Here is a 144179-nt window from a genome sequence, read left to right on the forward strand (position 1 = left end):
TTTGGAGGGGTGGCCCACCTCAGGACCTTTAGCATAGGAGGATCTCTTTTCTCCAAACTACACATGAGGGTCCTTCTCTCTGTTCACTCCTGGTTATCATCTTGCCAACCTGCAGGCCAGTTTTCTGAAAGTGATCTCGACTCTTCCGGAGACTGAGGGATGTAATAGAAAAAGCTCGAACCCTTGGCTCTAGTGCTTACTGGTCATGTGACCTGGGGCCCACATTCCTGAAGCTCTCAGAGCCTCAGTTCCTGAATCTGCAAGTGAGCACGGTGAATTTTAGCTCACAAAGTTTTGTGAGACTGGAGGAGACGATACTTCAGAATGTCTGGAATGGCAGGTTTTCAAAGAATACTAGCCTCCTTCCTGAGGAAATAGGAACACTCTGCCCCATTTTACTCAACTCATAGGACCTATCTGGGTAAAAGGCTTGTTTGCTTACCTCTGAATCTGGGATAGAGTTTTTTTTCTTTTTTGAAAGGACTCAGAAATGCAAAGACAGAGCTTGATTTTTTTTTTTTTCTGTCTGTTCAACAAGATGAATGAGTTTACCTTGAAAACAGTCACATTACAAAGTGATTGCTGGATGGGAACAATTTGTTATAATGCTCCAATTCCGCTGCTGCTTTCCCAGTGGGAAGAATGCCCTCTTCAGTTACTGAGGCTCCAGAGCATGTTGCTTCCTAATGGGAACCGGAGAACAGGCAGCTGTTCAAATTCTAACTAGGGCCTAGAAGGATGGTTATTTTTGATTGGAAAAACAAAAGTCATGAGTGAGCTGCTTAGGAAAGGTCTCGTTGATGATATTAGTACATCAAGCAATTCCATCAGTCTGGGAAGCACATTTTCAAGAGGCAAGACTGGCAGGGCAGAAAGGACAGAATATTAATGAAGCTGTCAGAGGGGAGGGTAGTGCTGTTTCGGTTCTGGGCAGCAGAGGGAGCGGTTGTCTCCTAATCCTGAGATAGGAGAACGTGACTGGAAGGTGACCCTAGCAAAATTTGGGAGAAACTTTGCTTCTTGTTGGTTGTTGTAGAGTCCCATGATTTACTTAGGAAAATAGCATTTGGATGGCCCTTAGACTTCATTGGAAAGTACCAGAAGAGCAAAGGGTAGTTAGTTACAATACTAGCCAAACTTGCTAATAAACTTGTTATGAGCCAGGTACAGTTCGAAGCACTTTATGTATATTAACTTATTAAATTCTCACAGCCTCAATACGAGGCAGGTAACAATATTACTCAGCCCATTTTGAAGTGAGATAACTGAGGCAGAATAAAGTTAGTGACTTTCCCAAGATCACACAGCTAACAATGAACTACTCTAAACCATTAATAACAACTTACATTTATACTTTTGATCTTATTTAATCTTATAAACACATCTATGAGGTAAGAACATTTTGCTATTATTATTTTATTAGTGGAGAACTTGAGAGACAGAAAGAGAAAAGAGGAGAGAGAGAAAAAAAGGAGAAAGAGAGAGAGAGAATGAATGAATGAATGAATGAATGAATGAAAGGGGGAGAATGAACTTTGCAAACTTTTGGTCTGATGTGTTCAAAAGACACTTTCAGTGCTAACGTTCTAGGCTTCATATAATTGGCTGATAACACAAAGAAAGTGTCAGACACCAGGATTCAGTCCCAAGTCTGACTCCAAGTCTAGTGCTTCTTACTAGTACAGTATTTCCTGCAGGCCTCCCTCCTCTGTGCCAGGCTCTGTGGGGATGAGGGGCCAGGGGATGCAGAATGCTGGTCTCAGAGCCACAGGTGCCCTGTACTGCACTGATCTCTCCTTTACTTGAGCTTCTCAGCCACTGGATCTGGAAAAAGGGGTGCAATTTTAGCTTTCTCACTTGGTGGCATTGACCTTGGGTCTTTCTGATCCATCTGGAGAAGTTTGCTTTCAGGGAACAAGACTGAAGGACAGAAGAAATATCATTTTCATGATTAAATGTGAGAGGGAGAAGGCAAGTCCTTGCCCCTCTTTCAGTGAAACAGGTGTTTGGATCACACAATGGTGACTTTAAGTGTCAAAGGTCTCTTTTAGGGCTGAAATTCTATGAAATCACAAGTTTAGGTAAACACAATGGTGACTTTAAGGGTCAAAGGTCTCTTTTAGGGCTGACATTCTATGAAATCACAAGTTTAGGTAAAACCTTAACTCTGCTATTAAATCTTCATTTGAGGACAGGACATAGAAGCCTAAAAGCATAACTCTAATGCAAGTTTCTCAGTCTCAGCACTATTGACATTTTGGATGGAATAACTCCTGGTTGTAGGGGGTTATCCTATGTATTGTGGGGTGTTGAACAGCATCCCTGTCGCCTGCTCACTTGATGCCTGCTCACCACAACTGCAAGATGTGACAAAAAGCTACACCCCCCAATGGTGGGGATGCACACAGTGTGGTAGAGGAGGCTGATGATTTTGCACTAGCTGCTATGCCTTGAGCCCTGTCCTACACAGTCACATGCATTCTCATTTCATCTGCACAACCTATGAGTCTGCGATTGTTGACCCCAATTAATAGAAGAGAAAACTGAGGCAAAGGGAGGTTAAATAACTTGATCAAGGTCACACAGAGCTCATAAGCATATACTTCAATGCTTATACCATCTGCTTTCTTCAGTGTAGTCTAGAGAGCAAGTCTCAATGCATAGGTCACATATATTTATAGCCAGACTTTCTCAATGGAGGAAGAAATACATGAATTTATACCCTGACACAACCTCCTTATCTTGTTGTAGGCAAACATTTTGCGGCAGGCAAGGAATGAAAATGTCATCTAATTTTTGCACAGAACTTTACCACAGACAAATTGGACTCCCTTCAATATTGTTACCTGCTCCTTATAGATGTGCCTTTCCATACTTTTTCACTGAGAGGCAATATGAGATGAACTGTCACTTTCCAGTCAAGGATACCAAGGCTTGGATCATTACGTGATTTGTCCTTGTTACTAATATAATAACTTGGAGAACCAAAATGTGAGTCCAAGTTTCCTAAATCGTAGTCCACTGCTCTTTCTAAGACAACACTATAGTCTGATGATATCAGTAAATACTGTCCTCTGCCCAGCTCCATGTCACTGTGAGGACCTGAGAAGAGATTACCCTTACGTTGTGGGATACTCTCCAGTCATAACAAGACCTGGTTATTGAGAGAAACAACATCACAATTCATTGGTCAATGTGCTTTCCATTCAGAAAGCAAAGTTCTCCTTTGTGTCTCTGGTGTGGCAGAAAGAACCTGAGTTTTGAAATCAGGCTTTGCTCCCTTATTTACAAATTACGTGATTGTAGGCAAGTATTTAAACCCCTCTGACCCTCAGTTCCCTCATCGGTCAGATGGACATAATCTACCTGTCGGGTTAGTTGCTGCAATGGTCAAATTACGTGTGTACAGTGTGTTCACTGCCTAGATGCATGTGAAGTGCATGGCAGGAGCTAAGCAAGTGTGACTTTTCTCTCCTTCCTTCTATTTAACGTGAACTTTTTGATCCACTTCCAGATCTCTAAAATTGGTTTCTAACATAGTAACTAATAACAGTAGAAACTAATCTTTATCACTAATGCACAATCCATCTGGGAGAAAGCCATTCCTCCTTAAATCAGGACTAATCAATTGGGCCCCAAGACCCAGCCCTGTCCTACCATGAGCTTATAGGAACAGATGGAAAATGGGTGGGCAGATGGAAAAGCTCCATTTACCAACAGGAATTATTTATTTGTGAAGTTGGAACTACTTAGAATGAGTATTTTGAATTAGGAGGATGAAATATTGTAAGATTCACAACAGGGCCATGAAATTAACTACTACACTGCGACTACCACACTGTGAGGCAGGGAGGAGGAATAATAATGGGGCTTTAAAAGCATGGTCCAAACACGTCACCTATTTGTTTATGTGTCAGTGTCAATGACTCCCTTAAAGCTGTTCTGCTGATGGCATTATCCCTCATGCCCTTCCTAAGAAAAAGGCTGTTCTCATTGCAAGGTTCACTGTCTTTGTTTCAGGTCATTATAGAACATGAACATTATAAAATACATAGCTGCCGTTTTATGAGACTGTTTAGCGCTGGACACTGTGTGTGGTGTTTTCCATACTTTATATCCACCCTTTATGGTGATCCTGCAGAGTCGGTACTTTAAAGTCTCTATTTGACAAATAAAGAACCTGAAATTCAATGATATTAAGTGGCTCAACCAAGTCACACAACAGTATGTAAGAGTTTTTGCTGCCTCTGTTCTTGCGTCTTAGATTTTTCTTCCAAATGACCCCGGAACAATCAAAACATTCATTGGACCACATCACAGATCTTTGCCCTCTGTATGGCATCTTATGTGGGCATCAAGGCCTTCAGGATCTGACCTTACCTTCTCCAGCTTTGCCTCCTACACGTTCAGGTGTATGTAACCTTAGGCCAGAGCAGAGAGGGAGTTCTTTTCTCAAGGGCTTTGCTCATCTTGCTTGGCCTGCCCAGAAAACTCAGGCCTGCCTCTCAAGTACCCGAATCCCATCCTCATTTTGGCTAGTTGCTTCCCCTCTGCAAGGACTCAGCTCAGCCATGAACATTCCAGGGAGCCTTCCCTCCCAAGGGTGATGCTCCTATCACTGGGTGGAGCCATGTGCCTCTGCGGTAGCTGAGCACTCCAGGTTTTCCTCCCGCATAGCCCTTGTAGTCTCTGTACTCAACAGCTGTAGTGGCTGCCTTCACTAAGAGGCTATGAGTCTTGCCTTATCCCTCTCTCTATGCCTGGAACCCAGCACAGCTCCAAGCACGGTGGGATGTTTGCATTTGTTAAGCCAGTGAATGAATAAATGAATGGATGGACAGATAAGAAAGACAAATGCTTGCTGCTAAAGCATCCAGGTTGTATGCCTGTACTACTCAGGATGCCCTTAGACCAACAGATTATTAAATTATCATACAGGAATAAGTTACTAATGCTTCATCAGGATCCTAGAGAGGGCTGAGGGAAACCATGAGTTAGCTGAGTGGTGTTTTAGAATGAGAAGGATTGAGCTAGGAGAGAGGTAGATAGATTTTCTGACCGGCTAAGTGCCAGGGAGAGAAGCTACCAATAAGGCCAATTCCAGATAGGGGTCAGCGTTGGCAGCAAGGAAGCCCTAGGTAGTCAGTGGTATTTGGGGCAAAGGCATTATCTGAGAAATCTGGAAATATTTTGAGAAATCTATTGAAACTGTTGCTGACCACCGTAGGTGCTCAGTAAATAGCTGTTAAATAAAAAAAGCAAGAATTGTAAAGGGCTGAACTCCTCTTTCCCCTCTACTACTAGACTCTGTAGGCAGCCCAGGATGGGAGTCATCACAGGCTTTGGAGCTGGAAAGGTCTGGGTTTAAGTCATGACACTACCTACCACTGAGCCTCAGCTCTTCATTCATAAAATGAAAGTAATTCCCACCTCTGAACTCAGGAGTATCAGGTGGGATCATAGTACCTGGCTCACAGCACGCATACAATACTGAGAGTTCCCTTTTCCTTTCCGTGGATTCAGCAAACCTTGGCACAAGGCATCAAGAAGCAAATCCCAAGTTGCCTGGGTGTGTGGGAACAGTTTTGTGCACCCTGTCAGTCTGGCTCTTGGAATGGGACAGACATGCTGTTGGCAGCTGGATAATAAGCCAGGATGGAGCAGGACTGGCAAGGAATGGCCACTAGGAACTGTGCCAAGGGGAGGCAGGTGCTCATCTCTGTCTCCAATTCCTTCTGCTCCTTTAGCGAAGGCATGGACTTCTCTGCATCTCAGCATCCTCATCTGAAAGGATGCTCACAAAGCCTGCCTCACCGTTCTCCTTGCATCATACTCCACCACTGACCCATTCTTGTATTTTGTCTTTGAGGGTAGACGGCATACATAGAAATACTTCTGAGATGATGCACAGGCCATCACAGCTGACCTGGCAGGAAATCAGCCCCTCCAGGACGTGGGGGAATAATGAGCCCCAACTGCTCCTTCCAGGGACAGTGTAGATTGGATCTCAGGCTCTGGAAGCTCCCACTGTGCCCTGGACTTTGTTCTGGGTCTGCCTGAGAAACAGCAGGTGTCTAATTAGACTTGTGGGGCTGTCACTTCATTCTTCATCAGTTCTGATTGTTGCCTTATCTTTTCTCAGGGTGAGCCACACTCCTTCTCCCTATAACTTTCCCTATTCCTCACCTGACTCTTGGATCCAAAGAGGAACTAACACCTCCCCCACCGGCCTTTCTGTCCCTTCACTTTCTCTCCCACATGTTGGATATGAGGAAAGTGGTGCTCTGTTGAGTAAGAAGTAGGAAGTATTGTTAACCAAGGTCAGTCTTGATGGCATATCTTGAGGTTGAAAAGGCTTATTTGGGATGAGCTGTTTATTCAGAGGTACACACATATGAAGTTAAAACGGGAATGTGTAGGTCAGGGTTTAGGATATGGAAAGTTTTATACAGTAACGGACATATGATTTTGATACTGCAGAATAAGAAAAGAATTCAACAATTAAAATTAAGTAAAAAGGACATTGAAAGAAGAAAAAATGTGTGCATGGGCAGAGGCATAAATTCACAGACAAGTATAATATCTTTAGGAAACAGTGAGTTGTCCATGTGGCTGAATAAAGATTGAGAAATAGTGGTTAAGGCAAGGGAGATGCACAGAGGTTAAGACAAAGGAATGTAGTGAGATGCTTATTTCTAGCAACATATTAGCCAAGCTACAGTCGATCTTGTTTGGTGGGTAACGGGAAATTATTTAGTTAGCATGCAGTTTTGTGACACTTTTTCTTTTATTCAATGTTTATTTGATATCCTCTATAGTCCAGGCCCTATTCAGGACCCTGATACTTTGGCAGCACAGGGCCTGGGACATACTATATACTTTCTATATATTTGGTATTAGTGAGTGTGGCAGATGGCTTGTAAGACTTAAGGTATTGGAATGCCACTTAGGATATCTCATAGCGGCTTGCATAGAACACTAATTCAAAAACCACTACAAAATATTATTTGAAAATAAAAAGTAATTTGGTCAAAAAAGTGGATTAAACAATGACAAGAGGATTTCATTTTGTTTTGTTTTAATAGCTTTAATTTGGTATTTAGCCTTACCAAGGGGGAAAAGATATAGCCTATGGTGCTTCTCAAACTTTCTTGAACATGGAATACCTGTCTGGAGGAATTCCATCTTGTGTTAGCATTTCAGAAAACACATTTGAGAAACACAGAAATATAGGTATCAGAAAGTAAATAAAGAAGCAGAACAGTTGTAATCATTAAGAACATGGTGGAAGGCAATGGAGAAGGCCCAGCTGCTGCTTAAAATTTCCAGCCAAGAAGGAAGAATAGTTCTGACTTCAGTCCCGTTCTGCTGGTAAGAACTAGTCATAGAGCCATGACTAGATGCAAGGGGTACTGAGAAATACAGTCTCTGCTGGATGGATGCTTTGCACCTTCAACTCCCCCTTATGGAAGAAGGAGTAAAAATTTTGGTGGACAGCTGGCTATCTCTGCCACAGTGTTTGAAAGAAAGACTCTGTGACTGAGTTGGAAAGAGAAAACTGTATAAGTTTGAATATGCGACTTCACATTGCAGAGTTTCAAGGCTATTGCTGGGAATTAAGTCTTTTTTTCCTACTTGCCAGGATGTATCTGTAAGCTTAGCCAAGGTTTACCATGCCAACAAACAATCCCAAATTATTAGTGGCTTTATTTTTGTTCATGCTCAAAGGTTTATTTCTATTTCTGTGTACATATATTTTTGTATATGTATATGTGTTTTGTTTATGTATATGTATATGTCCATGATATTTTCCACTCTCCTGCTTGTTACCTCTACTCTAGGTCCTAGGCTGCTCTGAGAGAGATTGCTCATTTGTGGTAGGAGAAAAAAAAACAAGGAAAAATCACACACTGTCATTTAAAGCTATTGTTAGGAGTGACATGTTTCTTTTACCCAGCTTATTGGTCAAAGTGATTGGGGTCAAAAGGACGGGGTCCTCTCACCTGGAGGGGAGTTTCAGGTTGCAGGTCAAACCTGACATTAGTGAGGTGGGAAAGTATTCCTAGGGAGAGGACACAAATTTTGAACAATACTTATTTTGAAAAAATAATATAATGTACCATGAAGGGTACCCAGAAGTCCAACCTTTAGGGTTAGGGCACTGGAAATTCCTGTGGAATTGACTACTGATTTCAGGGGCAGGTGACCCCTTCGGCTGTTGGCAGTTACACATCATTAAACTGGGGATTTAGATTCCAGTCTTGTGAATATCAGAGGTAACATCCTGTTCACCAAGGGCTGCTGTCAGAACCCCTGGAATTCTGTGTTCAGTATTCTTTGGAGGACAGCCTCCAGGATACAGAAAGGATGCCAAATCCTGGCTTATGGAGGTGAGGGAGGAGTCTATACAACCTTCAGGGTATGTTGTGTGTGTGTTTGTGCATGTGTGTTGGGGAGGAGAATGGCAAATCTTGAAAAACTGTCAGGTGAAAAAGAAATTAGCCTGCATATGCTCTTCCCTTTCCTGGAAAGATCATTTCCTTTCACTTGCCTGGAAAAATCCAACTCAACCTGCCAGGGTGAGTGCAAGTGCCTTCTCCAGGACATGCTCACTGTTCCACTCAGGTGGACGCCTGTACTCCCTGTTCTATGTCCTCCTTATTCTTGGGGGAAATCTAAGAAAATGCTTGCCACACACATACAACTATTGACTTATCTGCTATTATGGGTTGAATTGTATCCCTGAATAAAGGATACGTTGGAGCCCTAATCCCAGTACCTTGGAATATGACCTTCTTTGGAACAAGGGTCTTTATAGACGTAATCAAGTTAAAATGAGATTATTATGGTGGGCTTTAATTTAATATGACTGGTGTCCTTATTAAAAGGAAGGAATGGGACTCAGAGACAGGCATGTACATGTGAAAACAAAGGCAGGATCTGAGCGATAGATCTATAAGCCAAGGAACACCAAAGATGCCCAAGAACCCCAGGAAGCTGGGGAACAGGCATAGAACAGATCTTCCCTCACAGCCCAAGGAGCTAACCCTGCAGACACCTTGAGTTTGGACTCCTAGCCTCTAGAAGTATATTTGTGTTGTTTAGGCTACCCAGTTTGTAGTACTTGGTTAGAGCATTCCTAACAAGCTCATACACTTGCTTACATGTCTGTTCCCCCGATTTCCTCCCTTCTCTGGAGCTTCCCCTCTCCCCAACTTGAGTCAGTTCTGGAGGAGAAAAAGTTTACTTTCTTTCTATTTTTGATTCCTGATGCCTAGGGCTAGGCACAGGGTTAGTGCAGTCACTGTTACAATGATTGATCAAACTTTACATTTGATTTGGCCTCAAGGGAGGGTAGAAAAGGGATTAAAAGAGAGATCAAGTTTAGAAGAACAAACTGGAGCTGTCTGGAGAGGAAAATATGACAGGTAGTGAGGACCCCGTCCCTGAAGGTGTGAATATAGGGATTGCTGAAGGAAACTGTGCTTAGGGCTGGTTCTAGGAGAATGCTGAGAAATACCTTTGTTGCTTGGAATCTCCCACAGATTGGCCTATTCAGTATTTTGGAATTGCAGTGAGACCAAACCTGGATTAGGGTCCCCTCGTGGAACTGTCAGAGGTTGTGTGGGAAAGGGAAATGTGTGATTTGAGCAAGGGCTTGGCAAAACAAGCCAACTGCGCTCCACCAGATGAAGTCGTTGTCAGAGCTCAATCTGCCTGTGAATTTGTCTGGAATCCAATCCCAGCAGTGCCATCTGTGCCCAATTGTCCTTCCATCTAACCATTTACCCTCTGTCAACCCCTCCTCTGGACACTCCCACTGCCTGTTAGGGTCCACCCATTGTCCAACTTGGATAAACTGAGTCCGAGGAGAGCTTGGACAGCAAAGATGGGAGGTGGAGGGAGACCTTTCAACGCGCTGCCATTCAGGGCCAAAATGTGTCTGGAGAGTCCCCACCAAGCCTTCACACAGAAGCTGGAGAGGGCCTGTGGCTGAGCCAGAGCATATTGTGCCCCAGGCGTCTGATGGCTGCATAAATAATATTGATGCCTTGTTTGGAAACTCTTTGTGGAGGCTTCCCACTTCCCAACAGGCCACGCTCAATGCTGGGCCTCCCCCAAGCCACTTTGCCTTTTGCACGGTCCCGCGGCTAACTGTACTGGCAGATGAGGGTCCCTGAATGCTAATGAGGGGAACGGCTGGCATTCCTGAGGCACCCCGGCTACAGGAACCCCGCCTTTGTTGCTAAGGAGCTTTGGAACTGTAGCTGAAAGGCCCTTACAAGAGGGGGAAGCAAAGAGAGGGAGAGAAGAGAGGCGAGCATTTGTTTTCAGAGCTTCACAGTTCTCTGGCCAGCTCCAAAGCTGTCCAATTCTGATCCCAATTAGAATACCAAACCCTGTTATTGTTTCTTAATGATCCTGGGAAATTCCTCTAAAGAGTCAGCAAGCACTTAGCAAACTCTTTGGATGGTGTGATCTGTACAGTTCTGCTTCTGCTTGTGTGAACGTACCACGTCAAGAGTCCTTTATTCCAGTCCCCAAAAGGCGGTGATGAACCTGGGCCAACTAGGGGAGGGAAGAACGCTGCTGGGTTCCCCAAATGTTCACGTTGTGGGGGGGGGTACATTCAACAGATGTTTTCCAGGTGCCAGCCTGGTAGTGATCTGGGCTCTGCGCTTGGGATAAAGACGAGGAAGACCTTGGCCCTGGCTTGGAGCGACCTCCAGACTTGCTGGGAAAACAGACCACCCATGCTCAAGAGAACCCGGTGGGTCATTTGCTCTGTGACTTGATGTTGTGCTCTGGGTTCTCCTGACTCAGTTGCTCACTAGCTGTTAGTTCTTAGACAAGTACATTTACCACCCTGAGCCTCAGTTTCTCATCTATACAATGGGCACAACAATGCCAGCCTAGTTGGGTTACTATGAGGAATAAGGGCAGGTGAGAGAATGACCAGGAACATGGACGACATGGTCTCTGACCTCTAGATGATCAGTTATTTAACTGTTGGCTTAGAAGATGTCTGTACCTGGAAAAAGCACTTAACAATTTGGGCCATTAAATGGGATAAATGGAAATACTGTATAGAAATAAAAGAGAAAGCCAGTTTTCCTTTTTAGAACATGTCTATGTACCAGGCATAGTGCTATACAATTTGCATCATTATCTCCTATAATATGAATCACTCTATGAGGTAGGTAGTGAATTGCTTTGGGTCACACATCTGGGAAAGAGTCTTCCCAAAGGGTGAGGTCCAGTCTTCTGTCACACCTTCTGTGTTCTTTCCATCTTTATAGGTTGATGCTTCTGGGCAGTTGGGGCAAACAGAGTTGACACCAAGTCTCTCCAGGGCATACTAGGTTAACCGACCACTGAAGGCAGACACTCCTTCAGAAAGGTTCTGCTCAAGAAAGCTCAAGGCCACAGATACCAGACCTCCTCTACCCAGTGTTTATTAGAAGTTCACAATGACACAGCCACAGGGAATATATGAAAGACTACTGATCTGAGAAAGAGATAAAGGGAACAGCTTTTCTACAAGCAAACCATAGAGAAACCCTAGCACAGAGGTCATAATGGTATTCTGAAGCATAATGGGCTCATGAGTGTTCCTGTTTTTGTCCAGCGGTTTGTGCAAATCTTCCAAGTGAACACACACACACACACACACACATGCAACTTGGAATAAAGCAATGGAGGACTCAGGACAGGAAATGACCCAAGAGCAATGGGCACTGGTCTCTAGAAGGCAGATATATCTCAAAATTTGTTTTTGCTGCAGCAGTAGCCTTACTTCTCTATGCCAGCCATTTCACATACACCCCTGTTCAAGCTTCCTGATGCTCAGCGGCTAAGGGAAGGGACATAAGAAAGGTCCATTTCTATGTGCAAGGGACTCTCCAAATGGCATGGCTTTCAGTGTTCATAACACTCCTGCAAAAAATACAATAATTTCCATTTTACAGATGAATGAACTGAAGCTCAGGGAGATTAAACACTTGCCAAGACCACTACCTACTAGATGCCAGAGTTGGATTTGGCTTATTTTAAATCCTGTTTGTTTTCTACTTCCTGTTGAAGGACAGTGGCAATGGTGGGTGACTGTGGATCCAGATCTGGCCATGCTGCCCCCTTATGGAAGCATTCACTCATTGGGCTGTGCGCAGCTCGGGGGGGCACCTTTCATGTTGCACTCTGTGTCAATGGGGTCCCTCCAGGTGTATGAGTTGGAAGCTGAAACTGTGGATCATGAGCTCTACTAGATGTTGGACACAAAGAATCACGCAAGAAAATCATTGCCCCCCAGGACCTTATGATCGAGTCTCAAATTTATGTTTAGGGTCTCCCTTTACCTAACACCCTCTCTGGCCCACTTCCACAGAGAGATACAGGGCATAACAGGGCAGTCATAGCAATCATGGGACCAGGGCTTTTGAGAGGTCCTATCCCTCTGGCCAGTTGTCAACAGGGACAACCCAACAGCTTTCTTACTCTTCACCCCTCCGAGCCTCTGTTTGTTCTTCTGTGAAATGGAGCTATAAAAGCTGCCATGCTGAGCTGTCAGAATTTGGCGAAACAAAATATGTCAAGGGAATTTCTTGGCATATTGTAGCTGTCCAATGCATCTTGAATTGTTTGATCTATATTCTAATTTTCCTCATTTGGCATTTTGGTAGCATGATAAAGCCATGTGTGTCTGTTTACTTCTGTGACATAAAAGGCAGCTCTCAGGTCCGAGGGTTCTAGGATGTTAGAGACGTGGTCTGTCTGCCTCAAGAGACATTTTTTTTTTCTGGGAAGCTCAAGGATCATAAAAACTAAAACAGGTCAGACTAGGAGGTCTTTAAAGATGATTTATGTTAGTAGATCCAAATTCTTTTGTTCTTAAGGTTTTGTCTATAAGATTTCATGACATCCCACTATATAAAATAGATGAGAGGAGATATTCAGAGACCTTTCTATTTGCTTTTTCCCTTGGCCTAACTCCTTCATCCTACCTCCCACACAGATTTGAAGATCCGGATCCAGGTCCCTCAGCATCAATGATGGTCCTGAAATCCTGGGCCAGTGCTTCTTGAACTAGCTCAAGCCATCTGTGCGGTGTGAGTGTGACATGCATGTACGTGTGTGTTGTGTGGGAGGTGCAAAGTTGGTGGGTGGGGTGATGTTAAGGGTTGACAAACTGTGGGAGCTGGTGCAAAGTTTTGTTTGATTTTCCTGGCAGAGGGATCAAAGAAGATGTTACCTATATCCAGAACCCTTTGTCCCAGGAATCCCACCTCAAAACTTGTATCCGATACTCTGGGAAAACTTCCCTGGAGACAGTGTACCATCATCTAGTTTGTACTAGAGAATATATTGGACTTGTTCAGAAAACCTCACTTGGAATTCTCCTTTTACTGCTTAGTATTATGGTAATATATTGTTAATGCTTTTATTTTTCTTGTAATGTGGAAATTCTTCCTAGAATAATGCCTAGAGGAAAGGCTGACTTATTCACCCCAAAACAATGTATTTAGGCCTATGCTGTGACAGGCATTTGGGGGCGTTGACAACATCTAGCATGTTTTTCACTATATGGAATTGCAAGGTTTACAAACACAGTTTAATCATCAGCAGTGTAGAAAAAAATCATGTCCTATTAATAATAAGCTTTATTAGAATAGAAGGGAATTTTAAGAAATTGGCTTCCTGCCACCTTAGGAAAGAAAACCTGGTTTCCTTGGATGCCTTTGAGGTGCTTATGAGCGAGTGTCATAGCCAGAAACCAGGTCCAAGTCTGAAGCATCTACAATAGCTCCATCGGCCTCAACTCTGACAGTGTCTCCACCACTACACTTGGGGCTGGGGAGAAACACATGTCTGGGTAAAAAGAGATAAAGGAAACATCTGTTCTCACAATATGGGCTTGTTACAGTTCCTTTAAGTACCGTAGCGCTGGCTCCAAGAGCATATTTTCTCCATCGTGGAATCTCCGCAAGGCTTGGTCGATTTTCCGAGGGCTCAGGGACAGGTTGTAAATGAGATTGTAGTTGAGAAAGAGGCGTTTGGCCCATTCCTTCTCCAGGACTCCTGTGATTGGGTTGGGTGGGTGGGATGTTTTTAAACGAGGATGGAGCCGATAAAAAGGAGAAAAATGTATTAGAATAACTTCTGAGTAAAAACAAAATGCTAATGTTTTGAAACTTCAAGCTCCTTAAAAACCAAATGACATTCTAAAAATATATTTACAGTCCTGGGTATGCATCACTGATGTCAGGAGGAATTTGAGAGTGAATTTGGGGAGAGGGGATGGGGTCCAATCACATCCAAAAATAGATTCTAAAGCAATTTAAGCTTGTTCTGTGTAGCCATAAAACTTTAAAGGCCAGTTTTGAAAAAGGTGAGGTGCCTGCTAAAAACAGTTCCTAATCATTCTGGTTTACTTTTGTCTTATTGAAGGTTTCAAACATTTCTAAACATGCAGGATTTAAGCAGCTCACTTTTATGCATTTCTGGAAATGTATTTTCTGTGACTCCCTCCAGCTTTCTGTGTGACATGAGTAAATCATCTAACTTCTCACGGCTGAGTCTAAATCTGTGTAATAGCCATGGTAGTGCTTATCACAAGATATACTCTGGAACCTCTCACTGTATTACTAATGCCAGTGTACTTTCCGCATTAAGGTTACCTAGATTCTGATGGTTGTGGGGAGAAGTTTAGGTGTAGAACACATCAATAACGTATTCATAAACCTCTAACTGTGAGCTCATATACACTAGATGATGTGTTTGGGAATATAGAAGATTTAGAGAAGTGGCCTGTTGCCTCAGGATGATCCCAACCAGTTGGTGCAGTAAGACAGCTTTCTTAAATATGTTAAATAGATCGTTCTGTGAAGACCTATGCTACAGGTGTCAAGAAAAGTTTTAAATGTTGCTTCTCTATTCTCCTGTACTTGTGCAGACTGTCATAATGATTGTGAAATTCTTTCTCAAAGAATCCAGAGGCAAAGCCCTGGTCATTTTGCAGAAAGCCACTACCAGTTGATTATCATTGGGGTCTAGTGGATACCTGCCCTGTCTGGATAGGCTTCCAATTATTGCCCATATTTAAATGTGCCAGGACTGTTGAGCATGATGCTCCCCTCTGAACTAGTAATGGGTAGTGGGCTACAGACAGGTAGGTTCCTAATGTGATTCATTCCATTCAGTTCTCTTCGGTTCTGTCCTGTCCTGTCCCACCCCATCCTATCCCATCCCATCCCTGTTTGTTTATTGTCTAATCTATTCAGGCTTGTTTACTGACTATGTCTCCTATTAGAATGGTGGTACTTTCCTCTGCAGAAAAATCCTTGAGTTTGCCAATTGGATCCCTGCGGTTCTTTGACCCGGGTGGCTACTCTTACTATGGTCTAGGATGGATCCCTCAGGATAGTTCCTCATACTCTGCCTCTGGAAATATGTCTTGGGCTTTGGAGTAAATGTCTCACTGGGGAAGATACTTTAACTTGCTGAACCTCAGTTTCCTCTCAGCTTTCAAACAGGAATAACCAACTTGTATGAAAATCAATAAAGTAATAACTGCTTAGCATAGTACCCAGAGCTACTAAGCACTCATGAATGCAGATATTATTATAGGGTACTTATGAAAGTTAGATATATTATCATGATAATAGACATGATTAAAATATATAAACTTTACACTTAAATTAAAAGTTTAAAATAATGTTAAAAAAATACATCTATGGTATGTGTGGGGGAATATTTTTACTATCTTCAAGCTTTACCATGGGTAGAGGGTTCCTAGTGTCAAACAGAAGTCCACTGACTGAAATTTGTATCTAATTTGCTACCATTAGGGGAGGCCCAGGACAACTGCATAAAATCACCCTTACAATTCATCTTGGTGCTGGAAAGTCTATTCTTGTCCCACCAGAACCAAAATGAAGGAAATAATAACAATCGCTGAACATTCATTTCATTTAATAGTTTATGAAGAACTTCCAAATCTCATTTGATGCTTTCTCAAAATTGGGAGGTAGATATTATTATTATCAGTACTATTTAACAGATGAGGAAACAGGCTTGGAGGATATAAGTGGTAGGCTTCTAGGGCTCAGCAGTTGGTGACATCTGGACTTGTATCTCAGTCTCCTGGTAAAAACCAAGAAACAAACCAACAAAGGATAAGCAAAACCTCCCGCTCTTTCTGGTGTTATGGGAGTTTGGTGAAGTGGGAAGTCCAATAGAACTGGGTTTGAATTATGGCTTAACTTCCCACTGGCTGTTACTTTTTATCACTTTGAGCCAGGTTTCTTCTCTAAAAATAACATTAATCCCTTCAGCATGGGGTTGATGAGAGGCATTAGTAGTGCACTGTATGTGACGTCCAGACCCCTGCAGGGGATGTCCTTGATGGCTCTCATTGCATTCTGTCTCCCTGAACTCTGAAATATTCTGTAGCCTGTAGTTCACTGGGAAAATTCCAAATCTACCCAAACATTTATCCCAACCACTCTCTTCTTTCTTTCGAAAACATGACCAGTTATTCATCATCGTTCCTTATTCTTTCTCCTCAAGGATATTTTCCTGACAACTTCCATTAGAGAATAAGCCCAGAGTAGGTTCCCAGAAACACTAATTTGATGATGGATGGTCTGCCTTCACCCTGGATGAAGAACGCCCTGGCCTACATATTTCTTCACACATAATAAAGAACAATGATTCATCAGTGGGCAAAGAAGGTATCATCTGATCAGTGTCTAGAATGGGGCTGTGGTGGTTAGCTAAATACTGTGGCTAATAAACCAACAAAATGATCTCAGTTAATCCTCTTTCCTCATTAAAGATGGTTATAGATGTTCCCAGATCTGGCTGACACATTCCTTGGCTGTCGAGGAACTAATGAATTTCATAGAAACAGAGAAAACAGGCATAAATAGTGAAGAGGCCATGAGAAAGGCATTTCAAATCTGCTGGAATCTGCCTCCAAAGTCAACAAAACTCCGTTTTTCCTCAGAACAGTTCAGCAGTATGAGAAAGGTCCCAGTCTTTGGAGAATCTCTTAGCAACTAAGTTTATGATCCATCATCCATCATCACAACTCAGCATTTGTTTCTTTACAGATGTCTTCTCTGTACTTGATTTTTCTGTTTTGTTTAATTTTCATTTGCAATCCCAACATCACCCTCACAGTCTTGGTATGACTACCTAGACTCACGATTCATATTTTAGGAATTTTTTTATTTCCTTTTCTCCAGAATCTTCCCTAAATTATCCACCCCAGCTTTCATTATGTTCTCTAGTTGGACCTTTGGTGGACACTGGGTAGAGAATAAGCCTCATCCTAGCCCTCAGGATTCATAACAGGGTCTCAACTTTACTGTCCAATGCAACATGGATCTCTAGTTCTGTCTTGCTCACTGTCTGCCCCGCCATACTCATTCTCCATTTGTAACCTTCGTAGAAGATAGTTTCAGCTCAGAATGCCCTACCCAGTTACCCAAAGTCTATCTCTGCTTAAGGCTCAGTTTAAGCTCTCTCTTCCATGGAGCCCTCTCTCAGTACCCAGCTCACATTAGATGATGAGTTTGCTTTGATCTCTTCTCTTTATCCTTGGGACTCTTTAATTCCCACTTCTGTCTTCAATGATAACATTTTATTATATGCTGCCTTTACAAAAGGTGTTTTACCAGCACTGAACTAGTACTGGTTTTTTGTCTTACCTAAAAGCTCCTTGAAGCCAGAGACCATGTCTCATCCTTTCTGGTTTCATTGTTAGTCCAGCCTCTAGCACAGTGCTAGGCTCATGACAAATGTTTAATATGTGATCTTCTAATTCAGCTAGATGAATTTTTTTTCTTAAAATTCTAACTTTTCCCTCTTTGGCATAGTTATTAGAAGTCCTTGGGTATGATAGTTATACTTTATATGGTCTGGAATTAAGTTGCTTTGGGAGTTTCAGAAAAAATGAAACAAACACAGACTCAGATGATGAAAAGACAGGCATTGCTACTGTTGTATGATTATTTCTTGAAAGTACCAGTGTGTACACTATTTTTTTATTGAGATATAATTGACATATAATGTTGTGGATGGTTAAGGTGTACAATGTGATGATCTGATACACCTATACATTACAAAATGTTTACCACAATAAGCTTGGTTAACACATCCTTTACCTCATGCAATTACCATTTTGTTGTTGTGGTGGTGGAAGTGTGAACATTAAAGCTCTATTCTCACAGCAACTTTCAACTGTACAATACTCTCTTGCTAACTGGAATCACCATGCTGTAGGGTGAATCCCAAAACTTCTAACTGAAAGTTTGTACCTTCAGACATCCCATTTTCCTGGCGACTGCCATCCTACCTTCATTTATGTGAGTTCCATGTTTCAGACCCCACATGTAATATGCTAACTCTTCGTGCATCACAGTATGTAATTAAGTACAACAGTTTCAGTTCATGTGCTTTTGTATCTGCTCCCTCTTTTCCATTCCCCAGGTCACACCTAGTTTTGGATTTCATTCTCTCTTGGGCATTACACTAGCCTCTTTTATTCTTTTCCTGCTTTCAATTTCTTCTTCATTCTGCACACAGCCATATCACAGATCTTTCTGAGCTAGAACTTTATCGTACTACCCCCACTGCTTAGGAACTCTCGGCGCTACTCATTACCTTTGTGTTAAATTCAGATTCTTTGGTCTGGCATCTAAGATCTTCCTAGATCTGATCCCATCCTAAATTTCCACTTTTATCATTTAATATTTTCTTAATAACCTTTCTATTCTCTCCAAACTGAGCTCCTTGTATTGAGCTTCACAGGTAGCATTTTGCTTGGCTAACTGATGTCTCTGCCAGTAAGGGCCCTCTATTGCATTCCTCTGAATACAAACCACACTTTAACTTCAGCAATCAACTTCACACTACCATCACCTTCCCTCATCACCCACTGGGAAGGAATTCTCCTTTCTCTGAATGCCTACATAGCACAGTCTAATGGTATCAGTACCATCCATCTTGGATTTAGTTATTTATTTATGTACATGTATCCATTTATGTTTACTGGAAAAAAAAGTTGAACAGAATTGTGAAAGATCCTGGAAATAAAAGAAAGGAATATAGTCTACTAGTGCAGTAATAAGCCCCAAATTAAAAAAAAAATACAACACATCAAATATGATAATAGATGTTAAAGAACTCTGAGAGGCCAGATAAAAGTTGGCCTAGATCCTTCTCGGGTAATCGTGGGAATCTCAAAGGAGTAGAAATTGTGTTCCAACATAAAAGGTGTTTAGGCATTAATCTGCCAGGTAGACAAGATGGAGAGTTGGCTGAGGTGGGGTAGATAGAGAGGCAGACAGCTCAGATGTAGGATTTAGGGTTTGAAAGGCACAGCTGCAAGAGAAAACAAGGCACATTTATTATGATAGGATTAGATACGCTGAGAGCATAACAATTGAAGGAAAAGAGACTGGTTAGGTAGACAGGGTCCAGCTTTTGCCTTGCTAAGGAGTTTGGATTTCACCCTGTTAGGAGACATGCTGAAGATTTCCATCAGAGGAATTAAGAGGTGGGATGTGGGTTAGACTCAGGTAGTAGAATGGAGGAGGAGCCAAGACACTAAGTGCAGCCACCTGGTAGAAATTCGTATCTGACTCAGCTTGGGATTTCCTGATTGGGGTCTGCATTGTGCCAGGCATGCTGTTTATATGCAGTCTATATTTGTTACAGATTGTGAAAGTATTGAAAGAAAGGAACTGTCCATTTTTAGACTAGAATGCAATGGAAAGTTATATCAGCTATAAGCATCATACTTAACCTGTATTACTCAGATCACACAAGTAGAGGGCATTTTCTAGCTTCCTGAACCTGTCGATCCATGTCTCACATTCTTCAGACTCATTGTTCCTCACTGGACTCATGAAAGGCTGGGAGACTGGCCTGATCTTCAAAGCACCTAGGGGATCTTTGGGGGCTGAAGTCTCAGCAGGCAGGTTTTCTGGCTGCAGTTCCTTTTCTGGAGTTTTCTACCAAAACAACACAAATATCTCACTGGCCACATGTTCACCACCCAGAACTCCTCCAGTCTCTTGGCTAAAGATGAGGCCACACAACTAGAAAGATTTATTGCCAGGTCTGCTTTTGTAAAACCAGGAGGATGAGTGTCAAATCATCAGTGCTGCATGACAGTATCTGCCAAGTCTTGATGGATATAAAGTGCTATGTTGAGTGTTTCATTATTTTCTTTAAAGAGAAGCATGAAACCATGACTTTTATTCAGTTTGCATTCTGATTTACACAAAGCAAAGTTTTTTGTAACTGGCTGAGACTTTTCATGATGTTTTCTGTTTTATTCTAGTGGGATCTGCAGGGAATGGGCTTCAGGCAATGCTTATGATTTCTTGGTAGGAAAACCTCTGGATCATGAGCATGAAGTTCTTGACAAAAAAAGATTGAAACCTAATGATATTATCTCAGGCTCGTGGGCTCATTATAAAAGACCATAAAGCACTTCTAGCTCCATCTGTCCTGTTCATTTAACAAACACAGTTGGAGCCCACAGTGTAAGTGACTTACTAAGATCATATGGTGAATGGTAGATACAAAAGTAGAAAGAGGGTGTAAAGGTCATGTCTCTCTCATCTTGGTATCCCAACCCTATGTCCCATACAAAATAGAGATGTTTTTACCATAACGAGACAAATGAGTCCTAGCAGTACCATGTAAGACATTCTGTCACCCACCATATAGAGACAAGGGGCATCTATTGTTTGATCTGCCCATCCCCCTTTCTAGGAACTGCCCCTCCTGTTGATCTACATGATTGTAGAGAGAACTGCCTTGTACAAGTACATAGTGCAGGGCTGGTCATCTAATGCAAAATGAGCTTAAAAACACTTTCCAGTGATTTTGGAGCTATCTTCAAGAGAATAAAGACAGAGCTAGAAAAACAGATCATTTTGTGTGAGAGGTAGGAACTGAAGCAAGTTTTCCACTCTGTCTACTAGAAATGAGAAAAAGCTGGTCTGCTGAGAAAGAGACAGACATAGACATATACAGAGAAAGAGAGAGAGAGCAAGAGAGAAAGACTGATAGTGGATATGAAGCTGACATCAGAGAGAAGAGAAAATATATAGGAAGTCATGATGATGTTCAAGTCTCTGATTTCAGTTCACTGTTATGTTTCTATTTTAGGTAGCACAATATGCTTCTCTATCCTTCCAATAAATTAAATTGATAAGGTTGGTTCTGTTAATTGCAATCCAAATAATCTTAACTAATTGATCATAGAATTGTATCTCTAATGCTTGTATACCATTTGTGCTTCCCCTAACTTCCAAATTCCTGATTTTCTGTAATTTTGTACCTTTGTCTCAAACTTCTCATAGTAAGTTGTGAGAATCCCATAGCTCTAAAGAATAGTACTTGTAATAAGGAGCTAAGTTTTGAGTTTGTTAACAAACATAGATTAAGCTGCTGCTAGGGAATGTGAAGAATTGTTTTGTTTGAAATAATAGGATGCTATGTGAAATTGTACCCATATGGATGACCAGCAGCCAGTAAATTTTAAGAGATTAATATGAGAGAATTCTAATGTGAATTCTGGAAAAAGCTGGAATTTTTCAAAATGTTGTGATTCTTATACTTTACAGAGTTTTGGGCCTTTTTAGAAATCTGATGAAAGGTTTAGGTAATCCACCCAAGTAAATGCACATTTGCATACAGCCTGGTGGATAATTTAGAGAGGTCATTGGATCTGAAAAACTAATTTTAAATAATTTTATATTTCTTGAGATAGTTCAACACTCTATTTGACCACTAAACTCAGGGAAAGAGAGAATTTGTATGGACCTGAATTAGGTGCAACTAAGTATGTAAATAAGAAAGTAACATACTCTACACTGTTTGGTCCCACTGTGTCAGGATGAATTCCAAATTTCTTGCTTGGTACATGAGACCATTTTCTTATCTTCTTTTAATCCTATGTGTTCATTTTTCTCCAACCACATAAAACCAAAAAAAAATATGAAGCTGTTTTATGACTTTATGCCTTATTTATCTGGTTCCCTCTGTTGTAAAAGCCTTTCTTGTCATCTGTGCCTTGATTGGTTGGGCTCCTACTAATCCTTCAAGACCCAATTCATATTGCACTTCTTGTGGGAGGCTTTTCCCAGTAGCATAAGGCTGGGTGAGAGGCAATTGTTTGTAGCCCCTTTATCCATCACAGCACTTATTATGGAATATGGTAGTTGTCTATTCAAATATGCCTCTCCTCTACCAGAGATCTGGAGATGGGGTTTGTGAGATTTATGTATCTCTAACGTCTAGTTAGTGGTTGGCACTTAGTTGGTTCTCAAGACATGTTTACTGAATGAATAAGTGAATGAATGAATGATTTTCTTTGGACAGTAGGAAAGTTGCTTCACCAAACCTTGGCTTTAATTTCTCTTTCTAAAAAGTGGGACAATGAATGCTGCTTATACAGGAATGTGAGAAGAATCAATTATTGCAGAGATGCAGCAAAATCCTCAAACAAGAGGCAAAATAAAAGAGCAAAGTGTATTTCTTATGATCTTATTCACAACAGACTTAACACTCAAGAAGAAAAGCATTTGCTGTTGTTTCTTGCATGGCAAGAGCCTTGCCAAAATGGATACTATTTTCTAAAATATTTCAAAGTGTGAAGTGCATGAAGAGGCCTCCCGTCATTTTAAGATGAATTATGTTCTAATCCGGGCATTTGAAAAACAACAACAACTGAAAAATTCAGGCTGTTTTTCAATTCTGTCTGCATCTTCTCCTGGCTAAGTGCTGGGAATGCTAAAAGGGATTTTAACTGCTTGCCAGATTTTTTTATTTTTTAAATCCAAGAGCCCATTACATTTAAAAATGCGATGTCTCGGGAAAAGGTCACCCTCAGTTTCTGGAAGCTGGCCTTGAGATGTTAAATAGGTCTCATAACCATCCTTTATTTTGATGGCACTTGGAGGGTTGGTCACAGGCTTGGGTAGGACACCTATACACATGCTACAAGTCTGATTTCTTGGGGCAGATGGCAAGTGGTGGTGAGAGGTCTCTGCATGCCCACCACCCAGGCAGGAACCAGCCCACACATCTGAGGTTCTTCTGTCTCCCTTCTCTGCCAGAGACGAGCCCCAGAGTCAAAACCAGTCTGACACCAAGAAACTGAGGGGAAATAACAAACTCAGAGGGAGGGCCCCAAGCACCATGACAGAACAGACAGCAAAGGACTGGTGCGGCCCTTTCTCAGACGCTATACCGACATGCCTACCGTGTGTCCAGTTTTGCCTTGACCTGTCTGAAGAACTTCAGGCTGCAAGGGAGTCACAGAGGTTTCCTCTCCCCTCTTTCCTGGACAAGAAAGAAAACGTGGAAGGGTTTAGTTTGGTCTCTTCATTCATTTTAACACACACACATATACCCCCAGGCCGAGGAGACGTGAGGCCCTGTCGTGTGGTTGGCGCTGTCCTGGGTGATGGGATATGCTGGTGGAGAAGAAAGATCTGGTTTCTGTGTGAGGGAGCTCATAAGGGGAAGGTAGATGTTAAACAACTATTCAACAGTTATTTAATCACATAGTACCATAAACACAACAGCAACAGAAAAAGTAAAACTATTTAAACTCATTTTGGGGTGGGAGTGGGAGTAGTGGAGGATCAGAGAAAGCTGCTTGGAGGAAGTGACACACTTAATGGAGACCTGAAGGAGGAATAGGAGTTCCTTGGCACAGGGGATGGAGCAGAGAGTTTCATATAAGCAAACAACAGCCTGTAGAACAGCCCTGAGCCATCAGGAGGGCTTTTATACTTTGGGGAGTAGAAAGGAGCCTCTTTCCATGGTCCCGTCTCTTAACAAAGAAGCAGGCACTTCTGCCCCTCTTTCCACACAGGTGTGTCCCTGAAGGATCAGGTTAAACCTTTGTCTTCTCTTTCCTTTGTTCCTTTTAGTGGTCAGAGGCCCTGTATGGGACAGGGTTTAAACAGCATCCCTAACCCACCTGGTGGGGGGGGTTCTACTGTCCAACTACTACTTCCTCAGGTTGTGGTCTTCATGAATAGAAGAAATTTTCTCAGGATGCAGGAAAAAGACATGAAAACCTTCAGCTGAAATCCTCTAAGGTTTATTGTGAGTATGTTTCCTTCATGACTCCATTAGACTTGGTGTCTTACTCACTTATTTTACAAATCTGTGCAATGACCACACAGCACAGATTTCTGGGAGCTTCAGTTTCAATATTTAGTGCATAACTCAAATAGGCTGTTAACAAATACATATTGTTTCAATTTCAATAAATATGAAAGAAAATGTTGAGGGTGCAGTGTAACATATGGTGGAGAATAGAGGCTCTGAAACCAGATGCCTCGGGTTTGAGTTCTGTTGGGTAAATTATTTGTCCTCTTTGAGTCTCAGTTTCCACTTCTGTGAATTGGGGTAATGCACCTATAGGTTATGGTGAGGATTAAATGGACTAGAAAATGTAAAGCAAATACCTGAGCAAGTGCTCAATAAATGTTAACTAGCAGTGTTATCTATGTAAAGATGTTGATATAACTAAAGCCACATAAGAGATTTAAAAGCCTTTTGTTAGACTTTTAGCACTGCACCTGAGTCTTCTCCCATAGTTTCTTGATAGAGAAGACAATATGATTTCATGATCTCTGAAATTCCAGCATTAGAATAAGCATTTACTGCATGCTTTTTGACTAAATGGATGATCATGTACCTTAATTTAGAGTTTGGAAAATAAATCACTGAATATATAGTTCTGTTTCTCTAATTTCTTTTCAGGCCTTACAAGATCAGGGATCTTTCTCTGCATTTCTTTATCCTCCATACCTGACCCTGATCTATACAGTATAAAACCTAATAGATGCTCAATAAGGTTCATGATGGCAGTCTGTTAAGGCAGTCCATTCAAGGTAGATCTGATTTAATCTGCTGAAAATTTGTCATGAGAACCTATCATCATCTACTAGCATTGGCCCCTGCTTATTTCACACAGTATGTGAAAGAAGCTTTTTATTTACTGCAGATGAAACAAGGTTCAAATTACTCTGAATCACAGAGTTTGAGAGTTAAAGGGATTCTAGAAGTAGTATATAGCATAAGGGCAAGATGTACTTTGGTGTCAGATTAATGCTAATCCTGATTCTTCCCTCTACAAGCTTTCAGATTCAAATTTTGTCAGTTGTGAAAGTGGAATGATATTAGCAGTTTGCATTAATATTGTGGAGATTTAAAAAATTACCTACATAAAATACTTAACACAGGGAAAATGTTCAATACAAGATATTATTATTTGTTTGTGTTATTATATGATCTTAAGCAAATCTAATTTCTACAGAAAAGAGAACTTAACATTAATTATATCTGCCAGGCATTTTTCTGGGCACAGATAACTTGCATTATCCCTTTTCGTAAAAGATCTAGTATCTACATTTTTTCCTAGTCCAGTTTCTCTCTACTGTCTGTACTTCTAAAAGTTTCATTAGGAGAAAATATATGCTCTTCTCTCTAGTCTCTTTTAAGCTTCCCTTTCTCCCACCTAATACGTATAAGCATATAAAAAGGTAATGGTTTGCACATGTAAAAATTGTTTGAGAAACACAAGGCAGAGCAAATTTTTTTCTTTCTAGCACAGCAGGAAGGATAAATAATAACCATCTGTCTAGTCTGCCAGTTGAAGATTTGTATTAGAGGAAATAAGCCAAGCTGGCTTCTAGAGATTTCCAGGTGTTGGAAGGGCTAGGTTTTATAGGGCTTCCAGTGGGTTCTGATAGTTACACAAATAGTCCTCCCATCCCCCCCGACTAATGACTTGAAATAAGTGGTGTTCAATGCTGGCTGCTAATATACTCCCACCTGGGGGCTTTAAAAATTACAAATGCTGCGGTGTCACACCAGACCAATTAAATCAGAATCTCCAGGGTGACAACCTGGCTCAGGACTTCTAAAGAATTCCCTAGGTAATTCTAAAGTGAAGCCCTGGTAGATAACAACTGATATAAATAAAGGCTTTTGGCCTTATTGGACTGACTGAATGAAGCTTTTGTGAGATGGAGACTAATACATGTTAAATTTCTCTATATGTCAGGCATTTTCCATATATTTTCTTACTTAATCTGAAGAATAACTCTGTGAGGTAGAAATTACCTCCATTTGATAGGTAAGGACATTGAGGCAATGAAGGTTTCAGCTACCTGCTTAAGACAATAGAGACAGGGCTAGGTCTGGGATTCTAACTCATTTATTCATTCAACAAACCTTTGTTCAGTGCTTACTATGATATAACAATGAGCAAGACAGAATCTCCTCATGAAATGTGCATTCCAGTGCCGAGGGCATACATAAAAAAAATGCCAAGTGGTGATGATTGGTGATAACAAAAATAAAGCCGATTATATGGGGTTAGAAAGTAATGGCAGTTGCTACTTTAGATAGGGAATTCACCAAAGGCCTCTCTGAAGTGACATTTCAATAAATTCCCTGAGGGGAGAAACAAGGGAGAAAGCCATGTGTATGTCTAGGGAAAAGAGCATTCTAGGGAAATCTATCCCAAGGGCAAGAGCATTGACAGAGGAGGAGTGTTTGATGCATTCAAACAGTAGCTGAGAAGAGAGCCTAGCTGGCCCAGGATGAAAAGGGAAGTGAAGTGGGTTAAGTACTCATAAAACTAAAGGACCTCATGGAACATGCCTGTGACTACAGGTGATTTTTTTTGGCATTCTCTGCATTTTTTCTCAGATGATTATCCTCTTCTAGTGATGGCACCTTTAGTTTGCTTTGTGGGGACCACTTCTCCCCTGTCCCAGTGCCAAGGTTTGGTAAGAATCACCCACTGTTCCAACTCCAAGCTTGGACTCTGATTAACTAAAGAGAATCAACCTCTCCCAATCAGTCTTGGTTCAAAGATGGCCATAAAACTCAGTCTGAACCTCTGAGATGAAAGAAGAGATACTCTATAGCTCCTTAGCTAGTAAAGTGCTTTCCTTGGCAGGACCTACCCAAAGGAGAATGCTGTGAGGCTGTGATGACCAGCTACCAGAGCTATTTTGCTGTTGCAGAAGGAGTGCCTGCAGCAGATGTAGAGCCATGTAGAGCCTGATGATGATGATGCCAACACCAGTCAAAGCAGAGCACAGAGACAGAAAGAAATCAGACCCTTGATTCTGACACATGAGTTGGATCAAACCATGACCAGAGTTCTTGCTGCTGGCAGACTTTTCAGTTACAGAAACACAATCTCTGTTCTCTAGACCAAGCTGGCTTTCCTGTCCCTTCAATATAGTTAGTGCTAACTAGGAATTTACTATGGATTTTTTCCCCTTAGTAACAAGGAGGTTAAACTTTCAGCCATTTTTCTGTTATCTTGAGTGATAGGTCTTTGAGATGAATGTTTGAGGAGATCAATGAACTTCTGAGGTGACCATCATTCCCCCCTGATTTTTCCTTCATCAGCAGCCATGCTGTAGCCCTGCTCCTCCCTCTCTCTCACACACAGACTCCACAGTGCTGACATTCAAAACTGGGGCTATACTTCATTTTTGTGAAATATTACTGTAGATCTGAGACCATACCCTGTTTGGAGGGGTCTAAGCTCTTTTGTATTTGTCTTCATGGGTGTTCATAGCATTTGTTCGATCTGTCATTTGAGGGTTTTTTAAATCACTTTTGGAAAATTTCTGACATAATTGCTTCAAATATTGCATTAACTCTATTCTTCAACTCCTGTCCTTCTGTACCTTTAATATATGTGTGCTAGATATTGACACCATTTCCTATATGTTGCATAAACACCTTTTTTGTATATTCCACCCTCTTTTCTCATTCATGCTTCAATCTGGATATTTCCTACTGAACTATATTCCACTTCATCAATTTCTCTTCAGCTACACCCAATCTTCTGTGAAACTCATATATTGAGATTTTAAAGTTTAGTTTTTGTGGTTTTCAGTTCTAGATATTCCATTTGATTCCAATTATTTGTTGGAAATTCTCCATCATATCTATTTTCTTAAGCATATTAATTACAGTTATTTGAAAATCCATGTCCTGTTTTGTGTCATTCCTGATCATTGTGTCATTCCTAGATCATTCCATCTAATTAAATGCTGAACATTTTGTATAAATAATTCTAGAGATTTTATATGATGCTAACTTCTTCTACAAAAGGGTCTTCCTTCCCTGGCTGTTTTGGTAGTTCATTTTGAATTCTAAGTGATAGCATTCAAAGAGATACTATTTTGTATTTTATCTAGTCTTCAATCTTGCCATGAGGTTTGGTCTGCTGTAAACTAGTCCATTCTAGTCCTTAGTCTAAGTCACAGATATTTAGTATTTATGTTATAATCATATATATATTAAAAAACAAGTTCATAGGATTTTTGTTATCCCAAATGAGATAAAGTTTATATAAGGCAGCATACATGAAAAATGAATCATTTTAATCTGGTTATCATAGAATCTTTGAGTGAAAATGGACCCCAGGAATGAGAAAATTCACATTTCTATACACCCAAAATGAGTATTCATCTTTAATTTTTTATAAAACACTGTATTTCCTTTCATAACATACCTGTGGGGCTAGAGAACAGGCCAATAAAACTGCCTACTTAGTGCCTAAGAGCATTTAATCATTATAGCTGTAGCACTACAGAAATGCAAAGATACCAAGACATTAACTTTCTCAGTGAGCGATAGGCTATCACAATAGTGTAACAACAGCACCACCACAATCCTGATGCTCCATAGAGTGCGGTTGTCAGACTCACAACCACCTATAAGATCAGTAGTCAGGTTTTTACTTCTTTCTTTTTTTGTGTGTCCATTTTAGAGAGGAGAAAAATGAATCAGAGAGAAAACACAAGTGTTTCAACATAAGCTGGTTACCTAGTTGCAAAAGTGAGACTTAAACCTGTATTTTTGAACATATTTCTAAGCCATATGTTATGGGCTGATGGGTCCCACACAAATTCATAAGTTGAATTTGTACCTTAGAACCTTAGAACATTTAAAGAGGAGAATTTAGTTGAGGTGATTAAATGAGGCTATCAATCTGATTGGTGTCTTTATAAAGAGGAAGGTTGGATATAGAAAGAGCCACCAGGGATGTATGCACACAGAGAAAAGGCCACGTGAGGACACAGTGAGAAGGTGGCCATCTGCAAGCCAAGGGGAGAGGCCTCAAGAGAAGCCAAACCTGCTGACACTGTGATTTTGAACTTTCAGCCTCCAGAACTGTGAGAAAATAAATTCCTGTTGTTTATTTAAGCCACCCAGTCTGTGATATTTTGTTATGGCAGCCTTAGCAAACTGGTGTACTATGTTACCATTGGAGATTAGAAAAAGGTAGTGTTGGGTTTAAACATTCATTATCATTTTGTGATGTGTACTTGTTTTGTCTTTTCAACAAAATTGTGGGTTCTTTAAAGTTACAGACTACATCATGAAAACTCGAACCCTAAATTGATATTACCCTATTGTCTCTTAATGCATCCCTTCTATCTCTTTTCTGTATTGCCTGGGCTGGGAATCTATAATGGCATTTCCCACCACTCACTGGCTTTGCTCACTTGGCTTCAGTGAATTCAGGCTAATTTCCAGCAATGGGAAATATTTGGAGGGAGATTAGAATGTGGGCAGAGAAGAAGTACTCTCTTCTTGTTTTTGGAGTTGGTCAGTATCCATCCATCATCAGGGAAGACCTCCTGCTGTAATGTTTTTCAACATTCTCAGTACAAGTCCTATGTAAAAACTCAGAAGTCAGATGAATAGGCACAAGACACCCCTTCAGTGGTGTCAGCACTGACCACATGCTTGCCTGCCACAGATCTAGGCATCACCATGTTCATAAAGGACTGAGCCTCAAACTGTGTGGGGCAAGAACAAGGTGCACGGCACTTCCTCCAATATCCTTTCTCCAGCTACTTGGCATATTCTTGGAGATGCTAGAACCAGCTGTGTATAACACGAGCTCCTAGACACTGCTGAGGCATGTTTCTTCAGCCCTAAGTATAGTAACTACTTCCCACAATTAGGACTCTCTGGGGTACCTCACCATCGTGGGTTAAATTGTGTCCCTCAGCACAGGTACTGCTGGTATCTGTTAATGTGACCTTACTTGGAAACAAAGTCTTTTTATAGGTTACAAGTTAAGATAATGTCATTCTGGGTTAGGGTGATCCCTAAAGCCAATGAACAGTGATGTGTTTATATGAAAAAGGAGCGGGGGATTTAGATAGACACGAAAGAGACAGGGTGAAGAAGTTCATGTAAAAAGAAAGGCAGAGATTGGAGCTGTGCAACCATAAACCAAGGAAGGCCTGGGGCCACCAGAAGCTGGAAAAAGCAAAGGACTCTTTCCTAGAGCCTTCAGGAGCAAGACCCTACTGACACCTAGATTTCAGACTTCTAGTCTCCAGAACTGTGAGACAATAAATTTCTGTTATTTTAAGCCACCCAGTTTGTGGCACTTTGTTATAGCAGCCCTAAGGAGATGAATATTCTCACCACCCTCCTTTTGCTCTGATACTTACATAACCCATCCCCCAGCCCCTTGTAAGCTCTCTTTGTTTGAAATACCTAGTAAGGTTTCTGTGTTTCTGCTGGCACGCAAATACCACCCTTCCTGCAAACTCCTAGTACTTTGTATTTCAATCGAAAGGGTAATCAGTAAACAGCTTACGGATGTAGTAAATAAATAAATTGCAACAGTACATTAATACCGATGCATATTTCTTAACTTGTCATATTTAAAACTTGCTAATTACTGAATATTTTGTCAATTCATCTTTATAATTTCATTGATAAAATATCTGAGAAATCTTCCTGTGTCAGGCTAGCCATGTTGTTTTACAGCTATGTAATTTTATCAACTGGATATACTGTAATACAATTAAATGGTCCCTGAAGGATTTTTTCATTGTCCATTTTTAAAAAATTTACAAAATAATTGATTTATTAAACACACACACACACACACACACACATACATATATATATACATTTTAGAGAGGTTTTTTTTTTTATATTAGGATAAGGACCTAGCTATGGAATTCTTAGATCTGGGGAACTGTGCAACTAAATTTTAATTCCTAATATCAGTTTCTTCAAAAGTGTGCTGTGTTCGTCTTGAAGGGCTATCACTAAAGAATGTTTCATGATATAATTATCTTGGAGAATGACTCAACCGGCCAAAAAGAATAGTCGTTAAGGCAATTCTCACTCTAATTTTTTTGTTCACTGGTGAGTCATTTATATCTGGGAGCAATGAAATTAAACCCAGTAAGCAGACCATCAAAGCAAAGCAGCAGCATCAACAGTAGCTCTGGGAAATGGGAGGTCTTTTGAGGGAGAAAATAGCCAAACTCACCTGGAGGCAAATCAGATGACAAGTCAGAGGAAGCTCTGCTCAACATCTTCACAAAATTCTGCCATCTGTGCAAGGAAAGGAAACATAATATTGATGATCAATGTAGGAAGCTCTGGAAGAATGTGCAATAAAGCTAAAAGTTTATACTGATAGTGACATCGAAGAAGCTCTTTGATGCCTGTGTCATTCGGGGTACAATGAAGGGAATAAACTACTTTGGGTGTCTCTAATAGAAAGGACTATCATGTAAGAAATTAGGTGCTCACAAAATTATTGCAGGGGCTGGTAGAATGGAGCTTGGTGTTTACTGCTAGACTCAGAGTCAGGCCTCAGCAGAGGTAGTGTGGAGACCAGGGAACCGAAGGAAATCCTGACTAATGTCTCAGTTGCCCCTGACCATGAGGTTGGCAACAGACAGTACAAAGCACATTTTTACCACTAGAAAAATATGCCTGCCAGGATATGAAGTTGCTACTACTGCAGGAAAAAAAAGACTTATCACACCCCTGTCTTCATTCCCCACCCTTTCTGTCTTTCAAAGTTCATGCGATTTCATCTCTGTGATGGAACTTAAGTCAATTCCAGAACCTTGGTGTCAAGGGAGTTTTCGATTGGTTTTTACCCTTCCCAAGTATGTTAAGTATTGCAACACAGGAAAGAACATAGAAGGGAATATAAATGGGTGCTAAGTAGACAATATTTAGTGAAGTCCCCAAGCAGAAATTGCCTTGAGCAATATGTGTGCATGTGACAATCAGGGAGTCATTTAAAGCTTACAAGTGCTTTAGGAATGCTTTGGTAGTAAAAAATCACTTTTATTTGCTTTCCTAGCATCCATCCTACAATTATATATAAATATGTTCTTCTCTGAGATAATGGCCTTCAATCAATGTCCTTTACCAATCTCTAGCCAATGTCGTGACCCACCTCGTCTAATTAGTCTCAATCTATCTATCACTTTCTGTGTCCCCCCCTCCTTCCTTGCCTCCCTCTCTCCCACCCTCTGTGTCTCTGCATCTCTCATTTATTTGTGGTTCTGGTTCTCCTTGAAGTTCCATTTTCCCTTAATTTTGTGTGTAACTCCACACAAAATATCCTTTCAAGATATCCTTTTAAAACACTTTTTTGTTTATGTAACAAATGGCAACTTCTGTTGCTAGCAAACAAACACAACTGGTGTCTCCTTCCCCACCAGAAGTCAAGCAAATATAAAGAATTGTGAGATATATGTCCTGGATTTTCAAGAAGTGTTCTAATGTCATGTGATTTTGTTCTTTTTAAATAAGTGACTCATTAGATATATAACTAGTATTTTCTATTGTACTTCATAAAAATCTTCCTGTACATGGTAACAGAATCAGAAAAATGGCCTCCAGATCTTCATGTCACTCTGGGCACAAGAATAGACAAAGCGTATGTGTCCAGAACCACAAGCCATGTAGGCTGGTGACTATATCAGGTGCTGAAGGGCTAGGCAGGGAAAAGAAAGTTGGAGAAGTAGCATTCTCAGTAAATATTAATAATAATACAAAGATCTGATATTAGCACAGAACAGGAAATGAGCTGCAATAGAAGTATCTCCTGCCTTCTACATTTCCTGAAGTTCCCTCTCCTTAGGAAGGCCAGGCTTTTGCTTACAGCATCTTCTGACCCTTTGAAAAACAACAACAATGTGACAACAAAAACCCAATTCATTGATATTTCCACATTGTAAAACATTTATTTTTTAGAGCTGTTAAGAGTTACCAAATATGAGTTAAAGCCTCTGGACAAAATGGCACCAGGATCTCTCTTGTCCCTTCTTGAATACTGCTCATAGAAGGGAGAGGAGACTGAGTATCCAGCAAGGACACTGACTGATTTAGATGGTGTATAGGACTTATGTGACCAATGAATCCTTAAGACCCTTCTAATAAAATATTTCCTTTCTTCCATATCCTTTACATTACCTTAGGACCTTCAAAGAGCCACTGACAACTTAAATGTGAGATGTGTTCTGGTCCCCCCATACCAGGCACCGTAATGTTAGTCACAGAAGCAGGTGCAAACTTCCAAAGCTGAGTCAGAGAGGCCAGGACTGGAGGACAAGAGCGGAGAGCTTGATTCTAGATTCAGGCTGATCAAATTCTAATTCTAACTTCAGCTGACTTTATTAAGTTAAAATGGCTTTTAGTGGGCATTCTGAGTCCTTGTGTACATTGTCTCATTTAACTGAGGCAACCATCCTAGGAGACATGTAAATGATGTGCCCAAGGACATAATGACTGACAGGGCAGCCCTGATATAAACCCTGGCAGTCTGACTCCAAATCCTATACCCTTAACCTTGTACTACATGGCCTTACAATGAATGTAACATAACTTGATTTCAGTTACACATTTTCCCCTATGGAATTCCATGAATATGGCCCCGTGTCTTCTGATATTTATTTTTGCAGAAGTTTGAGGTCAGACTGATTTGGATCCATTTATAATTTTTTTGCTTTGTTTTTGTTTTATTTCACTTTTGGCCTGGACCCTTAAATAATTTTATTTGTCTCTGTAACAGAAAAGTTTTGTCAGGATAGTCATGGATACATTTTTTCTTAATTCAGCTTAGATTACCGTGATCCCTTTCAATTTGTACACAAAGGTTATATTTTTAAATTTTTTCGCATTCTGCAAAGTTTTTTCAGTTGTGACTTTAGTTTTTACTTTTGTCCGATTTTTCTAGCTTCTTACTCCTCAATACCAAGGCCTCTTAGGTCCAACCTCTACTCTTATTTTATTGTATCTACTATCCTCTTTCATTTTCTTCTCTGTTCTTTTTCTCTAGATTTTCTGGAAACTTCTCAAGTTTGACATTCTGTATTAGATTTTCTGTAGTGTTAATTTTCCTTTTTTATGGATTTCTGGTTACCTCTTTTTTTGTGAATAATATATTACTGGAACACAGCCAACACTTGTTATATGTTATTTATGGCTGATTTCAGGCTATAGTGACATAACTGAGTAGTTGCAACAGCATGTAGACCTACAAAGGCTAAAACATTTACTATCTGGCCCTTCATAGGAAAGGATTATTGACCTAAAAACTCTACATAAATATCTTAGGATCATCAAGTATCTAGCAATAGTCAAATTTCTTTGATTGTCTCATACTTTTTCATTGAGATGTAATTTATATATAACATTAGTTTCAGATGTACAACATAATGATTCAATACATGTATATATTGCAAAATGATCACAATAAGTCTAGTTAACACCATCACCACACATAGTTATAATCCTGATTACTTCTTAATTCTGCTGTAGATGTTTTGGTTTCCTTGAAACTGTCCATAGTTCACCAAGTTCTTTCCAATTTCTTCTGTTCACTTTAGTGACTTTTAAATTTCTTTTTAATAGCCTTTTAATCTAATTATGCTTATTACTTTCCAGTTCATTTCAACAGAGGACAGGGCTTCTTATATCCTATAGAGAATGTCAGTGGTTTTCAAAATGTTTTCTAGTTTCTATAGTAAGTCATCTTCAGAAACATGTTGTTATTTGGAGTCTGTAGGGTTCTGATTCTCTCTCCATGTTCCGCAGTATTTTTAAAAATTAGGCCTACTGTATTGGGATTTTTCTCTTTACCCAGTGTCAGGTGAGAAAGTCTTCCCATTCAGCACAACCCAACAGATGAGATGTGTAGATTTCCCTTGGCTCATTTAGCCCTGTGGTTGAGGGGTTGAGTGACAACTCCCACCAATGCCTGGTGCCCCTCAAGTGGGACAACCTCAGAGGTGGCATCTTCTCATCACGCCTGTTGGATATCAGACACTAAGTTGCTGTAGTAGTCGTAATCAATACACTCCTCAGCATATACGATTACCAGGGATCTCCTCCTGTCTGCTCCAACCCACACAACTTTATTTTTAGGAATTATGCTGCACCAGATGGAAACACCACCACCAGTGTGTCCCCTTCTTGCCTTCCTCACCCTCCCTTTCTGCTTTGTCATTCCTGGGAGTTGTGCTGTCTGCATAGGTATAGAAAAGCAGTATGTGGGTGAGTGTACATGTGTGTCATGAGTGGGGGAAGGAGAGGGTGGACGGTACTCAGGTGGCTACAGAAAGAGGCACCTGCATTATCTTCTGGTTGGTTAAGACATGGGGCCTCCACCTTAGGGGGAAAGCTGTGGTGAGGGGACAAAATACCTTCTGTGTTCTGTACTACTTATGGGTAGGCAGGGTAACACTTGGGTGTTAACTCATTGATATTCCCAGATTACGTTTATTTATAGTTAATGGAGATTCCTTTTAGAGTCTGACACTAGAGTGCCTATTAGATTTTGATAGCATATGGGTTTTGCCTCTTTATTTGTTCATTTAATTTTAATTTTAATCACAGGCTTTTAAGCAGGTGACATTTTATATAAAAAGTCTCATATATCAAAACAAATCAAAACAAAAGCAAGACAAAAACACACGAAACACACATAATGTGGGCTATCTCATAAAAACACCCTGGTAATATTGATGAAGTTAATGACAGGTGACATATTTCTCTATAAGCTTCATGCAGGCTTAAATCAAAGGTGTGCTGGGCCTTAATTCCCAAGCCCATTATCTTCTTCCACCTTGTGAAATGCATGCTCCAGCCATAAGGAGCAGTGGACTTGCTACGCTTTTGTTTGCTTTTTTTGTCTTGGAACATACTGGTCCTTTTCTCTCTTAAACACTATTCTCCATCTATCATGTGGTTAATTCCTACAGATCCCACCAAACTCATCGGAGACACAGTATAGAATAGTGCTAAAGAGCCAGCTCTGTTCAGACTGCTAGAACCATAGGTTATGTCCCATGGTTTGAGGAGTTTAATCATTATAGCTTTTCCCTTGAGAATCCTGTAATCTTTTACTCCAGCTGAACGGGTACAAAATATGCTAGAAGAAGGAGGTAGAAAGGAGAATACGAGGAGACTGTTATCCTTTAGGGGGCTGTATAGTTTGCTCGGGTCTGCTGTTACAAAGTACCACAGATTGGGTGGTTTAAACAACAGTCATTTCTCGCAGTTCTGTAGGCTAGCAGTGCAAGATCAAGGTGTTGGTAGATTTGTTTGACTTCTACTGAGGCTTCTGTCCTTGGCTTTTAGACAACTGCCTTCACGCTGTGTCCTCACATAGTGTTTTCTCTGTGTAAATCCATCCTTGGTTCCCCTTTGTGCGTCCAAATTTCCTGTTCTTTTAAGGACACCAGGCAGATTGGATTAGGGTATACGCCAATGGCCTCATTTTAGTTTAATACTACTTAAAAGGCCTTATCTCCAAATATAGTCATAGTCTGAAGTACTGGGGGTTAGGGTTTCAAATGAATTTGGGGAAATGTAATTCAGCTCATAAAAGGTGAAACAATGCAAAGAAGCCCAACTTTTGGAATAGTTTACATTAAGGTCTCAGAACCTCAGTTTACCATTTATGAAGTGGGTATAAAAAAACAACTCATGGGGTGGTGGGAGTATGAAATAAATCATGTAGAGCCTCTAGCCGCATACCTGGGACATCTGAGGTGCACATGTATTAATCCCTATGTTCTCGAGTCAGAAAGTTATTTTGGTTTTGTTACTTAACCCTGCTGATGGGATGCTGATTCAACTCCACCATCTACCTGTGCTTTCATCTTCTTGATCATATTGCCTAAAGTTGTATTTTTCTTCCCTTCCAGTTAACTGTGAGAAACATAGCTCTTCCCTGATACATAGGCAATAACCTCAAATCTAGAGAAGAGTTTCCTCTTTCCTTTTGACAGATGAAAAAATTAAGATTAAGAGAAACTGGTTACTTGCCAAATTCTCCAAGCCAGTGCACTTCACAGCCAGGATTTCTAGCTGGGTCCGTGTGACTCTGGAGCTCATGCTGTTTTCCTGCATGGATGGGGCTGAAGGGTTAGTGGAGGTGCTAAACCAGTGAGGAGAAGTTACCTTGAAACCCTGGGTTTCTTTGCATCATGCTTGCCTCTGGGGCTTAAAAACCTCCTCACTTGTATCTGTATCCTACACCTCTCCTGGGTTCTAGAGTAGAAGACAGGAGATATGGAGCTCCTCAAATCCAGAACTGTGTTCAGCACAAGCCCAAGGGTGGAGCCAGACATGGAACTCAGGCAAGTTGTCTGAAGCCCCTGTACCCAGCCACCATCCTATGAGTCTCTGAGTTTCATGGGACTTGTAGGAGAGTTCACATAGTGTATTAAGAGCCTAGACCCTGAAGCTAGAGAGCCTGCATTTGACTTATCTTTATTGATCAATTCCTTTATCAATTACATATTGGTGCTAGCCTCTCTGTGCCTCTGTGCTTTGTGTTTCCTCATCTGAAAAATAATGGTACCTACCTCATGGGGCACTTGCAAAGATTAAAAGAGTTAATTTTATAAAGCATTTAGAACACTGCCTGGAATAGTAAGCACTAAATAATGTTGGCTGTTAATAATAATAACCTTATTACCAGTATTCTTATTCTTATTTGTATAATTCATACCTCATGTGAATTATAGGCTCCTAGAAGAGAAGATTGGAAAGAGTCAACTGTTAAAAGCCAGGTCCAGTTTCCAAGACTCAACCAATGGGTCTCTAATAGCTTACTGCCTAACAATTTTCCCATTCCTGTTAAAAAGTAATTGTTGAATCAGACACCTCATGTTTCCTTTATCTCCTAAAATCCTCTGGTTGTTCATAGGATTATCAAACCAGTCCTTTTCAACCTAATTGCACTCTCAATAATGGGCCAGATGTGCATGATAAGTCCTACTTGTGGCTGTGTCAATTGCTCCATTCTATTTACAAAGCTTCCATAGCGGCTTCATTTTATTTATCCCCTCCCCCAACAGAATTTGGCTTGTGTGTCTGTGTTTTAAACTGGGTTTGAAGCATTTAATTTTGCCAATACAATTTTAGAGTATTAGTTTGCCTCCTGTTCTCTCTCTGCCCTCCTTAATTACCATTTATTGCAAACTCACACAAAAGCATTAAATGCTAATTCTGACTTCCATGTTCCTGGCCAAGAACAGGGATAATAATTTCCATCCAATACAACCTGAGCTCATTTTACATAAGGGTGATTCAGAGTAGAGATTTGAAATCATAATCAAGTCTTTCTCGAAATCGCCTTACCCTAGCAGTCATTCACTAATGTCTCTGCTAATGGTAGACAAATGGCAAAAAGCGAAATCTCGTTGTTAAAAAAAAATGAGCACAAAAACAACTTTGCAGCAGCATTCCTGAAATTGCTTCTCTCATCAGCTCTTGCAATGTGACAGTTTAAGAAGGGAACACAACTCATTTTATTTGGTTGATGGGGCTAATCCCACATCACCATAATCCCTCCTGATGTTTTATTGATTCTAAAGGACATTTAATCAGGAAGCAGCTCAGCACTAGAATCCTGCTAATTAGCAAGCAGCCACATTCCAAATGGGTTTCCAATTGAACAGCAGATTAATGGACAATATGTACTAAAATAATGATTCGTGCATTCAGCTCCTAAAATGTGTGTCTAAATTGCATCTTTAATCTCTTAAGGAGATAGGTTTGCATACAAAGCCCATACAGAATGGATTTAATTCAACAGAAGCTTTAGCCAATGACTGGTTAAGGATGAAACAGGTTTACCACTTACAAAAGCAATTCTTCATTGGTTCTTATGTTCTTGAACATTCAAAGGTCAAAGACAGGTGAATAAAGACATCGGTGGGCTTCTCCAATATGCACATAATACAGTGGTAAGTTGGGAATAACTGATGTATACAAGTAGCCTAGCCTCATGTGCTCTCCATTCCCACTAATTCTCATATCTCTGATTCCTGGAATCCTGGTTCTGGATCCCAACTTTTAATCAAGTACAGTATGTACCAGGTTAATGTGAGTTTCAATACTTACATTTTCTCCCTTTATATTGGTGCCTTTTTGAGACTCCAAATTTTAGCTTATTGATTTTCTACTAGGCTTTTAACACAATTTTCTTTTCTTTTTTTTTCTGCTTAAACACCTCCCTCACCCTCACCTAACCAACCCCCAACGTTTTAGAGAAGGGAGACTCCCATATCTGGGTCTGGTAGAAATTTGCTGGCTAGGCTCAATCTTCTCTTGTCACTTATTTATCAATTGATGTTTCCTATAACCTTTACCCTATATACCCAATGACTAGAGTAGTGCTTGGCATGTAGTAGGCACTTAATAAATGTGTTAAATGAATAAATAAATGAATCAATCAGATATTTACCATACACATACCAAGTGCCAAGTATTGGCCTACAAGATGTTGGGATATAATGTGAGGGAAACAGTCATTTTCCTTGCTAGCATGGAATTATAACCTAGACACTAAAATGAATCATGCAAGTAAATAAATAATAACAAATAATGATAAGTTCTAGGAAAGAAAATTACTGAGTGTTAAGAGAGAGTACAACACAAGGAACTTGAGTTTGATGAGGTGGTTAGGGAAGGTCCTCTTCAATTTGACCATGAGATAGGCAGAATTCATGTATCTACATACATCCCTGAGAGTATTTTGAGACTCTCTTCATTCCCTATCAGATCCATAAATATGTATTGAATGCTATTATGTGCTGGGGTGTGCTCTAGACACTTAGGATACATCAATGAATAAAACAAAGATTCTGCCTACCCCATGACACTGAAGTCTATAGTCTACCACAGACTGGCAGATAACAATAAACATCATATATCAGCAAATGACCTAATTCATTAGAAGTTGATACTTGTGTACTAGAAAGAAGAAGGAAAGCAGGTTAAGGGGGAAGAGGGGTTGGATGACTACAACTTTAAATAGAATGGTTAGTGTGGGCACTGACAAGGTGACATTTGAACAAAAACCTAAAGGCAGAGTTAGTATGAAGATACCTTGGGAAAGAGCATTCTAGGCAGAGGAAACATTCAGAGGAGAGGTGCTTAAGGTAGATATGTGCACGGTGTATTTGAGGAAGACAAGGTACACAGTGTAACTGGAATAAAATGTGCAAACAAAGTTGTAGCTGGAGCTGGAGGAGTGGTGGAGGAGCTAATCAGGTAGAACCCTTTTTAAGACTGATTATTTTCCCTAAGTGAAATGCAATGCTTATGCAGTATTATGAGCAGAGCAATGACATGAGCTGTTTTAGGTTTTAACAGATCACTGTAGCTGCTATGTTGAGGATAAATTAGGGACAAGGGAGAAGCAGAGTTCAGTTAGGAGGGTAGTACATTAACCCAGGAAAAAGAAATGGTAGCTTGGATGAGGTATAGTTGAGTAACAACAGAGGTCATGAGAAGTGACCAGATTCTGGGCATATTCGGAAGGCAGAGTTCATTTACTCATGAATTACTGATGGATTGGATGTGAAATGAAAGAAAAAGAGAAAAGCCAAGAATTGCAGGTATGTTGTGTGCTCATTTTTTTCTTTTTAACAAACTAGAGATATAAACTTTTACTTCACAATTTTGTCATCATTCACTTTCTAGTAAGACATGTACTGGGGACATAGTTCAAAACACTGGGAAAGCTAGATCCTGGGTGTCTTCCAGGCAGGAGCAAAGATGTGGTTGCTCCAGGGTTGAAGCACTCCTGGGGCTTTCGGGCAGTGTGGACCAGACACAGCTGTATTGTCCAAGCCCAGTTTTACTTAGAGCCACCTTCTTTTCGGGGGCCATGAGACCTCATTTCATGCCAATTTTTTTTTTTACCAGAGGCTCCCTGTACTACACCATATTTCAAAGACAGGTCCCCCAAGATGTGCTGCATGATGGAAAAATTTCCATTCCTGCTGTATCCATGGCAATAATGCTTTTAGGGCATTCCCTGCTGTGAACGTGAACACTGGAAGGAAGACAGTGGCGAGTCTCCCTTCTGGGATCTTAGTGCAGACAGCAGCAAGGAAGGTCACGCCTGGACCCAGTGCACCAAATGATGGTCCATATCTTCCTATGGCAAATTTACACACGTTAACTGACCAAATTGGAGATAACACCTGCAGATAACTACACTGCCACTAACAGCTCTTGACCCAGAAGGTGCACTATGCTGAAGGAGAAGCTCCACAAATGATACATAGTAGCAGCTATGTGAAACAAGGAGAAAGGACTGAATGTTGACAGGAACATTGGAGAACAAAGGACCTTTGAAGCTGGGTTGGATGTGAAATATTTGATCATCCTCTGTAGAGAAGGTACTCTCCACAAACAATACAAAAACATTTGCAGCTATGATACTTTTTGGTTGGATTTCTCTTCCCTTGAATGACTAAAACATGTAAGCTACCAAAAAACCTGTCATAGTCTGCTAGCCTTAGGTAATTCCACCACTTGTTAATCTCCTTTCTGAAGTCTCCTTCCTTTTGTGATCTTATGCTATTCAACCAACCCATTTTTATATCATCAAAATAACTCTGGCCCCTGGATTCCAGTGATTCATATTGCCAAATAGCAGCTGACCCAAATGCACAGCCCCAACACTAAAAATGAAAGGTTTTACAAGAGTCCTTATGGGAGAGGGAGAAGGATAAAAGATTGTTTCTTTTACAGGAGGAATCAAAGCATTTCTCTTATATGCTTCTCTCTTTATTCCTGTGTCTGATCTTCGATATTCAACCTTCATGGGTGCTTTTCTGAATACACATTTTTGCAAATAAGAAAGTTAAACTTAGACCATTAGTGAATACGGTGTTAAGTGTCCCTTCATGGTTGCCAGAATGTTGTCGGACAATGCAGTCTGGGGAGATCTCTCTGCATGCTAGGTGAAACCTCAACTTGTGGGAGGGTTCTGACTGATCAAGAAAAGAATCCATGAGCAGCAGGTTGAGTAGGTACAAGCAAAGAGTAGTTTACAAAAGCAAAGTACACACTCGAGGAGGGAGTGTGGCTGTGCTCCAGAGGTGAGCAGCTTGCTGTGTGTTCATTTTAATTTAGTTCAAAATATTTTTTAATTTCCCATGTGGTTTCTTCTGTGACCATAGGTTATTTAGAAGTCTGTTGTTTTGTTTCATAATATCTGAAGATTTCCAGGATTTTTGCTTGTTTGTTTTTTAATTTCTAATTTAATTCTATTGTGGTCAGAGAACATATTTTATATTTTATCCTTTTAAATTTACTGAGGCTTATGTTATGACTCAGAATATGATTTATCTTTTGCATATTTCATGTACACTTAGAAAGAATCTGTAGTCTGCTGTTGTATGGATTATTTTGTAATTGCCACTTATATCAAGTTAGTTTATGATGTAGTCTACATCTTCTGTATTCATACTGATTTTCTACTTGCTCTACCAATTACTGACAGACAAGTGTTGAATTCTCCAACTATAATTGTGAACTTATCTATTTTTCTTTTAAGTTATATGTTTTTGCTACATGTAACTTGAAGCTATGTTATCAAGGGTATGAACATTTAGGTTTGTTATGTCCTCTTGATGAATCAACTTTTTGGCATTATTCCTTCCTTTGAAATCTACTTTGTCTGACATTAATGTAACCACTACAGCTTTCATTTTATTAGAGTTAGTACAGTATATAATTTGCTCTTCTTTGACTTCTAGTGTGTCTACAACTTTACATTTTAAATGACTTCATTGTAGATAGCATTTAGTTCAGTCTTTTTGTGCATTTGGATCATTAATATTTAATGTAATTATTGACAATGGTTGGGTCTAAATCTACTTGTCTTGATGTTTATTTTCTATTTATCTTATTTGTTTCTCATTTTCACTCCCTCTTATTTTATCTCTTTAAAATTATTTAAATGTGCTTATACTTCCATTTTATCTTCTTCATTAGCATTTAACTCATTATATTCTTCCTTCAAATTATACTACTTCATTTAAAGAATAAGAACCTTACCAAATTGGATATTGTGAGATGATTTTTCTGAATCTATTTAGATGATCATATTTTTCTTATTAGTCTGTAAATATAATGGTGAATTACCCTCAAGATCCTCTATTTCTATGTGCATATGGTTATAGGATATTTAAATATTTGGATCTATTTTAACAAACAAACAAGCAAAAATCTGCATGCCCATATTTATTGCAGCATTGTTTATAATAGCCAAGACATGGAAGTAATCTAAGTGCCCATCAGTGGAACAAACTGCCCGCCACCCTCAGTGGCCACCAGAGCCAGGCAATTAAGGGGTATATCCTGGGTGGCAGCTCTAAAAACCAGGGTACCAGATGTAAAAACTGTAGCATCAGACACATATAAGAGATCCCCTCCAAGAGATGTTGGTGCTCTGGAGCATGGCAGAGACAGAATATAAAGATAGTGCCTTCCTTCCTACATCTCGGGAAAGGTTTACAGTCAGCACTTAGATGTTGGCTTAATTAGAAGCCTGTTCCTTCAACTACAGCTATGATGATAAGCTAATATACCTCTTTCAAAGAAAGATCAAGCTCCTGGTTCTGTTGTCTTTTGCTGTGACCTGTGGGTGGTAGCTGCTTAAGAATTCTACGTCTGTTGGTTACAGTCCTGTGAAACCTGTGAGCATACGCCCCACTTGCCTCCCAGCCCCAGGCAATGTAGAGGTATCTCCTGACAGCAGCGTCAAAAATCAGGGCACCAGAGAAGGGTATAAACTCCTTTTGGAAGATGCTGGTGAACTGGAGCATGGCAGAGAGAAAGTACAAAGACTGTGTCCACTGGACTCCATTCCCTGAAAGCACATCCTTAGGCCCTATTATTGTGCTACACCAGAAGCCTGCCCCTCAGGCCAAAGCTCCTGGACAAGCAAAGAGGCCTTTTTCTAAGAACAACTGGAGATATGTTTCAGTCTGATACCTGTGCGGTGCCCTGGGAGTGTTAATCTGCTAAGAACTGAATCTCTAATTGTTACAGTCCTATGGGATCTAGGCATGAAAGCACCTCTGGCCTCCAAAACCAGGTGATCAAGGGTGACCCCTGGGTGGTGGCAAAAACTGGGTCATCATGTGTAAAAAGGGAACACCATATGTGTGTAGACGTTCCTTTCCAGGAGACACTGGTACTCTGGAGTGCAGCAGAGGGAGAGTGTGAAGATGGTGTCCACTGGTTGAAGTGAGGCTTAGGGGAAATAAAAAGATATCATCCCCAATGTGGTTTCCCTCTTATTTGCCTGATATGAAGGGGTCACTCGATCAGTTTTCTTCTTCTGGTACTTTAAAGGTGTGATTCCACTGTCTTATAGCTTACACTGTTTCTAATGAGAAGTCTGTTGTAATTCTTTATTATTCTGTATGAAATTTCTTTTTCTCTTGTTCTTTTAAGGTTTTTTTCTTTACCACTAGTTAAGCAATTTGAATATAATGAATCTTGGTATGGTCTACTTCAAATTTCTTATATTTGAGGTTCATTGAGTTTTTTGAGTCCTTGTCTTTATATTCTCTCCAAGTTTGGAAAAACAGTAGCTGTTGTTTTTTCAGCATTCCCTCACCCTCCCGCCACCCATTTCTCTTTTCCCCTTTTAGAACTATAATTTTCCATGCATTAGGCTGCTGATGCTGTCCACAAAGCTCAGTGATGCTCTGTTAATTTTTTCTTTATTTTTTTTCCACAATGAGTTTTATTTTAGTGTTAGTTTCTGTCTTCAAGTTCACTTATTTTTCTATTCTTCAATGTTAAATAGACTGTTACTCTCACAAGAGTATTTTTCTTTTAGATATTTTATTTAAAAAATAAATGAATTTTAGAATAGTTTTAAATCCACAGAAAAATTTTAAACATTTATATATATAGTGAATTTTCATATACCCCATACTCAGTTTCGCTTTTTGTCAACATCTTGCATTAGTAATGGTAGTTTTTTATAAGTAATGAACCAATAATAATGCATTATTATCAACTAAATTCTGTGCTTTATTCCAGAATTTTAGTTTTTACCTAATATTCTTTTCCTGTTCTGAATTCCATCCAGTTAGTTTTTATGTCTCCTTGTACTCTTTTTGGCTATAAAAATTTCTCAGATTTTCCTTATTTTCAATGATTTTTGGTTTCGAGGAATGCTTGTCAGCTATTTTGTAGAATGTCTGTGTATTGTGATTTCTCCAAACTTTTCTTCATTATTACACTGAGGTTATTGGTTTTTAGGGAGAAGACAATTGTATTTTTCATCTCTAAAAGCTTCATTTGAGCTTTTTAAGAAAAATTTCCATACCTCTCATTTTACTTATGATTTCCCTATACCTTCTTGAACATGTAAAGTGTATTTTGTAATTGTTATTTTCATGTCCTTGTCCACTATTTCTATCATCTATGTTGTTTATGAATCTGCTTCTATTGATTGTTTTTTGTCCTAATAATGGATTATATGTTCCTGCTTTTTTTCATGTCTAGTAATTTTTGTATGAATGTCAGAAATTGTGATTTTAAATTTAAAATTTTCTGATATATTTTTATTTCTTTAGAAATTTTAGGGCTTTGTTCATAAATGTAATTAAGTAATTTGGAAATAGTTTGATGATTTTAAAGCTTTAGTAGGGCTTTTAAGATTTTTAAAATTTGTCTAGGATAATATGGTCTGCTACACATAGACTACTGAGGACTATACCCCATGCCACATATATTCACCTCTGATAGGTGGGACTATGAGTATTCCCAACTCTGTGCAAGATCTAAAAGATTTTCCATCTCTTTATGTTGATGTTTCTTTCTCTTACCTTGGGTAATTTTCTCAAATGGCTATATTAGCCTATTCATATGAAGACTAGAGGACAACTCTTTAGAAATCTCCAGGGATAATTTTATGGCCTCTCTTTTCTGCTACTCTGTATGGTATATTCTAGTCCTCTTGGCTTTCCTGAACTCCAAACTCAGTCTCTTTAACTCAAGGAGAATTCTGGGTTCTTTTTGGATTTCCCCTTCTTGTTCAGCAAGCTGAAATTACTTCATTTATTTTTCTTCTTTCAGGAATCACTATGCTGTGCTACCTGTTATCAAATGTCTAAAAACCATTGTTTCATATACTTTGTCCAGTTTTTTAGTTGTTTAAGATAGAATGGTAAATCTATTGTTGATAGTCTATAATGGCTGAAGGTGAAATTTCCTGCTTTGTTTTTCTATGGCCAAGAAGACCCTTTGATCTTAATATAAACAAACATTTCTTAACTTTGTCTCCAACTGATAGAATTGATTGCTTCACATGCAGAACTTCTAGTCTAAAGACAGATTTCTGTTTGGTATTCTAATAGAGGACTATGTGAATAAAAAGTCAGCTTACTTTATTTCATTTTGGTAACCCAAATCTTGATGGTTAAGCAATGTTTCCAGGAGGCTCAAAGTCAGATATAATCCATGCTTCCCACTTATAGCCCTGACCTGCAAATAAGAGAGGAGTTGAAGTTTCATTATAATGATTTGAATTTCCCTCCCATAATTTGAAACTATATAATTTTGACAAAGGAGCACAGTGTACCATTAGGATATCATTCAGGACAAGAATGTCCAACTTAATGCTATCATAAAGATCAAATTTTTATTCAGTTGACACAGATATATAGTTTATTTTTCAGAATCCACTGAACTTTGAAATGCTGATCTACCAGTTTTTCAGCCATCAAATGGGTGGTCAAGGCCTAGAAATTATATATACTTATTTTTTGGGTAGATTGCAAAATATTTTTTACATCTACTTTGATTTACAAAACAAGTTTGTTATATTAGCATGGTTAATATTAGTGCATTTTATGTATGAGGAAACAAAGACATAGATTAAGTGACTTCCTCAGTGTCACATAGTTAATAAATGATGGGATTAAGTCTAGAAATCAGATGCTCAGTAAATATCTGTGGTATGAATGAATTAAATTCATTGTTATTTCCCAAGTACTTATTATTTTCTGAGTCTAGCTGATAAACAAATTCAGTTCTCAGATTGGTGGGTGGGTGATACTTAGATTCAACTGTGTCATGCTTTTATGGGTATAACAGCATGTGCTGTATGTTCAGCATAATACTTAAACACAAAGACTTTGGAATGAAACATAACTTATTTTGAACACCAGATCTACTGTCCATGATGGTTGACCTTCAGACATTATTTAACCTTTCTGTGCCCAATTACTTAATCTACTAAATAAGACTAGTATTTTTCACTTCCCAGGATTTCGTGAAGATTACGTGAGAAAATAAGCAGTTAGAATAATGGTTAGCTTGTGACAGACATTTGATGAATATTTGTTGAAATGAAGAAAAGAACAAAGGGAGGGGAGGGGAAGAAGGGAGAGAGAAGAAAGAAGAAAGGAAAGGAAAGGCCAGATGGGGGAAGGGAGAAAGAGAGAGAGAGAGGAAGGAAGGACAGAAGGACGGACAGAAGGAAGGAGGTCAAAGAAAGAAGGAAACAAATATCTCGTTTAGTGTTTGTACTAAATAGTACCTATTTTATTATTATTTTGAGTGGAAGTTCAGTATAGAGACTATATTAAGCATGTCTTTTTATTCTTATGCTTGGATATTGAGGGCCTTTGTTGACCCTGGGGTGATTGCCTCTCTCAAGAATAGCCAGTTCCTAGAGATAGTGAAGAACTACCTTACAAGGGTGCCTTTCTTTCATATGCAAACCAGTTACTTTCTTTACTGGGGCTTTCATACTTGGGTCACTGTTTGCTCTAATCACCCCAGGCCAAGTAACAACCAGACAACTAGGGAGAGTCTCTATGCCCCAGAGCCCACTGAAATTATTCAAACCACCTAATCCTAAACCCGTTTACCCTGCCTTACCCATTCCATAATGAAGGCTTTTGCCCACAATTCCTCCTCAAACCCTCTGTCTCCTGACCAACCCTGGTGCTTCCCCTTGGGGCCTGTGAGGCATGTGTGCCCCCTCCTCTTGGGAACTGTGAGTAACAAGCTATCTGTTTAATGGCAATCATCTCTGATCTGTTGTTCTGATCATACCTGAATGATAATAAAACCTGGATTTTAAAACAGTGACAAAAAGCTCCTCTTTATTTATCATTATGGAAGGAGACAAAACAAATCTGGGTTTGAAACATGCATATGTTACTTACTAGGTATAGAGGAGTAGTATCAGGAAAGCCTAACAGAGGGAAAAAGATGAATTTGAAACACAAAAAAGTGAATACATAAGAGTTTGCTAGAAGAATAAGGGTTTGAGGAGAATTCCAGGCAGAAGACATTGTACACATTATTTGGGTATAAATAATGGGTGAGAAAGAGCATGGTGCTTTTTAGAAAAGCACATGAGATGCACGGTGTGTGTATCTCAATATTATTCACTCTACTATAATTCTATACACTTTCCATGCTGGGCAGTGATTGTCTGTTTATTAGAGCTTCTTTGAAAGACAGTAGCTTACTGAGGGCTGGAACTGTGTTTCATTCATTTCCCTATCACTATTGCTTTACATGGTTTTTGAAAAAATGAGGACCAACAATTTTGAATTGATGAATATATGGATGAACAAGGAAGAGAATGAATGAGTTGAAGGCACTGAAGAGTAGAGTATGAATGGGCTGAAGTTGGCACAAAATAAACTTAGAGAGGTAGAAGTTAATCATATTATACCATTTTACTCCAAAAAGAAGAATTATCCTCATGATTAGAGCATATTAATGTATTTTTAAACATCAATATTAAGGGGTTATTCTAAAAACAACTCATTTACTTCTGGCAACATTTGAGTTTTGCTCTAGGCTAAAATGAATAGCAGTTTAGAAATAGTACATCAGGGTTCCTAGAAGTAATTGATTGATAGCTGCTAAGAACTGATTGCTGACAGTTGTTAGGAGAGCCCTAGAAACATCTACCATAAAATCTTGGCAATTTATTGTTATTCAGAATTATTATTAAAATCCATTCAAGCAGGAAAATTCACAATGATGACCCTTGTTCAGTAAGAAAAAGTTTGATTATATGTAGTTTCTTCTGTATTTATTAAGGAAACTTTTTAAATCTAAGGTAAATAAAATATCTATTTTGTTTAGAAAATGACATAGGAAATAAATATTCACTTCCCCAAACGCTCCTTGAACGAGTGGTGCACAGATGCTCTGTCATCTTCCTCTCTTCCCATTTGTGGCTCTATTTGCATTTTACCCCTTCACTCTATTTAAACTGCTTACCAAGTCACTAGAAACCTCACGGTTTTAAATTTAGTGAATACTTTTCAGTCCCAATTACAGATAGTCTCTTTGCAGCATGTGACAAGGCTGACCACAACATCCTTCCATAAATCCCTACTCTTGGCTTTCTTGACCGTACCCATGTCTCTTCTGATTATTTTTAGTCTCCTTCTTTGGCTTTCGTATACCTACCCCTTCATAATGAGTACCCTCCTCAGCCTTCCCTTCTCACTTTCCCTTTATGTCTTTGGGTACCCCTAACTTCTCCCCTGGCTTCAACTCCATATTGAAGACTCTTAAATCATGTTTAGCTTTAATCTCTCTACCCAGGTCAACATGTGCAAAAGTGAACTCATTATTCCTTCCTCTAGCCCTCCAAACGACTCCTTTTCTGTTTCTTATCTCAGAGAATGGTGTCATCCACCAAGCTGCCAAGGCCAGAATCTTGGGAGTCATTTTTGATTCTTCCTAATTCAGGGTTCACATCTAATTAGTCATCAACACCTACTTTTTCTATCTCCTTATATGTCCATTTCTTCTGTTACTGCCCTAGTTTAAACCCTCATAATTTCTTGCTTGAATTATTAAAACAGCCTTCTGGGTCTCTCTGCCGCTAATTCTCCACATCCTATTACAATGCTCTTTTCAAATTTCAAATTTGATCTTATCATTTTCTTGTTGAATAGCTTTCAATGATTCCTTAGGGCATTCAGGATAAAGTTCACACTCCCTAGAAAGACCCTTCATAAACTGGTTCCTACTTTCCATTCTAACATCAACTTGAACAGCATCTCCCACTGTCCCTGGCCATCACATATCCACTATGTTCTGCCATATGAATGATTTACAGTTCCCTGAATTAGCCATGCTCTCTCTCATTTCAGTGCCCTTTCACATTGCTTTTACCTAGAACACCTTTCCCATTCCTTCCTCTGACTTTCCCCCTAATCCTTTTGTAAATGATCCTGCCTTCTAAGATTTAGTACTTGCATCATCTTCTCTGGAGGGGGCACCTAGGTGTTCCTTTTCTGTGTTCAGAGTTGCTGCCTTCACTGCATATGTCATACAGAATTGTGACATGTTTAAAATATCATCCTTCTCCTGAGCTCCTGGTGAACTTGAGACCTGAAATCATAATAGTCTGTTGTCCTCAGTGCCTTATCTTAGTGCCCAGAATACATTGTATGATTAACATGTAGCAAGAAATAGAATGTTATATTGATTAGAAAGATGACTATTACATTGGAAGAAGGGAATGATTCTAAGTTAGTAGGAATCATTTTATTGTTTTCAGGAGAGAGTGTACTGATGTAGAAATACTAAATACAAAAGGAATCATGGCAAACTTCAGAAGAATGTGGTGATCATTAACAGAATTCCCTCTTGATGATAATGAAGTAGTTACATGAAGAAGAAGCAAAGAGTAATTAGAGATGAGTAAACTATGCTCTATAACTCCTGGGTGGAAGGTCTAGGAATGGTTTGGGAGGGGTCTGTGATGGAGAGTAGAAAGAGGATGAGTTGAAGAGGTGAAGAGCACAGATTTCATATAAAAGGATTAACCTGAGTGGGAGCTGCTTAGGTTCTACAGACCTATTGAATCTGCCTGACTTGGGTAATAGTCAATGGTTAATCAATAAATGTATGTGAATCCATGTTGCCTCAGAAGTTCTGCCGGAAGCCATCATTTCACATCAAAAATGTGCTAGAGGAACAGGATGAATGAGTCCACAGAATGAGGATGATAGATATTTGATATATTTTTATACTGTTTGAAAATGGCCAATATTCCATTGGTGTGAGTGACATGACCCATAGATTATCCTTCAAGACTGCAATTTATTTATGTAAGAAGTGACAGATGATATGTGAACCCTCTGGAATGCTGGCTGTGAGGATGAGCTCCTACCCCCTGCCCATACAGGGCACACAGATTTCTTAAGGAGGTCTGTAATTCTCTCTCCTGCACTCCAGGGAGAGTAAGAGTTACTGGTCAAAAAGAAAACCCTTCCAGTAAGGATGGCCTTTTCCAGTCCACTCTGAGGTCCTGTGTCCCAGAGTAAGAATGTTGGGGGATAACTGCTGCTGCTTCCTGTATCCCATATCCCTTGGGCCTCAATTTGTTTCACGTTCTAGGGAAACAGAATTCTATTTGACATGCCTCCCAGAACTGTAATATACTCTGAGTGAGTTCCAGATGTCTTAAGAGATGCCAGATGGCTCATGAGAGGCAGACCAGATTCAAGGAAAATGTGCCCCATTAATTTGGATATGAACCATAAATTTAAGCTTTCAGGGCAGCTGTCGGGAGAAGAACATTCAAGGCCTCAATGTGGCCATCATTTGACCCCGGGAAAGATCCTCTTTCCTTAGGCTGTTTTGAAATGATAATTTTACCCAACACTGATTTTTTTTTTTATTAGGGGGAAGGAAATTAATATCTACTGAGTATATCAGACAGTGTGCTAAGTGCCTTCACATACTTATCTTGTTTAATCCTCACACTAGACACAAGAGGTAGATGTTTTGAACCTAGTTTTTCTAGATGAAAAGTCTGAGACTCAAAGAGTTTAAGCAAATTTACTTTGATTTTCCAGAAATTTATGTTCCATTCTCTATGTATCACCTGAGAACATTAAGATTTCACTGATGGTGTAATGTAGTTCCCAATCTAACAAAGAATTGCTGCTTCTTAGTCTATTTCTACCAACCTTATGGACATAATAAGGGCCATTTATGATGTGTGGAATCTCCAGTAGTGTTTTCTCTTTGCATGCATATGTAATATTTACACACACATACACACTATCATAAGCTCTGCTTTTGCACTGTTGCTTGATCGTATAAATGAGAGCATAGGGAAAGCTGCTTCTATCCTAGAAAAAGAACCCACTTTCAGCATATCCTGTCCTTGTTTCCTTGTTCTTTTAAATTTTTAGATCCTCCATTCGAACTCATTTACCTAGATGAAAGGCATGTTCCAGTATTTCCTACAGGACACTTTTTTTGTCTGTATTTTCCAATTCCTTCTACTCCTCTCAAATTCTAACTCTTATATCCTGGATTCAGTAGAATCTTTCTGATGTCTTCTGCCTAATGGAGTTCCAATTCTGGCTCTTAATTCCAGTACTCTTCTGTACTGAATCCTGGATCTGCCACTTGCTTGAGTGAGTCAGTTGGCCTCTCTGAGATTCAGTTTTTTACATTTATTAAATGGGTATTGTAACATCTACCTTTGCCTTTGTAGTTATTTGTAAGTGTTAAATGATATAAGGAAAGCATTCAGTGTAGTGCTTGGCACTTAGTAAGAACTTGGTAAAGCTCAGTGGTGGTGAGTTGTTAATGGAATTGTAGTAATAGTGGTCATTATTATTTTGCCTGTATCCAAGGTAGTCTCATGACTGGGTTTGTTTGGTTAAAGACATCACATGAGTTAATGTGGTTCTGGATCATCTTCTATTAAACACATCTGCTCTGTTAATTAATACTCCCAAATAGCATGTTAATCTCTATCAGCAATAAATCACATCACTCCCTAAATTTGGTGTTCCTAAGGAATGGGCTTACCACATGCTGACTTCACTGGAAGCTTCTACAGGGTGTGAGAAATGAACATTTGGCCTTGGAAAAATATTTGTTTTCCATTGTGAAATGTTATTTGGATATTGTCATATTCTTTATTGATAACATAAAACACAGCCCAGTGTAAGTACTTCCTGGACCATTTCTGCACATTTCACAATTCCTTTTCTCTTTTGTTTTTCTCCTCTCAGGCATATTATGTAATGTAATCCACATGCAGAACAAAGGGTAGCCATGCCTTCTCACTATCGACCCCATGTCCCAAGGGTAGCCTTTTAGAGATGAACAAATCTGAAACCTAATTTTGGTTACCTTGGGTGGTGGCAGGTAGCCAGAAAATGAGCGATCTTCTTTTCGAAGACTCAGGCTGAGGGTCTCTATGTTGAGTTTGCCATTGGTTTCCCTTAGTGCCATCTTCAAGCTCTCCACCAGGCTCCTGCTCACTTCTGACTGTGAGCTGGAGTCCCGGGAGGCAATGCTGATTGGAGAGGCAGGCGAAAGGCTGTGAAGAGATGATGCACCCGCAAGTGCTGAGTGTTTTCATACTCTTGATGCATGCTATGCAACCAGAGAACCCACCCGGTGAGGGCTTTGAGTTTGTGGCCACCAGGTCACAGGACTGAATGTGGAGATTTCATAGGCTAACTCAAATCTGTCCCACTCTAGAGAGCACTACAATCTTTTTTCCAGGAGGCACCAAGCAATTTGACTAGAAAATAGACCAACATTCATAACCCACTAGAACTTTTTTCCAGGTTGAGAGACAAAATTGAAAGTGACCACAGTGGTTTTGTTTACCTGCTTTTCTATCTTACTTTTCTTGAGCCCAGGTAATTACTGATGGCCAATCAAATTTCCAAACTGTCTATTGCCACAAAGCAAAACAGATCCTGCCAGACCCCTATAATCAGTAAACCTACATTTTAGAAGGAAATCGAACCAGGTGAACTGCCTGGATTATCCTTGACTGTGCTGTTTGAATCGGGAAAACCCAGAAAGGTTTTGGAGTAATTCTTCACTTGCCATTGGGCATGCAAGTGTACATAACTATTAAGATGCCTTATTTACCAACTATTGTTATTTTAAGTAATAGATAAAAAACATCAGGGTGATAAAGTGTTATAGTCACTTCCTTTCTGAAGCTAGTTTGAGATGCTTACTTATTTGAAATTCCAGTGTATATGTCTTTCCAGACACAGCTGCACAAACTTCTCTACAGTGAACCTTTTCCTAATTTCCACTGCCTTAAGTGCCACTTTCCTAGAGGGACATTCTATGAAAACCTCCACTCATGATAATCAGTTTCCTTTCAGGTGTGCTGATAAATCTTTAACAACTAGCTCTCTAGGATAAAGCCCTAATTTGTACCATTACTAATTTTATGGTATAAATAACTCCCACTGTAGCAGATTTCAGGCTACAAATATGATGTCACTGAATGAGACATTGGGAACTAATGTTCACAGTTGGCCCTCGTGGTGCTCCCGCACCCTCTACTCCCACTCTGCTTGATAAACTCTTTCATAGTTCCTTGTTCTTTTCCTTAATAAGTTCCCCTCCAGTTGCAATCACATATTTATTTCATCATTCACATCCGACACCCTTAGTTGCTGTCCCCTAAGATGTGGGTCAGGTTGATTTCTTTTTCCTTACTATTTCCTGGGGATCTTGTACAACTGAATCTTGGAATTATTTTTTTATATGTATTTAATTTTCCTAAAGTTCATAATGTATCTTCTTTTTGCTGTGTGACTTACTTGAGCTTTGGCCCAAAATGATACCATTCTGAACTACATGATCTGCTAATATTTTCCCAAAGTTTGGTGCAGGAAAGGAGGGGCTATTTGTCTTTGAGTCGGTCACCTTGGTTTTGAACCCTCCTTCCCTTGTTTGAGGAGTTCTCCAATTCCAGAGTCTGTCTCTCACTCTAGCAGAAGAAAACACCAGCTCTGTTTTACAGCCTCTCTTTGCTGTGAGAATACATGACCCAGGCCTTGCCAATCAGATCTCTCTCTCCCAGATTTGAATCAGAAGTTTTCCTTCCTCTTTCCTTTTCTTGCAACAGCAGTTCCTGGGGGTAGGAATGCATGAGGCTTTGTCCCCCTGCTTAGTCTGCCACGTACTGAATGGGCAGGTGTCGTCTGGAACCCATTTACTGCAGCCGGTGGGGCTTCTTAGAAAATCTGCTGCAGTCCATTTCATCTGGTCCAGCTTATGTAATAAGAGCTGTTGTCACTCCTGCTGCCATTGGTGATACTGGAGGCTTTTTCAGCATCACAAGCGGCCCCATGAAAGGCTCTACCTGACAGAAAGTGGAAGGGTGTTTTCCTGAGCAGTCCATTAATTAACAAAGAACCTGGATTCACTATAGGCCATCAGTCCTGCTTTTCCACAAACACATTGTCTGGTTTGTATAAAGCAGTGCCTTCTCTGATGAGTTCAAAATGTTAGTTCTTTATGCACCTTTTTCACAGAGTAGATATTTAGATGTTCCTGCAAATGGATAATTGATGGTGCCAACTACACTCAACTAACATTTACTGAGGATCTCCCACGTGCCAAGAACTATACTAGAACCCTGCTAGACAACTAGTTGGCCAGGACAGATACTATTCCTAACCTCAAATGTCAAATAAGTAATTCCAAGTACAATGACTACTGTGAAGGGAAAGGGCTTTGGGACTATAGGGCAAAAAGATATAATCTGGTCTAGTGCTTAGGAAAGGCTTCCTGTTCAGGACTCATAAGACTCCTATCTGCCAAAGAGAATCTAATGCAATCTGTTACCTCAGGGCCCCCATCTCACAATCTGTATTATATAAAGTGTGGTTGCTAATTATTAAAAATTTCTAGTGCTCTATGGCTCTCAGTAGGACAATTGCTCCCAGAGTGATGTTTGACTGGTGCACCCAGATGGCAGGATACTTTCTTTGGACCATGAGTCCTTGAGGGAGAGACTGGGCCTTGCCCACCTCTGAATTCACTGTGCCCACCAGAGTGTGTTTAGCAAGCAGCCAGTATTCCATGAATACTTGTGGAATGAAGTATCATAGTCAAAAGGCCCACTGTAGAAAGGAAACAAGTCTAACACTTGGCCCAGGGACATTTGTACAGGAAACCCTACCTTTTTCCTAGAGTGAAGAGATAAACTACAATGCCATGGCTCTAACCACTATGTCACATTATTTGTAACCCAAAAGACTGTCCTCTGGTAGGATAGCTTAAAAATCATAACAAATGCTGTTACAGAACTTACTATGTATCAGGCACTGTTTTAAGAATTTGCATATATGAACTCTGTTATTTTTATAAATCTATAAAGTGAAGGGAAGTCTATTATAGTTTTCATTTTGCAGGTGGAGAATGGAAGAAGAGAGTAAGTGACTAGCCCAGGGTTACAGAGCCACAACATGGCAGAAACAGGAATTGAGCCCAGGCTTCTGGCAATGGGCAAACCACTGCACCTCGTCATTTTTTTTTAGAGAAACAGAGGCTGCCTTGCTTTATGGTGCCTTATCTCTAGTGATGCTGCTCGCATCCTATTTTTACTTTGAGTCATTTCTTTCCCTTGAGATTAAGTGAAGGGATTATTGATTCCTGCACCTCAAACCTTTTTTTGTTAGTGTCTGTAATCCAGGAATTCAATTGACTGACTTATTTCTGGAATCACACCTTATAGACTGCATCTCTGTTGCAGTACATAGTCATTCCTTATTTCATAATGAGTTTTTCCATTTTCACATGGCAACCTCATAAAAAAGATGCATACTTGGTGTTAAGAAACACAGGCAATTGCTACAAAGAACTTTTTTGCTGTCCTGCATATAAGAGAGAAAGATAACCGTACGTATGAGCCAAGTGTTGGTAAAGAGCAAATTGCTTCTGCAGTGGGTGAGCTTTTTGAGTGAATGGCCTCCAAGGTCCCTGCCAGCTCTAGAAGTCCAGGAGCACTATGCCCACAAAGGGGAGAAAGTACCTTTGGTTGTGATCGCTACCATCCTGAGTTTTCCATAGGTTGTTGTCCGTAACTCTTTGGCTTTGCTGTGGTTCATCCAAGGCTGCAACTTTTAAAAACCAGAGTAGCTTTCCATAATTCACCTGAAATTAAATATACAACAGAACATCCTCACTTCATTAAAATGTAAGGGAGAAAGGCCTGCTGAGATAGAATGTATTTGCAAATATTTTATCACTCAAGTTTTAAAACAGCTTTAAAAGTATAGTATGATAATTATAAGAGCATTTTTAAACCAGATATTTCTATTATTTTCCCTTCAGAACATATTATATTCTGGTACAACTTCCTGCTTGTCTTGTGGTTGGGTAGGGGCCAGGAGACTGGTTCTGGCCAAGGAGCTGTGAGCAGAGGTCACATGTGCTACTTCTGGGTTGAGGATTAAACAGCTGACCTGAGACCCTCCAGTGCCCTCTTTTTTCTCCCTTTGCTGTAAAGCCCAAATATATTCCAGAATGGCTGCTTCCTCAGCCTGGGTTTTGGATCATAAGATAATGACAGTACTGAGAAGAGCACAATCAATATGGAGATGTAAATAAAAAATAAGCTTTGCTGTTTTAAGCCACTGAGACTTGGGAGCTCATTGTTACTATAGCATAACCTAGCTTCTCTGTCTCTCACACATATCTCTTATATATATATATATATCATATCTTATATTTGATATGTTCATCTGATGTATTCAGATTATTTGAGGACAAGACCTTATTAAGCTAAGTGAAAAATCTCAAGGTTTATTTTTACATAGGAAAGGACTGACTGAATGTCTTTATTTCCATTGCTGGCCTGGATGACATCCTATAGCCTCTGGGGGGCCCACATCTCCAGGGCAGTGGGGGAGGGAAGCTTGATAAGGTCCTCATGTAAACTAGGTCTCAGGCCAGAGAATTTGACTTAACTGAAGATTCATAGAGGTTGTATTAATAAGTTGACATAGTCTTCCTAAATATTTCTCATAAATATACAGCTGATCCTATTTGCTCAGTTTAGATGGACAAGAGAGAGAACTAACATTTATTTCAGTACCTACTAAACACTAAGCATGAGACCAGGTAATATGCAGTTATTATATTACCAAACCCTCACGCTATTCTTGTGGTTTTGGCCTGGTTTTCTATCAACACATGCTTACTAATGATCTGCGCATTGCTATTACTTCCTCCTATTTAAAGATATTTTCCTCTAGCTCCCTGAATTTGGTTATACTGGGACCTCCTTTGGTATTCACCCACACGTGTGAGCTTGCAAAGTGCAGTGCTCAGAGAGAGAACCCTGGCCTTGTCACTGGGCAGCCTTTTTTCTCTGCTTGGATCTGCCATAAATTCTCAGGGCACCCTAAACAAGTTCCTTAACCTGTCTGGGTCTCAGTTTCCTAATCAGTAAAATGATGAGTAAAATGATGTGAGATGCCTCCCGTCTCTGATTCTCTGGGAACTGTCATGATGCATCTCAATCAAGTTCTTCATTTTTCCTTCGAGCCTACAGAGTCCATTCTAAATGGACTCACATGTGCCCTTTATCTTAAATCTGTAACTATCCCAGTAATGTTAAGAACAAACATTGAAAGTTGGGACAGGAAAGTCCTTTCAAGTGAAATTACACAGGGCTAAGAGAACTTAATCTATTTTGTTTTTTTGGTCTATTTTGACTAGGAATTTCCACATACGAATATAAATGAGTTTTGTATCTGAGGGGGTCAATAGCTTCAAGAAAGAAACTATTCAATAGAATTAACCTTTTAATTCTATTATGGGGTGGGTACAAGTAAAAGAAGCAAACAGAACTCACACTTAAAATATCAAGATGGCCATACCATTTCAGGTGAGCCCCTCTTAGAAAATCTTTGGCAAAGGATCTTGACTGTTGTTAACTGTAGAGGGACTTCATGCCTCAAGAAGAGGTGGTTCAGCTGAGATTGGAGGAGAAATCCTGAAGAGATAGGGTCCAGGATCTTCAGCTTTTTCTGAAGTTTGTCCAATAAGCTGGAACTCAAAGGGTGTGACTTGAGTTCTTTTCTGATCAGGGCAAAAAGAAAAGTGTCTTCTCTTGTTCCATTTGGTCTCTGGCCAATATACTGACATGCCAACAAAACCAACAAAAGATTAATACTCTCTCAACTAACATGGCCGACAGCCAATGGAAGGAAGCAGAAGCCTGGTGGAGCTGGGATCAGAGCATACACTTCCAGGCCTAGCTTAGAACAGGGCAAGTTGGTAATACCTGAAGGTAAATAGTTAAGCTGGGCATCTTCATTAATTTACAGTGCCTCAGGACCTTTTCTTTCATGAAAAGAAAAGGAGCAAATCATTTTGGAGTACCTATTCTGTTAGAAGTCTCAAAGTAGTCATTCATCTGTCTTTTACAAAATAACCTTTGTGATTATATGAGAATTTAGAATAAGCAGTTTCAGAGATCCATTGGATCTGGGGGAAGGGATGGTGGAAGGAAGATAAGTTCATTTGAGACATTTGACGTTTGCTGGTGAACTCCCCTGGGAGCTTCCTGGAATGCTGATTGGACATATGGAATCTGGTGTCCACCAGTTCATCCTCAGACTGTGTTATTATCTGCCCCACATTAAATTATGCAGTAAATTAGTACCCCTTCATCCACAACAGAAAACAATTCAACAACTCTTAGTAAACACACCTCAGGTTGGTCAGAGCCACCCCTTGTCATCTGTTCCAAGGACTGGTCTCTAAGTTTTCTCCTGGGAAGGCCATGGATATAGGACAGGGACTGGTCTCCAGTTGGTACAGAGCTGCAATGGACATTTGCCTGGTTGGGAAGCTTAAAGAAACAAGGACAAATAGCAGTAAGGATCAGAAGTGGAGAGAAGAAGAGAAAGAGGATAAAAGGGAGAATATGAGTGAGCCAACCAATTTCTTTTTTTAAATTGAATTACAGTTGACCTATATTATATTGGTTTCAGATGTACAGCACAGTGATTCAACCCGACCAGTATTTTAAAACACATTCACAGTTCCAAATGACTTCAGCCTATGTAATCATTGAGTCTCCAAAGACAAGATCTTGCCTCAACATCAATTTCAGCATTATGTAATTAACACATTTGACAAATATATTAACAATTAGATACTGTTTCATTTGTGCAAGAAGGTGTCTATGACAAAGGAAAAATAGGTAGAATATAAGGTGTTTATAGGCAAATGTAGGGTTCTTATTAGCATTAAGGTATCCTCAGGCTGTTTTAACTTGCATATTCAGGAAGGGAAGAAAAGGCAATCATGAGCTTTGTTAAGAATGAAACATAGGAGATTAAAAAGCACAGAATATTACATCCCAAGTGCAATGCTATTAAAGGTTGTAATAGAATAAGTGATGGAATAAGGGTCAATGATACAATCCTTTAACATTGGGGTCATATCCAAGAAATCATTGCCAGATTCAATGTGAAGATGTCCTATTTTTCATTCATTCTGAGAGATCTATAGTTTAAGATCTTATATTTAAGACATAGATCCATTTTGAGTTAATTTTTGTATATGGTGATAGGTAAGTGTCCAGTTGCCTGCTTTTACATGTGAATATCCAGTTTTCCCAGTAACATTTGTTGAAAAGAACATCTTTCCCCCATTGAATCTTCTTGGCACACTTGTCAGAAAATCATTTGACCATATATATGAGGGTTTATTTTTGGACTTTTTGGAATATTCTATTCCATTGGTCTTTATGTCTGTTTTTATGTCAGTACCATACTTTTTGATTATTGTAGCTTTGTAATTAGTTTTGAAATCAGAAAATGCAAGTCCTCCAACTTTGTTCTTCTTTTTCAGGATTGTTTTGGATATTCAGGGTCCCTTGAGATTCCATATGAATTTTAGGATGGGTTTTTATATTTTTGCAAAAAACATCATTGGGATTTTGATAGAGATTGATGATGTTAACTTTTTCTATACAAGAACATAGCACACCTTTGTACTGTTCAAATCTACTCTTGGGTCTTTCAGGAATGTCTTATATTTTTTTCTCATAAAGGTTTGGACATTTCTTATTAATTTTATATTGAATGATTTTATTTATTTATTTAACTTAGTAATGTATTTATTTGCTATTGTAAATATTGCCTTCCATTTTATCTTTGAACTAGTTTTTGTTTATATATACACAGGCCTTTGATTTGTGTATATTGATTATATAGCTCTGTTTCACCAAATTCTGTTATTGACTTAGTAGGTCCTTCATTAGCAGTTTTGAGATTTTATATGTATAATCTTCACATCTGAAAACAGTTTTTCCTCTTCCTAATTATTATGCCTGTAATTGCTTTCTCTTGTTTAATTACATTGGCTGATACTTCGAATATAATATTAAAAGCCAGTGGAGATAATAGGCGCTCTGACTTCATCCAGACTCTAATGTGGAAGCCTCTAGCTTCTAATGTGGAAGCCATTAAATAAGATGTTGGCTTTGGGTTGCTTATATAGAGAGAGAGGAATTGGAAACAAAAATAAGCAGACAAATTCTTATTTTCAGGGATCTTACAGACTCATGGGAGGAGATGGATAAGGATACAGCCTATTTTAATCAGTCTAACAATATCTGCTATAGAGGTGTGCACAGGTTAATTTAGAAGTACATTAAGAGAGGCACTTGCCTCAGTCTTGGTGATCAGACAATGATGCTTCTTGGTAGAACTGATATCTAAGTCAAGACCCTAGGGTAATTAGGAGTTAAATAAAGATGGAGGGAAGAGAATTTACACAAAAGGAATAGCATGGTAAAGGATAGAAGAAAAAAAGGAGTAAAACTCTTTTTGTGAAATAGAAGTTCACTTTAGTAAAAAGTGGGGATGGGAGGGAAGTAGATAGCAGACAGAGTTGAGTTGGAATAGTAAGTTCAGGAGCTTGAATTTTGCCAGGGAAATGGGGATTAAACAATGGTTTTAAATGTTTTCAGCAAGGGTTTCCATTTGATCAGTAGTTTTGAAGTCCTTCTTAAAAAGGTAGCATCTATATCCCTGTCCCACTGGGGCTGTGCTTTGCCATGTAGCTTACTTTGGCCAGGGGTATGTTAGTGATTATGACACAAGCAAAAACTTAAAATGTGCTTATGGTGGAGAATGCAGTTGGGTTTTTCTTTTGAAATGTTTCCATTACCATGAGGAGAACTTGCCTTGAGGAGTCCCCTGGATTCAGAACAATAATGAAAACACAAAGCAGACCTGAACAAATCTCTGGAGTCTGGAACCACGCCCAGGAAAGTCCAACTGAAATAAGCAAAAGCTGTCTTAGGTCTTAGTTCATGCCTGCAGATGTGAGCATATATGATTATTGTCATAAACCACTGAGTCTTGGGGTGATTTGTCACACAGCAATAGTATTACAATAGCTAACAGGGAAGAAAGCATAGAAAAGTTGTATTTTCCCACTGAGATGTAATGATGGTCTGAGTAAGATAACCACAGAGGAAACAGAGATAAGAGGGCATTTTTGAGAGACATAAAGGAGGCAGCATTTAAAGGGCTCTGTGATTAGTTGGATATCAGAGTCAGGGAGAGAGAGGAGGAAAGCATGCCCACGTTTCCTGCTGGTGGAGCTGGAAGAGTTGTGGCACCATTCTGCGAGATACAGGCCACAGGAAGAAGAGCAGGATCCAGTGTTCTGCTTTGAACATGTTGAATCTGGGCTGCCAATGCACAGCCATAGATAAAATGCAAGTTCCTGTGGCCAGGATTCTCAACTGGCCCTGGTTGACTAGCTCACTGCACACCTGTGGGCAATACATGGCTGTTGACTCTATAAAAAGAGCTCCGCCCAGTGCTCTGGGCAACACGGTGGTAGGGCTGCAAGGCTGCAGGAGAGCAGAGCAGAGGGTGGAGTGGTGGCAGCACAGAGGACAGAGGTCCAGAGGATGGCTGTGCGGGATGACTGTGCAGAGAAGCCCGGAGGACAGCTGTGTGGACAGAGGGGCCCAGAGGCAGAGACTGGCTTGCTGCATGCAGACTTGCTCTGAGTGAATGGGATTCTAGTGACTGACCTGCCACCTGGAAATAAAGTTGGGTATAGCCCTTTCTCCCTAAAGAGCGTTCTGCTGTCAATTTTCTTTGGTCACATTGAATCCATAGCGAACTTGCCTGGGGCTGAAACCCATTGGCAGGACAACAGCCATGTAAAAATGTCCTTGACATCTGTTTATTCATCTACAAAGTGTGGATAATGTCATGTGCATCTACCTACCTCAAATGGCTATTGTAGAGAACAAACAAGATAAAACATGCAAAAGGGCATTGAAAAGAACACACTGTCAATCAACTGTGATAATTATTAAAATTAAAGCACTAACACTTTCATTTTTATGCTGTTAGATGCAAAAGGCACACTCTAATTTTATTTTTGAAGCTGTGCTACTCAGTTTGTTGCTAGTCACACATTCCTTTTTATTTTCTGAGAGAAGGCAGAGCTTATGCTTCTAAGAAACAATACAGACAATATATGTATATATATTTTTTCAAAGACACATAAGGAACAGAATTTGGAGACTAATGATCCTAGCTGGCAGTGAGAAGAGCCAGGTTTTTCCTTGTGAGACCTTGAACTAATCATTCAAGCTTTCCGGGCTTCTCATCCTTCATCTGTGAAATGAAGGGTTGTACTTGTTGATTTCTAAGTTATCTCACTGTTCTCACACACAAGGAATGGCGGATTCTCCTAACATTTTCAATTTTACTCACCTCCGACTAATGATACTCTTTAAACTGGATCTGTAATTTCGAAGAGTTTCACACTTGCCTGTCCTCACCCACATTAACTCAGTCTTTATCAACAACTTCTCTTTTGGAGCAAATTCAGCTGGTCCAGATTGCCTGTTACGTCCCAGGCAGGAAGGCTTTATTTTCATCTATGTGTGAGGGGGTAAGAATCTAGAAGGAGCTCTGATTGGTTTGCTCCTTTCATTGCGGCAGGATTCCATCTACCACTTACTCAAGGTGGTAATGAGGGTCTCTGTACCAGGCAACTGGGGCTGCCATCTGGCAGGCCTGCACCATACACTCGGCAGACAGAACCAATTAGTCAGGCCCCACACCTCCCACAAGGCCTTGCTGTATCTGGTGGCTCGGTGTGAGCCCTGCAGAGCCTCCCACAAGATATACCGAGTTCTGGGAGGGAAAGGGAAAATCATCTCCCTCTGGCATTACAGAGCTAGCAAAGAATCCAGATCACAGAGGTCCAAGAAGAACTTACCCAACGAACATTCCGCCATTATAATGGCTAATGTAGAATCTGTGCCAGGAAACAAACAACAAATTCCCACTTACAAGAAAAAACAAACTGGAAGTACCTTAAATGCCCATCAATAAGGGATCAATTAAATGAGCCATGGTGTTTCTATACAAAGGAATGAATACAGTTTGGTGACTAGGGGCTTAGTACTTGGGCTTCCTCTGTGGCTCTGCCACTTCTCAATTTTATGATCTGGGCAAGTCACTTGACCTTTTTCTTTCTCAGTTCCTTTATCTGTGAACCGAAGGTCATAAGAACTCCTACCTCACTGGGTGCTTGGGAGTAGTAAGCTTAGTAATAAGTTAACATGTATAAAAAGTTTAAAATAGTGCCTGGCACATAGTAAATGGTATCAAGTGTTAGTTCTAACTATGACTCCTATCATAGAGCCATTAAAGGTGATGCTTGGGATGGATTTCTTGAAGCCAGGAGGAAAATTCTTTATATGAAGTGATATTCAAACAAGATGACAAAGAGTATACACATAATGATTCTCATTCTATATCTACACAGGGAGGAAAGAAGAGAAAGAAATATACCATTTTTTCTTTGGTTTTTGTTTTATTGTCTTCTTATTTATATTATCCTTCTATTTTATAATTAGAAAGTTCAATACATTTTTTTAAGAAGAAAAGAAAATAGAAGAGAGGAGTAGACAAGAAAAGAGAAAAAAAAAAGAAAAGGGAAAAAGACCTAGGTAAACATTTTATCTGATCACTTATGAATCACTTTAACTTTTCCAACTCTTAGTTCTATCATCCATACAGTAATAACAGAAATGACAGTGGCACCTACCTCACAGGGTTAATTCCAACAAGCAAGTTGTAAAATTTATGTGAAAGCAATTGGTAAATAATAAAGTGTTTTATAACTATATTATTACCAAGGGCATCCTTGGGGAACAACAAATACATTAATGCCAGAGTCAAAGTTATGTAAAAACTCAGAGGTCTTTAAAGTTTATAATAGATTATTTCACCTCTGCAGAGGTGTTAAGTCTTGCTCCAGCTAAGCCTGAAATTCAATGACTCATTATGGGACAGCTAAAAGAACACACTGACTGGGGATTAGGAGGCCCAAATCACAGGGTAGACTGTGCCACTGACATTTTGGGCAAGGTACTTTTATTCCTGGACCCATGGTCAACCAGACCTTTCTGAGTATGGTCTGAGGTCCATTGGTGGACTATTAACCACTCCAAATTATAATCTTTGCAGAGTTCTTATGAGCAAAAGATCACAAATCCTTAGGCTTTTTTTTCCCACATAACTGAAGACTAGCTAGAATTTGAGTGATTTAGTAAGGGCTATTAAAATTATAAACTAAAAGTAGTTATGTGAGAGTTGACTGCAGATTCTAATTCAGTATTCCACTAAAATATCTGGGTGTCACTTAATTCTTGGCAGCATAGCAAAACTCCTACTCATCCGTCGAATTGCAATTTCAGCAATTTTTAGAAAATGGTATTTTGTTATCAATGAATCATTAGTTTTGTCTTGATTTGGATCCAGTTTTAAATTGCTGCTATTCTTGCTTTTTCATTACAAATTACTAATCATTTAGATTCATCATTATCAAGTTAGGTTGTTGTGGATTGTTTGGTCAATTCTTAACATTGTGCAGTGACAGATATTTCTATCAAGATAGTTTTGGGCTAATAATTTCTTGATATCTAGGCACAGTTGCATTGGACTTTGAAAATAAATGATCTTTTCCTGTAATGTTAAAGTAGACAAGTCCTCCCCCTCCAACACACCCCGAATTTGCATGTACAGTAACACTTGTCACCGCATGGTTATCACTGAGTGAGCCACAGACACAGAGTAGGCTGACCCATTCAACTGGTGGTCAACAAAGATGTAATATACAAAATGACCTCGCAGTTCATTTTCAGATTGAAAAAAATTGATTCCATTTCCATTTTATGCAAGATATATTTATCACCATTAGTACAAGCGTGTGTTGTTGTGATTCAATGTTTCCAACCTAACTGAATTTTCCTAGTCTTACCAAGAAAAGCTCTGGTATGTGTCACTCACTTTGTTATCCCAGAATCTGCTGCTGCGTGCTTCTGTTAGAACCTTCTGGTTGTGTTGCCATTTCTGGTTGTTTTCTGGGTGCTTGCCTCCTGCAACATCTGGGTCATGATTGACTTGATGGTCAGTGGGATTAATAGGAGCTGAGGGGTCTGTGTTCATCTGCCTTGCATTACCAGTCACGGATTTCTGGGGCACTGCTTGAATTTCTGCCTCCACGTTCTCATTCTCCTTACTGGAAAGAAACAGTTTTGCACTTTGTTACTTACAGGGCAGCGTGGCATGCACTAGGCCGGCATAAGAAACAAAAGGTGTTAGTCTGGTGCTGCGAACAGCAGTAACTCAGCAGGGTGGAATGAAGAAGTAAATGTTGGTTATTTGTCTATGGATCATTTACCATAGAGAGGCCATGTTATCAGCTTCTTAGGCTTGATTTTTCCTTATCCTCTCCTTTATTCTCATAAAGATAACCTATTTGTCTGCTCCAAAACCCTTATGGTCAGTAATGGCAGGGTCAGAAATGAACCCTAAAGGTCATCACACATCTTACAAGTCTAACAGGTATTTTCATTGTTTGCAACGAGAAAGGAAGACAGTCAAGGCAGTTTGCCAGCTCCAGTTCTGCTCTGTGTCTCTCCTCAGTTGTCCCCCCTGGAGGCATCTTTGTCTCTCAGCAGTGCTCCATTTGAGTTGAATATTAATTAGAGGAAAGGAAAAAAAAATGTAGGAATGATTTGAAGAAATGCAAATAATAGAACAAAATTGAAATTATTCAACCTTGTTTAGTAACTAAAGACTTACAAGTCAAAACAATTACAAAGCACCACTTTAAATATAGAAAACTTCTTTGAAAATGAGAACTCAAATGCTAATGACCACAAAGATATTTATAATTAATATAGTGGGTAACCTGACAAAAAGTATTAAGAGTCAGGAAGTTGAAACTCTTTAAACTAATATGTCAGTTTTTCAGAATGTGTATCATGGAAAAATGTAGAAGAAGAAAATTTAAAAACTTTAAATATTGATTAGTGGGTGGATATGTTGAATAATTCATTTTATGTTCATATGATAGAATATATACAGCCATTAAAATAGGAGTAATTTTAATGACACAAGAAAATGTCCATTTGTACAAGTAAATGAAAAATACAATTATCTCAATGATGTAAAATGCACATATATAATATATGTGTTTTTGTGTGACAGTACATAGTATATCTAAAAGGGAATATGACAAAAAATTAGTATGGCTGAGTAGTAGAACTCAGGATATTACTTTATATTATATCATACTATATCTTATAAACTATTATTCTGAATTTTTTTCATGAGAAAATATTATTTTATAATCAGTAAAAATACATGTCTTGTGCCTAGAAGGAATTGTATAAATTCTAGAGTATATATATGGTACTGTGAGAAGGATCCATTTTAAAGATGTCATGTTATCTGAGCATAAAGCAATGGCTCCAGTAATTGTTGATTTGAATAAGTGCAAACCACAGGCCATGATGGAGATGCATGTATGTTTTGTATAGCGATCCTCTTGGTTGTGGTATCATAAGAAAAGAAAGCCTGGGAAAGAACTCCAGGGACATCTGCATTTAGAGAGGGAGGAAGAGCCCTAAAAGGAGATTTAGAAGAAATTCTCTGTAAGGGAGGAGGGACACCAGGACTGTAGAAAATAAAGAGGAAGTTTCCAGAGAGAGGGCATAGTCAAGAGTCAGGTGCTCCTGAGAAAGGTAAGCTCTGAAAAGAGTCCACTGAATTAAGCCATAAGGACCCCACCAGGAATCTTGAAATGGGGAGCTTCCGTGAGGTAGTGGAGATGGATGCTAGATTGTGGGTTGAGGGAAGAAGGGAACAAGAAACTGAAGACAAGGAATGGAAAAACTCTGTCACAAAGTTTAGCTTCAAGAGGGGAGAAAAATGGGGTTAGGAGTGAAGTAAATGTGGGTTTCAGGTAGGGCTTTGTGACTGTGCTGTTGAAGGATAGTAGGGACGTTAACACATTTACATGCCAATGGTGAAGAGGCAAGCAAGCCAAAGAAAAGCAGAGGGTATCACTGATGAAACAGGATGAGCCCTAACAAGGGAGATGGTGTCACTGGGAGAACAGAGGTAGAGATGACACCTCAGGGTAGGGGAGTAGGGAGACAGGTGAGGATGTAGGCAAACTTATTTATACCTTTAGTGACAGCATATTGATCAAATTGCTTGAATTTTCTGTGATGTACATGACATGGTTACCTTTGGCTGTCAAGGGGGAAGTGCTGGGGTAGGAAGTCTGAATGAAGGGCAGATGACTTGAAATTGCTACTACGAACAGTGGAAAAGAGCAGATCAGAAAAAGGAAGACAGATTGGCTGGGCGCACCTGAGGGGCCAGTGAAGGCTGGAGACCACCAGTTTGTGGCGTTAGTCTGAAAGGGCACATGCTCTCCCCTAAGACTGCCCAGGGGTCCTTGTGGAGATACAGAGAAGGCAGACAGTAGGCTCATAGGCTGGGGCTTTGCTGGACAGGCACAGCGGAATGACCATAGAGCAAAGTGCGAATACTAGGAGAGTATATATTTAACAAGTCATTCTTACAATAACAGAAGACAAAACATATGGTCAAGAAATTTAATTTCATTTGGTTGGCCAGAAGCCACATAGATAATTAAGTTAACAACTAGTATAAACTTGCTTCTAGAAGTTGGAGAGATAGCTTCTAGATAGTGGGTACCTTTTCCAGGACATGTAGAGCCCAGAAGGGAATGCCAGGGGGCATCTGGGATACTGGTACCATTCTGTTTGTTTGATCTGGGTGTCTGTTGTATGGGTATATCTTGCTGGTAAAAATTTAGTGAGAGTGCAGACTCCAGGAAGGGACTAGCAGTTACCAAAGGGGAGGGGTGGGGGAGGGCGGGTGGGGTGGGAAGGATAAGGGCATTGAGGGTTATTACCACTAGTACGCATGGTGTGTGGGGGGGGTCACGGGGAAGACAGTGTAGCACAGAGAAGACAAGTAGTGACTGTGGCATCTTACTACACTGATGGGCAGTGGGGTATTGGGGGGACTTGATAATATGGGTGAACGTAGTAACCACAATATCTTTCATGTGAAACCTTCATAAGAGTGTATATCCATGTTAATAAAAAAAATTAGTGAGAGTATACTTATGACGTGCACTTTTATGTATGTGTATGTGTGTGTGTGTGTATTTCTATAACATGATCAAAAAATTAGAATTTACATAAATAATAAGAAACAGACCTAGTTAGCATACAAATAAATGTCAAGTGAATGTTACAAAGAATCAGTACTCTGAAGTTCCTAAGGAAGACAAATAACTATGGTCTGCAATGGTTGCAAAAAATAATGGTATTGCTGAGCATTTAACTATATGACAGTCACATTATAGCCATATACATGTGCTGGTTTATTTCATCATCACATCAACCATGACTATAGGTGCGTGCTCACCTTATTCTCAATTTAAGGGGGGGAATTAAGGCTCAGAGAGTTTATGTGATTTGTCCAAGTCTACATGGCTTTTCAGGAGTGGAGCTATAATTTAATCCTAAATCTACCTGATGGCACCTAAATTCCTCCTGCCAGTAGAGTCAGGAGTATCCATGGAAGTTTGGGATTATGTGAGGTGCAGAAAGTAGATGAGGAGGCAGCCAAAGCACGAAGTGCAGGTTTCAGGGGTTGGGGCAGAGTTAGCTCTGTGGATGAAGACAAGTGCAATCATCTCTGCTTTGATCACCTTTAAAACCTCCTGTGGACAGTCTCAGGACAGAATTGCCTGAGAAATGTGGAATAAATCTGCTTGCCTGTTGAAACAGCCATAGTAGATGTAAAACCAAAAATAACCTGTTAAATCTGTTCCAAGTAAAAGCTGTTTTTTTTTAATACATAGCACTTTAAAATTATCATAAAAATGACTCCCCAGCTGAGAAATGGCATGTGTCTGTTGTTAGCACAAACAATTTGTCAACACACATTGGTTGCTATGCTGTTCACAAACTCACAGATCTTTCTTCTAGGCTTGTGTGCCTATACTACCTGCAGTCCCAGAAATAGAAATTTGCCATTTCAAAAGAAGGAAAGACACCATCAATACTATCTTGGAAGCAAGACACAGCTAGCCTCCTTATAAATACTTCTGACCTGAGCTGCTACTCCCAGGGATGCTGTGAAGTTTAGTGTCATTTGGGAACTATAACAATTCCGAAGGATTACTGTATTGCTGGGTGATAAAAAAGGAGCAAACTCTCCAACTGTTCTCTGTCTCACACTGGGCTTTTCCTGCAAACCAGTCCTTTAATGCCACCCTCTACTAGAGCTCAGAGTCTCAGGGTTGGAAAGAAACATTATTGCAAAGGCATCTAGTAGCATTGGCTGCTCAAAGCTCTGTAGAGAGCCCCCGTTGGCCCCACCTCCCAAGTAACTCCAGCTCACCAGATCTCACATTTGATTTGCATTATACCCCTGCTGAGAACATCAAATCTCAAGCGGAGGACCCAGGGGGCTCAGCTAAAGGTCACCAGATGCCATCTTAAAGGTCTGCCAGCCTTGGCAGTGACTCAGTGCCACCAATTTCCAACTGTGCACCATCTAGCAGGACCCAAGCCCTCTGGAGAAGACAGCCCAGAGTGTGCCAGCGCAGGGAATGGGGACCTAATTTCAGTAAATGAAAGCATGCTCTTATTTGGAAGTAATAACAGATAATCAAACAACCAGACTTTTCTTTTTTAAAAAGACAACAACAAAATTAAAAAAACTAAAATGGGACTGGGGAGGGCAGAGCAGCTGAAAATCTCACCAAACTCCATGGGGAAGCTGAAATGTGAAGCCTGTGCTAATGCAGCAAATGTTATTGTGAGGAAGTGTGAGGGTTTTTCTTTTTTTCCTTTCCTTATGCCATGAAGCCATACCATGTATTATAGAGATTGGGCTTCAGAAGAGTGTAAAGGTAATCTTACTCCAAAACCGATGCCCAAATCATTTCTTCATCATTGTCATTATGTGAGCTAACATGTTCTAAAGGCTTGTGTGTTAGCTACCACATGTAAATTCACATAAATTCTTTCACGTTATCCTACTAATCCTGGAAAGTGGTATTATTACACTGTACAGAAAAGAAAGCTGATGTTCAAAGAGGATAAATAAATTGCCCACAGTCACCTTGCTGTTAAGTTAGATCTGGGATTCATCCCCAGGTCTGTATGGATCAAAGCATATGCTCCTTCCTCTATATTACACCTCAGTTTTACACACACAATACACCAGATGTCTATGTTAAACAAAAGCATTTTGATTCTCTTTTAAAATGTTAATACAAAGTGATTCTATAGAATCATACTATGCTGATGGACAGTGACTGTAATGGGGACTTGATAATGGGGGGAATCTAGTAACCACAGTGTTGCTTAATATAATTGTATGTTAATGATACCAACAACAAAAAAATTAAATGAGAGAAAAAAAAAAGTAACATATATAAAGGCCGTCTCACCAGCCAGACCTAAAATTCCTCTATAGAGCATTCAAGTGGCCCTCAGTCAACTTTGGTTTATAACCTTCCCAGGGACAAAGAAATTAATTACATTCCCGAAGTATCCCATTTTGTTCTTCACAACAATGGAATAAATTCTGACATCAGTGAAAATAACCAGTTTATATTTCATGGCATTTGTACCACACTATTTCACAGAATAAAATGATTTCCCAAATTAGAGTCATTTTGGCTGCAAAATTAGCAACCAGTTCAATCAGCAATTATTCTTTGGCATGATGTATTTTTAGCTTATAGAAAATGATATTCCACCCGACCTACTTTTCTACAACCTTCTTTCTTTACTTGTATGCAATTCTACAGAATAGGTATATATTTACACCATGGATGTTTTCTTCTATCTGACTTGTCTTTTAGCTATGCATTACTACCTTCTTAGTTGAGGTTGTAGTGGGGATCCAATCTACTCATTGTATTCAAATTTATAAAAACAGTATGATCACTAAAAAGTAATGTAAAAAGATATGTGCCCATGGAGGAGTTTCAAACCAAATCTGCTTAAGAGGGATGGAAATGACTCTGTGAAGGAATTGACATGTAGAGCTCAGTTGGAAGAGAAAATAAGAAGTGGAAAAATATTCCAGGTAGGATGAAGGGCTTGTTCTTTGAGAAAATGACATGATTCCTAACCTTTGAACCTCAGATAACCTGAGGTGGGTCATATCCATGCAGGATGCTGGGTAATAAAACACATATTTGGATCACTCTGAACTCATTAAATTGGAATTTCTGAAAACAGGACAAAAAAATTTCTGTTCTCAGCAAATATCTCAGATGAATCCTACGTACACTAAAGTTTGGGAAACAACAGTATAAAGAATGAAAAAGGAAGGTTTTTCTCCATAATTGTGTAAAATTTGCCCATAATTTCAGGCAGTAGAGTATGATGACTAAGGATGGTGGACTACCTATCCCAAAGACCTGATTTTGAATCTCAGCCCTGAAACATAACTTGTTGTTTGACTTGGGCACATTACTTCACATCTCTGATTTTCAGGTTTTCATCTGTGAGATTAGAAAAATAATACTTAACAATGTCAGATATATAAAGCATTTAACACCAAGCCTGGCTTTCAGTCAGCCCTTGACAAATGGTCACTTTATGTTAGTCATAAGTTAAAGTGCTATCCTCTTTATGAATGCCACCTTCATCACCCAAGTACAGGAAGGATGCTCTTATCTTCAGACCCACAAAACCTTACTGACAAGCAACATTAAAGTCCAAAATATAGAAGTTTTGTAGTATGTAGGAACTGAGGAAAACCTGTTTAAGTAGATAAAAAGGGAGATTGTATAATTATCTGACCATCTTGTTATTTACTAATAACAATAAATACAAGTTTTAGAAGTCACCCACTTTAAAAAAGCAAAGCAGATTACTTAGTATTAAAAATCTGCTCTGATACAGCACACTTCTTCGGAATCACTTTCCTTAATTTTATAGAAAAGACCAAAACATTGTTGCATTGTGATGTCCTCAGATATACTCGGGAAATCCTCAGATTGTGCTACTTTTAAATCTTTACACCAACCTATCTCAGCTTGAAATTTAATGTCCTTTGCACTTGCTCTCCCATTTTGCTTTTGCAAGTCTAAGCAAAGTAATTGTACAACTGCCTAGCTTCTTCACCAATTATTGCAGAACGTTAAGGCGCAGCTTCTGAGCCAGGTCTTCCGTCCATTCTCCAAGAGGGCTCAGCACAACAGTTCTTCCTCTCTGTGCCACCCTCTGCATATCTACATGTTCTATGGAAATGTGGAGCAATGATTATAGCTAAGTTATTTTGTTTTATTAGGTTGAACTGAATCAGGGGTACGTAATAAGATCAAGGATTTTAAAAGTGTACTATAGGGAAGGAGGGGAGGGGTGAATAGATGGATTACAGGATCTTTGGTGCCCTGAAACGCCTCTGTATGATACTATAATGGTGGGTACGTCACATTATACATTTGTCCGAACTCAAAGAATGCACTCCACTGAGTGACCCCTAAGGTGAACTATAGACTTTGGGAGATAATAGGTCAATGAGGGTTCATCATTTCTAACAAATGTGCCACTCCGCTGGGGAATGTTGATAATGGGGGAGACTGTGCATGTGTGGGGCAGGGGTATATTTTGTATCCCTGTACCTTCCTCTCAATTTTGCTGTGAATCTAAAACTGGTTCAAAAACTAAAATAATAAAAGAATGTACTATACAAATATAAACCTGTGCTTTCTCAAAATTGAAGTGGCTAAACTAAATGTGCAAGGTATTCTATTATCTCTTTATAGAAAATTTCCACATACATACACAGGAATTTTTGTTTTGCTTTTAAATGAAACAAGTATTATACAGTTTTGTAATCTTTTTCAAAAATTCCCATTTGAAAATTTAATGCTGATACATTTACAATGCTGATACATTACAAAGATCAATACTTATCTCTCTGAAAGAACATTTTTTAAGTGTCTAAATAATATTTCATTGCGTGGCTATTCAGGTGTTTATTTAACTAGCTATATATTGTTGAACATTTTCTGTTCCCAGATTATAACTAATTTACATGTTGCTGCTCTGCTGGACATTCCTTTGCTGCTAGTTCCTTACCTTCTCCTCTACCCTAGAAGCTGACTGGGGCAGTCAGCTCCCATGTCCTCCGATTCTGGCTGGCTTTGGCCGATAGGTTGCCCTGGCAAGAGATGTCTCTCTCCCTGCAAGGTTACCTCAAGCTAGTTGTATCTCTTGCCCAAAGGTCATTACTTTGCTTAGTGTGGCTTCACCTACAGAATGCTCGCTCCTCCCAAACATTCCCCTCTTCTCATCTCTGCAGACCTAGGGCTGGTAACAACCTGGCAACTGCTAGCCCGTGATTCCTGCACTATGTTTAACAGCTCTCTTACTCTTATAATCAAACCCTCCTTGAAGCATCCAAATATGAGTTATGTAATCTGTTTCCTACTGGACCCAGACTGGTACCTTCTTTTGTAAATGTTTTAAAGGAAAGCATTATATCAATCCATAACTGTTTCCATAGAACTGATTCATAGATGGAAATTCTATGTTGAAGTACATGAACTTTCAAGGCTTTTGATAAGTATAGTTAAAAACCAATAACATGAGTACTCTTTTTTCTATATGCTTCTCAAGCTTGGGTATGTCCAACATAAAAATATTTTTAATTTGATTGGCTGAAAATAATCTCTCATTGTTATTTAAATTTATTTTATTACTACTCAGGTTGAATTATCACCACTTCCAAATCACACACATATCTAGTGCTCATTTTTATTTCTTCTTTTACGAATTCCCTTACTAGATCTTTTACCAGTTTTTGAGACTGGACTGCTCATCATTTTCCTATTGATTTGTAAGAGTTCTTTATACATTGAGAGGATTAATTTTTTCCTGTCATATATGTTGGAAATAGTATTTTGCTTTTGCCTTTTACTTTTATTCCATTCCTTGAAATACAGAATCTCAGGTAGTAAAGAAACTTTTACCTCATAGTCTCAATATCTAGGATCAATGGACACTTAATATATATAACATTGGCTTGACATTCACTCACATAATGTCATATACTCTTAAAGTTTTGTGCCTGTGTCTTGTGCTAGAGGCACACCTATGTCCAGAACAGTATCTCATGCTTCCTTATACTCCTCACAGTGCCTAAAATGATGTTAATCACCATCAACTTCCTGTCAGAGGTTAATGAAGAAACAGTTTAATGCAGCAGAAAAAGCATATGAGAAGCATGATTTTAGTATATTATTTCATTACTTCACATTTATGAAAATGGAGATAACAGTGTATGCTCTGATAATCTATTTTAAGGAGAGATTGGGTTCAAGGATATTAAAGTATTGTGTAGCTTATATAGCAATAAAAGCATTAAACAAAGATAAGGTATTCTTATCACTTATTTCTTTAAAAAAATGAGTAAGTAGGGTACTTAAACTTAAACTTTAAATCACAGAGTTTATCCAGGCTTTATATAGGGACAATAGTCATTGCTACCATCTCCTGCCTGGATTGCCATAATGACTTCCTAAATGGTCTCTTTCTGCTCATGTCTCTTCCAGTTTATCCTCCATGCAGCGGCCAGAGCCATCTTTTAGAAAGCATAAACCCCACTGTGTCCTCCACTGCACTCAATTTCCCAACGGCTCCCATTCTATATAGAAGAAATCCGAAGTTCCTACCTTGGCCCATGTGCCCGTGATCTCAGCCCTGCTGGCCTCTCTGACCTCATTTCCTATCTTCTCCCCTTGTTAACTCTGCTACACCAATACTGGCTTCCTCACTGCTCCTAATACCCACCAAGAGGCTTTCTATTGGCTGTTCTTCCTGCTTGGATTGCTCTTTCCTCAGCTATTTGCATGATTTACTCAGTGTAATTCTGCGGAGGCATGAGGACAGTGGTGAACACCTATGGTGTCACTTGGTACAGGCTGGGCCTCGGGGACACGAAAGTAGCAGCTACATGGTTGCCCTGAATTCTGGGCACTATGCTCTTGGAAAATGATGCTTCTTTTAAGAAGGAAGTATAACATGGCCTTGTACAAAAATTCTGCTTGGGCACCAGGTGATCAATTTAGGTGCTGTTTGTGGCGGTTGCTAGGAAAGCCAGATGCCCAATATCTGGAGAACTTCGGGCCTGTGGGAAGTTTTAGCCTTTTCTGAGCAGGAGAAGGAAGAAGAAACTACTAATTCTGTGGAAAGTTGCAATGTGAGCCATGCCCACTGGGATGAAGTAGAGCCAGTCTTAGCAGCTCACTGCTGGCTAACTGGATAGTTCTGGTTCTTGTCTCCAAATAGTCTCATTCCAAATGTCACTTGCTCAGAGAGGCCTTCTGGGAACATCCTTGTGACTCGATATATACCCACATGATCCTTCTCTGTGTTTCCTCATTGCACTCTCCTCCCTTGAACCTGTTTTTTAATCTGTTTTTTGTTATGTGTCTCCCACTACTAGAACTTTGGGTACATGGCTGTATACCCAAGGCATGGCACTCAGTAGGTGTTCAACTAATGCTGGTAGAAAGAATGTTGGTGGGATTCCATGTATGCATTGATTTCTAAAACCATTAACATTAAGACTTCAAAAAAGTTCAACTAAGTAAAAAAATAATGTATTAATAGTAAGAGCTTCACGGGATTAAAAAAATGACAGACTATGGGCTCCAGAAAAGTCATATGGGAAAATAATAGAACTTTATAATTTTTGGCTTTAAATATCAATGTGCATTTATTATAAACATTTGCTATCCTTTCCCATAAAAACTTGCAGTCAGCTTCCCCTGTGCTTAACAATGTTATGCCAACACAATGTAACTATGGAATGAAGTGCCTTGGGTCATTGACTCTTGGCATTGGAAGGAACTGTAGAGGCCAGCTTTATTCACTGGAAGCATCTCGGCTCACAGGAGTTTCTTGAAATGGACCCAATTCCTCTTTTATTTAACAACTCAATCTTCAGATTCTATAAATGTTCTCCCGGCCATATTTTACACCTTGGATCTCCCATAATGCCAGACGTTTAGCGTGTCAGGGCCCCTCCTAAAATGTGGCATCCAGAATGAAGCACAGTACTGCACAGGTGACATGTCCAGTTCTGAATACAATGGGCCTCCCATACCATCTGCTGACGCTGAGCTCACACACAAGTGTAATGGGGTAAACATTTCATTTTATCTTCTACTCTGCTCTCTACTAATATCACACCCTTCTGGTCACCAAATGTGTGGTTTTCCCACACCAAGCAGTTCTCTGACACCAGTCCTACAATTCATTTAAGTACTGGCACTATTACATGGCATTAGCACAGATGCCACAGGTTAGGGTCTGAGTCCCACAAGACTGCCCCACAGCCCTTCAGATGTCAATCACAAGTCCAGGTTGTTACTTGTGTTTCTGATCAACTATAAATCAGAATTCTTACAACCCCTCCTCAGGTTTGATTAATACTAGAGTGGCTCAGAGAATTCAGGAAAACTGTTTATTTACTATGTTATTGGTTTATTATAGAAGGATATAACTCAGGAAAGCCAGATAGAAGAAATGCAGAGTGCAAGGTATGTGGGAAGGCACACTGCCCTACCAGCAAATAGATGTATTCAGCTCTGGAAACTCTCTGAACTCCATACTTTTGGGATTTTTAGGGAGGCTTCATCATGCAGTTATAATCAGTTATTATATGATCAGTCAATTATAGTCAATTATTATCTCAATCTCCAGCCCCTTTCCAATTCCTAGAGAATAGGGGGGAAGTTCTAAACTTCTAATCATGGCTTGCTTTTTCAGGTGACCAGCCCCATCCTGAAGCTCTCTGGGAGCCCGCCAAAAATATCCTCATTCATACAGAAGACACCCCATTACCCAGGAAAATCCAAGGGATTTAGGAGCTTGATGTCAGGAACTAGGGTCAAAGCCCAAATATTATAATGAAAGATGCTCCCAGGGTTCTCATATCTGAGGAAACTACAAAGGTTTAGAAGCTCTATGCCAGAATCTGGGAGCAGAGACCAATATATATATTTTCTATTATTTCATAACAATTAAAACCCAAACATTTATTCTATGTAATCATTTACACATACTCTTATCTAAAGACAAACTTTGCACATATCTCTAAGATATCATCTTGTTAGTTTTAGTTCATTTTTTTTCCAAGGCTTCCCAGCATTCTACTATCTACATATTTACTGAAGCGATTTGTCTGTTTTCCTTCAGTTGTGGATTAAAAAATATTGACTAAAAACAAGTCACGTGCAAATCATCTCAAATTCTGCCTCCGACACATAGGGTTTACATCAACTGTACAGTCATAAGGTGTTGGTATATCACCTATTTTATTAATACAATCCAGTCCAGAATTCTTTGGCTTAATTTAAGACTTTGTGAGCAAGATGTACTTAATGAGTCATTTAAATTAACAAATACTATATCTGTATCATTCCTTCCATTTGGACTGCAGTAACCTTATCAATAAAGAGAAGGGGACCAGTTTGACATAATGTTTTTAGTCAACATGTACCAACCCTTTGTGACCTTCACCTTCATGTTTTGTTTTCACTATTAGTATATTTAATTCTTTGGCCTGTAATTTTGCCCAAGATTGTCCATAGTCTCAAGTTCTGTGATTTTATTACCCACTTGTATCTCCTTTTAGATGCATCAATATTTGTCTCCTGTTATCTGGCATATCTTCTTCTTGATGAGCTATCAAAGATTACACTACAGGGTTCCATGGTAACATCTGCCTTAACATTTTAGCAAGGGGGACTACACAAACTAAAAAGTTTCTGAACAGCAAAGGACACCATCAACAGAACAAAAATGCATCCTACAGTATGGGAGAATATATTTGTAAATGACGTATCCGACAAGGGGTTAACATCCAAAATACATGGAGAACTGACATGCCTCAACACCCAAAAAGCAAATAACCCGATTAACAAATGGGCAGAGGATATGAAGAGATGGTTCTCCAAAGAAGAAATTCAGATGGCCAACAGACACGTGAAAAGATGCTCCACATCACTAATCATCAGGGAAATGCAAATTAAAACCACAATGAGATATCACCTCACACCAGTAAGGATGGCCAGCATCTAAAAGACTAAGAACAACAAATGCTGGCGAGGATGTGGAGAAAGGGGAACCCTCCTACACTGCTGGTGGGAATGTAAGCTAGTTTAACCACTGTGGAAACAATATGGAGGTTCCTCAAAAAACTAAAAATAGAAATACCATTTGACTCAGGAATCCCACTCCTTGGAATTTACCCAAAGAATACAACTTCTCAGATTCAAAAAGACATATGTACCCCTATATTTATCACAGCACTTTTTATAATAGCCAAGATATGGAAGCAACCTAAGTGTTCATCAGTAGATGAATGGATAAAGAAGAGGTGATACATATACACAATGGAATACTATTCAGCCATAAGAAAGAAACAAATCTTACAATTTGCAACAACATGGATGGAGCTTGAGGACATTATGCTCACTGACTTCCAAATATATTATAATAGTCATGCACGGTAATGGTTTTTTAAAAAAATCCACTCCTTCCTCATTCATAATGCTAAATGTGTTTTTTTCTAAATCAAAGTTGTTATTTATCTGCCTTACTACATTGTTATATAAAAACTCTTTAGATTAAAAAAAAATTTTAGCAATATGGGTCTTTAGACTTAGGTTTAAAGCAACAAAAGTATTGTCTTTCTAGATCTTTGCTTTTCTTGGCACTGTGTTCCTCTGATTCATTTATTAGGCCTTCAGTATGTACAGACTTTGTGCTCAGTGCTGAGGGTACAGTTGTGCCCATAGAATTTACCATCAAATGGGGGAGACTGAAATGCACAGGAAATCATCAGAGTGTAATAACCCCTAAGGGTGCTATGGGAGCCCACAGGGGCTGGTGCTGCTGGCCCCTAATTAGATTTGCATTTTAGAAAGATGACTCTGGCTGTACTTGAGAACTGGACTTCTCCAACTAGTAAGGTTGCATAGGAATCAACTGGGAATTGACCTAAATACAGATTTTGACTCACTCTGTCTGGAGGGGGGCCTGAGATTCTGCATTTCTAACAGGCTTCCAGGTAAGGTTGTTGCTTGTGGTACATAAAAAACACTTTGAGAGGTGAGGCTTTAGACAGTGGATTAGAGAATGAGATTAACCTCAGCGAGCTGAGTTGGAAGACCGGTGTAGTGATCTAGAAGGAAAACAATGCCAGCACAACAAGGGGACACTTGTTTCATTCTCTGAAGTCTGTAGATGGATCTCCTCTGTGAAAAACAGGTAAATAAGTAGGTATTGAGTATTTTCTTTCATCTGCCAATAATTGCACAGGCTAAGGAAAGAGGGAGGGAGCTTCATTTCAGTCTTAGTTCCTAATAACCAGCCTCAATTGAAGCCCACTGAAGCCTCAGTGTGTCATCTCATCTGTAATATGGGACAGTGGCTGTTATGGACTGAACTATGTCCCTCTAAAATTCACACACTTAAGTCCTCACCCCCTCACCTTGGAATGTGACCTTATTTGGCCACAAGGTGATTGCAGATGTAGTTAGTTGAAGTTTTACTTAGGGGACTGTGGGCCCCTAATCCAGCTGACTGGTGTCCTTAGAGAAAGGGGATTCTGTACAAAAACACACATACCGGGAGAAGGCCAGGTGGAGCTTAGTCAGGCTGACCCAGGCCAAGGCACTACCGGAAGCCAGGACAGAGGCCTGGAACAGATAGGTCCTTTCTGGGCCACCTTCGGCAGGGGCATGGCACTACCAACACTTGATCTCAGCCTTTCAGCCACCAGAACCATGAGACAACACACTTCCCTTGGTCTAAGCCACTTAGTTTATGGTCTTTGGTACAGCAGCCCTAGCAAATCGTACACTGATTACTATTCTATCTTCTCCACATACCCTATAGGAAATCTAAATTAAACATCGTTAATATAGGAACATTTCTGCTTTTCCATCCATTATTAATTTGTGATTTTTCTTTTCAATTCGGATGATCCTTTAAGACTTTTTTCTCTTTTGGCTTTTACTTATGTTTCTTCTGTCGATTTTTTACTAATCGGCTCAACAGATTCACTGCAAAGGAAGTACCCTGTTGAGGCCTCTGCTGGTTCAATAGGTCTCTGGTTGGACCCCAGTTCTTTATTTTTAAGGACTTTCCAGGTGGTTCTGATGATAACCAGGTTTGGTGAACACTGCTTTCTGCACCAATGTACAGGTAGGCCTTTTTGTTTGTCTATTTGTTTGTCTATTATGGAAATAATCTTAGGAGGAAAGGCATCTATTGACTGGCTACTGTTTATGGAATGACTACTTGGTGAAACGCAGGTTTGAAAGCTTTTTCTTCTCTTGTGAACCATCAAAATTCTGGAAGGAAGAGCTGGTCATACCCTCTGTACTGAACATCTAGAGAATTTTAGAAATGTCTGAGTGTGCTTCCTCAAATATGACTGCGATGAGCGTGGGAGAGAAGAAAAACCTTTTAGTTATGCTCTGAGAAGCCCCTGCTTAGGCAAATATTGACTGTGAACAAGAGTAAGTGAAAATCTTATAATTTATGATTCATTATTAATCTCACTCCTTTAATTCATCACAAATTGACTAACAACCTACCTCCTTCCCGCCCTCCCCAAATTACTACATGTGGTAGATCACAGACCTGATGAGAAGCAGCAGCAATTCTCCATTAATATTTATAAATGTCTCGATGCTTACAGTTCCCATCTATTTGGAAAATCAGCCCAAGTAATTAAGGAGTAAGGGGAATTATGAAGATGAAAAATACCGGGAAAGCAGTGCACATGGAAGTTATCAACATTATTTTGCTTCTACTGTTACATTTTAATGACTTAATTTTCCATGGACAGCATTTTTTAAATGTAAATTTCTAGATTAAAAAAAATAAAAGCCCCAAACTTCATTATCACCCAAGCCAAACAGAAATTTTTCAAACAGTAGACTTACATCTTTGGCTTTTCCACAAGGTACCGAAAGTGTTTACTTCCGATGATTTTCACCACCACCTCGGACACTGCATCTGACCCACCCGGAGTCTTCCAAACTGAAGACATGACTCTTCTCAAAATCCCTTCAAATCCCTGGGGTTGGAAAATAAGTAAATCTCTTACTTTTGATATTCCTAGGCAACTGCAGTGTTCCTCTCCATAAAAACAACAATAGCAGGACCAAGTACTTACCTACATCATCGCACTTAACACTCATGTAAAGGCATGAGTAAAATACTCTTAATTGCTATTATTATTCTTGTTTTACAGTTGAGGGAACAGGCATGATGTAGTTATATAACGACTCAAGATCACATACTAGTAATAACAGAGTTAGAAATGCCACCCAAGATGTCTGTAAAACTGGACTACCGAGCCATTCAGTGCCTCTACCTTCCTAGTATCAGACACGATTCTTGTGAGGTCAGAGGAAGCCGGACTTTAGCAGGACAGATGAAGATCTTATATTCAGTTCTGATGCTCAGTTTCCCCTTTTGTGAAACTGGGATAATTCCAGCTCTACTTGGGGTTTAGAGTGAATCTGAGCAGTATACCTGGGAAAAAGGGATTTTTATTACAGCTGATCTGTTTCTGCAATAACTCAGTGAATTTGAAATTGAGATCCTGTCCTAGATAAGCACTGGGTGTTTACATAAGTCTGCAGCCAAGGGAAACTTAGAAGTTCTCTAAGCCTGGCCCCAGGCTGACCGACCACTCCCTTTCAAAGCTTCTCAGAAATTGAACGGTCTTTAGAAATTATTTTAATCCAACTGCTCCATTTACAGATGGGGAAACAGACTCAGAGAGAGTGTGTTATTTGACCAAGGTCACACAGCAAGGGAGAACAACTCTGTTACCATGACTTAGGTCTGAGGGAGACCAGCGTTCTAAGACCCTAGCTTCACTTAGTCTGTAGTCAGCAGTAAGACTTGCTCTGCCAGGGTTGCCCCATCCACTGGAACCCTCAACCTCTTGGAAACTGTCTTGAAACTTCAAGGACCAGAACTGGTGATTGGGGGGGGGGGGGGAGGTCCCTTCCGCGCCCTGCAGCGGCGCATCAGCGCTGAGCCCAGTCTCAGAAGAGACCAGAGGGGCGGCCTTACCGCTGAGGGCGTCTCCCCACCCAGGCAGCTCAAGGATGCGCAGTCTGTGCTCTCGTCCGGAACCCGACCCGCGGCGGCCTGCGGGGACCGGAGAGGGGCGCGGTATTGGGGCCCGAGCCTCGGCCAATCACGGAGCCCGGCTCGCGGGCGGAGGCTGCCCCGTCCCGGGGTCGCTAAGGACGCAGGTTGTTGCTGGGCGGGAGACGAGGTTTCCAGCCACCCGCGGGAGGCCTGCGCAGCAGGTGCCCGGGGTGTGGCCGCTGACAGGCGGAGTCTGGGTGTTCTCAAGCCTGGGTTTTGGAGCTTCTTCAAAGATGTGAGCGTCTGTCCCGACGCTCTTCACCTGTGCGCTCACGCTTGTCCCGTTCTTTCCCTGAAGCTTCATTTTTCTTTATGTAATTTGCACATAGTTGGGAATCTTACACTTGCCGGTTCAAATCCGGACTTCTCCACTGTATAGCTTTGGATTAATCCCTTCTTTTTCTTGAGATAAAGTTTCCTCATCCGTAAAACGGGAAACAGTAATAACACAGACCTCGACGTAAGTTGGTGATGAACTTAAATAAGAATATTAAAAAAAAAATTTGAGTGGTATCCGTATACTGGATTACTGGAGTAATTATTTGAGCCAGATAATTACTACCTTATAAGTTAACAATTACCAATAAGACAGTATGTATACTTTAAAGATTAAAAAAAGAAGGCTTGGGGTATTGAGAAATTACTCGAGGCCCCAAGGAGTCAATTGACAGAGCCAAGATTTTAATATATTCCTACATATCCTACATTTTCAGGCATTTTTATTATGCTAAAAGACTTCAGCAAACGCGGGTAATAGCACTTTGAATTGACTCCAAAATGGTGTTATTAGTTTCAGCTGTGGCAGCCTCCACATCCCTGTCTCCTGCCCTCTGGCTGTTCTGGGTTAGTGGCTTCCTGTATCACCTACTGGCCATGTAGCCAGAGGTGGATGATAACTCAGCTCCCGCCTCGGGCTCACTCTCTAATGGGCAGTGAGTGGAAGGTCCAGTGTCTCAAAGAGCACCCATCAGCCATGGAAGTTGTCCATGGTTTTAAAGTCTTCCATGGCCTGGTGTGGGAAAGTTGGGGTTCCTATGGCCAGGATCCTCACTGAACATAAACCACTTGATGATGTAACTGGCCTGTTGCTTGGCTAATGCTTCCACACCTGTAGGCAATAACCTAATATTGCACTGTATAAGGGGCTCAGCCCTGTGCTCTGGGCGGAGATAGAGACGCTAGTGCTCCACCTACAAGCCGGGTAATAAACCCTTTCACTGCAAAAAGTTCTACTGTCATTTCTTTGGTCACACTGAATCCATAGTGAACTTGCCTGGGGCTGAAACCCTTTGGCAAGACACCTGGCCTCAAGCTAGATTTCTGTCTCTACCTCCCACAACTCTTCCCAGGCTTTCTATACTCCCTCACCCAACCAGTCTGCTCACTGGCCTGAATCAGGCTTTCCTTTTTCTGCCTATGCGCCTTTGTTCATTTGGTTCTGTCTTTCTACAATAACCTCCTGTTTGCTCATTGTGTCAGCCTGTTATCCATTTTTTAAGTTCCATCTCAAATGATCAAAGGTATGCACCCGGGAATCAGATATTCAGGGTTCAAATCCTAGCTCTGCTAGCTTAATGTGTTCTTGGGCAAGTCACTTGACATCTTTGTGTCTTGGTTTCCTCTTCTATAAAATGAGGACAAATTCTTCTGCGTGTGAAGATTAATTGAGTTGTATAAGTAAGACACTTAGAACAATGCCTGACACACAGCAATATAAATGTTTGCTGTCATCATTGTTATAATTACTTGTCAAGAAGCCAAACCAGATCCCAGAAGCTGAAAATGATTTATCCATTCACTGTATAATTTGTGACTTCTCTCTTATGAGTGTATCTTCCTTTGCCTGATAGTATGAACGTTTGTTTGCATCAATTGTTATACCTTCCTGGACTGTGTTTGTGGTAGGCTGAATAGTGGTCCCCCAAACATCCATGTCCGAATCTCTGAATCTATTAGTGTTGTCTTCTGTGGCAAAATGGCAGGTGTGATTAAGTTAAAGATCTTGAGATGGGGAGATTGTGCTGTATTATCTAGGTGGGTCTTAAATGTAATCACAAGTATCCTTACAAGAGGAAGGCAGAGGGATATTTCACTACAAAAGAGGAAGTAAGAGATGCGACTATGGAACCCAGAGGTTAGAGTCACGTGAAGAAGGGGTTTGAGCCAAGAAATGCATATGGCTTCCAGCAGCTAGAAAAGACAATGAAACAGATCCTCCTCTAGAGCCTCCAGAAGGAGCCGTACTCTGCTGACCCCTGGAATTTAGCCCCCTGAAACTGATTTTGGGCATCTGACCTCCAAAACTTAAGCAAATTAATTTGTGTTGTTATGAACCACTAAGTTTGGGATGATTTATTACATCAGCCATAGGAAACTAATACAGTACTATTGAGGGACCCACTTCTTAGACTGATTACACTCTATGGCTTAACTAGGCCAAACAGAGTTCTTACTGGTGACCAGTATAGAGATACTGGAGGAAAAAGAGGTCTTCAGTCTCTTGCAGTTACTAACCTGTGAAGAAAAGGTGTTGAGGTTTTTGGCAGTTATTTCTAACAACACATACTGCCTTTCTTTTTTAATTAAAGTATTGATAATATACAATCTTATGTTGGTTGCAAATGTACAACACAGTGATTCAACAGTCCCTGTGATAAGCCTATATTGTGATTGCAAATTATTGTGCCCCTTTACCCCCACCACCTCTGCCCCAACTCCTCCCTCTTCATAACCACTAGTTACTGCTCCATGTCTATGTGACTACTGCTGTTTTGTTCCTTCTGTTTTGTTTTGTTTTTATATTCCACAAATAGGTGAAACCATATAGTATTTGTCTTTCTCCACCTGGCTTATTTCTCTGAGCATAATACCCTCTAGATCCATCCTTGTTGTTGCAAATGACAGGATTTCTTTTCTTTTAATGGCTGAATAATATTCCATTGTACATGCACCACATCTTCTTTATATATTCATCTACTGATGGACACTTAGGTTCCTTCCATATCTTGATGATTGCAAATAGTGCAGTGATAAAGATAGGAGTGCATATATTCTTTTGAATTGGGGATTCTCTTTTCTTTGGGTAAGTTCCTAAGAGTGGAATTACTGGATCCACATATTGCCTTTTTCAGTGAAAGAGGAGGAAGACAGATCAGAGCAGGAAATGGAGCCAGTGTGAGGAAAGGGATGAGCAAACCTGAAACTATTCTAGAATGGGAGTGAAAAATTTCCCTTTAGCATAAGATATTTTGAGACAGGCTTCATTAATCTTTTAATCTTTACCCAAAGAGTCCTAACTAATATGGGGACTTTTTTTTTATTAAGGTATCATTGATATACCATGTTATGAAGGTTTCACATGAGCAACATTGTGATTTCAACATTCACCCATATTATCAGTTCCCCCCACACACCCCATTGCAGTCACTGTCCATCAGCACAGTAAGAAGCTACAGTCATTACTTGTCTTCTCTGTGCTATACTGCCTTCCCCGTGCCCCACACCCATATTATGTGTGCTAATAATGCCCTTTAATCCTCTTCTCCCTCCCTCCACACCTATCCTATTATTATGTACCCTTCCCTTTGGTAACCACTAGTCCCTTATTGGAGTCTGTGAGTCCACTGCTGTTTTGTTCCTTCAGTTTTGTTTTGTTGTTATACTTAATATGGAGACTTTTAAACTTCAGGTTGCTAGGGTTTATATGTGAGGTGCAGTTAACTGATTGAATTACATTTTTAAGTTTCACTGTTTAATTCTGTGATAAAGCTTGAAAGAATAAATTAATTTTGATCAAATAAAATATTCAACTAAAGACTATCTTTTGACTTAAAGTTTTTATAAATGCCTACTTGAAACATAATGACTTGGGAGGGAGGCTTTCTACTGTGCAGCTCTTCTATGAGTTTGCAGGTATTTGACATGGTTTTCAGATGCATGGGTACCTTCTTCTTTTCCATTTCCTAGCCAAGTGACCTTGAACAAGCAATTTAACTCTTTTATCTTTAAGGTGGAGATAAACAATAATTACCCTGAAGATTGCTATCAGGATGGGAGATAATATTCTTAGATAGGTAATAGGCTTCCAATAAGTTGTATTCTTGTTTATAACAACAGCATGTAGCATTCAGTGAATATCTATTATGTACCAGATACTGTGCTAAAGTTTTTCTTTCAATATCCCATTATCTCCACAATACTCTTATGAAATAAGGACTTAATGTCCTCACTTTAGAGATGAGGAACCTGAGGCTTAGAAAAGATAAAAACTTGCTTAAAGGAATGTAACTAGGGAGTTGGAGCTGCAATAAAAATCCAGGTGTGTCTGACTCTAGAAGTAGCATTTACAGCTGCTACTTTGCATGTCATCTATGGATGTTAGTTAGTCAAGGTTATTATTAATTTTAATCTCTTCACTGGTATAATTTTAAGGCTCTAGGTCCCTTAGAGAATGCAGTTTCTATGACAGAATTCTTAAGAAAGAGTAGGCTTTTCTTATCTGGGATTTTCTATTTCACACTCTGCTTTATGAAATGACATAACCAGGCAACATCTCTCTAGTGGTTTATATTAAACAAGGCAAAACAAAAAGCTATGCAATAACTGTCTCCATAAGATTAAATACTGTGGTTAAAACTGCTTTCCTTGAATTCAACAGCTTTAGATTACGAGTCACCAGAGAAAGCTTCCAGAGAAACATCTCCATCCAAGAGTCAGCTCTCTTTTTTCCCCGAAGAAAGATGGATAGCTATAATAAGGGAACCAAAGAATGCCCTCTCTTAAAACTTCATGATTTTACATTTACCATCAAACAGAGTAAAGAAGAGGAAAAATAAATGGTCTCCACTGTTTTGCATTTGCTCATATAAGTCAAAGCAGAATGAGTTTATACATAGGAAGTAATAAAACTCCACTCTTTTGAGCAGTTTAATCATAGATCTCTAAAAATGGGGCATCGTGCATTCAAGTCTCTGTCCAAAAAGAGAAGGGGCAATACTGACGTTAGGCTGAGCTGTATTGCAAAGAATATGGTGCATTGTACTTTTTTCCCCCTAAGAAACATATAGGACCCAAGCCAGTGATCCTTATAACTAATGGGAGACTTCAGGTAAACTGTTGAGCAAGGCAGGCTGATTTTAGAACAGAAAGCAGATATGGCCAAGTTTCTTTCCTCTTTCAAATGCTTTCATGGCTCTGGAAAAACAAGATCATACAGCATATTGTTTAGACGGGTGAACTTTAGGCCCTATATTAGTTTACCAGGGTTGCCATAACAAAGTTCTAGGAAGTGGGTGGATTAAAACACAGAAATTGATTGCCTCACAGTTCTGGAGGAAAGAAGTCCAGAAAGGTGTCAGCAGGCTTGGTGCCTTCTGAGGGTAGTGAGGGAGAATCTATTCCTTGCTTGCACCCTTGCTTCTGGTGGTTTACTGACAATATTTGTTGTTTCTTGGCTTGTAGACTTCTGCCTTCATGTCCATGTGGCCTTCCCCTTCTGTGTGTGTCTGTGCCCACTCACCGCCAGTATGACCTTCTTTTCAGCTAATTACCTTGCCATCACCCTGTTTCCACATGAAGTCAGATTCTGAGATACAGGGGGTTAGGATTTAAGCATATGAATTTTGGGGGAATACATTTGTGGTCCACTGAATGTTTGTGCCCTATCCCCCATTCATATGTTGAGTCCCTAATCCCCAGTGTGACTGCAATGGGGTGTGTGTGGGGAACTGATAACATGGGGAGGTGGGGCCTTTGGGAGGCAACTAGGTTTGGATGAGGTCATGAGAGTGGGGCCAGAGCTCTTTTTGTCCAGCCTGTAAGGATCCCCAAGGAGGCACAGATCTGCAAAGCAGGAGGAGGGCTCTCTCCGGGAAGGGAATTGCCTGGCATCTTGACGTTGGACTTCCCAACCTCAGAACCATGAGAAATAAATGGTTGTTTATGCCACTCAGTCTATAGTATTTTGGTTATAGCAACCCCAACTGGCTAAGACACAATTCAACCCCACAACAAGCCTTATTTGCGTGGGTCCAAAACCTGGCTCTGCATTTAGTGTGGTGTTACTTCAGGCAAGCTCCTTTGCCTTTCGGTAATTTTATTTCTTCATGGATCATGCCAGTACCTACAGTCACATAAGGTTACAAGGAATTAACAAATGTGTAAAACAGTGTCTGGTATGTGGAAAGTTTGTCATCTTCAGCCTTACCTCCTCGGGATAATGAACACGCTCTCATTATGGCCCTCTGGTTCAGTTCTCATTTACTTCCCAATTCCATCACCCGCCTCTTTCTCTCCCTTAATTAACTGAAGCTGCACCAAATTACCTGCAGTTCTTTAAACCTTCCATTGAGTTTTAACCCTATGGCCTTTGTTGTTGTTCCTAATTTTCAAGGTAAGGTCAAATGTTACCAGCCCTATGAAGCTCTCTGTTCTCAATGTCCTTAGGCAGGTAAATCTGTTCTCTTCTGAAAACAGCAGTCACAATACCTACCATGCCAACAGTAATTCCTGATTTAATCTTTCTCCCCTGCTCAATTTCTCCCATTTATTGTAAATAGTATGTTTTATTTGTCATATGACCAGTTCTGAGTACAGTGCTAATATATAGTATGTGATCATACATATATTTTAAATACATGAAAGAAAGTAAAAGTAATTTGGATAATTTGTAATAGCATAACAATCATAATTATGATAAGTAAACACATTTTAACAAAAGACAGCAGTTTCTATTGAAGGCTTACCCTGTGCCAGTCATTGGGTGAGGCGCTTTATGTGTGGTATCTCATTTAATTTCAATAATGATTCTGTAAGAGACATATTATTTTCTTTCTTCTACTTAGAAGGAATCTTGTCTCAGAGTGCTGGATTGGTCAGGCATAAATAGCAGAAACTCCACTACAGCCATCTCTAGCAATGGGAGGGTTTTTCTCTTGAAACCAGAGTGCAGACAAGAACTCAGGCCTCCAAAACAGTTAGGTACATGGAGGAGACTTTTCTTTTCCTAATCCGATCTCTGCTCCTTTCTGTGCTTGAGCCTCGTCTATTCTTTTCTCTAGTACACATCAGTGTTTCCTGATCCCCCAGACCACAGGAAAGAAAGTCACCCATCAGAACTCAGGAGTTTACATCATTTTCACTCAAGAGACCAGAGAACGTGGAATTTCTTAGTCTCATTTACTAGGGAAAAAGTTACCATTGACCTAATTAGGGTTAGGGGACATCTGAGCCAATGAATTGGAGGAAAGGAGATAATAGCAGAATCATGCATTGTTGGAGGAGCCCTTAGCTGTTGAGAAAAGAGAATATCCAGAAAGTTACATCGTACAAGAATCTGGTAAAAGTTAATCTAATAGAAGGTTGAATGGCTTGCCCAAGGTTTGCAGAAAATAAGTGGTAGACAATGATTCAAACTCACAGCTGTCTGATTCTAAGGCATTGTATCTTCTCCCACAGAGCATAGGTTTTTAAAACTTCTGTAAGACTAAAAGAGGCCTGGGAAAATGTGGTTGTAATAAGAGGTTGTAACAGGAAGTTCATTTTGGTCACCCCTGTTCTGAACTGTTAGGAACCTTACCTACTGTTGAATCTTAATATCTATAAGCCACAAAATCAAAGTTGACAGGAACCTCACAAGATATCATGCCTAACCACTCCTCTACCTAGTCCAATAGAGGCTGGATATTCTTTGTAACAGTCTCACCCACTGATTCTGAAGGCTAATAAGAGGCTGTATGATAAAATAATTAAGATCACTGACTCTGAGGCCAGAAGGCTTGGTTTTAAATCCCAACTCTGCCACTTACTATTGTATGTCCTTGGGCAAGCCTAGCAATTCTGTTTAGTGTCCTAATCTATAAAAGGAGTATAATAACAATAACTATATTGTTCTTCTTTTCAAGGCAATGTTTAGTGTGCACTTATCATATGTGGGCCTTCTTTGAAGTTGATGATCTTCATCATTAACACATTTATCATCATCATAATTCTATGAGGTAGAAATTAATTTCTTTCTTTGAAGGAAACTGAGGCAGAGGAAATTAGTTAGTGGTAAGGTTGGGATTTTAACACGTGCAGTCTGGCTACAGAGCACTATCCACCATGCTATGCCATCTCCCTGCTGTTCTTGGGAAGAGTAAGTGATAAAATGTAAGTAAAACTCTCAGCACAGGTCCCAGCACACCCTACATTCTCAATAAGCATCAATGCAGCTGCTGCTATGCTCATCGCAGTTCCAGTCTTCTTACTAACCAGCCACCAAGCCTGAGTGCCATAAATTCCTCAGCTCCTAAATGCCTGTGGGGAAAGAGGGAAGCTGGCTCCATTTCAGAATACAGCTTCATGGCCTACAAGAGGGACTTGTGTAGATGCAGGACTTTTCAATGCCCAATATACCCACCCACTAGTAGACATAGCCTGATTAGAATAAAGTTTCCTCTTTTTTGGGGGGGAAGTAACAGAGAGGCCCAGAGAAGGAATCCTTTCTGATAGCACCTCCAAAATAGCCCATGTTGATTTTATGATAAGACTTAATATGTTAGTATCACTCATATATCTATATTTATTAAATATATATTGGGCATAATTTTAAAGCATTGAGTTGAGTTGTTGAGGGTACAATGATGAATCAAATTTGAATGACTCCTCTCAAGATTACCAATAAGAAAGATAAAATATGCTCATGAATAATCATAATACAGGACTGAAAGGATGAATACTGTTAAAATGTCCATACTACCCAAAACAGTCTATAGATTCAATCTCTATCAACATTCCAATGGAGTTTTTCATAGAAGTAGAACAAACAGTCCTAAAATTTGTATGGAATCACAGAAGACCCTGAACAGCCAAAGTGATTGAGAAAGAAGAACAAAGCTGGAGGCATCACACTCACTGATTTCAAGCTATATTACGAAACAACAGTAATCAAAACAATGTGGTATTGGCATTAAAAACAGACACATTGATCAGTGGAACAAAATAGAGCCCAGAAATAAACCCACACATAGATGGTCAATTAATTTATGACAAAGAAGCCACAAATATACAATAGGGAAAGGACAGTTTCTTCAATAAATGGTGTTGGGAGAACTGGACCGCTACATGCAAAAGAATGAAACTAGACTACTATATTACATCATACACAAAAATCAATTCAAAATGGTTTAAAAGCTTGAATGTAAGACCTGAAACCATAAAACTCCTAGAAGAAAATGTATATAGTAAGCTCCTTGATATCAGTCTTGGCAAAGATTTTTTGGATTTGACACCAAAAGCAAAGGGAACAAAAGCAAAATAAACAAGTGGGACAACATCAAACTAAAAAGTTCTATATAGCAAAGAAAACTATTGAAAGATGAAAAGGCAACCTATAGAATAGGACAAAATATTTGCAAATTGTAAATCTGGTAAGGGTTTAATATCCAAAATACATACAGAACTCATATAACTAATAGCAAAACAGAAACAATTCAATTAAAGATAGGCAGAGAATTTGAATAGACATTTTCCAAAGAAAACATACAGATGGCTAGGTACATGAAAAGGTGCTCAACACCATTAATCATCAGGAAAGTACAGATCAAAACCACAGTGAGATATCACCTCACTGCTATTAAAATCAAAAAAGACAGTAAATATTTGGGAGGATGTAGAGAAAAGGGAACCCTTGCACACTGTTCGTGGGAATGTAAATTGGTGCAGCCACTAAGGAAAACAGTATAAAGGCTTCTCAAAAAATTAAAAATAGAAGTACCATATGATCCAACAATTCTACTTCTGGATATTAGCCAAACAAAATTAAAACACTAACTTTAAGAGATACATGCATCTTCGTGTTCATTGCAGCATTATTTACAATAGCCAAATATGGAAACAACCTAAGTGTCTATCAATGGATGAATGGATAAAGAAAACATGATACACACACACACACACACACATGCATGCACAGACACACACTGGAATATTATTAAAAGAAGAAAATCTTGCCATTTGCAGCAAAATAGATGGAACTTGAGGACATTGTGTTGAGTAAGTCAGACAGAAAAAGACAAGTACTGTATGATCTTACTTATATGTGGAATTCTAAATAAAAAATAGAAGTTATAGACACAGAGAACTTATTGGTGGTTGCCCGAGGTGCAGGGGAGTGTGAGGTGGGTAAAATGAATGAAGGTGGTCAAAAGGCACAAACTTCAAGTTACAAGAAAACTAAATCCTGAGGATGAAATGTATAGCATGGTGACTATAGTTAATAATACTGTATTGTATATTTGAAAGTTGCTAAGAGAGTAGATCTTAAAAGTTCTCATCACAAGAAAACAAATTTTGTTAACTATCTGTGATGATGGATATTAACGAAGCTTATTGAAATAGTCATTTCACTATATATGTGAATCATTTCATATTGAATCATTATGTTGTACACCTGAAACTATTATAATGTTATTTGTAAAAAAAAGAAATCATAATGGAAGATACAAAGTAAGGAGTAACAAAAAATAAACATGAAAATTTGAAGGAAAGAGAAATTGCTTCAGAATAGTAGGATTAGGAACAATTTCATGGAAGAGTTAGCATACAAACTGGGCCCTTTAAAGATAGGCAGTAATTTGACATGAAAAGGAAGAGGCAATACGCTAAGCAGAGTGAATAACACAGAGATTTTTTTAAAAGCAAAAATTGTGAGATGTGGTTGATGAACAGTGTCTAGCTTCACTTGGAGAATGGCAGAAGGCAAAATTGGGAAGGTAGATTTGGGAGTAGAGGACCTTGAGTATCAAGTTAAAATACATATTTTTTAATACAATTTTTTAATTAAGGTATTATTGATATACACTCTTATGAAGGTTTCACATGAAAAACAATGTGGTTACTACATTCACCCATATTATCGAGTTCCCACCACATACCCCACTGCAGTCACTGTCCGTCAGTGTAGTAAGATGCCACAGAGTCACTACTTGTCTTCTCTGTGCTACACTGTCTTCCCCATGATGCCCCCCACATCATGTGTACTAATCATAATGCCCCTCAATCCCCTTCTCCCTCCCTCCCCACCCGCCTGTCCCCACCCCTCCCCTTTGGTAACCACTAGTCTCTTCTTGGAGTTTGTGAGTCTGCTGCTGTTTTGTTCCTTCAGTTTTGCTTCGTTGTTATACTCCACAAATGAGGGAAATTATTTGGTACTTGTCTTTCTCCTGCTTATTTCACTGAGCATAATACCCTCTAGCTCCATCCATGTATACAAAAGTTATTTTTGATTAGGATAGAGAGATATGTATGTCATTTTACAGTAGGAATGAAATGACCTCACCCACACTGTTAGAGAATCCAAGTTATGTTGCGTTAAGGGTCAACACCTAAATCTCAGTGACTTAAGAAAACAAACATTTATTTTCATTTATGCAAATTCTGCTGTGGATTTGGGCAGTTCTCCAGGACAATTATCCTCCATGTGTTGGCTCAGCAATCTGGTCTCTGTGGACCCTACAACACCTCCATTTCAACACATGCTGTGGCAAAAGAAGAAGTTTTAAGAAGGTTACCCACCTGGAAGTAAGTATTGTTCTAGAAGCCACATGTGCACTGCATCTGCTTACAGCTCATTGGCCAGACAAGGAACCTGACGTTACCCTATAAAAAAAAAGGAGACTGGGAAGTACGTTCCCTATGTGTCTGGAAAGAGAGAGGAAGTAGATAACTGATGAGCCCTAGTAATGTCTACCACAACCACACATGCAGAAAAATTACTATGATTCAGAACAATATTGTATCTACAAACAAAATAGAGATATGCACAATTGCTAATATACTATTAACATAACATTACCCATCTGTTGCATTTACCACTTTCAAATGAAGGAAATGTTTACAGTTTACCCACCCACAGCACATAATGAAAGAGAGAGATCTACTTATTTCTGTAATTTGCCTGTTATTATCTCTAAAGTAGCATAGATTGGTGTACATTGTGTGTGATGTAGGCGCTGCCAACACACAGCTGACACCTTGTTTAGCTTCAGCTGAAAGCTGCAGTCTAGCCAGTATAGGGCACAGCTTCCAAAGGAGCACCCCCTTGTCAGAATATGAGAGAAACCTACCCTTAAAGAACCAAGAACACTTACATAGTGTGTATATACACAGTCGCCTACATGTGATATTATTATGCTATTCGGTTGCAAAATACCTGCCTTTTACATAAAGTGGAATACAGAGCTAATATGATTATATCACAAGAACCTGAGCTTTGGAGTCAGAGAGGTAAGTTAGAAGCCTAACTCTGAACTAATTGCTCTGTGACCTTGAGCCTCCATTTCTTCATTTAAAAATGACATTGCAATTGGTGAAGAGAAAAAAAAGTAAGAATGTTTGATATCGATCTGAGTGATGGTTACATGAGTGTATACGTATGTCAAAATTCATTGAGTTGTATACTAAGACTTGTGCATTTTATTGTAGGTACCTCAGTAAAAAATTTAAAAATTCAAATATTATCAAGGACTATAAAAAATGACACTGGTAGTAACAGACTTGTTGAAAAATGTATTAATGATAATAGCTAAAATTAATTGAGAGCTTGGTATGAGTTAAGCATTTTACATGTGATATTATATCATATCTATCTGTCTATCCATCTGTATCTATTATATCTATCATTTACCTACTTACATACCTACCTATGATTCATATGTATGTATGTATGTATGTATATATGTATGTATGTATCTATCTATTCTATCATCAACATATGTAAAGACACTGATTCTGTTCATATTTAGTGGGAGGGGGTGTTCTAGCTTGAGTCTAAGCTGGGATTAAATGCATCTGACTTACTGAACTGGTGAGTTAGGCCCTGGTATTGGGTATGCATGAGCAATTTTTCCAGGAGTGGAGAGGAGTTGTTGAAGGAGAATAACTTGGTTTTATGTGGGTATCTAGGACTGAGCTTGAAATAAGATGGACATTACATTGTTTGTCTAATATGTAGGTATCCCACTCATATACCTAAGTCACATATAGCTAGAAGCAGATGATAGAGGAGATGATGTAAGGAGATTCTGAGATTCAGAGACCAAAGCACACCTGTTTGGTGAGCAGGTGACAAAGTATAACAGAAAAGAGAAAAGACAGCATATTCCTTCCTACTTTGATAAGAACATTGTGAGAGTCAGAATGCAGCTCTGCTAGAGTCTCTTGAAGGTGTGATACTCTGAACACTCTGGACCACAGCATCCTGGGCAGGTAATCAACATTCTCCTGGAGGGCACCTGTGGGGTAATGGAAGTTTTTACTCAGAATATCCAGAATCTCCCATTGGCCTTATTCTATTTACATATTAATCGATGTTTATCACTGAGAACCTCTGGTTGATCCAGGGCAAGGGGTGGAGAGAAATTGGCCATTCTCTCCTCCCCTCTGTTCCTGGTACCTAATTGGTCTGGTACCAGTCAGTCACCATGGCCCGACTTATGGAGTTCCTCCTGGAAGGGGCAGGAGGGGAAGGGGAGCACGTGCCATGGCTAGAGGGGAAGGGATGAAGCCAGGCCTGGCTAGTGAATCTGAGCAAGCTGTGAGCAATAAAAACGGTTTCTCCCAACCTTCCCTTCCCCTTGTCCTCCTTCTGTTTCCCTGGATTAATAGCGACTTTGTCTCAGGAGGCGAGTTATACTCCCAGAGCTATAGCACCCTCATCTATGACAGTGGCAAGATTCTGCTGTCCTCAAGTGGCTTCCTGGCCTGTTGCCATATCCTCAAGGGGAAAAAAAAATAAACAAAAGTAAAATGTTGGTGTGCGGGTTAAAATGCATGAAATAACCATTGGGATCCTTTGAAATTTGCAGGAAACTGTATCTTTAATTTTAGACTCATGAAATCTAACCTACCATCTGACCAGAAGGAGCTCAGAAGATCCTTTATCAAAGAATGAAAGAAGGATAAAGTGTTGCCCCAATCCTCAAGTGAATGTTGTGTTTCCTGGTAGGGACAGTATTAGCATTCTAGATGGAACATTCTTCCTTGTGAAAGACTTTCCAGAACATTGCACAACATTTAGCAATCCTAACCTTGAGCACTAGATTCCAGGAGTGCACCTCATTCAAGGTGGCCATCAAAATAAAGGCCTCTCTCCATTTTAAATGCTCATTGTGGGCATGCTACTTGCTTGGGTTGAAAATCATGGATCTAATGGGAACCACGCAGCCTTAGAACAAGTATTTCTGTGGGAACCCACGGAGCCTGTGTAGAATGGGAACTGTCTGTGTCTGTGTATACTCGGTACATCGTGACTGAGGTTTTCTCTTGCTTCCCTTGCTCAGTGTTCTGGGCATCCACCAGAGAAGACTCCACTCGATATCCCAGGGGCTTGTCCAGGACAATGAGTCTGCCAAGGTCAGCCTGGTAATATCCTGAGGAACCAGTTCTGGTTGCTCAACACCACCAACTTCTTGGCCTCTGTTGTCAGAAGAGTAGAATCTTCTCTGTATTGCACTAGAACTGGCATGGATTTTGGAAATAAAAGTAAAATGAGAGTCAAAACATCAGTTCTGTTAATAGTTTGGTGGATATTACAGATCAGGGCTCTTTGGCAAAAATTAATTTGGGAACTTTTTTACCTCATAGGCCATAACTCATACAAGAGCCTTATAGATTCTGGCTGGCATATTGTGTGTGTATGCATGTGTGTGTGTGGGGGGAGGTGTTGGATGGGGAAAGTGAGATGATTGAGGCAGGAGACAAAGATGTCTATCAGGATCATTTGCGCCTTACACTTAAAAACTCGTCTGCCTCCTGAAATTCCAGCAGCAAAACTGCCAGTTCTAATATGTACCACTAGGTGACAGTAAAACAGAAATGTCTGTAAAGAAAGCAAAACTCCCTTCAGAATTATAATACGTTTTATAGAGCAAGACAACTGCAGTTGTAAAACATTATGGTGTATCAAGTGGCATATTTGCTGATCAAATCTTTACAAGGTTCGAATAGGCTCATAAATACTAGGTTCTCTAGTTTGGCCTGTTCATGCTTCATGCTTCTGTTTAAGACATTTTGGAGGGCTGGAAATTCAGCAAACAGTTGAAATATCAAAGCAATATGCCACTGACAATTTGTTTTCCTGTGATTGAGGGAAAATATATATGTCTCGATTAGAAGCACTACCCAAACAAGCAGAATCTGCTATATTCAAAGATGAGCTCATTTCTCATGCAAAGCACAGCCCAGGCGGGAGTGAACCAACAGCTAAATTGTTCTGCTACTTGGTATTTGGTAAATGAGCTCCAATTCCCTTCCCATTCCCATAAGAGTCTTATTATACAGGGATGTGTCCATTTTTTTTAAAAGTGGTTACTAGCTGATGATGAAATCAGGCTTTATGATAAATGCATAAAATCATAGGGCACAAGGTGATATCAAAACACCTCCTTCATTAGAGTGTTGTTATCATGTGAGTGGTTGAAAAAAAGAGTGAACTGGTTTATAACTCAGTATTTGACAATGAGGAAACTGAGGTCTAGGTATTAAGCAACTTGCCCAAAGACACATGACTAGTACGTGATTTAACCAGACGATGAAACCAGATTTCCCCTAAGTCACTGGATGGGCTGTGAAACTGATTTTATGGACTCCTTCAAGAGTTTTTGGCTAACAAAGCTATTTGAGCAGCTAAGCCTCTCTCCTCTTTGTGTGTGTAGATGAGCACACTGACTGTTTTAAAAAACAGGGTGAAATTCCTTGGAAAGGTCACCTTCTTCATATGGTGGCTTCTTACATTATTAGTTAAGGATATTGTCTCTGCCCAGTTGGTTCCCACAGATTCTGCCTTACGAAATATCTTCCAGTTTCTTCAAAGCTAATGCATACATGTCCTCTTTAGTGCCATTTTATCTTCAAATATAAGCTGTTCAAGTGATGAAATCAGAGCTAGGGAAAGTGGATAACTTTTTGTGCATTTAGAATGTAGAAAAGCTGGATTTACACCCAGACCAAACTTCCTCAGATGTTCACGGCATTTCCATTCCCCAGAAGTGAATGGGACCCAGACAACAGGGAGCACTTAGTCAGACAGTTTGTCAGTGGCAGACCTGAGTGGTAGAATCTGGGACTTCAGCCTTTACTTAGATGAGAACTGTCCTTTGTGCATCGGTAATGAGAAAAGAAGGTAAGAGCTCATTTTCATGCAGCCAGAGTAATTTCAGGAGGCCCAGACTTTCCATTTGTTGTGTTTACAATCAGAAATGCATTCATTTGGCAACTGCCTGGGACCCATGTGAATAGCTGCTAACTTGTGGTGTCAGCTAGTTCACAGGTTTTGTGCTCCTCCTGATTTGAGCTTCTGCAGATCAGGATTGGGAAATGCAGATTTTGCGATCCATTGTTTGCATGTAAAAGTGCCTTCTCCCACTCTCCCACTCCCTAGTTATTCCCCTCCTAAGCCATCTTGCTGTGCATTTGTCAAGGAAATTTGCAATTTTTAATCAAGAGACAACAATTGATGTCAGAGAAAGCTATGCACCAAAATTCATTGAAAAAATATATTGGAAACACTTAAAAAATGGGAATGACTTATTTGCTCTTATAACAAGCACAACATTAAAAAAAATCAATAAGAACAACAAATGGTGATAATGTCTTCCCTGACTCATAGGGATATTTGAGTAAAATGATGTAATTGATGGGAAACACTTTGGAAAATAAAAGCCCCATGCAGCACAAGACATTACAATTATTATACGATTGTCCTTAAGCACAGCTAAAAGTGAGCCTTATCTCCCTCAGGATTAGATGTCATTGATAAACTGTTTGTATAATTCCCAGAGTGCAAAGTGTGTCTGCAGGGCTCCAGCCCTTGTACCTGTCCTTATGATCTCTCCATCAGACTGTCAACGGATGTGGCCAAGGTAAGTCACAATCTCCTGGGCCTTTGTTCCCACATCTTTGAGATGCAGGTTCCTATTATTAGTAACAGCTACCATCTACAGAGCAATTCTATGTCCAAGATAGAAAGCGTCTTGGGTTTTTTATTTAAATGCTTACAAAGGTCCTATGAAGTGCCTTCTTTTATAGCTGAATAAAATGAAGCAGAGAGCAGTGACTATCTAAGCATAGATAACACAGCCAGAATATTGTGAGGTGTCTATGGGGACCTACAGATCTTAACTGCAGGTACACTGTGTGTGGTGGATTGCGTAGATTTGACTCTATAGCATGCTTTCCTCCATTCTCCCTTCCTTGGACAATCACCCTTCTGCCAGAATATATTCCACAGTCTGCTGAGAGGGCTGTTAATCCCATGCACCCTTCCATGTCAGCACAGGGTAAAAGTGTGACCACAATAACTCACTCTAGTCCCATGAACTGACTCAAGGGGTGGGTATAGGATGAGCGCCTGTCCAATCAGAATCCCTGGGATTTATATGGACGAAAGTGGAGAGGGAGACTTAGTTCTCTGTAGGATTGCCAGCCAGGATGAGGTAAGAAGACTCAAGCAGACTGTTTACAGCAGGAGAGAATGAAGCCAACAGAGTACCAAAGGCAAGTGATGGAGAACCTTCAGCACACATGTTCTGAAGCCCCTAGACCCAGCAGTGCAGGAGGTCAGATCCACCCCACCCTTTCCAGTCATCAGAGTTGACAAATAAGGTTTTATGAAAAGAGACATTATTATTTTAGAGAAGTGTAAGTTCATAAAATAGTTGAGAGGGGAGTACCAAGGTTTTCTACATCCTTCTGCCCTCACACATACACAGCCTCCCCCATTATCCCCTAACCAGAGTGGTGTTTTTTGTTACAACTGGTAAACCTGCACTGATACATCATAATCACCCCAAGTCCACAGTTTACACTGGGGTTCACTCTCTGTGTTGTATATTCTTAAGGGTTTAGACAAATGTATAGTGACATGTTTGCACCCTTAGAGTATCATACAGACTGTTTTCACTGCCTTAAAATTCCTCTGTGCTCCCTCCACCTGTTTACCTGTCCCCAGCAATCCCTGGCAACCACTTATTCTTTTACTGTCTCCATAGTTTTACCTTGTCAGGAATGTCATATAGTTGGAGTCATAGTTTGTAGCTTTCTCAGATTGCTTCTTTCAGTTAGCAATATGCATTTAAGTTTCCTCCATGTGTCTTCATGGCAAAATAGCACATTTCTTTTCAGGACTGAATCATATTCCATTGTATGGATGTACTACAGTTTATTTATCCATTGAACCTACTGAAGGACATCTTGGTTGCATCCAAGTTTTGGCAATTATGCATAAAGCTGCTATAAACATCCAAGTGCAGGTTTTTGAGTGGGCATAAGTTTTCAATAAATACCAGTTTAGAGATAATTTGAGTTAGATTCTTTGGCACTTGCAACCAAAAAGTTCTGACATCATAATACATAACAAAGTAGGTTTATATATATTGTCTTCCTTGGTTCTGACAATCCTGTGCCCAGTAGTCCTAAGAATGGCTTTTTCTCAAAGAAATAAAAGAAAGAACTAGAAAAACTAGTGGAACACTAGTTATTTAAACTCAGTGTTTGTGTCTCTGAAGACCTTTCTTTCTCTATACTATCCTGCTAGATACAGAGGATGGAACTAGACATGCTAATGAGTTTTGATTTTACTGTAACCACAAAAGCAGGTAATCAATCATATTAGAATAATCTCTTATTTATTCTGCATCATTCAAAAAACTTAACAAGTATTTTTCTAGGTGTTAAGTCACATATGTATAAAAGCTCCAAACTTATTTTAATAGTATCTTTATTTAAATCTAAAATGTGTTTTACACTTTCATTCTTTCTTGATGACAGAACTCTAATCATAAACGTACTTTCTGCTTGATAATCTGGATCATGACTTCTGCTGTTATACCAGACAACACACTTTAAAGTGTTGCTTATTGAATTATTGTCTCAGTTAGATCTCAAGGTCCATGAGGGTAGAAAGCATGCTGTCTACCTGATATGAACTTGAATAATTACAATGCAATTCAATTACTAACACTTTAGAGGCTACTTAAATATGCAAGATTGGCCTTTCACTTAGCCCCACATGGCTAAGGTTTTGTCTTTCCGTCTGCTTTTTTAGTTTCTCACATTTCTCCTTCTTTTTTCAAGATTTCAGCTCTTCATAGCATCTTATGATTGTGTGCTTTATTAAGCAATATTTAGAAACATAGGTTTCTAGTATCTGATAAGCCCTAGTTCTGTCCTTAGTATTTGTGTGACCTTGAACATAGTGCTTAACATTTTTCACCTCCACTCTCCTCCTCTGAAAAATGGGAATCTAATAAGCACCCCCAAAATAGGTGATGAGGATTAATTGAGATAAGGCCATAAAAATCACCCAGTAGGTGAACAACAAATATGTTTTTAATGAGATTTTTTCAGAAGAGGCAGGTGAAAGCTTGAGCACTGTTTCATTGGAAGACACACGTAGGAGAATGAAGATGTTACACTCAAGGGCTTTCAGTGTGGTCTTGACACTAGAGGTATCAGATCAGCCTGAGGACAAGTCCTGGTTGAGAAATAGGATGTCTTTCTCATTGACGGAAGGAACACAATTTACTGTGAGAACAAAGGAAAAGTGTTCTTTAGTGAGTAATGAAATTAGTGCATATGTATAAACACTATTTTAGGGCCCCTCTCTCTGTGCCTGCATGTGCAAACCCTGGAAACACTTCTAGAGACCCAATTCCAAACAGATTTGTAGAAAATCTAGTTGTTGCTGTGTCTTACCACTTTTTCTTTTCCTCTGTAAGGTCTTTACTATTCGTCAAAGATCGGGAAAGACAAAAATCAGGAAAACAGTTGGGGAAGTGGGAGATCCTTAGGCCATGTTACCTACTTAGCTTTTCAAAGCATATATTTAAATAGATAACTACTGGCTATTGTGTTAACAGTAAAAGTTGGCAGTTAACAGTAAAAGGAAACTATTGTGTTAACAGTAAAAGGTGGTCTGGAAGTCACAGAGACAGGGATTCAAATCCTTGCTTCTGTCTTCACTAGCTTTGTGACTTTGCATAGTTTTCTTACCTCTAAGCCTCTTTATATTCATCTATATAATACGTCTAAAAATACCCACTGGGCATGACTGAAGAAAAACCCAGAGCTTGGAATTTAGGATTAGTCGACTGTGGCAGTTGTAGAGTTTTTTGTACAAATACAGGTTATTGTCAGTGAATGAGACAGCGGTAGAGCATGGGGCCACCCAAAGTGTACCATACCTATCTATCTACCCTGCCTGGTCAGCCTCGCTCCTTCCCTCCCTTTCCTCCCATCTTTTGCCTACCTTGTATATTTCTTTCTTACCTTATCTGCCTTTATCAAACATTTCTTGATCATTTACCGTGTTCCTACAATTGAGTAATGAAAACTTGTTTACAAAGTACTCTCCTATACATTCGTTTTGTTTTTACACATTTTTCACTTTACAAAGTACGTTACATGTGTTTTGTTTTATTTCAGTACATGTATTTATCTATAATGTATATTCAGAAAAATGCACAAATCGCAAGCGATCAATTAATTTTTACAAAGTACATGAAACTATGGCTAGCACCAAGATCAAGGAAAAGAGCATTTCCAGGATCCCCAAATCCCCCAAGTGCCTCTTCCTAATCAAAGGTAATATTTTGACTTCTAACATCTTGTATGAGTTTTGCCTCTTTTTGAACTTTATTAAATGGAACTCTATATTATATTATATACTGTTTTATGTATAGTTTATTTATCTCAATTTTGTGTGTGAGATGCATCCATGTTGTTGAATGTTAGTTTGTTTTTTCTTATTGCTCCACAGTATTAAAAAAAATTCATTCTACTGTTAGCGGACATTTGGGTTATTTCCGGTTTGGGGATGCTACAAATTCTTGTGTTCATCTTTTGGTATACACGTAAAACAGAAATACATTTCAGTGGCTCTAAACCTAGGGGCCAAATGGCTGGGGCATAGAGTGTGAATCTTTAGCTTTATTAGATAGTGCTTAAAGGCTTTCTAGAGTAGTTTAACCAATTTATTCTCTTACTAGCAGAGAATGAAAGTTCTGTTAGCTCCATATACTCACCAACTATTGGCATTGTCAGAATTTTTATTTATGTACATTCCATTTGGTGTGTATTGGTATAATTTAGTTAAATTTTCATTTCCCTACTGTCTAATAAAACTGAGTACCTTTTCACATGATTATTGGCCATTTGCATTCTTCTGGTGAAATGTTTATTCAGGTTTTCTGCCTTTTTCTTCTTAATCTTCAGGCTGCTGCTTTTTTATTTTTTAAATTCTAGATATGAATTATTTGTTGTATATATGTGTTGCAATATATTCTCCTATTCTGTGGTTTCACTTTTGACTCTCTAAATGCTATCTTTTAGCATATGAAAGTCCTTAATTTTTATATAGTTTGATTTATAATTTTTTCTTTTATGTTGTTGATTTTGTGTCCTCTTCATTGACTCTTTACCTACCCTTAGGTCATAAAGATATTTTCTTTTGTTTTTTTTCCTAGAAGATTTAATGTACTACTTTTTTACATTTAGAACTATATTTCATTAGGAATTAGTTTTTATTTGTTTTTAGAAAGGGATCAAGATTTACATTTTCCATAATTTCTAATTGAGCCAGTATCATTTACTACAAATTCCATTATTTCCTGACTGTACTGCAGAGAATTATCTGTCCAAATCAAGTGACCATATATGGATAGGTTTATTTTTGAACATTCTCTTGTGTTCTATTGATTCGTTTGTCTATATGTGCATCACCACTACAATGTCTTAATCAATGTAGATTTAAACAAGTTTTGATATTTAGAAGGTATTTGAAAATCTTCCAGTTTTTTTTAAGATGATCTTGTCTATTCTTAGCCTTCTACATTTCAACATCAATATTAAAATAAGCTGATCATTTTTCACAAAAACAATTAATCCCACTGGATATATTGAATAGGATAGTACTGAACCAATACTATACCTCTGAACCATTGGGGAGGAAATTAAGTTTTATAGTATGAGTTTTCCAATACATGAGTATGTTATATCCCTCCATTTATTTTGGTTTTCTTTCATTGCTCTCAATAATATCTCATAGTTAAGAGTGAAGATGTCTTGTACATCTTTTGTTAAATTTTTTTAAATGTTAATTTTTGTTAAAAATTTTCTCCAAGTATTTCATATCTTTGATGCAGTTGTAAATGGTATTATTTTTAAATTATTTTATTTTGGCATTTTTAAAGGATAGTATTTATCCAATTAAGAAAGTTCACTCTTTTCCAAGTTTGCTAGGAATTTTTAGCATGAAAGGTGTTCAGTTTTGTCAAATGCCTTCATCTGTTGAGATTATTCTTCTTTATTCTGTTAATGTGCTGAGCTATGTGTATTGAAATTTGAGTGCTCACCCAACCAGGAGTTTTTCTTTCTGAAATAAACCCTGTTTGGCTTTTGTATGATCATTTTTACATAATGCTGAATGGACTTGTTGGTATTTTATTTAGGATTTTTATATGTCCTTAAGGTAGAGTTCTCTGATATTTTCCTTTTTACATTCTTGCCAGGTTGTTGAAACAAAGTTATGCTAGTCTCATAAATTTATCTTCTCCTTTTTCTCTTATATGGAAAACTTTGTGCACAATTGATATTTCCTCCTTAATAAATGGAAAAATTAACTAGTGAGGTTGTCTGAGCCTAGAGACTTCTACATTTGCTGGCATGTTTTAATTGGAGATTTAATTTGTTAAATAACTGTAGATCACTCAAGTATTCCGTTTACTTTTGTGTCTGAGCAAACTTTGTTTCTTTTTTAGCAATATGGCCATTTTATTTAAATTTTAAAATGTATTGGCATAAAGTTATTCATAATATCCTTCTTGCAAGATTGTGGACACTATATTCCCCCGTATTATCAAGTCCCCACCACTACCCCATTACAGTCACTGTTCATCAGCATTGTAAGATACTATAGAGTCACTACTTGTCTTCTCTGTGCTATACTGTCTTCCCTGGGTTTCCCCCCCCCACCTACATTATGTGTGCTAATCATAATATCCCTTAATCCCCTTATCCCTCCCTTCCCACCCATCCTCCCCAGTCCCTTTCCCTTTGGTAACTGTTAGTCTATTCTCGGGTTCTGTGAGTCTGCTGCTGTTTTGTTCCTTCAGTTTTTGCTTTGTTGTTATACTCCACAGATAAGTGAAATCATTTGGTACTTGTCTTTCTCCGCCTGGCTTGTTTCAGTGAGCATAATACCCTCTAGCTCCATCTATGTTGTTGTAAATGGTAGGATTTGTTTTCTTCTTATAGCTGAATAATATTCCATTGTGTATATGTACCACCTCTTCTCTATCCATTCATCTACTGATGGACACTTAAGTTGGTTCCATGTCTCGGCTATTGTAAATAGTGCTGTGATAAACATAGGGGTGCATATATCTTTTTGAATCTGGGATTGATAGGCTCTTTTTTATACCTGGTTACCACATATCTTTCTTTTTCTATTTCTCTGTCTCCCTCTCCCCACTCCCCACACCTTCTTGCTGAATCTTGCTAGGCATTGATTCATTTTATTATAATAATCACTTTTGGTTTGTTCATTTCCTCTATTATATTCTTTGCATTTTATTATTTTCTGCTTTTTTAAATTTCCTTCTACTTTTTGAACTAATTATTTAAAATGTTGGGTTTGGGCCTTCTGGAATTTCCTTTCTAATATATACATTCAAAGCTATCCATTTTCCTCTAACCATGTACTTCAGAAGCGTCCTGCAAGTTTTGATGCTTTTATGATAATTTAGTACAAAATGTTTTCTAATTTCCATTGTGATTTATTTTTTAACACAAGTGCCATTTAGAAACATTTTTCATAATATTTAGTTTCAGGGATTTTCTTTAGATTTTTGTTAATGACTTCTAGCTGTAAACCACTGCGTTCAGAGGGTATTTTCTCTTTCTTCAATTATTTGCGAGTTGTTGAGACTTGCTTTATGGTCTAGCATATGGTCAATTTTGATAAATGTTTTGTATATACGTGAAAATAACTGTTCTGTTACTGCTGGCTTCCACTTGCAGTGTCCTATATCTGTCAATTAGTTCCAGAGTGTTATTTGTGTTATTCAGATCTACTTTTTTCTTACTGATATTTTTGTTGGTGTATATTGGCTATTGAGAGAGGCATGTTACTATTTCTGACTCTTTGTTGTTGCTATATACTGTGGACTATTTTTCCCTTTACTGATGTCAATTTATATTTCATACATTGGTGAAGCTATGCAATTGAGTTCATATTAATAAATGCTCAATCTTTTTTTTACCCTGTGAAATGTCCTTTTTTATTTCTACTAATGTGTCTTGCCTTCTCTGATATTAGTATGGTTATACTAAGTTTTCTTTCATTTAAATTAGTATTTGTATGGCATATACTTGTGGCGAAGCTATTGTTGCCCTGCTCATAAACCCTCAGCACGCACTTTTCCAGGACATGACCAAGCATCCACTGAGTCCTTCTGAAGGCACCTTAACTCGCTGCCTGACAGTTTTATTTAACTGACTTTTGGGACAGACAAGAAGTAGGAGGAATTAGTAGGCCTCTAGGCATAACTTAACACCAATTAGGTATGGGGGTTTAGGGATAAATACCCCAGTTTCTTCACCCCTCAGTTGAGGCAACAGTGATATAAATTTGATACCATTTCTCAGCAGTGCACAGCAGGATTCAGTTATAATTGTCCCCAAAATTAAACTGTTCATTAATGCACCCAGTATCCCTTCCTTTCCCTGCCTTATTCTCACACTGCCTTACGTCCTAGAACTAAACTATTTGTCAGGGTGTCTGCTTCTGTGGAAATCCATCCTAAGAAGCTATCCTTTTACTTACAGTTTGTCTGTGTTTTTATATTAAAGTGTATATTTATATTTAATATATTTTTATATATTATTTAATAAATATACTAATATAAATATATTACTATTTTATATTAGTATATTAGTATACTAAATATAAATATATCAGTATCTATATACTAATATATACTAGTATATATATATTAGTAAATAAATATATTAGTATATATATTAAACATATATTTATATTTAAAGGAGTATATTATTGTGTTTTGTTTTATTCAGTCTGATAACCTTTGTCTTTTATTTAAATATGCAGTTCATTTAATGTGCATACTGGTATAATTGTGGGTTCCATTTTCTCTACCATGTCTGTATTTATTATTTCCCATCTATTAACTTGTCATATGTTCATTTACCATACTTTCAGTGGGTATCCTAGAAACTACAACAAACATAGTTAACTAATTACAGTTTAGTATGAATTAGATCTTTTTTCACTTCCCAGACATTTCTAGGATTTAGAATACTTATATTCCCTTTATTATCTTTCTGAATTTTTGTTATGAATGTCAAGCAAATATATACATTTCTGGAGTTCACAAGACATTATTATTATTGCTTTGTACAAACAATATTTAGTTTTATATACTTATGTACCTTTACCAATCGCCCATAATTCTTTCCTTCATTCTGATTTTGCTGTCTGGGACCATTTTCCTACTGTCTGAAGAACTATTTTTAGCATTTCTTTAGTGTGATTCTATTGACAACAAACGTCCCCAGGGTTTTTTGTTTGTTTGCCTGCATGGAAATATTTTTATTTTCTTTTGCTTTTTTCTTCTTTACATAAACAACATAGCTTTTATTGAGGAATAACTTACATACATTCAAAAGCACAAATCTCAAGTGTTCAGCTTGATGAATTTTTACCTGTACTACAGACATGTAGTTTTGAACATGTAAAGCATCCCAGAAACCTCTCTCAGCCTCCCTCCCAGACAGTAGCCTTCCTACAGAAGTAACTACAATTTTGTGTTCTCCCATCATAAGTTAGTTCTGTCTGTTCTTGAACTTCACATAAATGGAATCATACAATATATACTTCTGTTTCTGGCTTCTTTCACTCAGCATTAGGTCTGTGGCATGATCTATCTTTTATAAAGTATAATAGCAGCTCATTCATTTCCTTTTTATTGCCTGTAGTATCCTATTGAATGAATATACCATAATTCATTTATCCATTCTTGATGGACACTTGATTTTTCACTTTAGTTATTAAGAATAATTCTGTGATGAATTATTCTTAATATTCATCTGGGATGTGTTTCTTTTTTGTAGGACATAAACAGATATTTCTGTTGAATACATACCATTTTTCATAGGTTTTAGTTTTGGGAGTTGATAGTTATTTCCTTTAAGCACTTTAGAGAATGTTTTTATAGTTCTCTAGCTTCTAAAGTTTCTACTTTAAAGTCAGCCATTAGGTCTTTTTATTGCTCCTTTGAAGATAAATGTGTTTTTTCTTCTGATTGCTTTTAAAATGGTTTGGTTTTTGGATTTCAGTAGTAAAGCTTAAACTAAATAAAATTATGATATGCCTAGGTGTGGTTTTCTTTGTACATATCCTGCTTTAATCTGTAACTTGATGTCTTCTGTCAACTTTTGATAAAATAAAATAATCTCTGGTTCTTTCCCTATTGTCTGATAATTTTCAGCTCTTAGCTTTTAAATACTGCTTTTGACCCTTTTTCTATCTTCCTCTTTTATGTGATTCCAATTACGTACATGATAGACTTTTTAATCATTTCTCATATGTTCTCATGATATTTGCTGAATTTTCCATTTTTTTGCTCTCCTGTGTTATCTTGAATAGTTTCTATTGACCTGACTCCTGATTCACTATAATGTCCATATTGAATTCTTAATTTGAATTATATTTTTTAGTTATATAAATTTTATTTAATGTGTGATAGGTCTTAGTTATCTGATTACATTCTCCATCTTGTCACCTGTTTTTAAAAACATGTTACTAATAATTATTTTAAAGTTTACGTCTGGTGATTCCCCAAACCAGATAATCTCTGGTTCTTTTCCTATTGTCTGTGATTTAGTTCTGCTTGTTGTTGATAAGCCTGGTAGGTTTAATTGATTGCTTGACATTGCATATAGGAGTTTACAGAAGCTCTTACTGATGTCACTTTCCTGCAGACTGAGTTCACCATATCTTCAAGATGCTAAATAGGGCACAGATTATGTGAATACAGCCTGGGATTAAGATGGTTTGAATCTGGGTCACAAAGTTGGTAACTTTCCGTTTTCCTCTGGTTCATCCCACATCTGGGGAGTAGCCTCCAGGAGCATTATTTATTTGATTCCTTATATTGTATCAGGTAAGGTACCTTTGGCTGCTGCAAGTAAAAAAAAAAAAAAGTAGCTTAAACATAGTAAATTCATCATCTTAGATAATGAGAAGTCCAGAGATAGGGTCCTTCTTTGGCTGTGAATTCATACTCATTCTGCTATTGATCTAGCTTGGCTTCTCTGAAATTCTCTTGGCTTTATTCTCATGTTCCTTATGCAGTTTCTGCCACTGCAGGAGTCATATGTAGCTGAAATTATCATGAGGTAGGAAAGTGAAGTTTGTCTTTACGTAGAGCCCTAAGTAAGAATGAATAATCTATTTTCTAGAGGCCTGCTTCCACTAAAGACCTTCCCTTATTTATCTCTTTGGCCAGACTTTTTTTTGCACGCTTATTCCTAAACCAGATTTTGTCAGGGGCCATGCAATGACCATATTTGACCTAGATTAATGACTACTTTGGCCTGGGGAGGGGTCCTTTCTTTGAGCAGATAACCTGAGGGAGAATGAACACCTAAACAAAACTGAGCCCTGATTAACAAAGAAGAAGAAGAGAATAATAGGTATCTGTCCCATGGAGAGATAGCTGAAGCATCCAGCAATCTGATGAGAGGGAAATTATTGTTAACCATCTAGTTTTAATTATGAGAATTCTGTGATTCAGAGAGTTTAAATACCCAGTACAAGGTCAAGTATTTGGTGGCAGAATCTCTATTCAAACAAATGTCTTCTGATTTCAAATTCTGTACTCTTTTTAATGTTTATCAGTCTTCTAATGAAGACATAAGTTTCCTTTTTATAACCATCCTTACAAGATGTTCACATATACAAATTGAGGTAGACAACACCATTTTTTCCTTATCTTTCCAGACCCCAGCAGAAGCATCCCACATGGTTAATCAGGATGAGAATTCAGTGTGGAAAGTATTAATCCCTTATAGATCTAAGATAGCCTAAAACTTTAATTCACATATTTATGTGGCCATTCCTCAATAATTAATGGGTGTAAACCACCCAGGGCCTAAGCATTGTAAATGTTGCTAGTGAAGCTGAAACCACAAGGGACTAATTAGATTTTTCACTTCCTTTAGCAAATATGATTTGTGTCCACTCCCTGCTGCCATTCATAATTTTGAATTCCATTCTACTTATAATGTTCCCTCTCAGCTCCAGCTGAATGATTTTCCCAAGAATTGGTGTTTTTCAGAAGTACCCTTCGAGTGATGGATTAGCAGTCCTGACAGTTTGCTAAGTTGGGAGCACATTGGCCATTTCCACTCCTCTGCTCTGCATTGGAGGTGAGCAGCCAAGAAGCCCTGCCTTCAGAAGAGCTGGGGAACAGACCGCCTCATGACAAAGCAGCTGGAACAGCCACAATCGCAGCTCTTGAGAGCAGCTCACGCCAGAGGGTCAGAGGAGCAACATTTTATGTTCTTTTGTAGAATAAACTGAATATTTTTATATGAAACAAATCTTCCATCTATGATCCTGCTCCCATTAGTGGGTCAAGGCAAGAGCAAACCAGAGAGGCTTAATTTACTTAGGAGACATTCAGTATAAATACTATATTCCCTTGTGTGATGTTCTTGTTCTGTTAGCCTTAATACGTGCAAACAAAGATGACTCCGTCAAAGTTTTGATGTGCCCAAAGACCATCTTTCTTGTAACATGGTGTTCCTTTTCGGCTGAGTGTCAAGAAGAATCAGAAAGTCTGCATCAACACAGCATGTATTTTCCCTCCACTAAACTACCATACAATCTGTAACTGCTAACCCCACAAGTTTGAAAGTTTACCTTAACATTTGTGGGAAGCAGATGGTTTCTATACACTGCCAACCTGTTGTTACCAAAGCATTTTCCAAGAATTGTTTTCCAACCACAGTCGTTAGCATAATTAACCTTTCTGTGGATTGAATAAATAAGAAAACGTTCACCAGTCTGCCTGAAAGCCAAATGTACCATTCAAAATTTTGACTCAGAGCAAGCTCTGGGATACACATAAAACCACACACAGCCTGATGAACGATCCACTTTTGGTGTGTTTTCTGGTGGCCACTATTATTGCCCCCGTCTCCTCCTCCATGCCATAGTGCACCCTCTCTTTCTACTCATGTGTTCATTGCCTGTTTCTATCTGCAGGCATTTGTCTTGTTGGGTCCTGACATATTTTTCTTAACAGAGCTGTAACTAGGCAAGAAGTTTTTCAGGTGTAAAAGAACATGGCCTCTGGCTGGAGTCCTTAACGATTAGTGCTCCGCAGCCGGTTTCCCTACTGGCTTCATTCAGCCTTTTTACATACCTTTGGATTTCCTGCCTCCATCCCCTTTCTGGTCTTGGCCTTTGCTTTCTGCTATTAGGGTCTTGTTGATTTCCCTCTCTCTCTGGTTTTTAGTCCATTGTTTCCTCTAACTTTAAAAAAAACTTTTATTTGGAAACAATGATAGATTCAGAGGAAGTCGCAAAAAAAAAAAAAAAACCCAGTGACTACATCTTATATAACTGTAACACAATATTTAAACCAGAAAATTGACATTCATACAATCCACAGAGTTTCTGAAGCTTACAGCAGTTTTAGATGTACTCATTTGTATGTGCACGTGAGCATTCTGTCTTCTGCCTGACCTCACAGTGGTTCAGTCAGATTCAATAAACATTGATTAAAGGTGCATATGAGACATTGTCATATAACTCACATAAGCTTGTTCAGCTGATCTTCACATCAACCCCTTCAAGAGGTGAATGCATTATTCTTTTTATCCATGATGAATTCAAGCAAACTTCTAAAAAGTTTGGTGACATTCCCAAGGCCACCTAGGAAATGGCCTGACTCCGAGTCCAGTGTTCACAGTGCCTCCTGCCTGGTCCTTCAGCCTCTGCTGCACCACGGCCTCTGCTATTATGCACTCTGTTCAATTCACTGCCTGAGGCCGACCTCGGCTTTGTAGGGCTCCCTTCCTTCTAGCCTTCTTGACTACTGGTCCACAGCCTGGCTTCACTCCTGACCAGCGTTTTTCTGATTCTGACATCAGGTGGGTGGTCAGAATATCCAATGACCCATGGCAGTATTTATAATTGTGTCTTCAGTATTGGGAACAATTTATGAAATTGCTCTTCCACACATAGCATTTGTTCATCCCCCCAGCATAGTGAGGTAGGTAGGGCTGATATCACTATTCCAATTTTATGGATGAGCTCATTGAGACTAGACTGATAAAGTCAAAAAGCCAGAAGTGGAACTTAGAACTCAGGTCTTCTGGCTTCTAGTGAAAGTTCTCCACACTGTTTCATGTCAAAGCGTTGGGGGGAGGTTTTTCCCTACATAATGATAAGTACGACTTACCACCTACAGAGTGATAAGTCATGGAGTGCATTACTGAGCAACTACTTCGTGTCATGAACTATGCTAGGCTTCTTCTGTATGTTGCCTCATTTTTTTTTTTTATCACAACAGGCCTGTGAGTTAACCATTATTACTACCCACATTTTACAGATAAGGACACAGGCTCAGACAGCATAAGTGTCTTTGCATCAGACACAGAGTTAGCGATGGGCAAAACCAGGATTGGAGCCTGAGGCTGTCTGACTCCTTACCTGAACTTGCAACCTGTGCCAAAGGTTAATTCTTTCAAGGACACAAATAATTACCTCCAGACACAAAAACAAAACAGAAACATTCAGATTGTGTGATCTTGGGTAGAGATTGCAAACTGTATTAACCTTTTGAACCACTTACATAAAAATCTCCATTTCTAGCTTTTCATCATCATTTGACACAATCCATCGGCAGTAGATTCTTGGTCTAGCTCTGAGTCTGTGCTCTCTACTTTGCCAGGTTCCTCGCTAGGATCTTTCCTCAGGCACCTGCGCAGCCCTGCAGGCTTGGAGTTGGTGGCTCCCCAGGCAGTGCACCAAGGGAATGTGATCTGGGGTCAAAGTGGTGGGTTTGAAATCACATAAATCCAATATTTCCTGTGAGTCTTTGGCAGTCCTTTGACATTTCCTCCCATTTAGATATGGAGTTCACATTTTCTTCTCTTGAATTTGTGTGAGTTTAATACTGCTTTGGCCAATAGGATCTGGGAGAAGTGGCCATGTGACTTTCACTGTTAGGTCATAAACGTCATGCAGTTTCCGCCTTGTTCACTGGCACACTCTCTTTTAGAATGAACCTGACACACCATCATGCTGGAAAGGCCACTCTGGTCTAAGGCCCACTCTATTCATGGTAATCATTCCACAATGGGTACAGACATCAAATCATCACATTGTGCACTTTAAATATGTACAATTATATTTGTCAATTATTTCTCAATAAGGTTAAAAAAAGTCCCAACTGAGTCTAGTCTTCTAGGAATGAAGCCACCTTTAATCTTCCAAAACTGCCCATTGAAGGGCCCCCACCCATAAGATGGCGAAATTCCTGCTTCTCTTCCGGGTCCTCAGTTCCCGCTGGCGCCACCTGAAGCCCAATCACCCCTCACCCCCCCTAATCCCAGCACCTAGCCAATAGCCACCAGCCCCGTAGAAGTAACACCACAATCACCCCATGCCCCTTCCTATATAACCCAGCACCTTTCCCTAATAAAGCGGAATTCTCCGGTGAATTGCTGCTGTGTGTCGCTCCTTTCCTTTCATTGGTGCCGAAACCCGGGAGACAGGACACCCCAACTGGGCCCCGTCTTCCCCCCGACACCAGCAGCAGCTTGCCCTCATCTTCTTTTTCCGGCGCTGGTTCCTCACACTCACCACTCCTCTTTGGCCTTTGGGTAAGTTTTCCCCCGGAGCGGGCCGCTCTTCCCCGAGCTATCGCAGCACCATTGACCATGATCATCCGGCAAGGCCCTGACGCTCGGGGACGAGGAGGGAACTCTCCCCGCCTTAGGCCTTCACGGCTGCGGCGGACCCTCAGGCCCCCCTCCAACAGCCATAAACGAGGTGACTCCTTTGCGGATGAGAACGCTCCCTTCCCCACCCCCTCCTTCCGTTCCTTCCGCCGAAAATTCCTTCCGCCAAAAACTCCTAGTACAGGTACCTCGGACTCCGGCACTCTGCCTCCTTAGAGAAGTCTGGGTGACGACCCACACTTCCTAAGAAATTCCGACTCATATATGAGTTTCCGCAGACCCCCAAGGATCATCGGGGACGCCCTTTGTCTCCTTGCGGTCTGCTCCCAGTCTGAGGATCTCCGTTCGTCTTCCCCTGTTTGTCTCCTCTGTCCTTTAGCCATGGGAGCCTCCTTGTCCCTCCCTGAAAGTTCACCTCTTGAATGCCTGCTCAAGCATCTAGCCACCCTCTCCCTGACACCTGATATAAAACCAAAACTTCTCCGTAAACACTGCTCCCAAGATTGGCCGACATACCCCCTAGACAATAACAACCAATGGCCCGCAGGGGGAACTCTTGATCCTAACATCACTCACAATCTCTTTAACTACTGCCAGCGCCTGAAAAAATGGAAGGAGATTCCCTATACTGAAGCTTTCCGCCTCCTCCCCCCGCCTCCCCCCAAGTTCTCCTAGCCTGCAAGCCGTCTCCCCCGCAGAAGCCTCCCGTTCACTCCCTTCCCCCTCCGCTCCTACAACAGCCCCTTCCCCTTCCTCCACCACCATTTACTCCCCCACCTCACCCCCCTTGCAGATCAAGCCTGAGCCTTTCAGCCCCCCTCTAACTAAGTCCCAGGAGCCTCCTCCGTATTTGCCCCCATCACCTGTTTCTCTCCCACAGACTGAGCCAGAACCCTTCAGTCCCCCACTGCCGTGGGTCTCTGCTCTTGAGATATCTTTGCCTGCTGCTTAATAGCAGGTCTGAAAAAGGCAGCTCATAAAGTAGTCAATTTTAAAAAGCTCTAAGACATAATTCAAAGGAGGGAGGAGACACCCTCTGAGTTCTTAGACAGACTCACTCAAGCCCTATTACAGTATACCAGCCTGGACCCAGAAACTCCTGACAGAAGACATGTCCTTATGACATACTTCCTAGCTCAAAGCTACCCCGACATTAAAGCTAAACTCAAAAAGTTAGAACAGGGCCCTGCTACCCCACAGACTGAGATCCTAACAGTGGCCTTTAAAGTCTTCCATAACCGGGAGGAGGGGAAAGAACGCCATAAACAAAAGGCTGATCAGGCCAATTTCCAAATGTTGGCCCAGCTGATAAAACCACAACCTGGGCGCCCTTCTACAAACAAGCCCCGCCCAGGAGCTTGTTTCAAGTGTGGACAAGAAGGACATTGGTCAAGGGCAGCCCCTCCCCCAGATCTCCTACCACCCCATGCCCCAGATGCCACAAAAAGGGCCACTGGGGGTCTGATTGCCCAGCCACCAGAAGGGGAGGCTGGACGAACAACCCCCATCCTAAGCCCGCCGTAGTGGGGCTGGCAGAAGAAGATTGACGGGGCCTGGGGGCTTCTCGCCCAACCATTTCCATCACCAAATGGGAGCCCAGGGTTACTTTAAAGGTAGACGGTCGCCCCATCTCCTTCCTCCTAGATACAGGAGCCACCTTCTCAGTCTTGCAGGAATACCGGGGCCCTACCACGCCTGCCATTACTCCTATAGTTGGGGTAGGAGGTAAACAGATTTTCCCATTAAAACCCCCCCCCTTTTATGCACAATCCAAGACAATCCCATACCTTTCTTCCACTCCTTCCTGGTTATGCCCCAGTGTTCCATCCCTTTACTAGGACGGGACATCCTTTCTCTCCTCCATGTTTCCATAACTATATCCACTCCCACAGCCCCCAGTACTCCCTTTCTGATGGCCCTCATAGCTGACGACCCCCCTCTACCCAATGAAAGCTCCAGTTCCGCCCTCATACACCCTGTAAATCCCAAAGTTTGGGACATTACAAGCCCCTCCGTGGCTCTATGTCCTCCTGCCTCTATCAAATTACGTGACCCCTCTCAGTATATCTGTCAGGCCCAATACCCCCTAACCACTTCAGCCCTCATAGGCCTCCAACCCATCATTCAAGATCTTTTAAACAAAAATTACCTCAGATCCACTCACTCCCCATTTAATACTCCCATATTAGCTGTTAAAAAAAACAGTGGATCTTTCCGTCTCATCCAAGACCTTCGCCTCATCAACATGGCCATCGTTCCTATCCATCCCTTAGTCCCAAATCCATACACCCTTTTATCGCGGATCCCTGCCTCAGCCTCCCACTTCTCAGTCCTTGATCTCAAGGACGCATTTTCTTTTTCTATCCCTCTGGACCCCTCCTCCCAAGATTTTTTTGCCTTCACCTGGACAGACCCATACACAAGACATTCTGAACAACTCACTTGGACAGTTTTGCCACAAGGCTTCCAAGATAGTCCCCATATTTTTGGACAGGTCCTAGCTCAGGACCTCAAACAGTTTCATCATGATCACTCCGAGTCCACCTTATTACAATACGTGGACGATCTTCTACTCTGCAGTCCCTCGTGGGAACAGTCTCAACTTGACACTGCCTCCCTACTTAACCTTCTAGCTTCCAGAGGTTACTGGGTATCCCCCGTCAAAGCTCAAATCTCTTCCCCTTCTGTCACTTACCTCGGATTCCTTCTATCTCAACAAAGAAAGTCCATTACCTTAGACTGAAAATGGCTCTTCTCTGACCTGCCCATTCCCAAAACCAAGACAGAAATCCTTTCCTTTCTAGGCCTGGCTGGGTATTTTAGAGCGTGGATCCCTAACTTCTCCCTGTTGGCAAGACCCCTATACGACCTCAGCAAGGGCCCTGCTGAAGAACCAGTATCCTCCTCACCCCAACACTCCTTCATTAAGCTCCGTCGAGCCCTTGTGGAAGCCCCAGCTCTCCATCTTCCTGATTTGTCGAAGCCCTTCTCATTATACATTCATGAGAGGTCCAGTCAAGCTCTAGGAGTCCTAAACCAATATTATAGCCCATCCTTTGCCCTAGTAGCTTATCTTTCCAAGCAATTAGACTCCACAGTTCAGGGATGGGCCCCCTGCCTACGGGCATTAGCCGCTGGACAGCTCTTGCAGAAGGAAGCTCATAAACTGACATTCGAGGCGCCCCTTACCATTCTGTCCCCACATCACCTAAAAGACCTCTTAACCTACAAAAGTTTACAGACTCTCCCTCCCTCCAGACTCCTGACCTTACTGTCCTCTTTCCTCCAAAATCCCATTCACCCCCTTTGCCATCCATGCCCGAATCATGACTTTTTCCTCCTTTACTGCTCCCTCGCTCTCTCTTGCTTTTTTTCCTCATTCCTATTGTCTTCCCCGCCACCCCAGCCTCCTTTGTATGGCGATTCAAAGTCAGACAGACTTACACACAGCATCAAACAAAAATTACTGCCCTCATTGCCACATCAGACTGCCCTCTGAAAGGCTGCTCCGAGCCTTTATACCTCCACTTTCCTCCCTCCACCGAAGTGTTCACTAGCAGCTACCTTTATTCTCCCTACCTCTGCTTCCTCTATGACCAAAAACAAGCCTGTTGCAGGCGATGGCCAGACACCTACGGGGGATGTCCCTACAGGTCTTGCATCATTCACTACATGGGTAACTCCCGGTACCCACAGTATTACTCCTCCAACCCATTCTCTTCAATACTAACAAACCCCTTCCTCACCTGGCTGTGGCCCATTGCAGGCCCTATAATAATCATTCTCCTCGCCTGTCTCTTCTTGCCTTGTAAAGTTTGTCAAATCCCAAGCTGGTAAAATCTCTAATCAAACTTTCAACCAGCTTTTACTCAGGAACTACCAGCTTTTAGCCACAGAAGATCCCTCACCCTCACGTGACCTCCTCACCACACGCTGAGATGGACCCCTCTCTCCACTGGAAACTGTTCCTGGAAACAATGGCCGCAGACGCCTGGCTTCTGGCACCCGTATCCTCTTGGCACCATTAGAATCAACAAGTCCTCGACCTATGGTTACAGGGAACCTTCACTGATTTCCAACCTGAAGAAGTCCACATCTACTCGTCCTTACTGTGGGGAGTCCTATCAACCCTTTCCTCCCAGTCCTCAAGCCCTCACTCCCTTCTCTGCCCCCGTTCAGCAGGAAGCAGTCAGAGAGAAAGCAACGTCCACAACCCCATAGAGGAGAAAGGGGGGAATGAAGGGCCCCCACCCATAAGATGGCGAACCTCCTGCTTCTCTTCCGGGTGCTCGGTTCCCGCCGGCGCCACCTGAAGCCCAATCACCCCTCACCCCCCTAATTCCAGCACCTAGCCAATAGCCACCAGCCCCGTAGAAGTGACACCACAATCACCCCATGTCCCTTCCTATATAACCCAGCACCTTTCCCTAATAAAGCAGAATTCTCCGGTGAATTGCTGCTGTGTGTCGCTCCTTTCCTTTCACCCATCTGGCAGGTAAATACCAGGTAAATGCTATGTGGAATGAAAGAATGATATAGCTGAGCTCTGCTCAAATATTGAACTGTAAAATCATGAAATACTATAATGGTTTTAGCTTTAAGCTTTGGAGTAGTTTTTTTTTTTAGCAATAAATGAGTCAAAGTACTCTGCTCCATTTCAGTCATGAATAAAATAGAATTTAGAATAGTCTATGTCCTGTCCTCTTCTTATGGTGAAAGTGGGAGAAGAAAATGAAAGAATGGATTTAACAACATAATGTAAATTACCAGGTGCTATTCAAATGAGGTTATTATGATGGTGGTAAAGACTAAGGCTTTATGACAGTCTGTAAGTTTTCTTTCAAGGGAGATATAAGACTGCAGTACAAAAGGGAGGTGCTAACAGGTTGAATTCCTTATCAAGTACTTGTGTAAGAATTTTAATAAGTCACATGTCTTAGTGATATGCTCCTACAGTGCTGTGGCACTTTCAGTATGGGGTATCCCCACCAAATGACCTTTTTATGTCTGTAGGAATGGAGGAACTAGGGACAGGGCTTGAATGAAATGTTGCAACTTCCAGCTCTATTGGGATATTAAAATAATCAGAATTAGGGTTTGATGGAAAGTCAGCCAAGAAGATTTTACTGGACAATGAGCTAGTGTTGGGAAGAGAAATCAGGTCACTGCAGGATTGAGTGCAGAGAAAACTGGGAGAATACTTTTAACTAGTTGATTGACCAAAGGCCCAGACACAATACTGTTTTCTTTTTCTTTTTTTGCAACAGATTCCCATAGAGCACTTTTGGCTGTGACAGGTGGCTATGATAGGCTGACAAGGTCCTGTTCAAGTCTTTCCCTTTGCTTCCTCCTACGACTAGTGGCATTTCCATAGGTTGTAATTTGGCCTGGGACGTTCCCCTAACAGATGTTCCTCTGCCCCGTTAACTCTTAATCGTTCTGATTTCAGCTCAAACATCAACTCGTCAGCCTTACCTGATCCCACAAATTCATTTTCTGTAATGGATTGTATGGCTCCCTATGTGTTTACTTCACCATATTTATCACAGTGGCATTCATATATGGAAAAGGGGAAAATAGTCTCACACTAATTCAGATACATGTATTATGTCATTTTTCTTAAGTGTAGTTACTACATTTTCTATAATGGATTTCATCCTTCCAAGGAGTGATAAACCTGCTGGCTTAGCAGGAAAACTCAACTTTAATTGACTAATCACAGTATATCAGTTGCTGCCAGTGTAGTCTTGGGCATTAAACAGCCACTACTAGCTTGAATGCCCAGTTGTTCTAAATCTTCCTCTACTCCACACTTGAGATGGTGTCCAAGTGCCTGTAGGAGCAGGTCAGAGTGACTTTGTAGCTCTGGGAAGAAGGGGGCTCTCTGGCCAGGAGCTCATTCTTGGCTGGTCTCTATATATTATATAGTGTACACTGTATGCTCTGTGAAGTATACTACATAAAGAATTTGTTCTTTTTTTTTTCAGAATAAAAGAGTGGTTAAGAGTTTTACTTTGGAGTCAAACTGATTTTATGATTTTAATTCTAAACTCTACTCTGCCATGTATTAATAGTATTCTTTGACCAGACACTTCACCACCCTAAGCCTCAGTTTCTTTATCTCTTTAATAGAGACATCAGAAGCTATCACTGGCTTTGATTAAGTAGTTAGTGCAGTTCCAAATACATAATTAGTTCCCTTTCCTTTGTTTCTTTTTAGCTGCTTCTAGTTGCCAAGATTCTTCTTTGTAGTTCCATCCTGGGTGTCCGTGGACCCAAGTTGCTAATCTCTAATCTTTCCCATTTCCCACCCAAAATTAGCAATCCTGGGTTCCATTTACTCAACATCCTTCTAGAAGGTACGGTGGGGTTTGAGGAGAATGCCATGCTTATTCTTTCAGAAGCAGCATGTTGACAATGAAATGAGCACTAGTCTTGAAATCAAGGATTTAGTATTTGCAGGATCTCATGTACGCCTCTCACATCCAGGCAACTTCAAATCAAGCCAGCCTATCAGAACACACTTCATGAAAGGAGATACAATTGTGTGCTAATGGAAATGGAACCGTTTGCTGTCTGTCATTCTAAATCAAATTAACTTCTCTAGCTTAGATGGATACTCCCTTGACTTATTCAGTATATAGCTTCTGATGTGTATTCCAAAATATCTGATTCCAGATGTTTCTGATTTGCTGGTTGTGGTATGAATATTTGGTACCTTTCTCTAAGGTGCACAGCAGTTTCCTTAAAGGCAGGTAATTTATTTCATTCCCTTTGGGAATAGTTTGGGAATAATAACATTCAATATTTCTCTCCATATCTGATGTGCCCAAGGAGCTTGCGATTTTCTTACTTCCTATAGCCAAAGAAGGGAGAGGCTTTTAAATGATGCTCATATTATGATAAACACAAACTTGCTGTGGAATATGTCTTTAGAGGGGACAATCTCTTTTTCAAAAGAGACTGTTGAGCACATGGATATCTTCTATTTATTTTTCTAGATTCTAGGCAAGATCAAGGACATGAAGGCCATCATAGAAAGGGCAGGCCCTGTTGAATAGGCCATAGAGTGTCTGGGCAGATTGTTATGCAGTTAAGATTTGCTGTAATAATCCCTGAAATAGGTCTCAATGTGTAGAGATTCAGAACTACATCATGAAGCACGAGCTACAAGAAGCACTTTTTGGGTAATGCATGTGAATGTAACCCATAGCTTTTTGTTTTTTACAGTCTGAAATGTTTTTCCTTATGTCCAGAGCCTCATAAACCTAGTTAACTCTCATCCATCTTTTAAGACCTGAGTTTTGCTCCTTCTCTGAAAAACCTTGCCTGAGCCATCTAAGCAAAAAGTAGCCACTCTACTTGTTGTGGCTGGATACAGAGTATGTATACTATACTTTTGGCACTAGTTGCTTTGATTATAGGATGGCCATACAACATTTGTTTACATTGGTTTTCCCTACTATATTGTGAGATTTTTCCAGATAAATGCCTTCCTGATTCTCCTAAGATTTAGAGGAAGAACTTAATAAATAGTTGGATAAATAATAATTTGCAAAACTTTTGATGAAAAAAAATAGCAGAAAAGTCTTAAGAGACTTTGGAGAAGAGAAGGGGAACTTAAACCATATTTACTGAATGTGCAATATATATGTCACTTAACATGAAGAATTATTCGTTTCTTACAGCACCCTTTAGGAAAAAAGTATTATTTTAAAGAATAGAAACTAAAGCTCAGGAAGTATAATAAATATATCAAAGTCACACCAACAAGAATGAATGAATTCAGATTTTGATTTGAAATCTGTGTGATCCCAAAGCCATAAGTTTTCCTTATATTATTCTTTTCTACTTGTCAGAGAGACTGAACTCACAGTTTGCCTGTGCTCTCAGTGAGCAGGCTTTCTGGAAGTCTGATTTGTTTTACTTTATCTTGTCAGAAGAGAATGTTAATCTACCTTTCAAACAGACCTGTCTCTACCCAGTGACTTCTTGACTTCCTGGGCATGTCTAAGATAAAATATTATCAGACTGTGGAGAGCCCAGGAACTTAAGCAGGCTTTGGTTACTGGTGGGTGAAGGGACTGGGCTTAAATCACATAATATTTTCAAAGCTTTATTGAGGCAAAGCTGGTATACAAAAACCCCCACATAATATTGGAAGTGTATATTTTGGTAAACATCCATTAAAAAACATATAATTGTATGTAAAGTATAATATTACTTTATTATTTATATTTATTTTATTATATATTATATTAATTTTATGAATATAATATATATAATTTTATAATAATATACAATATTATTATATAATATATGAAATATATAATATATATATATATCCATGAAAAAAACCACCACAATCAAGATAATGAAATATCTGTTACTTCCTAACTCCCCTATTTCCTCATGCCCCTAAGTAAAATGTTGAAGTGGTCCAAAGTGGTCTCCTGACTTGTTCCTTATCTTAGGGGAATGCATTTAATCTTTTACTATTAGTATGGTTGTAGCTTCTGTAGATATGGTTCATCAGATTGAAGATATACATTGAAGACCAGATGAAAGATGGTATAAATATGTATCTTAAGTCATGTAGCAAATCCTTAATTATTAAATATCTAGCTGGAGTTCTTCTCATCATATCATGCAAACAAATCATATGGATGTTAACATTTATCTATTTTTTATTCTATATAAAATAAAATTCATTACTGGTTGTACTGTTTTGTGAATTTTGATAAATGCATAAGGTAATGCAACCGCTCCTAAAATCATGATAGAGCTTCATCTCTCTCTCTCTGACAAAAATTCTCTCATGCAGTTTCTTTCTAGACAAGCCCAGCAGCCTCCTCCCAACTTTGACAACCATTGATTTGTTCTCCATCCCTATAGTTTCACCTTTTCCTGAATATTGTATGCATGAATTTGCAAAGTATGCAGAATTTTGGGACGGGGCTTCTTTTTCTAGTAAAATGCATTTAAGATTTGTTGGTGCTTCATGTATCAATAGCTTGGGAGCACTTTTGGCCACAACCTTCCTGAAAGGAAAAGAAAATAAGTTGTTGGGAATGTAGTATATTTATCAAATGAAAATAGGACCAGATACAAAAGTGGTGAAGTGGGGAGGCTACTATTTGTTTTGCTGTGGTACAGAAGTTACACTTTTTCAGTATGTAAAAATCAAAGCCAACTGAACTCTTTGGGCTAATAGGTGACAATATCCTTCGATCACACAATCAGGAATGACCTGTAATATGCCCAAGTCTTTGTTATTCCTTCTATCCACATCTCATAGTCACTCTGCTTATTTTGCAAACCCAGCAGTAATTCATTAAGTTCTTGCTTGGTGAAGTAGGGCTGGATTAGATAGCACTGTTGTATGTGTTCTCTATATGGTAGTGAGAGTGAGAGAGTTAAATAGAAACAGGATAGGAGGGGTTAGATTTAGTGAATGGATTTCTGCTGTCCTCCCCAATGAAGGATACAGTTTACGCTCAGGCTGCAGTTAGACACTCCGACAGAACAGGCAGTATGGGACAAGAGCAGTGTGAGGCCCAGAAGAAAAGTTTAAACAATGACAGGGAAAACGGGTAGATATAGTAGATCTCATTTACTTGGCCATTTTGCTCTAAAGGTTTTCTGCGACTCTCTGGGGAAGTTGAATAGGACGTAAATATCAAGTTCCCCTTGTACTGTGTGTACAGTTGAACGTAAATTCTGTTTTTGTCAACCATATTATAAACTGTATCATCTTAGTTCATGAAGCAGATTCAACTCTCAGCTAATGCTGTGGTGGCCTATATAAGGAGCTGAGTTAAAAAAGAAAAAAAGAAAAAAAGAAAACCCAACAACTCTTGATATTTCTGAAGACTAGCAGGTGCATTTCAGGAGAAGCTCTTGCAATCGCAGGACCTTATAGCTGACCCATAGCTTGAAAGCTTTGAAGGCAGGATAGTTGGCGTTAGTGGGGAGTGGGGAGTTCTGGGGGTAGGATGGGAGATTGACACTGACACTTTGTAGGGCACCTTGGAGAGTAAAGTTCCCTTCCTCTAGACAGCAGGGAGCAAATTACTAGGCAAAAGAAGCCCAAACTTACAACAAAGTCTGTCAGGCACTCATTTACAGCAAATGTCAGTCTCCAGACACCAACTGCTAATGTGTTAGAAAACGCTGATTAGGGATTACTGAAGCTGCCTATAAACTTTCTATTACTATTATTTAAGAAAGTCTAAAATGAGCTGATTCGAATTCTACTGGCATTTTATGTTTTTCTTATAGGTTTCAAACTTGTGAATGTCAGCATTTACAAAATTTACATGAGCAATGTATTTGTAATAAATGCTGATTCCCATTTGTCTTTTTAGCCATTTCCTGATCAATCTTGTTTTAATAATTTATTCACTCAAAATCATTTATTAACCACTTTCTATGCCTCAGTTGCTGTGATAGATGCTGAGGATACAAGATAAATTCAACATAGTCCTGATCTTCAGGGAGTTCTGAATCTGGAGAAAAGCAAGTCAGTTGGCCATTATGGAGAAATGCTATGAGTAAGGTCTCTATGGTGGTGTGGGATCACAGAGGAGAAGCATCTAAATTAAGCCAGAGTCATAGTAGGCTTCCCAGAAGAGGAGGCTATGGAGTTCATTTTTAAAGATGTGTTTGAGTATCCGTATGAACAAAGGGGAAGAAAACACCCTATGTGGAGGAATGGCCTGCAGACTGGGAAACTGCAGTTCCTGGCTGGGGTAGAGGGTGCTGTCGAGTGAGATGTTCCGGGGATTAAGGAGAAAGGCAAAGGAGTAGGAATAAAAGTGATGAAGGGCTTTATGGATTAAGGTAAGAACTTTGAACTCTATCTCGAAAGCTATGGGAAGCAATGATCATTGGAAAAATGGGATCTTAGTGATTTTAAGGCACTTCTTTTAATTTAATGATCAATAGTTTAAATCTTGGTCAAAGAGGGGTTTTAATGTTGTTCTTTTGGTTCTGAGAGGCAACCAGTAACAATTCTTTTCATGCCAGTTAAAGAATTCTTCCTCTCTGGTGCATCCTGGGACTAGAATTTTCCTTGGGTCCATCCTCAATCTTTTATAGAAAAGAAAGTCTCAGAGAAAGAAAGTGGCTTGATCAAGGACATCCAGCTACCAAGTAACAAAACCAGGATTCCAACCTCGTTAGAGAAAAACTGTAATATGTCGAAAAGAACAGAAACATGAGTCAGGAGATATGAGTTCATTTCATATCTTGTTCCAATTCTGGAACAAGTTTGTAACCTTAAGAAAGCCATATAAGGTTTCTGAGCTCAGTGCCCTCATTATAAAATTGAGTTAATAATGACTGCCTAAAAATACAGTTTTTATGTTGAAATAATATGAAATGGCCCCAGCTTATGGTTGCTTACTCAGTATTTGCTGATTCTGAAGTCTGAGCTCTCTGATTTCTGTTTTGAAGCTGTTTTCCTACCTGTGTTGGAGGGTGGTGTCTGTGATGGCCTGCTCTCTGCTCTTCCTTTTAGTCTGGAGTATCCCTGTGCCTTCTAGACTCAAGCACCATATCCAAACAGATGCTTCAAGTTGGGGCAACTTGTGTCTGTAGAGAGTTCCTGAAAAGTCTCAGGGTAACAGACCCTGGCAGAAACATGTTGTTCTCATCGAAACCTCTGGATAAGAACATTTCAAAGTTTAGCCCAGCCAGGATCTGCCAGTGCATCTGCAGACTGAGGCCTGAAATCATCTAGAACCTGAACACTGCTCATTAATGAGCAAAGGGCTAAGAGAAAGTGCTGGTGGGATGGTGGAGGGCAGCTGTGCCTCAAACACAGACATGGAGGCAGAGGCATATTTTTGAAATAAATTTTGCTTAAAACCAACCCATCCAAACTAAGTCATTATAAAGCTAACCAAGGATAACAGCTCTATCAATCAAATCTTTTGCCTTCACAGTTGAGTGAAATCTTTTTCTTCCCTTTATAACCAAAACTGGGAGGGCAGTTTAATTTCCCAGTTAGAGGCAAAAGAGTCTTTTCTTGACCCCTTGTTCTTCGTCTCCACTGAATAGCTCACCCCATTTTAATGTTATGCGTTATTATTTATATTGCTATTTTGGAAAATTATTCCCAGAGGAGGAAGAGTATAATGAAAAGGTATCAGGCCTCTTATTTGAAGAACTAATCAGGTTTTAGGAAGACACTCTGTAGGGTTTCTGAGCAGGAAGCTCAAATGATCTTCCCCTGTGGGTATGGAAGTCCACGTTCAGCAGAGAATGAATTTTCTGGGCTGTAGGGGCAGGGCAGTGGAGGGGCAGGGGAAGGCGGTGGAGGGCCCTGTTATGAAGCAGCAGGAGGGCTACCAGGCCCATGTGAAGAATATTCCCTTTTGAAAAACTGAAATACTATCCTAAAAGTTGCAGTGTATTGCTGTTCCAGTCTCATTCCAGGAAGAAAGGAAGCTGGTGTGGAAGAGGTCTGCCTCAGACAGGATAACTGCATCTCAGCCAAGGTAAGCTGATTATGGCTAATAATTACATGTGACTTACTGTATTTAACAAAGCTCAAAGTACACACTAAAATACTCAGAGACCAAGTCTGATTCAGTCACATATTCGGATCCTAACTATCATGGCCAGAAAAACTGACAAGGAAGTAAGGGTTTTCCAGGTATTGCTTTGAGTATTTAAGGAGTGTCACAATGGAGATGAACAAAGCTTTCTGGAAAAATACCTTATATTTAGGACTTTAGAGGCTCTAAGGAAACCGTTAATCTAGAGCCTTCCTGTTGTAACTGAAGAACCAGTTTCTTCATGTATGATGGTGTATGATTTGCTAAAAGTCACAGAGGCAGTTAGGACCAGGTGACAGACTAAGACACCCCGGCCTCTGAATTTCAGTACCAGCCTCTTTCTTAATTGCATTCTTAAGGAATTCCTTAGCTATTCTGTCTTGGTGAGGAATGCAAATTTGAGGGCTAGGGTAGAGGAGGAATGTAATAGTTGTTGAACAGTGATTGATACTTGGAGTGGTGCTTGAGGCCTCTTAAATTTAACATCTCATTTAATCCACAATTATCTTGTGACATCAGTATTATGCTCACTCTACAGTTGCAGAGACTGAGGCTCAGAAGCCAAACTGGAGTTGACCTTGGGGTCAGTTAGGTTCCCAAATACCACAAACCACTACTTAACACTTATGTAGTATGAATTTATCAAACTATATATTCACTGGGTTGGAATTGAAAGTAGAGGTAACCAACTGCTGCCTTCAATTCAATGCAAGATTTTTCTCTACAGAATTCCTGACAGATGTTCACAAGTTTCTATTTTCATACTAGTCATGCAGAACTCTCTCCTTCACAAGACATTCAATCCTTGTTGATATATGGTAAAAAATATTGCCTATATTTACTTCTCAGTTTATCTTTTTTAACTCATATCCCCTAGATTATCCTCTGATATTCCATTCTGCATGATATATGCAATCACTCATTTATTAATTAAAACATTTATTGAGAATGTATTACATGCCAGGCACTGTGCTCTGTTCTGAGAGTACAATGATGAATAAAGCAAATCCCCTGTTTTCATGATTTTTGCACTGTTTAAGCAAGGATTTGGGCGTAATCCATATTTGAGCAACTGAAAGAGAAGAACATTAATAACAGAACACATAGAGTTAAAAAAAAATAACCCAGGTTCTAAAATGTGGCTTATTCAACCCTCTAATGAAATGTTTATGTAGAAGGCAACTGACATGCATTTGATGATCACTTAGAAAATGAAATATGGGGAGAATCTTTTCTCTGAGAAAGGAATGAAGAAATTTGCTTAAGCATCTAAATGGCTCCTCAGAGATCTGGCTGAGTTACAGCTGGTGACACAGAGGAATCCCCAGCAAACAGGGCTGGATGTTCAGCCAAATGCAGACTGCACTGGATGCTGGACTTTCCACTGTGTGTCCAAATATTGACCCCAGACCTTGATGTGAATGGGGCCATGGTCTGCTCCTGAAGTGGCAACTGCTTATATGGCCTCTCTTAGGACTCAGGTGGAAAATCCAATTTAATCATAACAGATATGAAGCATGCCTGGGGAAGGCTTGGAGGGAGGCTGCTGGGAAAAACCTTCACCAAGGCCAGATTGAACAATCACTAAGAACCTATTGTATGAAGGAACTTCACACAGTTATCTCAGGTAATCCTTACTACAGTTCCGAGGAAAGAACCATTCTTCCTCTTTTCTAGATGAAGTAGACCAGTCTCCCAGAGGTTAAGTCTTTTACCACGTTCAGAACTAATATGCAAGGAGCCAGGACTCCCACCCATGTATGAAATTCTATGCATTTTGCATTATACCATGCTGTTCTCACATTTCTGTGAAAGCGACTGACAGTTTCCTTGAGTTGAGATTCAAGAAGAGGCAGTTTGAAGCTAGAGAAGTTTAAGGTTCAGAGCCCTTCATTTGCACGGGACCCATTCAAGGTTTTAAAAGGGTCTTTAACAAGAAGGTCATATGTTTCTGTAAACTTTACCACATCGAGATACTTCTATATTCTTTTTCTTAAAGAGAGTTTCCAAATTATTTGGCTCCATAAAACTTATGCCAAAGCCCTATTTAGAAAATGGTTTTCTATTCAATGAATATTTCTTGAATGCCTAATACATGCCAGGCACTGTCTAGGTGCTGGAAATACAGCAATGAGCAATCCAAAACAGAGATCCCTGTCCTCACAGAGCTAATAGCCTACAGACTGTGTGTAGTGGCAGGGTTCTGGAAGGAAAGGCATGCCACACTTAAACAGGATAATTTGAAGAAAGTTAATATAGGGACTATTTGCCATGGTGTAGTTGGGTACAGATAAATCACAAAGAATAGTGCAATGCTCTCTGGTTAGTAAAAGCACAGGAAAGCACTAGCTGATGGGCTTAATAACCTTGAGGCAGATACCTGGGTAAAGAGAACTGCCTGATAGAGGATGAGACCTTTGGCTGATGGCAACTAACCAGTCCTAATAGGAGAGAGCAGGACAATAAACACTCATCCTCACTTTGCTTTTGCCCTCTGACTTCCTGTTGGCACTCTCCACTGATCAAACACAAGTGGAAGTTGGAGAATGGGATAGCCTAGTAATTCATTCATTCAGGTTCGCCTCCTGGATCACATTGTGCAGAAGTGTGGAGCTTGAATCTGGAGGAGAAAGAGATGGTATCCAACACATCATATGTGTTCAGTTCAACCCTTAGAACTCTGGTAAGAACATGGTTTAGGAGAAATAGAATGAAAATTCTCCAGCATTGCTATTGCTCCTGAGAATATTGCTACTACTACTACTACAAGCAAGAGAAAACATTTATTGAAAGCATTCTCTGTTACAGATGTGAGCCAAGAGTTTGGACCGTCTGATACCACATAAGCTCTTTCCTTGAAACAATTTTCTAAAGGGCTCTGAAAGTGGGTCTTTTGCCAACTCTGAAGAATTTTCCACCAGTGTAGGAAAAGTTAAACTTCCTGAGGGACCCTTTCATATCTCTCTCTGTTTTATATAGAGGATCTATGGATAAAAAAAAGAAAAACCATTGGGTAACTGTATGTATGAAGAATTCACATTCAATCAGCCATAGTGAGGATAATAAAAAATTGAGAAGCACTAATTACTGAATCCAAATGGATAGTCTTTTGCAAATGCCTTAGTAACCCCCCATTCTCTCTAAGATTGGGTACTTGGTAAAGGTCCATTGGACCTAAGAGGCAGAGTGTGAAACACACAAGTCATGAGTAGTTCCATTTCTTTCCTAAAATATTCTTAAGCTGAAAGGCTATTCCCACAGAGTATCAACAGGGACTGGCCCATTTATGAGAATGAATTAATTTGTCCACCTCAGAGACATGTTTCAAATCATTCACACCCCTGAGATTGGATATGTAAATGAGCTCTTTCAGAGTTCCTCAAAGGTATCCAAAGTAAACTTGGGACAGTTCACACATTTCAACAAAGTTAACAGCTACTTTCTTCATACCCATGACATTAGACATACTTTAACCATCCAGAAATTCTAATCTTTGTTGGAGTAAATGATGTGCCTAATAGTATCAGGGAAATGTAGACTCCAAATTACAGGTTCATTCATTCTGAATGAAAGAATCTGTAAGCTGTCAATTATGCTTACAAATGTTCATTGAATGCCTCACTTGACAGAGGAGAAAACTGATCTTGGAAAGGAAAATGACTTGTTCAAGGTTGCAACATGAGTTAGTGGCAGAGCTGTGATCAGTGGTCTTTGTGTCCTGTCTCCAACCCTTATGGTCCTTACAGTTACATCATACTGGCTTTCAGAGACATAGACAAGGAGATGAGCAGTCTGAGGGTCCCTGAACATTCCTCAACCTGTGGAAGAAAAGACATCGATCACTTCTATGATACTACAGAGGAAGAAATCCAGTGTTAAAGAATTCAGCTGGAGAAAAAGTACAGGAGAAAAGAAAGCTCCCCAAATACTCTCATCTGCTTATATTAAAGAAGGGGATTGAACCTGTGCAATCTGCTTTGACATCACCAGGTTTTTAGTTTCATAAAATGTGGGCAGGAATAAAATTCAGTTCCGGGACTTTCTATAGTATGGGCAAATGATCTTACCTGAAAGATGTTAAGAAGTTTAACCAGTAGATCATACTTTACAACACTATTACATTAAATGAGAAATGAATGAATTGTATCTAGATTCTGACTATTTCTGGACAAATTAATTCTTCAAGGGCCATTCAATCAGCCTACATAACTGATGCTTTACTCTTTTTCCTGAGCAGGCATGGAAAAGTTAAGAGACAGCTGTGTCCAGACTCCCTGCTTTCCCAAGACTCTACTATGTGTCTTTAGCCTTGGATAAAACAAGAAAATTCAGCTGTGCCCCCTCTTATTTTTATTTGTCTATGGTTACTAACGATGGATTAAAGCATATAAATAAGAGAAAGTCAGGAAAAGTGTTGCTATCAATAGGGAAATATGACCCCTGGTAAGTATATAATGAATCCAGTGTGAGTGACTTGTTGAATAAGACTACAAAAAGGTAATACGTCTTGTCTTTTTATACATTTACAATGAAAACAAATATCCCCTGGAAATCTATGAACACTGATGATGCACCATCATGGATCCTTTGAGGGTTGCCAGGATACCCTACATGACCACAAAAATTTAGCTATGCCCAACCTAGGCCTTAAACTCATAACATTCTGAAAGTTCATCTTTTAGCTACAGAGTTATAGTTTTCAATATTTATATTTACTGCACTGAGGAAGCATGCTATGACAAAGATTAGGAAGGCTTACTCAAATGATGTTTAATAAAGGTGATCTGTACTTGTAGAATCAAGACTTCTGAACCAAGAGAGATGAGAAGTGACAGATGGAAAGTATATCAGGCCTTTTTGGAATGACTGACTCATTTACTTGTTGTATCATCTAAGAAATACTAATTGAATGTTTACCAAGTTTGATATACTATATCTACTGGTGACTAAAACATATGGCCCATTATCTTACAGAGTATACAATCTAGTAGCCTTTAGACAGTATTTGCAGTAACACTCTGAAAGTACATATCCATGGGGAACTAAATGCTTTTTTGATGAAACTTTTTGGTAAAAATAAAACAATTTTGGTATGGGCCCATGTCATTGCCGTTTCATGGTAGTAAAAGAAGAAATTGATTTTTAGAATTGTATAAAATGTATTTTGATTTTGTTTATTAATTTTGAAAATAATCATGGATATCGAAATATACTTTCATGGCAATCAGAAGGAAATTTCCAGAATACTCTTTGAATTTCTTGTCCCATTGATTTTTTCTTCCCCAATCCTCTCTCTATAATATTAACTACTACAATACCTTAATTAAGAGTCTGCTTGATATGTCTGTCTATTTTATTTCACGAACTACCATGCATGGCTTCCAAACATTGGTCACTTTCAAGGTTAGATGCTTTTTCAAACAGGATGCTGTGGGTCGTATTTGCTATAGAAGTTGATCTAGTGGAATGGGGGAAATCAAGAGCAATGACAAATGAGAGAGAGAAAGGAGCTAGTCAGATAATTCCACTTCATTTATCTCTTTGGGGATTTCTCTGAGGTGAAAAATTTCCTTGTAAACCTTCCGAAGAAGTCCTGTAGGTCAAGCAAACAAGATGCTTTGACAACAAGATGCTATACATCTTCCTGACTTATTGAAAAAAGGTGGCCACTGTGAAAAAATACATTGTGTGGCTTCCCATATTACCTTACCTCATTTCTCCTATTCTTTCTCAACTTCATATCTCTAGGCTTGCTTTTCTTCTAAATAAAGTATTATCACTTCAATCCTTGCCTCAGGCTCTACTTTATAGAGACTTGGCTAAAACCAGAAGTGACTCTGGAAATAAGATTTTAAAACTGTATTGTCCACTTGTCTAGAAGCGGTAAGACACATTGCTGGTAGTAAGATGCTTTGCATTACAATCACTTAAGTTTTCGTCTGTGGATATTGGGGTAGTAAGTTGGACGGCAAGCTTTAGGAGACTACGAAATTATAGCCCTTAAATGGAATGGGAAGAAGGTGTTTTTTTAATAAAGTTTGTAAACTCAGGTGACTGCTTTAGATAGCACTAGCGACCTAGTTAAAACAAACAAAAGAAAAACAAATGAGAATCCATTTCAATTTAAGGAAGAATATAAAAACCAGAAGGTTTTTATCAGTGTTGAAGGTCAGTCTTCTCTCTTGCAATCTCAGGGCACAACTGTGATGAACTGATTATAAGGGTGACTGAGCTACCAAGGGGACCCATGTATAGTCTCAGTAGGTCTCTTATGTCAAAGTCAGGGCCTTGATAGAAAGGAGTAGAACTATGAGACCTAGGATCGAAAAGATGAAGGAAACAAACCTGAGAATCTTGAACCTCCATACACTCTTGGACCTTTCTGGCCAGTAAAAGCAGCTCCTTCTTTTCAGAGGAGAATTGCCTCCCGTTCCCTGGAGACCATGTAATGATTTCACCTGGAGCAGGTGCCTCATAAAGTGACTCTATCTCAAGACTCACTCGTACCATCACTTCTTACCATTTAGCTGACAATCAAAGTTAAGTGTCATTATAGCCGTGATAAAAAAATTACAAACCTAGCTCTGAAAACAGGAATCCTTACACTAAAACAATTCCAGGATTTGTCTAACATGTAACAGAAAGAACAGAGCAGAACAGTTGTTGGAGTGTCCAGATTCTGTCTCACATTTAATGCCTCCAGAGAGCACCCAGGGCAGGAGGACAGAATGGCCTTCACTTAGGATGTCAGCCATATTCTTTGCTCAGGATCCCAGTGCTTTTGCAATTAATAGGTAGAATATGATGACAGATACGTAGATTTTCAATGTCCTCAACAACATAAGCTCTCCCTCACCAAGGCTGATCTAACCACTGTCACTGCTAAATGCAAATCTGTAGCAGCAAAGACCAAAGAAACATTCCTTAGGAAGACCAGACAACTACCTGATAGAAGATCACAGCAAAATCCTTCCACCTTGGAGAAAGAAGTCATTTATCTGCACTGGAATTAACACACGGTTTGACCTCCTTTCTTGTGAATCCTTTCTCATCAGCACACTCTGAAAGCTTATAAGAAGTCTTATCCCCTGATGTGGGCACAACACTGCCTCTGATCAAGGAACCCCTTTTGTAGCAAAGGAAGTGTGACAATAGGCTCATGATTATGGGTTTATGTTCTGCCTCTTGTCCTATCACCTAGAAACAGCCAGCCTGATAAAAGAATAGAATGGCCTGTGAAGAGTCAGCTAAGGTGCTGGCAGCGGGACAATGCATGCAGGGGAGATGCTGTCCTTCAAGATGTGGCACATACCTTGACTGGTGGTATTTGTTGCGTCTAATAAAATACATGACTCCAGAAAATAAGGGATGTAAGTGAAAGTGGCCACCTTAGCTCTCATGCCTGGTGATCCACTGTGAATCTGTGCTTCCATTCCCTCAATCTCAGGCTCTACCAGGTTACAGATCCCAGTTCTATGATGGAGGTCACACTCTTTTCTAGGGGATAAGGTAGATTTTTACAAACTGGGTGCTGTAGCTACAACTGAGTCACTTTGGACTCTTCAGGAATCAGTACACCAGTAGGCTAGGAAGACCATTGTTTTCCTGGCTGTGGGAATTTATCTTGTCCGTCACTATAAGAAGAAAGGGTGACTGCTACACTAAGGGGACAGGCTGGAACCCAGAAGGATAACTGGGGGTCTTGTCATACTTCCATGCCTGGTAATGATTATGGTCAACTGCAGCAAACACACTTGAACAAGGGCAAAGCAACTAAGTACTCAGAACTCTAAAGGTTTAAATCTGGGTCACCCCACTAGGCAAACAACCAAGACCAGCTAACATGCTAGACAAGGATGAATGCAGTCCAGGATAGATAGCTGTTGAAGAAGTTGATGAATATTAATTTTGCCCTCTAGGCAAACTTCAGCAGTAGGACTATAGCTTATTTTACAAACTCTCTTGCTTTAGTCTTCCAGGATATCACAACTGGCTATCATATTGAATGTGAGTTATTGGGCTCGTGCTTCTTTTCTCAGAGAAGGAGTAAGAACACTCTCATTTTTAAGAAATAAAGTCTTGGAGTTTCTTATGGCAGAAGATAACACATGGATTTGGGTGGTACAAGAAGTTGTCAGTATATACACTGAACCTTAATTTGGAGCTCAACATTTCTCTGGATGGATTTGCCACTCCCTGTTTGAACTTCACTGATCCATTCCTATGGTTTTGTTGTTTTCACTAGGTACTTGTGAATGCATCCCAGATGCTCCCAATAAGCTCACAGTATGACCGGCTACAAGCAGAGACAGAACCTAAGTCTATCTGGTTTGCTCACACAAATGATCGGTACTGTAATTTAACCCACTAACTCATAAATATATAACCGTGGTCTTAAAGGAGACTTGGAAATAAAAGAGCGCAAAGAAAAAATAACATAGAACACTGATTTGACTGTGGGTGCATCACTAGATGTTTTATTAATCAAGTATTTGTGCCAGACATTGAATTATATGAAAATATATAGTAAAGCATTGTTTCCTTGCTCAAGAAGGTAACCATCTTGCACAAGTGACAAAAATAATGGCTGTACAAGCTAAAAAGATTCAGGCTCTTTAGAGTTGAGAACAAAGTAACTTTGGAATTTTTCAGGGTTTTAGGAAAGGCTACAGAGGAGAGCTATTTATAAAACTATCAGCTATAAATTTTCATTTAATTGTTGGAAGTTTGAGGGATGATTTGGAAATCCTAGGGTAGACAGAAAGCTCCTACTGGTTAAAGGGTTCCATTAGGACACACTGCTAGACTTTGGAGTATTATGGGGGTCTTTCATCCTTTCAAGTAAGAATGCCTACTTTCTGTATGCTCCCACAGAGACATTTACTGAATCTGAGGCAGATGTATTGTCTCAGGTTGTGTGCTGTGGGGAGTAGGGGAAAGCTGAGCCCAGCGTCTCTCCAGATAGCAGTGCCCTTTTGAGCTGAAGAGACCTTTTTAGCCTCAGTGTTGAATCATAATGAGCACCAATTGCGGGTAGCCATTTCAGACCATTGCAGGTTTCCTTGTGTGGGTGCCAGTGCAGAGCTGTCCTTATCGCTTTGGAGCTTACATGATACTGGGTAGGAAGGCACTGATTCTAGAAGAAGTGTGGTGACAAGTGTGTCTTTCAAAAAGATAAGAAAAATAATTGTGGCTACTATTTCTTGCTTCTAGTTAGGTTTATGATGTTTACTTTTACTTTCCCCTCCAACTCCTTCTTTATCATCAAATACGTTAGACAATTCATTGTTACTGGTTTGTCCCTGCCTAGCTCAGGCAAGCCTTAAAGAGAAGGAAGGAATCTGATGGAATTGGAGGAGACCGAAATAAGAAAAGATGGAAATGTGTTCCTGGCTACTTTAGGATGCTTATAGATTGCAGGAAAGCTACCAGGATATTGGTGCCTGCCTAATTTCAAGTTTGCAGCATCTGTGGTAGGCATGATTCTAAGAGTGACCTCACTGAACCTCATCCTTGTAAAATACCCTCCTCTTTGAATGTGAGTAGAACCTATGAGTATGGTTGGATATCATTTCCATGACTGTGTGTTATTATTTTACAGCAAAAGGAGCTTATCTTGGTGAGTCTAATATAGCCTTGTGGGCTCTTTATTTATTTATTTTTATTTTTAAATTAAGGTATTATTGATATATATTCTTATGAACATTTCACATGAGCAACATTGTGGTTTCAATGTTCACCCGTATTATCAAGTCCCCATCTACACCACTGCAGTCACTGCCTCATGGACTCTTTAAAAGCTGAGGGTTTTCTCTGACTGGTATCAGAAGGAGAAGTCAAAGAGGTTAGAAGCATGAGAAAGTTATTTGCTATTACTGGCTTGATGGGGCCTTGTGATGAGAAATGTGGGCTGTTTCTATAAACTGAGCACACCCACAACTGACAGCCAGCAAGAAAAAAGGGAGTTCAGTTCTACTACTGCAAGGAATTGAATTCCACTTTTAACAGGAATGAGCTTCAAAGACGTTCCTGAGCTCCAGATGAGAAGACAGTCAGCTAATACCTTAACTCAGCCTGTGCAGAGAAGCTAGGCATATGGTACCGAGATTCTGCCCTACAGAGCTATGAGATAATGAATGTGTGTTGTGCTAAGCTGCTAAATATGATGCTCTTATCTTTTCAGCAGTAGAAAGCTAATCCAATATCCAAGTGTGGAAACAATTTGAACTGCAGATTTACAGTTGAGCATGGGCTCAAACTGAGCATGACTTCCTAAATGCAATCCTTAAACACCGATGTTTATCTCCTTGTTTGTAAAAGGGATAGAATAATATCCACCTGACTCTTAGGATTGTTGCCACAATTAAAGGAGATATAGCTCATTTAATGCCCAGCATACAATAAATACTTTTTCTCATTCCCCAATAGACTGGCCATGGCATTTCATTCAGAAAAGATAGAAATAGCTCATGATAGATACTATGACTTGCAAGAATTAGAAGTATAGACATCTCTGGAAGGGAAGTAGGATGGAGTTCAGGAGAGGAATATATGGGTACAAGTTAGGGAAGCACTTCCAACTCCTGAAAATCTGGAAACAGAGCAGAACCCAAGAGTTCTAGAGTCATTGGAAGACTTAGTGCCTCAAAGCCAGGAGTCATAGAGTCCCACTCCCACACATCCTGGTCTAAATGTGGCTGAAAAATCTACAGATAGTGGTGCCAACCTGAATCCCTAGGAAAAACTTCTTTCATATACTTATTTATTCATTCATTTACCAATATTAATTGAACTTTTGCATAAATGGCAGTTGTGCAACATACTGGATTATAACACAGAACAAAGCACATGAAAATTTCTGCCTTCTTGGAGTTACATTTTAGTGAGGAGAGGCAGCCAACAGACAAGATAGTTTGTCACATGGTGATAAGTGCTAAGGAGACAAGCAAGTCCAAATAGAGGGATAAGAAATGTAGGAAAATAGGCACCCCCACCACAATTTTAAATGGCGTAGTTAATGTATGTCTCACAAAAGAGGGACTGTGAAACAAGGACCCAGGGAATGATGCAGATGAATGTCTGGGGAAAGGACACTCTAAGAAGAGGGGACCTGGTTTAAAGAGCTCTGTAAGATCTGGCCCCTGCTAAGCAAACTGGTGGTATCAGAACTGCTCTCCTGATAGTGCCTGGACATTTACAAATCCTCTGAAGTAAGTATTGAAGCTAAAAAGGGTTTAAAGAGAGCCCAGCAAGAGATCAAGTCTGATAATATCTCAAAAGCCCATTTAGCTCAATATCTTCATTATCAGGATTTACTAAACACTTGGCAGTCAGTGACATTAGTGATGAGACCAACTCCTAAGTGACTAAACAGTTAGGGTCTCCCATCCTTAAGGAACTGACATTCCTTAAGGAGTATAGAGGACAAACATTAAAAAAAAAACCAAAAACCTATTCCAAATTGTGATGAAGGAAGAAACAAGGAAGAGCATGGGATGGAGACTGGCAGGGTGAGGAACTGCTCTTCATTGGGTGGAAGAAGAGGCACTCTGAGAAGATGAAGTTGGAAGTGATTCAGCAGTGTGCAAGTCGACTGGCAGCCTGTGCAAAGTCACGGGTCCTTGGAACACTTGGGAGAAGCATAGGCTCTTAGAACTTTCTGCAAGACCAGACAAATAGATTTGGGCAGATATAAATTGATCTCTAAGCAGCATTACTCACAATAGCTAAAATGGACAAACAAATGTTCATGTGCTGATGAATGGACAAAATGTGAAATGTCCGTACTATGGAATGTTATTCAGCCATATAAAGGAACGAAGTACTGATTCATGCTACAGTGTGGATGAACCTTGAAAACATGATGCCAAGTGAAAGACGTCAGTCATGAAATAACACGTATTTTATGATTCCCTTTATAGGAAATGTTCAAAATAAGCAAATCCATACAGACAGAAAGTTACTAGTGGTTGCCAGGGGCTGTGGGAGGGGAAAATGGAAAGTAAGTGCTAATGGATATGGGGTTTCCCTTTGGCATAAAGAAAAAGTTCTGGGACTAGATAGCGGTGATGGTTGTACAACATTGTGAATGTACTTAATGCCACTGAACTGCACATTTCAAAAATGGTTAAAATGGTAAATTTTATGTTACATATATCTTACCACAGTAAAAAAAATATGTTGAAGAAATGATCTCAAAAGCAGACCTGTCTGAAGCAACTGTTGAACTCTCCAGTTTGCCGGATTGCTTATGCTTCAAGTTGAACACTTGGAAGGCAGTGAACAACAGCAGAAGTGGGCAAGCCGTGTTTTCTATCCTTCTCAAACCACTTCCTCTTTCTTGTGCCTTTGAAACTACAAAAAAAGAAAAGGCACATTTTCCTCTTATCTTCAGGAAAAACATGTGTACAAGATAGACTGTTGCACCCTAGAATGGTATCATTAATAGTGAAAGTCAAAGGAAATGTATCATTTAACAGCTCCTTATGCTTCACATCTTCTGTGGGCAGCCAGAAACTTTTCTGAGTTCTTACTGGTTTTGTTCTTATTGAACTCATTTCTTTTTCAGAATGTGTGCTTCTAATTCTTAATTTTAAGGTCAAACCTTAATTTTAAGGTTTTTCCTGACTGGTACCACAAATGTTTAACAAGTATGACTAAACCATTCCTGGTTTCCTGGTTTTATTTTCCAGCATTTGTTAAAGAGCATGCCGGCAGGAGATCAAACACCCAGGCTGAATGCTTTGAAGTTGATGTCGTGATAGATGTTGTAGAGGTAAAGACCCAACACCCTCCAAGAAGTAGAAGAGGAGCAGGCAAGAGCATTAATCCTTTAGAGACTGAGAGTGATATCTCATTGACTCACATATTCTAAGGTACCAGCTCTACTTTTTTATGTGCCAACTGTGGAGAAAGCACAGGCTTGGGGTCAGATAGGAGATTTCAAATTCCAATTCATCCAATTAACTAATTGTTGGACAATGGGTGAAAAGCTAAATTTCCCTGAATTACAATATCCTCATCTATAAAATGGGTAAGGTTGTTAAAAGAAGTAAAAAGTATTTATCAAAAGCAACTAGCACATCGTAATAGCTCCCAGAAAATATTCAGTAGAAGGAAATTAATTTTGGCTAATAATCATTAAAAACCACTCTTCAAGGAAGAAAGTGAGCAGATGCTCAAAGTGGTGATTTACCAATGTAGAGCAAACAAGGACCATCTCTAGCCAAACTCAATTTCCTTAATATATATAGACCTATTCAGAGTATCTGTTTCTTCTTCTGTGAATTTGTGGCAGAGTGTGTCTTTCAAGTTATTGGCCCATTTTATGTAGGTTATCAAATTTGTGGATGTAGAGTTGTTCACAGTATTACTTCATTATCCTTTTAATGTCCATAGGATCTGTAGTGATATCACCTCTTTCAAGACGGACTGTTCGTTTACAAAATGGCTAAGATTAAGAGAGAAGGAATATTTGGGGGAAAAAAAGAAATCCCAGTTTTGGATTGGTTAAATTTGAGATAGCTATAAAACATCTAAATGGGAAACATCTAAAAGGAATTGCATAAACAGGTTGAAGTTTAGTGTGTCCTGTCAGCCAGTTGTATGAAGGAAGAGAGAGGGACGGACTACATAAAATGTGGCTAGTAGAGTAAGATATGGATAAAATTTAACCTTTCGATTTAGCAATCTTGGAATCATGGGTGTTCTTGATAAGAATGGTTTCAATGCAGCTGTGACTCAAACTTGATTAGAATGGATTTCAGACAAAGTGAAAAGAGAGGAACTGGAGACTGAGAAAAGTGAACTCTTTAGAGGAGGGCTTTACTCTGAGTCTTCTGAGAAGCAGATACCAAGATGGGATTAAATGTGCCAGGATTCCTCTAGGGAACATACATATGTGTGTTAGAAAAATGGAAATCTGCAGTGATGAAAAAATGCAAAAAGGAAAAATAAAAAGGGAACATCCTCTGACTGTGATGCTTGCAGTCTTGCATGAAGAAGAAAGGGATGGAAGGTTGGAGGGATACATCATAGGTGGCCATATAGCTTAAGGACATCTCCACAGCCTACCAAAAAGTCCCTGATCCAAAATTAACCATCAGAGAAATCCCATTTTAGTGGACTAAGTGTACCTGTGTCAGCATCCCTGCTTCACTCAGCCATTGACTAAGAATAACTCATGCGAATCATGGCCTTGGTGCAAATGCAGAGGTAAATTTCAGAGCATAGCAATTAGGCTCTTGGTCAATCACATTCCCTGTGGTTGGAGGTCACCAGATGTATTCTCATGGCCGTATCATAAGGATTTTTTCTGTAAAAAGGTAGAGGGAAATATTGTGGTAAATGGAGAAAAATATGTTCTCTGTATAAGATGGGAAAATTTGCATCTCTATGTCATTATTAATATTGATGGCATAAATAAAGTAGAGAATTGCTGGAGCTATGTTCTTGAGTAGGTGACAGGAAATAGGATCTGGTGTAGAAGTAGAGACGTTGAAATGTTTATGGAGGCATGAAGTTAGTGCATTAAAACAGAAGCTAGAGAAGAAACAGGCGAATATATTTTGTGATGTGAGCTTGTTAAAGTTATCAGCTGATTACTTCTTTCTTTTGAGGGAAATAGTAAGCAAGGTCTTAAGCTAAAAAGATGTGTAGGTGTGTGTAGGTGAACTGGTTTGAGGAGAGACAAAATAGATGGAAAAGTCATGCCAGAGAGTAGGAGAGGGAGTGAAATTAGCATGATTACCAAGCAGCCTTAAAGCTCTGCTTGAGTTTAATGATTATGAATTTGAAATTAGACTGATCAGATAGGAGAAGGAACATGGCGGCGTGAGTAGGACAGTGGGAATCTCCTCCCAAAAACATATATACTTTTGAAAATACAACAAACACAACTAGCCCTAAAAGAGAGACCAGAAGACGCAGGACAGTGGCCAGACTGCAGCTACACCTGTGAGAACCCAGCGACTGGTGAAAGGGGTAAGATACAAGCCCCGGACTGCGGGACCCGAGCGCCCATCCCCCCAGCTCCCGGCGGGAGAACAATAGGCAGAGCGGGAGGGAGACGGAGCCCAGGACTGCCGAACACCCAGCCCCAGCCATCCGGGCCAGAGCGCAGACACAGTACATGCCCAGGGGGCCCTGGATACTGGGGGAACAGGGAATAAGACCTCTGAGCGGGTGCTGAAGCTGATGCCCCTGTGACAAAGAAAAGCAGGGGCTTTTTGAAAGTCTTAAAGGGACAGGGACTTAACAGCTTGACGGAAACAACCCAGGTCACAGTACAGCAGCTGGAAATTACAGGGAAAACCGGGTGCACTAACCCCCTGGGCAACAGCTCTGAGACCCCTCAAGGAGGCAAACAGTCAAGCAGCCCCCCCATCCATCACCCCACCGGGCGCTGCGAAAGCAGAGAAGCAGCCTGAGACAAATTCCGCCCACAGAAAGGGAAATTTCTCCCTCCCGGCCAGGCAAGACACAAAGACCCACTCTACACGCAATTACCCAACACAAGCCACTAGGGGTCGCAGTTGCCCCAGTAAAGAAAAGCCAGTAGCAAGTGAAAATTTTGGCCCTCCCAGCTGACAGTCAATAGCACCTGTCAACATGAAAAGGCAAAAAAATATGATCCAGACAAGACTAACCCAGACAGCTTCAGCATCTGCTACATCTTCCCCTGAGAAGGAATCTGGGGAGATAGATTTAGCCAGTCTACCTGAAAAAGAATTCAAAACAAAAGTCATAACCATGCTGATGGACTTGCAGAGAAATATGCAAGAACTAAGGAAGGAGAATTCAGAAATAAAACAAGCTCTGGAAGGACTTCAAAACAGAATGGACGAGATGCAAGAGACCATTAATGGACTAGAAAACAGAGAACAGGAATGCAGAGAAGCTGATGCAGAGAGAGATAAAAGGATCTCCAGGAATGAAAGAATTTTAAGAGAGCTGAGTGATCAATCGTAAAGGAATAATATAAGAATCATAGG

General features: G+C 39.7%; 1 protein-coding gene and 1 pseudogene across 2 annotated transcripts; both read right to left on the reverse strand.

Annotated features, from left to right (window-relative positions):
- Nucleotides 1-13208: 13208 nt before the first annotated feature.
- Nucleotides 13209-83702, reverse strand: C4H1orf87 (chromosome 4 C1orf87 homolog). Of its 2 annotated transcripts, XM_036911242.2 has the most exons (12): nt 83513-83702; nt 82369-82502; nt 66327-66558; nt 59693-59833; nt 58857-59117; nt 57005-57126; nt 53341-53530; nt 46583-46680; nt 31385-31449; nt 23285-23364; nt 19811-20018; nt 13209-14076 (listed from the first exon to the last, which is right to left on the reverse strand). In XM_036911242.2, the coding sequence occupies exons 2-12, from the start codon at nt 82473-82475 to the stop codon at nt 13916-13918; spliced, it is 1665 nt and encodes a 554-aa protein (XP_036767137.2). In that variant the 5' UTR covers nt 82476-82502; nt 83513-83702; the 3' UTR covers nt 13209-13915. The 2 variants fall into 2 exon arrangements, with proteins under 2 accessions (XP_036767137.2, XP_057356235.1); XM_057500252.1 differs by lacking the exon at nt 82369-82502.
- Nucleotides 41018-42013, reverse strand: LOC118925443 (presenilins-associated rhomboid-like protein, mitochondrial; annotated as a pseudogene).
- Nucleotides 83703-144179: the final 60477 nt, after the last annotated feature.

The sequence above is a fragment of the Manis pentadactyla genome, chromosome 4, assembly GCF_030020395.1.
Source record: "Manis pentadactyla isolate mManPen7 chromosome 4, mManPen7.hap1, whole genome shotgun sequence".
NCBI lineage: Eukaryota > Metazoa > Chordata > Mammalia > Pholidota > Manidae > Manis > Manis pentadactyla.

Excerpts from the sequence above, each read along its gene's own strand:
- C4H1orf87 (XM_036911242.2), bottom strand. The coding sequence starts at position 82,475 with ATGTCTTCAGTTTGGAAGACTCCGGGTGGGTCAGATGCAGTGTCCGAG. Across the intron at positions 66,559-82,368 it reads CTTGTGGAAAAGCCAAAGAT|TAAGGAGAATGAGAACGTGG; the intron begins GTAAGTCTACTG and ends GTTTCTTTCCAG. Across the intron at positions 20,019-23,284 it reads AAGGCAAAACTGGACACACG|AAAACTCCAGAAAAGGAACT; the intron begins GTAGGCATGTCG and ends TTGTTTTGGTAG.